Genomic DNA, 144,179 nt, shown 5'->3' with positions numbered 1-144,179 from the left:
TTTGTTTTGATTTAATTTGATGATTGTTCTAATGTTTTCACTGTGACACTTTCACATTACTTTATTTGGACTTTAACATGTTTAGCATTGAGCCATATCTGTATCTGGTATTGCTGGGTGCATGGGGTGACAACCATATCATATCAGTATGAACTGTGTATTCTTGATACACTCAAACCGGTGCGCCTGGAACCTGCTACCATACCCCGTTAAAAGTCTGAGACTCTACTTTTATCCATTGTAAAAAACACCATTTCAAATTTTGCTACATAAGACCAAATCGAGAGGGTGGGTCATACATAACACAACCGTTTGACATAAAAACAATGGATTTTTAGCATTTGTTCTTTATGTTGATTAATTTAGAAATGATGAAAAAGATTAATAACATTCCATCCATGAGGCCACTAAAGGGCGATTTGGTCATTTGACTGCAGGATAAGGCTACAACAAGCAGTGTCACAATCTTCCCATGAAATTACTCGGGTTATAAGCGGTGGTCTCTGAGAAGTGATGACCAGGGCTGTGGCGGTCTTAAAGTTTGTCCGCAGGTTATTGTCATGCAAAAGACTACTGTTCTCATGGTAACTGACAATGAATTAACATAACCAAGCTAAGCATTTACAGGCTGTAACGATCTCCTTCATCTGAGGAACAGGAAAGATCGGACCAAAACGCAGCGTCGTAAGTTTCCATGTTAATTTAATATAACTGAACACGAAATACAAAATAATAAAGTGAAACAATGAAAATCGAAACAGTCCTGAAAGGTGACACTACACAAAACAGGAAAAATAGAAAAACAACATAGAATGCCCACCCCAACTCACGCCCCGACCAAACCAAAATAGAGACTTAACAAAGGAACTTAGGTCAGGGCGTGACAGTACGCCCCCCAAAGGTGCGGACTATGGCCGCAAAACCTAAACCCATAGGGGAGGGTCTGGGTGGGCATCTATCCGCGGTGGCGGCTTTTGCATTCAATTGTCTGAGTACAGCGCCCCATGTCAACATATCTTTCAAACGAGCACTGGCGACACAAAATCATAAATAGCAATTACATAAATCACTTACTTTTGAAAATCTTCCTCTGGCTGCAATCCCAAGGGTCCCAGCTACACAATGAAGAGTGTTTTCTATCCAATTCTACCAATTATATGCATATCCTAGCTTCTGGGCATGAGTAAAAGGCAGTTTACTTTGGGTACGTCAGATAGGCGGAAATTCAGGATACTAGCCACTTTCGCAGAGAGGTTAACTTCTTATGGCTGCAATCCCGTTAACGGGATAATTTTCATCAACAACCACTGAATTGCATAGCGCCACATTCAAATAATTTTACAAAAAATATTTATATTCATAAAATCACAAGTGCAATATAGCAAAACACAGCTTAGCCTTTTGTTAATCCACCTGTCGTGTCAGATTTTGAAAATATGCTTTACAGCGAAAGCAATCAAGCGTTTGTGTAAGTTTATCGATCGCTCAACAAAACATTATGTACACTTAGCATCAAGTAGCTTGGTCACGAAAATCAGAAAAACAATCAAATTAATCGTTTACCTTTGATGATCTTCGGATGTTTTCACTCACGAGACTCCCAGTTACACAATAAATGTTCCTTTTGTTCCATAAAGAAGATATTTATATCCAAAATACCCCCGTTTGTTTGGCTTTTTATGTTCAGAAATCCACAGGAAAGAGAGGTCACGACAACGCAGACAAATTCCAAATAGTGCAACACCTGGGCCTGGGGCCTGGATTAACTTGTTATGGCTGCATCCCAATACCGGGATCGATATGACAACTACCAGTGAAAATAGAGGGCCGTAATGTCCACAGAAACATGTCAAACATTTTTATAATCAATCCTCAGGTTGTTTTTAAAATATATAATTGATCAACCGCAACTGTATTTTTCAGTAGGAGAGGGAAGGCAATGGCTGCCCAAAGTCTGTTGCACATAGAAAACACTGCTGGCACCCGGCCAGACAATGACCAGAAAATACATGATGTTATCTTTCTCGCTCATTTTTCAAAATAAAAGCCTTAAACTATGTCTAAAGACTGTTGACACTTTGAGATAGGAAATAGGAAAATTAATCTGGTTGATATCCCTTTAAATGGAGCAAAGGCAGGCTATGGAACATGGAGTTTTCAAAATAGAAGCCACTTCCTGGTTTGATTTTCCTCAGGGTTTCGCCTGCAATATGAGTACTGTTATACTCACAGACAATATTTTGACAGTTTTGGAAACTTTAGAGTGTTTTCTATCCAATACTAATAATCATATGCATAAATTAGCAACTGAGACTGAGGAGGAGGCCGTTTACTTTGGGAAACTTATTCATCCAAGCTACTCAATAATGCCCCAGCAGCCATAAGAAGTTAAGGCATATTGGGCAGGGCTCTACCGTGAAATAAAACAACAATCACTAACCAGGACAGTAATGGACAAGGCATATTGATATTAGGGAGAGGCATGAGTAGCTGGGTGATCAATAGGGTCCAGTGAGTGATTGGGCTGGCTGGAGACACAGTGATTCAGACAGCTAGCAGGCCGGGGGTAGCAAGCTAGCAGAAGGGCCTTAGAGGGACGTCTGTTTTAGCCTCCGCGTGCGGTGACGTCGATTGACCAGTTGTGATGGATTAGTAGGGTTCCGAGTAGCAGAGGGGTCCAAGTCCAAATTGGCAAAATAGGTATTGTGGCCCAAGAAATTGACCATTGGATCTATACAGCTAACAGTCCAATATGCTCTAGACAGCTAACAGACCGCACATCGGACTATTCTCAATTTATTCTTGTCCTTACTAATATGTGAAATTAGTTTAGATTTTGAATGGCCCATTTTCAAATGAGCATGATCTGGGGAAAAGTACATGTTATCCGTACACTGTACAACCGGATAAGTTCTGACTGGTGAAACATTGTCAGGAAACGGATTAACCTAAAACCGTGGTTTGAAGAAGGCCTGTAAGTAGGTTTGCAAAATTCCACCAACTTTCCCACAATTTTCAATAATCTTTCAAACAGGGTTTTTGGAAAATCTATGATTTTCATCATAATTTTGCAACCCTAACTGTAAATCACATCATGCTGGCTTGCAAAGTGATGTGTAATTCCAATTGTAATCTAGCCATAGTTTGACTAGCCAACAGTTGAAATTTGTGTTCACCAGCAACCTGCATTCATAATGACTGCCAGGGTTAAGAACAGTGGAAGGAGATTACTTAAGCCACTAAAAACTCTAACAACCAGTAACAGGTTGAGTTGGTGTGACTTCTCATTTAGTATTGAGTCAAGTACCACATAAACATTTGACGTTTTATTTACTTTTCATTGACTTTACTAGGAGTATTTGAGATATAAAAAAATGCCTTGGAGTTTACGGTGATATGCACTCCAATAGCAAATGGAGGCCTTGGGCTTCCCCGCTGGTCTGTTTTTATGTTTTATAGGGGAACCGTGCTTATTATGAGCAATAAATAAAAAGCTGAGAAATAAATAAAAAACACTTACATGTATTTTACTCCACACGTCAGCCACTGTTTGAGGAGCATGCTCAAACGGGAACAGCAGTAATAACATGACACCCTCTCTGCACGTTTAAGAAAGGAATAAAGGAGAGAGAGAGGAGATGGAAATGCATGGTGGTGAGATATTCTGTTGCTGAAGGTAACATGTCAGCCTATTAATTATGAAAATATACAAAAACCCCTATTGCTAAGCTACTAAAAATCATATACAAATTCACTAGAATTGTAAGCTAACTATAAGCCGCCCTGCACAATCCATGAACCTACAGCATCGCCTAGGGCTATACATTCTCTCCCAGACTTGTGGATAGAACATTTGGGAGCGTAGCATAAGGTAACACAGTTCATCCAGTATGCATAACAATACAGTCCACACTCAAAGGTGATTACTCAAATTTCTTTCATTATGCACCAAAGACATCTTAATAAGTACGTTTTGTTTGATGTTTTTCTGCCATGCATAATATACTGCAGGATATGTATTGTATAACAGCACAATCCTACTTTTTTATACAGGGTTTTTTTTCGGGCTTGGGCTCATAAGCTTATGCATACGCATAAAGCTCTAATATGCATATGGTTGTTTTGAATTATTAATCATTGCCTTAGAAAGCGTTGTCCATTTCGGTGTGTTAGGCTTTGAAACAATATCCATAATGACCACGTTTTACACTCAGTTCCAACCTGTTGTTGAACTTCTTTCTTCAAATGTATCAGTTTTAAAAGCACATACTGTTTTGATGATAAGTGTTTGATGTGATGTTCAAATGCATTTGCATTGATGTCAGAGGGGTTAGAGGGACAACAGAGACCTGAGTACCAGACCATTAGTGACCTGATGATCGTTAGCGAGTTGGGTACTACCAACATGTGTCCTGAGTGCATAAGAGGAGATTAACTGTGACTCAATGGTCACCTGGAATTTTACTGCGGTCATGACTCATGACTGCCGGTGTGGCAGTAATACAGTCACCGCAACAACCCTAGTGGTGACTTAATTATTTCTACTCTAATATATACTGGTGAAAAGTATTGCACTGTACAGGGAAAAGGATGCCATTTGAGACACAGACATTGTCGCTCTGTAAAAGCAGTTTGAATAGAGTTGACCCTCAGAGACACACAGAACCACAGGGAGCTGCCCAGTTTATTTGTTAATGCCTTTCTATACATCTATCTCCCATTGTAAAGAGAGATGGAGAAAGAGTGAGAGCATGAGAGGTAGAGGTGGAGAGAGAGAGAGCATGAGAGAGGTAGGTAAGAGAGAGAGAGAGAAAGAGTGAGAGCACGAGAGAGGTAGAGGTAGTGAGAGAGAGAAAGAGAGAGGTAGGTGAGAGAGAGAGGGAGAGAAAGAGAGAGGTAGGTGAGAGAGAGAGAGAGAGAGAGAGAGAGAGAGAGAGAGAGCGAGAGAAAGAGCCAGAGAGGGAGAGAGAGAGAGAGAGAGAGAGAGAGAGAGAGAGCGAGAGAAAGAGCCAGAGAGGGAGAGAGAGAGGAAGAGCATGAGAGGGAGAGAAAGAGAGAGGAAGAGTGAGAGAGTGAGAGACTGAGGGAGCAGCTATATACTGTATGACTCAGTGATACCAGCAAACCACCTCCTAACAACACAGATAATTTATCACACAACCGTGTGCGGCGCGCGTGCACGTGTGCTAGGTCCGTGCGTTTGTGTGTGCGTGTGTGTATATGCGTGCGCGAGTGTGATTTTATGCGTGTGTGTGCATGTGTGTGTCTGTAACTACACAACTCTCTCTGGCTTGGCATCTACTTTAGTTTAGAGTTTATTAGTCACATGCACAGGGTCGCAGATGTAATTGCAGGGTACCCTGAAATTCTTGAGCTCTGAGCTCCTAAAATGCATGTCAAGAGAAGTGAATGGGACAATAATACAAATAATAATACATACATATTTACAACTGTAACAATGATAAATGTCCACAGATATGTGCACATGTCGCAACTGCCTGAATGCCTGAACAATATGCATGCTACTCAATGAAAACCCAACCCATAGGGGAACATAGGGTCTAACAACGCGAAGGCAATTGGTTATATTTGACATGCAGTAATGTAAAAGCTATGATTGACTGACAGGCCTGTGTGTAAGTGTCTTTGCTATTATGTTAGAGAAGGACTCAGAGAACAGGTAGATGTGCTCACTGTGTTTACACCTCTCTCTTCCCAAATAAACCATTCATTTTGAAAGAAAACGTTCCATTTTCCTTTAGTTAATATCTAAAGTACATTTAACTAGATTATTCCTGTCACCATATGTAATGAGAATTTTGAATTGCATCAGAAGTGTAGAGTTAATTTGAATAAAATAATCGCAGGAATGTTGAATAAATATTTAAAAGGGATGAAAGAAAGAAGTGAAATCTAGTGATTGGGTTAGAAGCCAAGGGCTTTGGAAAAACATGGGATTTGAAAACACTTCATAGAAGGGCAAATTTGACAGGCACTCGAGGACGGTGATGTTAAAATGCCTCTGCATTAAAGTGGCCAGAATCAATTACCTTGTCAGCTCTTATTAGACCACATACTTTTTGCTTAGCTATTCCGAAAGAAGATCACATAATTGATTCTAGAACGGTTTTAAGAAACGACTACATTTTCCTGAATGTAGGCTAAATTTTCGTGCAAATGCTATCATCTTGAACAGGTCTCTCTTACAAAAGAGACTTGATCTCAGTGAGACTAACCTTCACAAAATATAGGGAAACGATCTACATTCAGTGTATCGTCATTAAGCATCTATAAACACAATAGAAGTGTTACATTAAAGCCGCATAGGGTGTCATTAGCATTGTTACAATACATAACACTATCATTGACACATGTATCCTTAATAGAGCATTTATGAGACCTTGAGAATGACATCTTATGTGTGCTTAATGTCACACATGCATAACTAAAATGTTATATTGCTATGGGTCCCTCGTCAAAGTCATGTCATACATGACACATGAATTGTTATGTTAATAAAACATGACACATTTTTATGAGTGGAGCATTAGCTCATTGTTGGTTGGGAATATGGCGGTGTAACAGTAGGTCCTGTTCATTGCCTCAGCCTGGCTTCGAATCAGTGACATTTAGCACGACACTTGACGCCCGGACTCCAGGAATGTATGGCTTATCGATGAACTACGCAAAGGCAAACGTTTGCTTGTTTAGGGGTGACACCATTTGTTTAGGGGTGTCACCTACTCATCCACCATGGTAACCCATCCCAAAACGGTATCGACCATCACCAGAGAGGCCGTATCAAGATGCGTTAGCTACCTATATACGATAGGATTTTTCTTTACATAAAATTGTGCAGTTCAGATTTGGTCTTGTGTTGTAGGTCATTGTCCTGCTGAAAGGTGAATTCCTCTCCCAGTGTCTGGTGTAAAGCAGATTATAGCAGGTTTTCCTCTAGGATCTTGCTTGTTCTTAGCTCCATTTCTTTTTATCCTGATAAACTCCCCAGTCTTTGCCGATATCAAACATATTCTTACCATGATGCAGCCACCACCTTACTTGAAAATAAGGAGAAAGTTACTCAGTGATGTGTTGTGTTTATTTGCCCCAACATAAGCCTTTGCATTTAGGACAAAAAGTTTATTCCTTTGCTGTGTTTTTTTACAGGACAAATGTTTTGGAATATTTTTATTCTGTACATTTATATTCTTCCTTTCACTCTGTCATATTAGTTTTTTTTATCGTGGAGTCACTACAATGTTGTCATTCGATCCTCCAATGGACTCACCTTGACATCCCTGAGCAGTTTACTTCCTGTCCTGCAGCTCTGTTCGGAAGGTAAACTGTATCTTTGATGTGTCTGGGTGGTCTAATACATCATCCACAGCATAATTATTAACTTGGCCATGCTTAAAATTATATTTAATGTCAGATTTTTTAAAATTGTTACCCATCTACCAATCACTGCCCTTCTTTATGAGGCTTTTGAAAAAGCTCCCTGGTGTTTGTCGATTAATCTGCGGTTTAAATGCAATACTTGACTGAGGGACCTTACAGATGTTGTATGGGGTGGGACAGATGCAGGGGGGACAGATGCAGGGGTAGTCATTCAAAAATCATGTCAACACCTATTATTTCACACAGAGGGAGTCCTTTTAAGTTATGTGATTTGTTAAGCCAAGTTTTTACTCCTGAACAACTTCAGTCTTGCCTAAACAAAGGTGGTGAATACTTACACAATGACTAAACAGCAAATTGGCCAGTGTCACCAAGTGTTGATTTGTCAGTGTAACATTTCTAATGTGGATTCAGGTTTTAAATTAACTCCATAAGGCCTTATTCAATACTATAGGTTTAATGATATTATTAGCATATGATTTCTCTTGGTCAATGCCACGGGATTAAAAATAGAGAAATGTAACAATTATGTCTCTGCCACTTACAAATACACTCTTGAGTGGTAACTCTACACGTCACTTGAAAGCAAGGCACTCTGGGAAATATGCAAATATGGCTTTGCTCTAAGCAGTGTGTTACTTTAACACTGAAAAGCGTGGACCTGTGTAGACACTGGACCAGTGTTACATTTAACACTGTCAGTGTTGATTTAACACTGGAGACTTTGCTGTGTATATTCTAGTTATTTCATTTTTTATTAATTTGTACATTTGTAGAATTTTCTTTTCACCTTCACATTATGGAATATTTTGTGTAGATCAATAATTAAAATATCATAATTAGGCTATGTGTGTGTGTGTCTTTGTGCTTTTAGGTGTGTAGGCGTGTATGCTTGCTCCGATGCCTGCATCTGCTCTTGTGTTTACATTTGCCCTGATGTGTAGCCGGAATACCAGATGACAGCCGCTGATTGGCCACATGCTGAAAAACAATGTCGCCATGGCAACTTGCACAGCGAGGGACAGGACCTTCACAGGGCTCTTTTTAAATTACACAGATGTTTTTCCTGTCAAAAGATATTAGGATTCATCGGCCTGAAAGCTTATTAACAAGCCAAGCTGCCCTCGATGCTTTAATCTAGCAGGCTCTCTCAGTGGAAGAAGGCACACAAATTAATTGAGAATTATACTTCATTTGATTGACAATAGCTATTCCAATACTGAGTGTTATTGAACTGCAACACTGGCTGGGGATTATGGATACTTAGTAACAGCCAATCACATGCTTGTCAGGAAGTTTGCTGGAAGTTAATATAGGCAGAGAATGTCAAGGTTAGAGAAGGAGGAGGTAGAGGATGATATAGTGTTCATCCCAAATGGCAACCCTACTCCCTATAGTGCATGCTTTTAACCAGGACCCTCATCAAGAGTAGTGCTCCATACAGGGAATATGGTGACATATGGGATGCAAACATACAGATGTTGGAGCTTAATTTGAGCCAGTTTTCTACAGTAGGGAAATAATCCTGCAACAACGGGAAATGTGAATTATTATGTGGATTATTTCCGTAACGGAAAATGAAGTCTGACATTTCAAAGTGGAAATTAAAAACTTCAGGAGCTTTCTAAACCTCAAATACACTACAAGTTTAAAATGTCCTGAAAGTTCTCCAGCAACAGGGTGATCAAATTAAGATCAGACTGTACTTTGTGAAAGTAACCAAAGAGTCTTTCCTCATGAGGAGATGTGAGTGTCACGATCGTCGTATGGAGGGGACCAAAGCGCAGCGTGGTGTGAATACATTCTTCTTTATTAAATGAAGAACAAGAAGAACACTTTAACAAAAAAACAATTAAGATGAACATGACCGCTATATAAACAATGTGCAAAAATGCAACATAACATAGACAATAACCCACAAAATACCCAAAGATCGCTGCCTAAATATGTTTCCCAATCAGAGACAACAATAAACACCTGCCTCTAATTGAGAACCAATCTTGGCAACCATAGACCAAAATAAACACCTAGATGAAAACAACCCCATAAATCTACAAAAACCCCTAGACAGTACAAACACCCTAGAAAGAGACAAAAACACACATATTACCCATGTCACACCCTGACCTAACCAAAATAATAAAGAAAACAAACAATACTAAGGTCAGGGCATGACAGTGAGAGAGAGGGGTGCATGCTAAATAGGAAAAAAAAGATTGCCTCAGAGGGGAAATTGGTTTGTCTGAAAAATCAGTAGTTGACAAAAAAAATTACAATCCTGTCCGTTTTGCATGTTGGGGCATTGACACTCCTTTCTGCATGTTCATTCTGACAGTGACACGGAGATCCATGTTTCGTCTCTCCCACCCACTCCCAAAGCAGTTTGCTTGTTTATTTGTCTTGAGATGGTATTCATTGAAGTCATCTGAATTAAAGCCTAAAAGCCTCCCCACCTCCCAGCTGCTCACTCTCGATAACACACATACACACACACCCCGCTGCCCGGATAAAGGCTGTTGGGTTGTTTGTTTCCATAAATGGCGCTGTGTTTGTGTATACGCGCCGGGCAACCCACCTATTCCCCAACGGGAGCTGACAGGTTGACTAAATAATGAATGCCTGCACGCAGAGAAGCCCATCTGGCCGCTAACATCCCTCTCCTTCACACTTCTCCTCCTCCCTCTCCTCTGCCTCTTCCCTCTGTTGCCTGGGCTCTCTGGTACAGACGGATGGGAGTCAGCTACCTAGCATGTCCCCTCCATACCATACAGTTAGGCCCCGATAGAGTCACAACCACCAGTTCATACAGTAAGGCCCCGATAGAGTCACAACCATCAGTTAGACCGTGTTTATGTCACCTCAGAGAGAGAGAGACAGAGAGAGACAGAGAGAGGACAGCTACTTTGCTGAGTATCACCACAGACAGCATCACAGGAGCCGTGTTAGTGTTAAATGAACTCTGATTGGTATAAAATAACCCCAGTGTTGGTGTTAATGACCAGTGTTAGACCAAACCACACCCATCATTATCATATTTCCCAGCATGCGCTATTGCAGTTGAATTTTGAAATAGTTTGTTTCAATATCTACAGTTGAAGTCGGAAGTTTACATACACCTTAGCCGAATACATTTAAACTCAGTTCTTCACAATTCCTGGCATTTAATCAGAGGAAAAATTCCCTGTTTTAGGTCAGTTAGGAGCACCACTTTATTTTAAGAATGTTTTGGGTAGCCTTCCACAAGCTTCCCACAATAAGTTGGGTGAATTTTGGCCCATACCTCCTGCCAGAGCTGGTGTAACTGAGTCAGGTTTGTAGGCCTCCTTGCTCGCACACGCTTTTTCAGTTCTGAACACAAATTTTCTATGGGATTGAGGTCAGGGCTTTGTGATGGCCACTCCAATACCTTGACTTTGTTGCCCTTGAGCCATTTTGCCACAACTTTGGAAGTATGCTTGGGGTCATTGCCCATTTGGAAGACCCATTTGCGACCAAGCTTTAACTTCCTGACTGATGTCTTGAGATTTTGCTTCAATATATCCACAGAATTTTCCTTCCTTAAGATGTCATCTATTTTGTGAAGTGCACCAGTCCCTCCTGCAGCAAAGCACCCCCACAATATGATGCTGCCACCCACGTGCTTCACGGTTGGGATGGTGTTCTTCGGCTTGCAAGCCACCCCCTTTCTCCTCCAAACATAACAATGGTCATTACGGCCAAACAGTTCTATTTTTGTTTCAACAAACCAAAGGACTTTTCTCCAAAAAGCAAAATCTTTGACTCCATGTGTAGTTGCAAACCGTAGTCTGGCTTTTTTATGGCAGTTTTGGAGCTGTGGCTTCTTCCTTGCTGAGCCGCCTTTCAGGTTATGTCAATATAGGACTCGTTATACTTTGGATATAGATACTTTTGTACCTGTTTCCTCCAGCATCTTTACAAGGTCCTTTGCTGTTGTTCTGGGATTGATTTGCACTTTTCGCATCAAAGTACGTTAATCGCTAAGAGACAGAACACGTCTCCTTCCTGAGCGGTATGACAGCTGCGTGGTCCCATGGTGTTTATACTTGCGTACTATTGTTTGTACAGATGAATGTGGTACCTTCAGACATTTGGAAATTGCTCCCAAGGATAAACCAGACTTGTGGAGGTCTACAATTTCTTTCTGAGGTCTTGGCTGATTTCTTTTGATTTTCCCATGATGTCAAGCAAAGAGGCACTGAGTTTGAAGGTAGGCCTTGAAAAACATCCACAGGTACACCTCCAATTGACTCAAATGATGTAAATTAGCCTATCAGAAGCTTCTAAAGCCATGACATACTTTTCTGGACTTTTCCAAGCTGTTTAAAGGCACAGTCAACTTAGTGTATGTAAACTTCTGACCCACTGGAATTGTGATACAGTGAATTATAAGTGAAATAATCTGTCTGTAAACAATTGTTGGAAAAATTACTTGTGTCATGCACAAAGTAGATGTCCTAACTGACTTGCCAAAACTATAGTTTGTTAACAAGAAATTTGTGGAGTGGTTGAAAAACGAGTTTTAATGACTCCAACCTAAGTGTATGTAACCTTCCGACTTCAACTGTATGTTTGTGCATGTACATTGATTGATTTCTTTATCTTATTCTACACAAAGATAAGATTTTTTTTTCTGAACTATTCCAATCAGTTAGTTCATTTTTTTGCACCTGTTACGGAAATGTTTTTTAAAAACATTTTAAATGCCTTAGGTAGTTACAATGTCCTTAACCCTAACATTCTTTTTGAATGCAGGTTGCAGGGGACTACAAATATAAACTCTAGTCTATCTTAACTCTGTCTGTATTGAAATAGGAAGGGTATATCACTTTGCAAGCCAGCATAATGTGACTTGCAGGTAGGGTTGCAAAACTCGGGTAACTTTTGCAAAATTCCAAGGTGTTCCAAAAATCCTGTTTGGAAGTTTCCTGGAAATAGAAGCAGGAAATCTGAAATCCTTCAAATGTTATTTTGGCGAAATTTGTGAAATTCACTGGAATTTTGCAACCCTACTTACAGGCCAATTATGCTCTCATAACTAAAGGTACAAAGGATGCCCTTACTTTGTACCACTACAGTGACAGGTGTTTGTACCGCTTTAAGAACAAATCTAAACCTTTATTACCTAGTGTAATGCAATGGCCAGAAACGCATGGTTTTACAGACCACATCAGGCCTGCAACCTTTATTTAATGGAATCCAGCCAGCCAACATTAGGAATGTTTTATCACCCGCAACCATTATTTAATGGAATCCAGCCAGCCAACATTAGGAATGTTTTATCACCCGCAACCTTTATTTAATGGAATCCAGCCAGCCAACGTTAGGAATGTTTTATCACCTGCAACCTTTATTTAATGGAATCCAGCCAGCCAACGTTAGGAATGTTTTATCACCCGCAACCTTTATTTAATGGAATCCAGCCAGCCAACGTTAGGAATGTTTTATCACCCGCAACCTTTATTCAGAATGCCTGCCAGGGTTGGAAAGACTTCTTCTTTTTCAATGAGGCTTAACTGAGATTGGCATCCAGTATATGTTGCATTACCGCCACCTACTAGTCTAGAGTACAACTTATACTTATACCCTTATACTTCGCTTGAAAAAATAAATAAATAAACAAATACCCTACCATCTAACACTACACTCTCAAAAATATACAAAATATAACACCACCCTACTCCACTGTTTAAATCTCTTTAGTCCTACCTCATGCCAACAACCTGAAAGGATGGTACATCACCACTTAACACACACTGTAACTCTTCTGATGTCAAGTCTCGGAAGCCCAATTACCTCTCTGCAGCTGCCACCACAACCTCCATTTTCTGCGACTTACGTTCATTCCTGCAGTACAATTGATAACCATTGCTATAATAGGCTAATGACTTCTCCAAATGCTAATTGGAGTCAGCTAACCTTGAGTCCAATCAATGAGACGAGATTGGAGATGTTGGTTAGAGCTGCCCTGCCCTGTAAAAAACACTCACACAATTTGAGTTTGCTATTCACAATAAGCATTGCCTGATGTGAATCATGATATGAAGAAAAAAAATCTTGAAAGATATAAGATTAAGAATTGTTGACTTGCATAAAGCAGGAAATGGTTACAAAATTATCTCTAAAAGCCTTGATGTTCATCAGTCCACGGTTAGACAAATTGTCTATAAATGGAGAAAGTTCAGCACTGTTGCTACTCTCCCTAGGAGTGGCCATCCTGCAAAGATGACTGCAAGAGCACAGTGCAGAATGCTCAATGAGGTTAAGAAGAATCCTAAAATGTCAGCTAAAGAATTACATCAATCTCTGGGACAAGCTTAAATCTCTGTTGATGAGTCTACGATACGTAAAACACTAAACAAGAATGGTGTTCATGGGAGGACACCACGGAAGAAGCCACTGCTGTCCAAAAAAACATTGCTGCATTTGAAGGTTCGCAAAAGAGCACCTGGATGTTCCACAGCGCTACAGGCAAAATATTCTGTTCACAAATGAAACTACAGTTGAGTTGTTAGGAAGGAACACACAACACTATGTGTGGAGAAAAAAAGGCACAGAACACCAACATCAAAACCTCATCTCCACTGTAAAGTATGGTGGAGGGAGCTGCCTCAGGGCCTGGAAAGCTTACTATCATCGACGGAATAATGCATTTCCAAGTTTATCAAGACATTTTGCAGGAGAATGTAAGGCTATCTGTCCACCAATTGAAGCTCAACAGATGTTGGGTGATGCAAAAGGAAAATGACAAAAAAAACATAGAAGTAAATCAACAACAGAATGGCTTCAACAGAAGAAAATACACCTTCTGGAGTGGCCCAGTCAGAGTCCTGACCTCAACTCGATTGAGATGCTGTGGCATGACCTCAAAAGAGCGTTTCACACCAGACATCCCAAGAATATTGCTGAACTAATACTGTTTTGTAAAAAGGTTATGGTCCAAAATTCCTCCTGACTGTTGTGCAGGTCTGATCTGCAACTACAGAAAATGTTTGGTTGAGGTTATTGCTGCAAAAAAGTGGGTCAACCAGTTATTAAATCCAAGGGTTCACATACTTTTCCCACCCTGCACTGTGTATGTTTACACAGTCTGGTCAATAAAGACATGAAAATGTATAATTGTTTCTGTGTTATTAGTTTAAGCAGACTGTGTTTGTCAATTGTTGTGACTTCAATAAAGATCTGATCATATTTTATGACAAATCTATGCAGAAATCCAGGTAATTCCAAAGGGTTCATATACTTTTTCTTGCCACTGTATGTCTTGACATCACTTTGTCGGGCAAAGACTCAACATCAAAACTCAAAAGAACACACAATGACTCTTCTGTTTCACCCCTCTCACCACCCTGTTTCAGTCACACCAAACAACGAGCATCACAAACATCGGGAATCTTCTCCTTCAGTTGGTCAACTTTTACATTTACTGCTACCCCAGTAATCACTCCTTTCAAATGGTGCAAAACAATCCATATTTCTTGCCTCCATTTGTTTAACGCTGAGCGCCTTCTCCCTCTGACCAGCAGAAACACACCAATTATCACAAGACCACTTCTGGTTATCCTCACCGATTCCACAGTAGCCAACTCTTTTTTTTCACCCTGAAACCACAAATGTATCAGCCAAAAGGCAAGGGTCCACTTTTTCTACTGTCACAGACTCATCTTTAACCTGACGCTTGGTGCAAACCTCTCCTCTGAGAACTTTACCACACCTACAGTGGGGCAAAAAAGTATTTAGTCAGCCACCAATTGTGCAAGTTCTCCCACTGAAAAAGATGAGAGAGGCCTGTAATTTTCATCATAGGTACACTTCAACTATGACAGACAAAATGAGAAGAAAAAAAATCCAGAAAATCACATTGTATGATTTTTAATGAATTTATTTGCAAATTATGGTGGAAAATAAGTATTTGGTCACCTACAAACAAGCAAGATTTCTGGCTCTCACACACCTGTAACTTCTTCTTTAAGAGGTTCCTCTGTCCTCCACTCATTACCTGTATTAATGGCACCTGTTTGAACTTGTTATCAGTATAAAAGACACCTGTCCACAACCTCAAACAGGCACACTCCACCCTTCTTACGAAGCCACAAAATATAAAAAAGTCAAGTAGTTGTTTTCTCATATCTGTATTCAAATAGTTGTAGTCACCTCCAAAGTAACTATTTCTACCCACAAAAAAGTATTACTTTGCAAAAAAAGCACATATAAACTATTGCTATCCCAGGTTTGTAACAGTGTACATTTAACACTGACCTTGGGTAAAAATTGAATTCTAAAATGTTAAATACAAGGTATTAGTGAACACCATAACAGTGTAACTTTAACACTAAATTACCGTAACATTTTAATGCCACCGGTGTTGGAAAGTTTCAGTGTTAAAAGGGCAACACTTTAAAAAAGTGTAAATTCAACACTTTCTGGTGGTTCTCATATCAACACTTAAAAAAGTGTGAAATTGAACACCCACAGTGTTCAATTTACCGATCAAATTTGGCTGTGTAGAGATCTCTGTGGTCAAAGTATTGCAGAATGTTGCCCTAGCATGCCAGAACCAGAGAAAGTAAGAAAAGCCACGAGGTTAACCAGAAGGTTAATGAAATCTTTGTGTTGTTACCGGACCTTATTCTGCCAAAAGAAAAGCTATTTCACTTCTGCCCTCCACTCAAAACGCCAGACGGGTTTGGAGCAGAGAGGGGAGAGTAGGGGTCACTGATTCAAGTAGTTTTCTCTATTTTAAGCCAGACAGAAAGCTATTTTTCATTACAAAAGACAAATTACTAATTTGAGTCCTGTTGATTTTGATTAAAAGTGGAACTTCATCGACTTTAGAACTGTGTATTTGGCTGGTGCATTTGGCTGTTGTTGAATCCAGCTTATTAGGACATTCTGGAACCCCCTTTTCCCTTTGTAGCCAAGACTTCAAACTCTGTTCTGTTTTCAATGAGTGATCCATGACCATCGAAGCGCCTGAAAGAATAGCTAAATGAAGACTTAAACCCTGTCATTAGTTCCATCACTTTGTGGGGAATATGCATGCAGGGCTGATGTACTCTCCTGGTAATGACATGTGATCATAGCCATGCATCGTGGTAACCCTCAGGTGAGCCCTTAGTGTAGACAGTGTGCATGCGTGCGTGCCAGTTCAGGCAGCTATATATCCAGATGGAGCCAGGAGGGGACTGAGCCTGGGGTTGATGTGTGACGCTTGTGGCGAGGTCGTTGTATAGTCAGTTCATTTGTTTATTTGTTTGTTTGTCTGTTGACAATTCCAATTTGCTGCATGAAATCACACCTAGGTTTGGCCTGGGTATTATAGCTGCTGAATGACCAATTGAGATACATACAGACACTGGGCCAGCCCTACACACACACACACACACACACACACACACACACACACACACACACACACACACACACACACACACACACACACACACACACACACACACACACACACACACACACACACACACACCTCCCAGTGCTGAGGCAAGCCAGACACTCAAGGCTCATTACATTGATTACCCAGCATGCCTCATTAATCCTCTGGGCCAGAGGCAGGAAGTTGTCAGGCACCTGAGTCACTCAAGTAACCATGGCACTTACAGATGTGGGTCCCCATCAAACTAGGACAACACAGGTGTAGACTAATATAGACCAGACCAACATTCACACCACTCACTGTTGCAAACCATTTTGCTGTGTGTCCTACTGAACATGACCCTGTACTCTCCCTGCTGACAGAGCGTTTTTTTAAACTTCCCGTCAGGTGAGGTCAAATCAAAATCACATTTTATTTGTCAAGTGTGCCGAATACAATGGGTGTCGACTTTACAATAAAATGCTTAGGAGCCCTTCCCAACAACGCAGAGTTTAAAAAATATATATAATTGGAACACAAGAGGAATAAAATAAAATAGAGAAGAATGAAGTTATATACAGGGATTACCAGTACTAGATCAATGTGCAGGGGTACGAAGTATTTGATGTAGATATATACATGAAGGCACTAGCAGGGTAAAGTGACTAGGCGTCAGGATAGATAATAATAAGAGTAAAATAAAGAACAGAGTAGCAGCAGCATGATAAGTGTAAAAGTATGTGCAGTGTGTGTGAGTGATTGTGTACTTAGTGTGTATCTGTGTATTAGTGTTGAGCGATTAGTGCTTTTTGAGGTTGGTTCGGTATCGGTTTGATAAAAAAAGAAATCACTGCTTTCGATTTTGGGTTTAGATAATTTTTTTAAACATTAAATGCACTCTGCATTATGTGGGTTGAAAGCTGTAACAACACAGAATAAAACAATTAATAAAAATCACATGACAGTAGTGACTGGCCATTACTGCCTATCAATTATTAGCCATCATTTATTCACATTACTTTCTTTAATAAAATATTTCAGTTGTTGTGTATATTACATTTGTTTTATTTGGTGGCTTTATCATTTCATTCCAAGTCATCATCTTATCTGTATAGAGCTGCTGCCTATGCTGTACAACAAAATTACATTTTTTGTTGTTTTTCTAAGTAAGTAATACTTATACTTAGTATACTTTTATGACTGCTGAATAACAACTATCAATCGCTTGCTAATTTATTTTCAGGTATAGATACCTCGCGAAGCAACTGCTCTCTATCCCTCTCGATTGCATTCTGTCTCTTCTCTCCCTCTCCTGTCTGCCCTACACAGACCGGACAAGTAGGCCTGCAATGGATTATGAGAAATTGTAGTTAAGTAGTTAATTTTGGCCTTCTAGAAACTACAACTCCCTACTACAGTTCATCACTCAGTTCTGGCTTGATCTGATTTATCTCTAGAGAAACTGTGCAATGACTCCGCTGTCTCGGAGTCTGTTTGTCGAGAGCTGATGCTCCAGTACCGTTTGCTGGATGGTAGCAGAGTGAACAGTCTATGGCTTGGGTGGCTGGAGTCTGGCAATATTTTGGGCCTTTCTCTGACAGCAGATGATATAAAGGTTCTGGATGGCAGGGAGCTCAGCGCCAATGATGTACTGAGCTGTCCGCACCACCCCCTGTACCGCTTTACGATCGGTGCGTTTGTCATACCAAGAGTTGATGCAGCCAGTCAAGATGCTCTCAAGGGTGCAGCTGTAGAACTTTTTGACGATCCGAGGGCCCATGCCAAATCTTTTCAGCCTCCTGAGGGGGATGAGACGCTGTCGTGCCCTCTTCAGGACTGTTCGGATCTGTGTGAACCATATTAAGTCCTTAGCCAGTGGGCTGGGGAGGATGGATGACAATGTGTGTGTGCGTTTATGTGTGTTTGTGTGAGATTAAGTCAGGGGGCTCGGGGAGGATGAATGCTGAGAGACAGCTGAGTCAGGGAGAGTTAAACTGTCACTGGCTCCCAACAAATGACTGCCAACATTGTTGTTGTAATGCTTTGAGAATTGGAAGCCGGCCAACTGGCCCAAAAATATTGCCTTTTCTGTCACTACGTTTCATAAAATTTTCTCCCTACAGAACACAACCCAAGTTAAAACAGGTGGCTCTGTATCTCACCCTCAGGCATGATGCAAATAACCCAATCTGTTTCAGATACAGAACAATAATAACATTTGTGAGTTGTTGCTAACTGCTAAAATACATGACAAAATAGCCTACAGATTTATTCCTGCCCGAAAAACTAACTTTTTCACAGTAACCTACATTAACTGTTATTTCTTATTCCGTATTAAGTAACAAAACTATATGCTGTTTAAAAGGAGACAGTCTTGTTCAGCAAAACTGTATTTTTCCTCCACCTCTCCCCCGCCCTCTCCTGGCCTCTCTCTTTTTTTAAACATTTGAATTCAGTGCTCCGACATGTCCTGTACATATACCTTTTTGTCATTTAGCAGATGGTCTTATCCAAGCTATTAGTGCATTCATCTCAAGATACACTACATGACCAAAAATATGTGGACACCTACTCGTCCAACACCTCATTCCAAAATTATGGGCATTATTATGGAGTTGGTCCCCACTTTGCTACTATAACAGCCTCCAATCTTCTAGGAATGCTTTCCACTAGTTGATGGAACATTACTGCGTGGACTCACTAAGAGCATTAGTGAGGTAGGGCACTGATGTTAGCGATTAGGCCTCGCTCGCAATCTACGTTCCAATTCATCCCAAAGGTGTTCGATGGGGTTGAGGTCAGGGCTCTTCCACACCGATCTTGACAAACCATTTCTGTATCACTTTGTGCACGGGGGCATTGTTATGCTGAAACAGGAAAAGGCCTTCCCCAAACTGTTGCCACAAAGTTGGAAGCACAGAACCGTAGAATGTCCTTGTACGCAGTATAATTAAGATTCCCATTCACTGGAACTAAGGGGCCTAGCCCAAACCATGAAAAACAGCCCCAGACCATTATTCCTCCTCAACCAAACTTTACAGTTGCCATTATGCATTGAGGCAGGTAGCATTCTCCTTGCATCTGTCAAACCCAGATTCGTCAGTCAGACTTCCAGATGGTGAAGCGTGATTCATCCCTCCAGGGAACGTGTTTCCACTACTCCAGAGTCCAATGGCGGCGAGCTTTACACCACTCCAGCCGATGCTTGGCATTGCGAATGGTGATACTAGGCTTGTGTACGGCTGCTCGGCCATGGAAACCCATTTCATGAAGCTCCCGACTAACAGTTATTGTGCTGATGTTGCTTCCAGAGGCAGTTTGGAACTCTGTAGTGAGTATAGCAACCGAGGACAGACGATGTCTTGTGGCACAAGCAGTGAGCCCAGCCAACATAGAGTTGCAGAAGTCTAAACGGGAGAGGACAAGCGCCTGGATTAGAATTTGTGCCGCTTCCTGTGTGATGAAAGGTAGTACTCTACGGATGTTGTAGCGCATGAACCTGCAGGAGCGAGTCACTGCTTTGATGTTTTCAGAGAATGACACGGCGCTGTCCAGGCTCACTCCAAGTTCTTTGCACTCTGGGAGGGGAACACTGTGGAATTGTCAACCATGATGGAGAGGTATTGGAGCGGGCCGGCCTTTCCCGGGAGAAGAGCAGCTCTGGTTTAAATAAATTAAAATGGAAAAACTTGAATTGTTGAATCAATCTGTGTTTTGCATATCAGTTCATAAACCATGTGCCATGGGGTTGGAACACTGAAGATGTCCTCCCAGCATTTTTGTAACCTATGTGCCACAGCTGTCAGCGCTTTTGTCCTCAAATGGAAGTGGTATTTTTTTTATTTACGAAAAAAAAAATTGATCTTAAAATAGGGCAGACAAACAAGTTCCCTACCTTCTCCCCCTTCCACTTGCCTTCACCATTTCTTCAGAAATGCTGCAATCATTTGGTTGTAACTTTGTATTGAACAAACATTCCCATATATTTGCAATAGCTGCATATGCGACATAACTCCACCATTCCTTTTCATAATATTATTAATAAAAATAATTACCTTTTTTTTTTAATCAATTAGTATATTTGAGTTGAACCATAATATTTGTTGTAATATTTGTTTGTTCTGTCTTTTCTGGAAGCTGACATTGAAATTGTAATATTTAATCATTTCAGCACCCTAAACTTATATTCATTATATAAACAAGCATAAACAAGCATACATTTTAAATATATTTTGCTCATATAATTTGAATGACGGATCTTCTGGATTAGGCAGCTCCATAAGTAAATACATAAACTGTGAAATGATTAAAGAGTTAATCGGTGATTTTTCTACAAATAGACAGGTCTATTTGACAAATTCAAATATTAATTTCAATTGAAATGAGTCTTGGTAAGTTATTTATATCTTTATGGATATGAATACCAAGTATGTCTACTTCACCATCAGAACATTTTATAGGTAAAATTCAGGTTAATGTGAAAGTTGTGTCTCTTAACGATCCAATATGTAATATGATACACTTATCATAATTAGGTTTTAGTCCAGAGCGACTAGAGAATTTATCTAGATCCTCGATAAGACTATGCAGTGATCCAGATTGCAGACTTAAGAAAAAACGTAAGCCATTGGCGTACATTGACACTTTTGTTTTTAGTCCGTAGATTTCTAAACCCTTGAGAAGTTCTTGTTCAATCTGATCTTAAGAGACAGCATTTCGATGGCCATAGCTAATAAACAAGGATGTCCATTGCCTCTAAGTTAACTCCTCTGGATACTGAAATACTTTTTGAGAAATAATTACATTTACTATTTTACATCTGGGGTTGCTATACATAACTTTAACCCATTGTAAAAGAGATTCACCAAAATAGTCCAAGCATTTATATATAAATTCTAGTCGAAATTTATCAAAGGCCATTTCGAAGTCCGCTATGAAGATCAGAGCTGTGTTCGAATACCCATACTAACATACTGTATACAACATACAATGAGTATATACTACAAACTGTATACTATTTAGTTCATTTTAGTATACTGTAAACAAACGGTATCCTTTCAGTTGAGTGTACTAGCGGCCTGTGTCCCGGAAGTTGATGCTGTTGCTATGCAACCTCTTGCTAGCTTGTTAGCATAACAAATTACTAGCTAAACTTCATGGTGTGTTCGTAAATTCAATCTGGAATGCCAGAGAGCTTTGGGCATTCTGTCCGTTTGTGTCCATTAGTAAATTAAATTCAGAGCGTTACGCTCTCGGAGTATTCAGAGCCACAGTGGACGCTCTGGCCCTAGGAGTTTGGCTGATCCAGCAGTCAAGCACCCAATCTAACTGGCTAACTTGCTAGCTACTTCCAGACACAATTGAGAGAACACCTCACTCTGACCATTTTACTAACCCCAGCAGAGCTGGTTAAAAAGTGTTCATGTTGTCCAGAGCGTTGGTGACTGTAACTGTGCTGCTGGCAACAATTTAATTTTTAAAAATTGCCTACGTTTACGGTGTTGAGCGTTTGTAAATTCATCAGTTATTCTGCGCTCTGCCTCTGGCAGTTAGAAGAGAGCACTCTGAAATCGGAGTAGATAGCCAGAGTGAATTTACTAACGGATCCAAGCAACTATACCACTTAGCTAAGCTATGAATGACGTGAATAATAAAGTCAATAAATGTTGGGTAGTTAGTTAGATAGCATAAAGTAAATATGCTGGCAAGTTCAATGTACTAGTAGCCAACTAACGTTACAGAAGGTGGTTAACATTCCCGGTACATACTGTTGTAATGATATGCTGGTTCTCTGCTCTCTGCTTTTTGAAAATGGGATAAGCTCTTTCTTTATGATGATTCTTTAGGACGGTGACCAGACCAGCCACTGTATGTGCTTACTTGCAGACTTGATATACAGTAGACTGACTGTAATTGGGTATCAATTTAGTATCTCGCTCTCTCTTTCTCTTCCTTCCTTCCTTCCTTCCTTCCTTCCTTCCTTCCTTCCTTCCTTCCTTCCTTCCTTCCTTCCTTCCTTCCTTCCTTCCTTCCTTCCTTCCTTCCTTCCTAACTTCCTTCCTTCCCTCCCTCTCTGAGCTCTTTCTTTATGATGACTTTTAGGACTGTGACCAGACCAGCCACTGTATGTGCATACTGGCAGACTGGCTGTAATTGGGGATCAGCTGTTTAAATGGCCGAAAGCTTAGACTTCACTCTCACTAATTACTAACCACTAATGGGCTCGGCTCTCACAGTGAAGTATATGTGGTCAGGGGTAGATTACTGTTATTGACTTGAAGTGCACTGATCAGAGAGCTACTGTACCACTAACAACATCTCAACATGCAGCTGAAATAGGTCATAGGAAGCCACACACACACACACACACACACGCGCGCACGCACGCACGCACGCACGCACGCACACACACACACACGCACACACACACACACACACACACACACACACACACACACACACACACACACACACACACACGCACACACAGATCAGAGTGCTTCACTAACAACATCATCTCAAGTATACAGCTTCCATAGCTCATTACAAGTCGACCAACCCCCCTGCCTTTTGGAAGCATTTCATGTCATATTTTCAGAGCTCATAACTTATAAGCACGTTTCATCCTTCATTCTCATACTGTGCTTTTCATTCCGCTATCAAGTATCCAAATTGCTCTCACAGTCTCAGAATTAGATGTTCATCCATGTTTCTCAAACTTCAAATGTTGAAGTGTTTAAGGTTAAGTTTAGGCATTAACTCCGAGACCTTATGGTTAGGCATTCATTCAAAATGGTTAAGGTAAGGGTTAAGGTTTTGGATAGGCTTAAAACAAAAATCTGAAACTACTTTTTAATTGCTGGATTTGAAATTGCAACCTTTGGAATCAGAGGCAGAGGTAGATGCTTCCTGTCCACAACTCCCTAGCAAAACTGAAACCTACTTGAAGGTAATGTTGCCCCTAGTGGCCGGTTTCCATATCACTCTCGACATCCTCAGACACGAATGGATGTCGAATACTGACTTATATCACGGGTGACCTGGCTGATAGAAATAGTAGGAGTATAGAAACAGCATTAGAAATAACCATATACTTATATTCCCTGGGCACATGACTGGAGCCTTGGGGAAAAGCAAGCTGAAGAAAAGGTGTTGGCCGACACTGTTTCCAACAACAAGCACTCCATTAATGGGAGTGACAGCAGCTTCCTGGGGCAGGATTTAAAAGGGAGAAGCAGCAAATAGTTCTGTGCATTTCAATGTAACTTCCTATTTCCTATGTCTAACTTCCTATGTGTCACACATAGATACGTCTCAGCAGGAGCTTGTTTCAGTACATTAATCTGTGAGCTTCTCAACATGTACACAAACCCGTACCTTTCTAAGTAACTCTCTCCTCTCTCTCTCTCTCTCCCCCCTCTCTCTCTTTCACCATCTCTCCCTCTAATCAGCTACCAGAATTCCAGACATTTCGAAGTAACTCTCTCTCTCCTCCCCTCCTACCTTCAGCTAGATGAAAAGGCAAAAGGTCATTCCTACAAATGCATCAAGTCTAGCAGGTGCACATCAAGCAGTTACTATGGGATTAAAGTATCAGAGGTCCTCTGCAGGTTTTACCCCTCTAGCCAATCAGAAGTACCTTTTAATTAAGTTTTTCTTAACTACACAAAGTAAGCAAACACACAAACAGGCCTGCATGTAACACACAGACATGCACACCCAGGGCCGGCTCCAGAAATAAGCGACATAAGCAGTATTTATATAGTCCAATTCATCCCAAAGGAATTCGATGGGGTTGATGTCAGGGCTCTGTGCAGGCAAGTCAAATTCTTCCCACCAGTCTTTGCAAACCATTTCTGTATGGACCTTGCTTTGTTATTGGGGCCATTGTCATGCTGAAACAGGAAAAGGCCTTCCCAAAACTGTTGCCACAAAGTTGAAAACACAGAATCATCTAGAATGTCATTGTTATCTGTTGCTTTACAATTTCCCTTCACTGGAACTAAGGGGCCCCGAACCATGAAAAACAGCCGCAGAGCATTATTCCTCTTCTCCCAAACTTTACAGTTGGCACTATGCATTGTGGCAGGTAGCATTCCCCTGACGTCTGTCAAACCCAGATTCCTCTGTCGAACTGCCAGATGGTGAAGCGTTATTCATCACTCCAGAGAACGTATTTCTACCGCTCCAGAGTTCAATGGCAGTGAGCTTTACACCACTTCAGCCAACGCTTGTCATTGTGAATGGTGATCTTAGGCTTGTGTGCGGATGCTCGGCCATGGAAACCCATTTCATGAAGCTCCCGATGAACAGTTATTGTGCTGACCTTGCTTCCAGAGTCAGGACTGAGGACAGACGATTTTTACGTGCTTCTCGCTTCAGCATTCGGCGGTCCCGTTTTGTGAGCTTGTGAGGCCTAACAAATCGCGACTGAGATGTTGTTGCTCCTAGACATTTCTACTTCACAATAACACCACTTACAGTTGACGAAGCAGCTCTAGCAGGACAGAAATGTGACGAACTGGAGAGGTGGCATCCTATGACAGTGCCACGTTAATCAATCTATACACAATACCACATAATGACAAAGCAAAAACAGGTTTTTATACATTTTTAATATAACATTTCCATAAGCATACTTATGGAAATGTTATACTTATGGAAATGTTATATTAAAAATGTATAAAAACCTGTTTTTGCTTTGTCATCATGTGGTATTGTGTATAGATTGATTAGTCTGGGCTCTGGCTGAGCCACTCAAGGACATTGAGAGTTGTCCCGAAGGCAGTCCTGCATTGTCCTGTTGGACCCCAATCTAAGGTTCTGAGAATGAGTATTCTCCCCCGAATCCTCAGTTTGGCTGGGCGACCAGCTCTAGGAAGAGTGTTGGGGGTTCCAAAACGTCTTCCATTTAATAATGATGGAGGCCACTGTGTTCTTGAGGACTTTCAATGCTGCAGACATTTTTTGTTACTCTTCCCCAGATTAGTGCCTCGACGCAATCCTGTCTCAGAGCTCTATGGACACTCCCTTCAACCTCATGACTTTGTTTTTGCTCTGACATGCACTGTCAACTGTGGGACCTTATATAGACAGGTGTGTGCCTTTCCAAATCATGTTCAATCAATTAGATTTACCACAGGTGGACTCTAATCAAGTTTTAGAAAAATCTCAAGGATGATCACTGGAAACTGGATACACCTGAGCTCAATTTCGAGTCTCACAGCAAAGGGTCTGAATACTTATTTCTGTTTCTTTGGATTAGTACATTTGCAAACATTTCTAAAAACCTGTTTTCGCTTTGTCATTATGGGGTATTGTGTGTAGATTGATGAGGAAAACATTTCATTGAATCAATTTTAGAATAAGGCTCTAACGTAACAAAATGTGTAAAAGGTCAAGGGGTCTGAATACTTTCCGAATGCACTGTATGGTAACCTGGGATATTTTGAGTACTTTTCTTCTTGGATGCTTACTTGTTTTCATTGCTTTACTGGGAAGCTGAGCAGAAGTAGAAATGCTTATGTTATTTATGTTAGTGCAGGGTGAGCTGCACACAATGGACATCCTACAAGGGCACACCGCCTCAGTGCTAACAGTATAAATCTGGTTCATAGGCACATGATTACTGCATACAATAGCTGTAGGATCAGCAGAGGCATTCAGGGCAGTTAGAGGGACATAAATGAGGTTACTTACATTGTGTCTACCAACGTCCCTGGTATAATGTACATTTGTTTAAGCCTTATGACAACTCAGCATCACAATGATAGGGATTAACTGAGCTGGACTTGGGTCATTGTTTCAACACAGCTTATTATGCTGTAAAAGGATCCAGGAACCCAAATAATTTGGGTGGATCCCATCCTCCTTATAAAATGTGTTTTGTTTCCAAAAGGTATCGAAGTTGTCAACAAAAGTTCTTTAAAATCCAATTTCAACTGTTTAGAGCTGCCCTTCATAATGTCATTAAAACCCACGTGGACTATGATAGAATGGATTGCCATGTCCTGACGTAGTACATTCAGGAGCAGCTTAGTAATGTCATTTACTCGAACTCTGGCTTAGGACATTGTTTTTGCACTAGGAATGATCATATTTCTTACCATGGAGCTGCTCAAAATCACAGCTGGCGAGAAAGGCGAGGAAATACACCTACTCCCATGCTTCACAGGGTTCGGAGTCATTTATGGATGGGCGAGAGGCAGGATAACTTGAGACCGTTGCTCCCGGAGCCTGGTGCAGACCTCCGACAGGCAAGGGGGCTCTCGAGCAGCTAGATGTTCTTTACCATTCGGCCATCAGATTTGCCACCAATTCTCCTTATAGGACACACCACTGCGCTCTATACTACTCTGTAAACTGGTCATCTCTGTATACCCATCAAAAGATCCGCTGGTTGATGCTTATTGATAAAACCCTCTTAGGCCTCACTACACCCTATCTGAGATACCTACTGCAGCCCTCATCCTCCACATACAACACCCATTCTGCCAGTCACATTCTGTTAACTTCTTACTGATCATTGGAACGCTACTGTCCCACCTGACCAACATCCGGTGAAATTGCAGAGCGCCAAATTCAAATGACAGAAATCGGAATATTAAATATTCATGAAAATACGTCATACATCATTTTAAAAAAGTGTCATACATCATTTAAAATCGTAACTTCTTGTTAATCCAGCTGCGTTGTCAGATTTCAAAAGGCTTTATGGCGAAAGCACACCAAGCGATTATCTGAGGACAGCGCCCCGCACACAAAAGCATTACATACATTTTCCAACCAAGCAGATGCGTCACACTACAGCCATAATGGGAGCCACTTAGAAAAACTACAAATTCGTTTTTCAAAAAACAAGCCTGAAACTCTTTCTAAAGACTGTTGACATCTAGTGGAAGCCTGCCATATCATATCGCATGCCATATCAGTTCTGTTATACTCACAGATATTATTTTAACAGTTTTGGAACCTTTAGAGTGTTTTCTATCCAATACTACCAATATGCAAATCCTAGCTTCTGGGCCTGAGTAACAGGCAGTTTACTTTGGGCACCTCATTCATCCAAACTTCGAATACTGCCCCCTAGCCCGAAGAAGTTAAAGGTCCCCAAAGCACACACATCCCTGGGTCGCAAATTTTTTTCTGTTTGCTGCAGCTAGCCTGGAGTGGAAAGAGTCGCAAAAAAACACTCAAACTGTACCATTTTATCTCTGTCTCTTCATTCAAAGACTCAATCATGGACACTTACTGACAGTTGTGGTTGTTTTGTGTGATGTATTGTTGTTTCTACCTTCTTGGCCTTTGTGCTGTTGTCTGTGCCCAATAATGTTTGTACCATGTTTTGTGCTATTGCCATGTTGTGTTGCTACCATGTTGTTGTCATGTTGTGTTTCTGCCATGCTGTATTTTCATGTGTTGCTGCCATGCTATGTTGTTGTCTTAGGTCTCTCTTTATATAGTGTTGTGGTGTCTCTCTTGTCGGGATGTGTGTTTTGTCCTATATTTGTCATTTATTTTACATTTTTAATCCTAGCCCCCAATGTCATGGAAATATGAAATCAAATATTTCCCCAGATACCGGAACTACCGGAATTCAAATAGACGTTATTACAAAGTAACAAAAGCCGAGCAATTCCTTGGAACAACTGATCTCTCCAGTCTCAGCTCTCTGCTGGTATACAGTTTTACCCTTACATAACAAACATGGTCACTCCTCTCTATGTAAATGATTTATACAAACATGTCTTCCCAATACATAACATGACTTGTGGCGCCTGTATTGATGAACTAAATTACATATTCAATGGCCTTCTCAAGTTCAGGCCTATGTTGTCTATGATTGATTAATCCAGGTGCGTGTCTAGTAGCCTTCACAAGATCAGACATAGCCCAGAACGGTCAAGTCTGTGTTGTTCCAGCTTGGCACATTCACATAGATTCTGCTTACATTCAGTTTTTACATGTCTAACATTTAGCCCTATATTGGTCCAGTTTTATACATTCACATGGATCCAGTCTATGTTATGCTTACACATATCTAATGATTGATTCTGTTGATTCTACTCCCTACTTCTGAGAAAACAATATAGATTCTGTAAAATCCCCTTAGGTCATGGAAATTCTCCAACACCAACCCCGAAGGAAGCCCTTTTTGCCTTTTGGTAGGCTGTCACTGTAAATAATAATTTGTTCTTAACTGACTTGCCTAGTTAAATAAAAGTTCAATTAAAAAAAATAAAATGATGGAGAAGCCCCGCTCGATCCAAAGCAGGGACGGAAGGTTGCCGGCGTCGACTTCAAAATCTTAGGAGTAGGCACTGCGGCCACAGATACGGACACCCCCAGCGACGAAGGTGCAGTAAGCTCAGGCTCCAGGATGGTGAAACTATTCGTTGTTTCTATCCACTCTGGGCCTCTCGTTGGGAGTGTAGACTGCTTTGCGGGAGGCCGCTGTCATTGGCTTCCACGGCTCGTGACATGCGACCACCATTGATTGCCAAAGCGACTCTGCTTTCAGATGGGGGAGCTCAGGGAAACACTGGCCAGTCAGATAACGACAAACGACAAGGTGATGTCTCCAACCAGTATCGGAAACCATTCTGCCACCAACTTAGAAAAGATAAACATTCCACTCTGCGTTTTCCCCAGTTTCTTACATAGGCTGGCGACCTGCGTGATCAAAGAAGCCACCTCAAAGCCTATAAACCTCAGCAAGCAAACAACTGCCGCATTGGAACTCTGAGTGATCCGTTTTGTTCTGAAACAAAGCGTAGTAGATACCGTTCCTACAGCGCTGGAACCGTTCATTTATTTCTCCAGACTCAACTGCAAAACTCATCTGGGACTAACATCATTAGCTCGATGGCTAGCAGTTTAGTGGCTCTGTGAAGCAGGCTTCAGCCTGTCTGTTAAGGTGGATTACGAGACAAGAAATAACGGTCCTAGCTATTAAACGCTAACAACGTCGCGGAATCCATGCAAAAACAAGTTTTAGTCAAAAATAGCAAACTGGGTGTTTCCAGCATACAATGATAATGTTTGCCTAGGAACTCGCTTGGTGAAGGTATAACAGTTTTGCTTCAGGTTGTTTTTTGTTAGGGGTGCCAGGTAGGTTGATTTCTCCATTTTGTTTGTGAGGGAAGTCTACACCAATACAAAGGACTCATGTAAAATTCATCATGGAAATAGATTTTTCACAAACCCTTAAATCATTGGAAATCATTTTTAGTAGTTCTAACAGTTATTTTGCATTGGTTGTATTACCAAAATAAATGATCACACACATAAAATAATGTCACAACACAGTGATCTCTGGTTCCTCAAGAAAAGTCCCATTCCTCAGGCCTAAAAATAGTACATCTCGGTAAACAAGTTCAATATTTGTCCATTCTTAAAGTGTAGCGTAAAACCAGTCTCAATCATAAGTTGAAAAAAGTTGTAGTCAGTCAGTCAATCAATCAATCCAATCCATCAAACAGAGCTACAGCGAAAAATGACCACAGAGAAACAGTTGAGATCAAATGAGATGTTGAGTCCAAAGGAAGAAATGAGTGGATCCAATCCTGGTTAATTTTGAGACAAAGTTAAAATAACAAATACAGTCATGGGTGGTCACAATTTACTTGAAAGGGCAAGGCACTCTGGGAAATTACATTGGAGGCTTAGTGGGGGCGTTAATTCAAATGTTCAAGCTTATACAACTCAAATCTGGACCCTCTACATCAGCGGTGTCAAACTCATTACATGGAGGGCCTAGCCTAGTGTTTTAGTTTTTTCCTTTCAATTAAGACCTTGACAACACAACCAGGTGAAGGGAGTTCCTTACTAATCAGTGACCTTAATTTAGCAATCAATTACAGGAGAGGAGCGAAAACCCGCAAATGCTTGGCCCTCCATGGAATGAGTTCGGTACATGTGCCCTACATCACATCACAGTCACAGTGACTGTCGGTTTGAGTAATGACTACAAAATCACTTTTAGTAACTGTACTCAGATATGTTAAGTGCAATGGGTTTCTTCAAAAGTTTTGAATAAGGATAGCACATTGAACTTTACAGTGTAGCATCACGGTGACCAGAAGACCAGGGCACTACTCTGCCGTGCTGAGCTCAGCAACATCCTAGTTGTGAATAAATAAACACATACAGTGGCTTCAGAAACTATTCACACCTCTTGACTTTTTCCACATTTTTTTGTGTTACAGCCTGAATTAAAAATGGATTAAATAGATAATTTGTGTCACACAATACCCAATTATGTCAAAGTGGAATGGTGTTTTTAGAGATTCTTACAAATTAATAAAAAATGAAAAGCTGAAATGGATTGAGTCAATAAGTATTCTAATCCTTTGTTATGGCAAGCCAAATAAATCCAGGAGTAAAAGTCACATAATTTGCAATAATAGTGTTTAACATGATTTTTGAAGGACTATCTCATCTCTGTTCCCAACACATACAATTATCTGAAATGATCCCTCAGTAGAGCAATGAATTTCAAACACAGATTCAAAAACAAAGGTTTTCTAATGCCTCGCAAAGAAGGCGACCTATTGGATGGATAAAAAAGCAGAAATTGAATATCCATTTCAGCATGGTGAAGTTATTAATTACACTTTGGATGGTGTATCACTATAAAGATACAGGCATCCTTTCTAACTCAGTTGCCGGAGAGGAAGGAGACCGCTCAGGGATTTCACCATGAGGCCAATGGTGACTTTAAAACAGTTACAGAGTTAAATGGCTGTGATAGGAGACGGAGGATGGATCAAAAACACTGTATATACTCCACAATACTAACCTAAATTACAGTAAAGAGAAGGAAGCGTGTACAGAATAAAAATGTAGAAATGCATCCTGTATGCAATAAGGCACTAAAGTAAAACTGAAAGAAATGTGGCGAAGAAATGAACTTAATGTCCAGAATACAAAGTGTTATGTTTGGGTCAAATCCAACACAACACATCACTGAGTAGCATTATGTGTCATGTTATGGGTATTCTTGTCACCGGCAAGGACTAGGGAGTTTCTTAGGATAAAAATAAATAGAATAGAGCAAAGCACAGCCAAAATCCTGGTTCAGTATGCAGTATGCAGAACCTTTTGATGATCTGAGGACCCATGCCAAATCTTTTCAGTCTCCTGAGGGGGAATATGTTTTGTCATGCCCTCTTCACAACTGTCTTGGTGTGCTTGAACCATGTTCGTTTGGTGGTAATGTGGACACCAAGGAACTTGAAACTCTCAGCCTGTTCCACTACAGCCTCGTCGATGAGAATGGGGGTGTGCTCGGTGCTCAGTTTTTCCTGTAGTCCACAATCATCTCCTTTGTCTTGAACACGTTGAGGCAGAGGTTGTTGTCCTGGCACCACGCGGCCAGGTCTCTGACCTCCTCCCTATAGGCTGTCTAGCCATTGTCGGTGATCATGCCTACCACTGTTGTGTCATCTTCAAACTTAATGATGGTGTTGGAGTCGTGCCTGGCCATGCAGTCTTGAGTGAACTTGGAGTACAGGAGGGGACACCCTGAGGGCCCCCCCCCCGTGTTGAGGATCAGCGTGGCGGATGTGTTGTTACCTACCCTTACCACCTGGGGGCGGCCCGTCAGGAAGTCCAGGATCCAGTTGCAGAGGGAAATGTTTAGTTTCAGGGTCCTTAGCCTAGTGATGAGCTTTGAGGGCACTATGGTGTTGAACGCTGAGCTCTAGTCAAAGAATAGCATTCTCACATAGGTGTCCCTTTTGTCCAGGTGGGAAAGGGCAGTGTGGAGTGCAATAGAGATTGTATCATCTGTGGATCTGTTGGAGCGGTATGCAAATTGGAGTTGGTCTCTGGTTTCTGGGACAATGGTGTTGATGTGAGCCATGACCAGCCTTTCAAAGCACTTCATGGCTACAGACGTGTGTGCTACGGGTCTGTAGTCATTTAGTCAGGTTACCTTAGTGTTCTTGGACACAGGGACTATGGTGGTCTGCTTGAAACATGCTGGTATTACAGACTCAGACAGGGAGAGGTTGAACATGTCAATGAATAGACTTGCCAGTTGGTCAGCGCATGCTCGGAGTACATGTCCTGGTAATCCGTCTGGCCCTGCGGCCTTGTGAATGTTGACCTGTTTAAAGGTCTAACATCGGCTACTGAGAGCGTGATCGCACAGTCATCCAGAACAGCTGATGCTCTCATGCATGTTTCAGTGTTATTTGCCTCTAAGCGAGCATGGAAAGTAGATTAGCCCGCCTGGTAGGCCTGCCGATACAGTGTGTAACCCGCCAGCTCTATGTTATTCATGTTGTTGTTCAGCCACAACTATGTGAAACATAAGATATTACAGTTTTTAATGTCCTGTTTGTAGGATTTACGTGCTTGTAATTCATCCACTTTGTTATCCAGCGATTGTACATTTGCCAATAGTACCGATTGCAAGGGCAGATTACCATTCATCACCGGATCCTTACAAGGCACCCCGATCTCTTTTCGCGATATCTCCGTCTTTTTCTGCTGCGAATGACGGGGATGAGGGCCTTGTCGGGTGTCTGGAGTAAATCCCTCATGTCCGACTCATTAAAGAAAAATGATTTGTCCAGGTCAAGGTGAGTCATCGCTGTTCTGATGTCCAGAATCTCTTTTCGGTCGTAAGAGACAGTAGCAACAACATTATGTACAAAATATGTTACAAACAATGTCATTTTTAAAAGATAAATAGCACGGTTGGTTAAGAGCCCATAAAATGGCAGCCATCCAATCCGGAACCATTACAATTTTGTGTAGATACGTGAGAAAAAAAACATTTTATCCATTTTGAATTTAGTCTGCAAAAACAAATTGGAATAAGTCGAGGAATATGAATACTTTCTGAAGGCATATTAGACAAAGAAGAAAATCAATGAATCAAGGCCTTATAGATGACCACGGGCTTATAATACCTTATAACAGCCTAACTTCTTGTGTTGCAAATTAGTGCCTGTGTTGCCCCTGCCTACTTAGCTACACAGAAACATTGGCCCATTTTCAATACAGGCCCACACTTTTTAGTGTTAAATTAACACTCTGTTTAGTATAAAGCCGTATTTTCACATTTCCCAGTATCTGGACTTTCTGTGGAATTGTAAGGTTCCCACCCATGACCGTAGTTGTTAGTAACAAAGATCTGTATGTTGCGGCCTTTATTTTATTATGTGGCCTTTGCCAAGAGAGATCCTTAGCAAATATGTCACCATTAAAATGACATGATTTAACACAATACAAGTATTTAATAAGACCTTGTCTTGTGGGCCTATGTTGGAAAATCGACATTAGGTTACACAGGCCAATTTCCTATGCCTACAATAACTGCTTCAAATAGCCTCAAATAGCATTCCCTATCTCCCAACCTCTCCCATCCTCTCCCATCCTCTCCCATCCTCTCCCATCCCCTACCACTCTCTTCCTGTGTGTCACATTTACTGCAGTGGTACAGGTAACTGGCAAAATAAAGGAAACACCAACAAATGTGTCTTAATAGGCCGTTGGATCACGACCAGTCACTAGAACAGCTTCAATGCATTTTGGCATATATTCTACAAGTGTCCGAAACTCTATTGGAGGGAAGCGACATCATTCTTCCATAAGAAATTCCATAATTTGGTGTTTTGTTGATGTTGGTGGAAAACCCTGTCTCGGGCGCCGTTCCAGAATCTCCCATAAATGTTCAATTGGGTTGAGATCTGGTGAGACGCACGCCCACCCCTCCCAGTGCTCCTTTGAGAACCCTCTTTCAAAGTCACAGCGATCTCTTCTTCTAGCCATGGTAGACAAAATAATGGGCAACTGAGCATTTTTATACATGACCCTAGCATGATGGTAGGTTTTAATTGCTTAACTAGCTCAGGAACCACATCTGTGTGGAAGCACCTGCTCTCAATATCATTTGTGTCCCTAATACACAGGGTTAACTGCTGTGACGAGTGAGGTCATCTGAGCTCAGGGAGATGACAGGAGTGAGTTTGTCAGATTATTACTCCGGGAGAGGAGTGAGACACACACAGAAGCTGATTCAGCAGAAGCCATTCGCTGCTCTCTTTGCCTCCACTGAACCTTTACTGTATGCTACTATCGTCTCTCCCCTTCTCCACCCTCATCCTAAGCACATGCCATATAGTACTGTATGCTCCTGTTGAACTAGTATCACATGTAGAATCAAATCTCCTTGATTTCTCTGAGCCTGCATGGCTAACCCACCAATCGGATGTGATGTTAATGATGAACTTCCGGCGCCGACAGAGATGGCCGCCTCGCTTCGCGTTCCTAGGAAACTATGCAGTTTTTTGTTTTTTTACGTGTTATTTCTTACACTAGTACCCCAGGTCATCTTAGGTTTCATTACATACAGCCGAGAAGAACTACTGAATATAAGATTAGCGTCAACTCACCATCAGTACGACCAAGAATATGTTTTTCGCGATGCGGATCCTGTGTTCTGCCTTACAACCAGTGTAACGGAGTGGATCACATGCAGCGACCAAAAAAAAAACGACTCAGAAAAAGAGGGAAACGAAGCGGTCTTCTGGTCAGACTCCGGAGACGGGCACACCGTGCACCACTCCCTAGCATTCTTCTCGCCAATGTCCAGTCTCTTGACAACAAGGTTGATGAAATCCGAGCAAGGGTAGGTTTCTCCACGCATCGCGCCGACAGAAACAAACATCTTTCTGGTAAGAAGACGGGCGGGGGCGTATGCCTTATGGCCAACGTGACATGGTGTGATGAAAGAAACATACAGGAACTCAAATCCTTCTGTTCACCTGATTTAGAATTCCTCACAATCAAATGTAGACCGCATTATCTACCAAGAGAATTCTCTTCGATTATAATCACAGCCGTATATATCCCCCCAAGCAGACACATCGATGGCTCTGAACGAACTTTATTTAACTCTCTGCAAACTGGAAACGATTTATCCGGAGGCTGCATTCATTGTAGCTGGGGATTTTAACAAGGCTAATCTGAAAACAAGACTCCCTAAATTTTATCAGCATATCGATTGCGCAACCAGGGGTGGAAAGACCCTGGATCATTGTTACTCTAACTTCCGCGACGCATATAAGGCCCTGCCCCGCCCCCCTTTCGGAAAAGCTGACCACGACTCCATTTTGTTGATCCCTGCCTACAGACAGAAACTAAAACAAGAAGCTCCCACGCTGAGGTCTGTCCAACGCTGGTCCGACCAAGCTGACTCCACACTCCAAGACTGCTTCCATCACGTGGACTGGGAGATGTTTCGTACTGCGTCAGACAACAACATTGACGAATACGCTGATACGGTGTGCGAGTTCATTAGAACGTGCGTTGAAGATGTCGTTCCCATAGCAACGATTAAAACATTCCCTAACCAGAAACCTTGGATTGATGGCAGCATTCGTGTGAAACTGAAGGCACGAACCACTGCTTTTAATCAGGGCAAGGTGTCTAGTAACATGACTGAATACAAACAGTGCAGCTATTCCCTCCGCAAGGCTATCAAACAAGCTAAGCGCCAGTACAGAGACAAAGTAGAATCTCAATTCAACGGCTCAGACACAAGAGGCATGTGGCAGGGTCTACAGTCAATCACGGACTACAGGAAGAAACCCAGCCCAGTCACGGACCAGGATGTCTTGCTCCCAGGCAGACTAAATAACTTTTTGCCCGCTTTGAGGACAATACAGTGCCACTGACACGGCCTGCAACGGAAACATGCGGTCTCTCCTTCACTGCAGCCGAAGTGAGTAAGACATTTAAACGTGTTAACCCTCGCAAGGCTGCAGGCCCAGACGGCATCCCCAGCCGCGCCCTCAGAGCATGCGCAGACCAGCTGGCCGGTGTGTTTACGGACATATTCAATCAATCCCTATACCAGTCTGCTGTTCCCACATGCTTCAAGAGGGCCACCATTGTTCCTGTTCCCAAGAAAGCTAAGGTGACTGAGCTAAACGACTACCGCCCGTAGCACTCACATCCGTCATCATGAAGTGCTTTGAGAGACTAGTCAAGGACCATATCACCTCCACCCTACCTGACACCCTTGACCCACTCCAATTTGCTTCTCCACACCAATCTCACCACACTGCACACTGCCCTAACCCATCTGGACAAGAGGAATACCTATGTGAGAATGCTGTTCATCGACTACAGCTCGGCATTCAACACCATAGTACCCTCCAAGCTCGTCATCAAGCTCGAGACCCTGGGTCTCGACCCCGCCCTGTGCAACTGGGTACTGGACTTCCTGACGGGCCGCCCCCAGGTGGTGAGGGTAGGCAACAACATCTCCTCCCCGCTGATCCTCAACACTGGGGCCCCACAAGGGTGCGTTCTGAGCCCTCTCCTGTACTCCCTGTTCACCCACGACTGCGTGGCCATGCACGCCTCCAACTCAATCATCAAGTTTGCGGACGACACAACAGTGGTAGGCTTGATTACCAACAACGACGAGACGGCCTACAGGGAGGAGGTGAGGGCCCTCGGAGTGTGGTGTCAGGAAAATAACCTCACACTCAACGTCAACAAAACTAAGGAGATGATTGTGGACTTCAGGAAACAGCAGAGGGAACACCCCCCCATCCACATCGATGGAACAGTAGTGGAGAGGGTAGCAAGTTTTAAGTTCCTCGGCATACACATCACAGACAAACTGAATTGGTCCACTCACACAGACAGCATCGTGAGGAAGGCGCAGCAGCGCCTCTTCAACCTCAGGAGGCTGAAGAAATTCGGCTTGTCACCAAAAGCACTCACAAACAGATGCACAATCGAGAGCATCCTGGCGGGCTGTATCACCGCCTGGTATGGCAACTGCACCGCCCTCAACCGTAAGGCTCTCCAGAGGGTAGTGAGGTCTGCACAACGCATCACCGGGGGCAAACTACCTGCCCTCCAGGACACCTACACCACCCGATGCTACAGGAAGGCCATAAAGATCATCAAGGACATCAACCACCCGAGCCACTGCCTGTTCACCCCGCTGTCATCCAGAAGGCGAGGTCAGTACAGGTGCATCAAAGCTGGGACCGAGAGACTGAAAAACAGCTTCTATCTCAAGGCCATCAGACTGTTAAACAGCCACCACTAACATTGAGTGGCTACTGCCAACACACTGTCAATGACACTGACTCTACTCCAGCCACTTTAATCATGGGAATTGATGGGAAATGATGTAAACATATCACTAGCCACTTTAAACAATGCTACCTTATATAATGTTACTTACCCTACATTATTCATCTCATATGCATACGTTGATACTGTACTCTATATCATCGACTGCATCCTTATGTAATACATGTATCACTAGCCACTTTAACTATGCCACTTGGTTTACATACTTATCTCATATGTATATACTGTACTCGATATCATCTACTGTATCTTGCCTATGCTGCTCTGTACCATCACTCATTCATATATCCTTATGTACATATTCTTTATCCCCTTACACTGTGTATAAGACAGTAGTTTTTTTTTGGGAATTGTTAGTTAGATTACTTGTTCGTTATTACTGCATTGTCGGAACTAGAAGCACAAGCATTTCGCTACACTCGCATTAACATCTGCTAACCATGTGTATGTGACAAATAAAATTGGATTTGATTTGATATTTGATTTGATTTGAAACGGGTCACAGTCATTAGATAGATGTTTATGGAATAAGGTATACCTGTAAATATGTCATACTATTATCACTGTTACAGTAGATATTCTCCTTTGTGTCTGTGTGAGAGAGATCTCTAAGTGTCAGTCTGTCTGTAGAGCTAGTCAGTCTGTAGCTCTGTGGCTTGTGTGGGCAACAGTATAAAATCAAATCTAAATGTATTTGTCACACGCCGAATACAACAGGTATCTTATCGTGAAATGCTTACTTACAAGCCTTTAACCAACAATGCAGTTTAAAAAGAACAAGAGTTAAGAAGGGAGAGGGAGAGGTTGTTGTCCTGGCACCACACCGCCAGTTCTCTGACCTCCTCCTTATAGGTCGTCTCGTCGTTGTCGGTGATCAGGCCCTACCACTGTTGAGTTGTCAGCAAACTTAATGATGGTGTTGGAGTCGAGTTTGGCCACGCAGTCGTGGGTGAACAGGGAATACAGGAGGGGATTATGTGCACAACCCTGAGGAGCCCCAGTGTTAAGGGTGTGTACGTAGACAAGTCACAGGATATCGGACAACTCCGAGGAAGGACAACAGGAGAATAGATGTTGGAACCATTTCAGACAATCAGAGCTTTACAAGGGTGCCGTGAAAGTGCCCAACCCCCTTTCCAAGGCTGCTCCGTTCACCGAGAGATCCCCGGCAAACCCAGGCATTTCACGTAAATACTTTCATGATTTCTTGCTCAACGCGGGTGGTGGTTTGTGTGCAAAGTACATGGTTATTGTAGGTGAGAGTAGTTTCTGAATGTGGTGATGTTGTTAAGTATCTCTGTCCCTCTCCATCTCTTCTTTAACAAGCATCTATGTTGTTGTCATTCTGCTAGGGACCTGTTTTCAGCGTATTACATCTCCATTCACTAACGGGTGCAGTGTGTGTGTTTATCCTGTGTTCCCATATAATTAGCTAGTAAATAAATACTTCAATTTGTGTAGTATAGAATCATAAGTAAGGCTAGGGTTTTTGCAGATACAAGGAGGTTACAACTGTTCAGAACAGTGATATGATACGATAGGTTACGATTAATAAGTTGACTGTTTAAAGATGTGACAGGTAAAGACATTTTTTAAAAGTTTAATTCAGGAGAGGGTAACTCTTAAAATAACCTCTCTCATGGTGCCCCAGATCCTAATGAGTTAACTGTCACATGATTCATTTAATCAAGTAACAATTCAACACAGGCAGTTAACTAGATAAATAACAGTCTTCATATTAATTTAAAGGCAAGTCACACCACCACAAACTGTGTCATTGTGGTGGTACTATATAAAGGTAGAGAATAATGCTCTTGTACCTGTGGAGAAAGGTAATATCTGGGGTACAATTATGATTTATAACTGACAAAGGAGAACTTTACATTATCCCTCTAACTATAATGATGGAATAGGGTTCCATTTGGGATTGAGACCCTCTCTCTCTTGTTCTCTCTTATAAAGTCATTGAAAGTTATACCTTTTGGGGGTTTGTTATTCTATATGAAAATTGGGTCATACTTGTGAAAGCTTGCAACCTAAACTAAACTTGCCAGAACCAACTATGTGTGAACATCTCTACAGCAGAACCAAAGTCAACTGGGAGACAATTACTTTGAAAGTGGTGGAGTACAGCATCAGTAGGGTCTATGAGGGAGAAAGGAGAGAAAAGAGGAGTGAAGTGATATATGTTCTGCGGGGTTGCTTCCCTAATTGCACCCTATTCCCTACATAGTGCATAACTTTTAACCGCAGCTCTATGGGCCCTGGTCAAAAGTAGTGCACTATGTCAGGAATAGGGTGCCATTTGGGACGGAGCTATGATATGAGAACAGCAGTGAGACGTACAATGAAGAGAAGACTTCTGAAGTTTGGCTGAAGAAGACAGGCATCATACAGTGAGAAGGGAAGTCAGAATCTGATTGAAATCAAGCTGAAACCTCACTGGTGCTCGATGGTAAATTCTGCCAGTACACAGAAGAACATTTCAAAAACAGAAGGAACAGTGTGAATCAGCTCTTTAAGCAATGCACACACACACACACACACACACACACACACACACACACACACACACACACACACACACACACACACACACACACACACACACACACACACACACGTACACACACGTACACACACGTACACACACACACACACACACACACACACACACACACACACACACACACACACACACACACACACACACACACACACACACACACACATTAGCTGTAGTTGGCTCTCAGACAGTCTTGGATATGAGGCGGTATAGAGGAAGTTTGGCTTTAGTCTTTGATATGGTAAAGAGATCCACACTTCTGTGTTTAGAACTGCTGTGGGTGTGTTTAGAACTTCTGCACATGAAAGAGAGCCGGCAGAGAGCAAAGATGATGCACAAGCGGAGGGGCTAGAGGAGGTGAAATGGTTTACTGCTCTTGTGCTTTCAATTCTGTCAACGATACCACGTTTTCAGTACTCAGACACATTCTGTATACCAACAGACACACACAGACACACGCATGCTACGCATGAACACACACTGTCAGATACCATTCAGCGGTAGTTCACTGCAACATTGAACAGTACATGGCTCTCTCTGTGCCTGTTCCTAAGGTGCCTGTCAGTCTCTTGGGTCTGTACCAGCTGGGTGCAAGAGAAAGCAGCTTCAAATCCCAGAGGCCTGGAGGCACTTGTTTTGTCGCTTTTGTAGTTGGTTAGATTAGAATATAACAGTGATTCTCTTACAATCAAAACCAACCAATTTAACTGGCAGGATAAGGGCTTACCTGTATGTATTTTTCAGAGATTATTATGTTCATGTATGATTATGTTAGAATGAATAGCTTTGTAACATGGTACTGTACTCAATAGCTTTGTAACATCGTACTGTACTCAATAGCTATGTTAAACAAATCAAAATATTTTCATATTTTTGATGCTTCAAAGTAGCCACCCTTTGCCTTGATGACAGCTTTGCACACTCTTGGCATTCTCTCAACCAGCTTCACCTGGAATGCTTTTACAAAAGTATTGAAGGAGTTCCCACATATTCTGAGCACTTGTTGGCATGTCGCTGCATAATGCTATGGTAGCGATGCTGGTTAAGTGTGCCTTGAATTCTAAATAAATCACTGACAGTGTCATCAGCAAAACACCTCCACGCCATCACACCTCCTCCTCCATGCTTCATGGTGGGAACCACACATGCAGAGATCATCCATTCACCTACTCTGCATCTCAAATGAAATTAGTAAATGTGTCCAAACTTTTAACTGGTACAGTATATACAGTTGAAGTCGGTAGTTTACATACACTTAGGTTGGAGTCATTAAAACTCGTTTTTCAACGACTCCACAAATTTCTTGTTAACAAACTATGGTTTTGGCAAGTCAGTTAGGACATCTACTTTGTGCTTGACACAAGAAATTTTACCAAAAAGTGTTTACAGACGATTTCACTTATAATTCACTGTATCACAATTCCAGTGGGTCAAAAGTTTACATACACTAAGTTGACTATGCCTTGAAACAGCTTGGAAAATTCCAGAAAATTATGTCATGGCTTTAGACGCTTCTGATAGGCTAATTGACATAATTTAAGTCAATTGGAGGTGCACCTGTTGATGTATTTCAAGGCCTACCTTCAAACTCGGTGCTCTTTGCTTGACATCATGGGAAAATCAAAAGAAATCAACCAAGACCTAAGAAAAAAATTGTAGACCTCCACAAGTCTGGTTCATCCTTGGGAGCAATTTCCAAATGCCTGAAGGTACCACATTCATCTGTACAAACAATAGTACGCAAGTATACACACCATGGGACAACACAGCCGTCATACCGCTCAGAAAGGAGATGCATTCTGTCTCCTAGAGATTAACGTACTTTGGTGTGAAAGTGCAAATCAATCCCATCGACATAACCTGAAAGGTCGCTCAGCAAGGAAGAAGCCACTGCTCCAAAACCACCATAAAAAGACAGACTACGGTTTGCAACTGCACATGGGGACAAAGATACTTGGTCTGAAAAAGATACTTGGTACTTGGTCTGATGAAACAAGAATAGAACTGTTTGGCCATAATGACCATTGTTATGTTTGGAGGAAAAAGGGGGAGGCTTGCAAGCCGAAGAACAACATCCCAACCGTGAAGCACGGGGGTGGCAGCATCATGTTATGGTAGGTGCTTTGCTGCAGGATGGACTGGTGCACTTCACAAAATGGATGGCATGAGGCAGGACAATTATGTGGATATATTGAAGCAACATCTCAAGACATCAGTCAGGAAGTTAAAACTTGGTCGCAAATGTGTCTTCCAAATGGACAATGACCCCAAGCATACTTCCAAAGTTGTGACAAAATGGCTTAAGGACAACAAAGTCAAGGTATTGGAGTGGCCACCACAAAGCCCTGACCTCAATCCTGAAGAAAATTTGTGGTCAGAACTGAAAAAGCGTGTGCGAGCAAGGAGGCCTACAAACCTGATTCAGTTACATCAGCTCTGTCAGGAGGAATGGGCCAAAATTCACACAATTATTGCAAGAAGCTTGTGTAAGGCTACCTGAAAAGTTTGACTCAAGTTAAAAAATTGAAAGGCAATGCTACCAAATACTAATTGAGTGTATGTAAATGTCTGACCCACTGGGAATAAAAGCTGAAATAAATCATTCTCTCTACTATTATTCTGACATTTCACATTCTTAAAATAAAGTGGTGATCCTAACTGACATAAGACAGGGAATTTTTCCTCTGACTAAATATGAGGAATTGTGGAAAAACTGAGTTTAAATGCATTTGGCCAAGGTGTATGTACACTTCCCGACTTCAACTGTATATAAACAAGTTAAGAAAAAAGTTACTAAAATACATCTATTTTATTATCATCTGAAACAATTATCTTCTCCTGTCTTGAATGTAGAATCTCTTTTTAATGAGATGTTCAGTCAGTGAATCAGGCTGTCTGTCCCCATGGTAGAGACTCTTTCTGCCATACCTGCCTTCAAACATCTGTAAAAACCCTTAATTATGCCCATGCCTATGGAATACATTTCAGGGGCTCTATGCAACGCCCTTAAATTCCCTCAGGAAAGGGAAAAGTATTCCTTACGTAAATCCTGTTTTTTGCAACTGGTCACATGGTCAGATGTAGTGAACTATAATTGGACACATCCCTTCTCTGTCCACAAACTATGGTTTAACATAATACTGTTCTGTAAAGTTGTCAGTAAGTTAGAGCTCAAAGAAGGCTGGGGCTTCTCCCAGGAATATAACATATAATCAAGTGTTTGTTTATGGTAATAGGTTCTCCTGAAAGACAGGAACGAGTAGCTACAAACTCTGCTAGCATGGTCTCCACTGGGAGGAGATTTATTCATACACATTTCTAGGGCCTTATAAAGAACTTGTTATGGAGAAACGTGTACAGAATCACAGAATCAAGACATTAAAACCAAATTAAACAATATTTAAAAATGTATTGACTTTAGTAGAAAATGAACAAAAATGTTTTGAACTTATTTGAAAAGGCCTTCATTTTAATCAAAAGACATGCATCTAAATGCATCTGTGATGCATATTTTACTGCAACTTTCTGAAAACGGCACAGGAATGCCCTGTGTGTTTCAGTACACGCGTGGGATGCAGTGCACGTATGTGTCTACACTTTGTGTAGCCACTAGCATATCATTCTAATTATAACCATTCTAATTATAACTGTGTTCTGGCAGAGATGGAAAGGCTTTTCTTAAAACCTTCTCAATGAAATGTGAACTGCAGTGTAACCTGTGCCTACCTGGCAGAATCATATCATGATTTTCTGCATCAATCCAGGCGCCATTTGTATTGCTAACTCTGCAGTCACATGAGCCCTACAGAAACATTGCTAACATTGCTAACAATGGTCTCTGGCTGGTGCGCACTTGAATTAAAGGGTAACTACTGAGGTGATTTAAGCACTGATTGTAGACTAACAACATCGAAATGTGTTGTTTTTTTAGTTAAAAAAGTTTAATAACGAAAACCAGAAAAAAACAGGGAAAAACTGAAACATAGAAAAACAAAAAAGAGAAAACGGAATCTGGGGGGAAAAAAGGAATTAGGTAAAGAATAAAACAAATTTTCAGAACAATCTCCAAATCCAACAACGCAGTAATCAATATTAATGTATCACTAAAAATAACATAAGGTAGAACAAAAACACAGGCGAAATAAAAATAAGAAATAAGTAGAACACGAGAAAGTAAGAAGCAACAGTGCCTTCGGAAAGTATTCAGACCCTTTGACTTTTTCCACATTGTTATGTTACAGCCTTATTCTAATATGGATTAAATTCATTTTTAACCCATCATCAATCTACACGAAATACCCCATAACAACAAACCAAAAACAGGTTTTCAGAAATATTTGCTAAAATAAACATGAAATATTACATTTACTTAAGTTTTTTGACCTTTTATTCAGTACTTTGTTGAAGCACCTTTGGGAGTGATTACAGCCACACCTGTATTTGGGGAGTTTCTCCCATTCTTCTCTGGAGATCCTCTCAAGCTCTGTCAGTTTGTATGGGAACGTTGCTGCACAGCTATTTTTAGGTCTCTCCAGAGATGTTTTATTGGGTTCAACTCCGGGCTCTGGCTGGGCCACTCAAAGACATTCAGAGACTTGTCCCGAAGCCACTCCTGTGTTGTCTTGGCTGTGTGCTTAGGGTCGTTGTCCTGTTGGAAGGTGAATCTTTGCCCCAGTCTAAGGTCTTGAGTGCTCTGGAGCAGGCTTTCATCGATGATCTCTCTGCAGGCGGCCAGCTCTAGGAAGAGTCTCGGTGGTTCCAAACTTCTTCCATTTAGAAATGATGGAGGCCACTGTGTTATTGGGGACCTTTAATGCTGCAGACATCTGTGCCTCGACACAATCATGTATCGGCGCTCTAGAGACAATTCCTTCGACCTCATGGCTTGGTTTTTGCTCTGACATGCACTGTCAACTGTGGGACCTTGTATAGACAGGTGTGTGCCTTTCCAAATCATGTCCAATCAATTGAATTTACCACAGGAGGACTCCAATCAAGTTGTAGAAACATCTCAAGGATGATCAACGGAAACAGTATGCACCTGAGCTCAAATTTGAGTCCGATAGCAAAGGTTCTGAATACTTGTGTAGTTTTAAGATATTTTTTTATTTGATTTAAAAATATGTAAAAAATTAATTATTAAACCTTTATTTAACCAGGATCTCTTTTTCAAAAGCGTCCTGGCCAAGATAGACAGCACCAAGTCATTACAAAAATGACAGACAAACAACATTAAAAACTACAAGTAATCTAGTAAAAACCATAGAATTCACAAGAGTATAACAAAATCAAAAACAGCAAATTAAAAACATTGACAGATCAGGGAATCAGTCTCAAGATCATTCATCAGTGATTTAAAAATTCCAATCGGGACAATTTCTTCCAGTTTAAAAGTATTTTGTAAGGCGTTCCAAGACGATGGCGCAAAGTACATAAAAGCCCTTTTACCAAATTCAGTTCGGACATTTGGAACAGTTAGCAGGATAAAGTCCAGCGAACGAAGAAAGTACCCACCACATTTCTGAATAATAAAAATGCCCAAATAAAAAGGTAGTAAACCCCAAATGGCTTTGTAAATACAAGTATACCAGTGCCTGAGCCTACAAGTGACTAGAGAAGGCCAGCCAACCCTGGTAGACAAAGTGCAGTGCTGCGTGAGGGTTTTGCAGTTTAAAATAAATCTCAAAGTGCCATGGTAAAGGGTGTCAATTGATCTCAAACACTGAGCGGAAGCATTTATATATAAAATATCCCCATAGTCTGGTAAAGGCATAAATGTAGCTGATACTAGCCTCATTCTGTCTTCAAAAGAAAAACAGGCCTTATTCCTAAAATAAAATCCCAATTTCAGCTTCAATTCTTTTGTAAGTTGTTGAATAATGCAATTTAAAAGAGAGGCCGTCATCAATTAAAATTACAAGATATTTATATGAGGTTACAGTCTCAATCTCAATGCCCTGACAGGCAATAATAGGTGAAAAGTTCAGAGGTCTATTTCTATATTTAGAAAACACCTTTAGTTTAGTTTTGTCAGTATTGGGGATAAGCTTCAATTAACACAAGGTATGTTGAATAGTATAAAAAGCATTTTGCAAGTTCTGGAAAGCTTTTGTAAGAGACGAGGGCACAACAGTAAATAACAGTATCATCAGCATAAAAATGTTTTTTTGTCAAGGGCTTGATAAAATAGAGTTAGTAAATAAAATCTCTTTTAACTGTTCACTCACAAGGGTTTCAAGTATTTTTACCAGGGGTGACAGCTTTGCGATTGGCCTATAATTATTTAAAAGAGTTGGATCTCCCCCTTTTGAAAGTGGTAGGACAAATGCTGATTTCCAGATCTTTGGAATTTCATAACATTCCAGGGTTAGATTGAACAGATATGTAGGTGGTTCAGCTATGAAATCAGCTACCAGATTTAAAAAGCAGGGATCCAAAAGATCAGGACCTGCAGGATTTCTCTGATCTAAGGATTTCAGAGCTTTATGTACCACCTGCACTGAGAATGGCAAAAAGCTTAAAGTTTGACCAGCTCTCCCTGGTTCATCCACACAGGGTTTGTCAGAGAATGAGGACACTGACTCAAACAGCCTACCAGATGATATAAAGTGCTCATTGAAACAATTCAGCATTTCAGTTTTGTCATATACAGCAACAAAGTCCTTCAATAGACATGACGGTAATTCATTAACATTACTGTTGCCAGACATAGATTTAATAGCCTTCCAAAACTTTCTAGGGTCATTCAGGTTATCAGTGGTAACAGACATAAAATATTCAGACTTGGCCTTCCTGAGAAGAAAATAACACTTGTTTCGTAACTGCCTAACAATAAGCCAATCAGCATCAGAATATGATTTCTTTGCTTTAGCCCAGGCTAGATTACGGTAGTAAATAATACAAGACAGCTCATAAGAAAACCATGGATTATCCCGCCCTTTAAAACGTCTTAGGGCTGCAATCCGTTAACAAGATCGATATGACAACAGCCAGTGAAAGTTCAGGGCGCCAAATTCAAAACAACAGAAATTTCATAATTAAAATTCCTCAAACATACATGTATTTTATACCATTTTAAAGTTAATCTTGTTGTTAATCCCACCACAGTGTCACGCCCTGGTCTTAGTATTTTGTGTTTTCTATATTTATTTGGTCAGGCCAGGGTGTGACATGGGTTTATTTTGTGTTGTGTTTATGTATGGGTTTTTTTTCGTAGGTTTTGGGATTGTGGCTTAGTGGGGTGTTCTAGCAAAGTCTATGGTTGCTTGAGGCGGTTCTCAAATAGAGGCAGGTGATTCTCGTTGTCTCTGATTGCGAACCATATTTAGGCAGCCATATTCTTTGAGTGTTTCGTGGGTGATTGTTCCTGTCTTTGTGTTAGTTGTCACCAGATAGGCTGTATAGGTTTTCACGTTCCGTTTGTTGTTTTTGTATTGTCGTGTTTATTCGTCATTAAACATGTATCGTATTAACCACGCTGCATTTTGGTCTGACTCTCTTTCGACGGAAGGAAACCGTAACACACAGAGTCCGATTTCAAATAGGCTTTACAGAGAAAGCACCACAAACGATTATGTTAGGTCACCACCAACTCTCAGCCATTTTTCCAGCCAAAGAGAGGAGTCACAAAAGCACATATAGAGATAAAATTCATCACTAACCTTTGAAGATCTTCATCAGATGACACTCATAGGACTTCATGTTACACAATACATATATGTTTTGTTTGATAAAGTTCATATTTATATTTAAAAAAATCTCAGTATACATTGGCGCGTTACATTCACTAGTTCCAAAAACATCCGGTGGTATTGCAGAGAGCCACATCATTTTACAGAAATACTCATTATAAATGTCGATAAAACAATTGTTAGACATGGAAATATAGATACCTCTCCAATGCAACCGCTGTGTCTGATTTCAAGAAAACTTTACGGAAAAAGCAAACCATGCAATAATCTGAGTACGGCACTCAGAACTTTTTTTTTTTATCCGCCATGTTGGAGTCAACAGAAATCAGAAATAACATTATAAATATTCCCTTACCTTTGATGATCTTCATCAGAATGCACTCCCAGGAACCCTAGTTCCACAATAAATGTTTGTTTTGTTCGATAATGTCCATTATTTATGTCCAAGTAGCTACTTTTGTTAGCGCGTTTAGTACACAAATCCAAACGCTCATGCAGGTCCAGCCGAACGTCGGACGAAATCTTCAAAATGTATATTTCAGGTCGAAGAAACTTGTCAAACTAAGTATAGAATCAATCTTTAGGATGTTGTTATCATAAATCTTCAATAACGTTCCAATCAGAGAATTCCATTGTCTGTAGAAATACCATGGAACGTAGGTCGCTATCATGTGAAATGCACGTGACCAGGACCTGGCTCTCTGCCAGACCACTGACTCAAAGAGCTCTTATCCGGCCCCACAATACAGTATAAGCATCATTCAAGTTTCTAAAGATGGTTGACAGCAGGCCGTTTACTCTGGGCACCTTTCATCCAAGCTACTCAATACTGCTCCTGCATTAACCCTGAACCTGCAGAATGGGGCATGTTTGTTTACTATTTGGAAAAAAACATGAAAGAATTTCCAGGCAGTTTCCACATCAGGGATAAACTCAATCTTGCTCCAGTCAAAATAAAACAAATCATGGAGGAAATCCTGCTCATTAAAACATTTCAAATTTATCTTATGAATAAAATGTGGGTTTGTCTTAGAAACCTTAGTATTTCTAACAGCAACAGCACAATGATCACTTAAATCATTACAGAAAACACCAACCGCAGAATATTTATGTGGAACATTTGTCAAAATCAAATCAGGGTAGATTTATCTGGGCATTTAAGATTTGGGCAAGTGGGTGAGTTAAACAACTGGGTAAGATTCATAGAATTACAAAACACTTTTAAATCATCAGACACCGGCTTTAACCAACACCAGTTGAGATCACCATTCAAGATCATTTCACTGTAAAGAAGTTTAGACATAAGGTTCATCAGAGAAGAAAATGCATCACCCAGAGCAGAGGGGGGTCTATATCAGCCAATCACAGTTATAGAGAGACCCTTTGAAACCTCAATATTCAAAGTAAGAAATTCCAACTGTTAACAAATAGCTTCAGAGAGGGAATTTAATTTTTACATATATAGCCACACCCCCACCTTTCTTAACTCGATCCGTGCGATAAACATTGTAACCACTTATACAAATATCCTTATCAAAAACAGACTTGCTGAGCCAGGTTTCAGAAAACACAATTACATCAGTATCAGTAAATTTAGCCCAAATCCTAACCCCATCAATTTTTGACTGCGTACATTTAATACATTTGCAAACATTTCTTTAAACCTGTTTTCACTTTGTCATTATGGTTTATTGTGTGTAGATTGATGAGGATTGTTTTTATTTAATATATTTTAGAATAATGCTGTAACATAACAAAATATGGGAAAAGGGAAGTGCATTGGGGTCTGAATACTTTTCGAATGTACACGATTAGTTCCAATACCATATTTGCAATGTGCAGGGATACTGGAGTGATAGAGGTATTGTCAGAGATATGTGTACAGGTGGCAGGGAAGTCAGGCGCAGGAGAGTCAAACGGAGTGTAAAATGGAGTCTTTAAATAAATGTCCAAGTAACATCCTCCATAACACTAATAAGAAAAATGAACATAAACAAATATGGGTACGAAGACCCGTCGCGCACCTATACAAAAACCACTACACTGACAATAAACAATCTCTGACAAAGACATGAGGGGAAACAGAGGGTTAAATACACAACAGGTAATGAATGGGATTGAAAACAGGTGTGTGGGAAGACAAGACAAAACCAATGGAAAATGAAAAATGGATCAATGATGGCTAGAAGACCGGTGACGTCGAACGCCGAGCACCGCCCGAACAAGGAGAGGCAACGACTTCGGCAGAAGTCGTGACAGGTATATATGTGTAGGGGTAAGATGATTAGGCATCAGGATATAATAAACAGAGTAGCAGCCGTGTAAATGATGATTGTGTTTGTGTGTGTGTGTGTGTGTGTGTGTGTGTGTGTGTGTGTGTGTGTGTGTGTGTGTGTGTGTGTGTGTGTGTGTGTGTGTGTGTGTGTGTGTGTGTAGAGTCAGTATAAATGTGTTTATGTCACGTGTGTGTTAGAGTGTCAGTATGCATGGTGTTTAGAGTCCTGTGAGTGTGCATGAAGACAAAAAATGTGTTTTCAAAAATGAAAGAATACAAAGGTCAACTCAGATAGTCCATGTAACCATTGTGTTAGCTATTTAGCAGTCTTATGGCTTGGGATCGAAGCTGTTCAGAAGCCTGTTGATGTCAGACTTGATGCACTGGTATTGCTTGCTGTGTGGAAGCAGATAGTACAGTCTACGGCTTGGGTGGCTGGAGTCTAACGATTTTCTGGCCCTTCCTTTCACACCGCTTGATATAGAGGTCCTGGATGCCAGGGAGCTTGACCCCAGTGATGTACTGAGCCGTCTCCTCTGTAGCAGCATGCAATACCAAGCAGTGATGCAGCCAGTCAAGATGCTCTCAATGGTGCAGCTGTATAATTTTTATAGTATTTGACATATTTTGCCGTGAGGCTGGGAGAAAATGTTACTGTTTTAGAGCTCATGGATTATTGAAAGACAGGACAATCTCAACTTTTTTCCACAAATATTTGTTCTTAATATTAACAAAATGTTAAATATATATTTTGATAGACCAAAGTGTTCACTATCACACCATATAAAGGAACTTCCCATTTTTATTTCTGTATAAAATGCAACTACCTGGATTTATGTCAACTCCGTTAGACACCATAAAATGCACTTATAAAATTCCCCTAACGTACATTGTAAGCTAAAATAATGCAAAATAAAAACAATTCAACTACAATAATACAAAATCACTGCCAGACAAGGATTGTCCAGACTTTCAAGAATCCCTGAGCTAATTTCCCGCTATTGTACACATTTCCTGCAATTCTTCCCCAAAGCTACGACAGTGCACGCACGGACACACACAACATCACACACACAGAGTTAATTAGTCAGGAGGAATAATGGCTCAGGCCATGGTAATGAGCAGGAGCATTTGGGTCAACTAAGCACGTGGAGTGTTTGTGTGTATGTGTATGTCTAAGTGTGTGTGTCTGCTGCAACGAGCGAGAGAGAAAGAGAGGGAGAGAGAGAGAGAGGGAGAGAGAGGGAGAGGGAGAGAGAGGGAGAGAGGAGAGAGAGGGAGAGAGAGAGAGAGAGAGAGAGAGAGAGAGAGGGAGAGGGAGAGAGAGAGAGAGAGAGAGAGAGGGAGAGAGAGAGAGGAGAGGGAGAGAAGGCAGAGAAGGCAGCAGAGCATGAGAAATGTGACTGATGTGTAATTAAATTTGTGTGTCAGTCCAACTAAGTCCTCCACACACACACACACACACACACACACACACACACACACACACACACACACACACACACACACACACACACACACACACACACACACACACACACACACGCGCGCGCGCGCGCACCCTGCCCCGAGACAACAGAACACAAGTTAGAGCTGGCACTTTAATGAAAGGCTCAGGCTATTAGCTTGGCGTACGCATTGAGCTGAGAGTGTTTAACAAGGGCGCAGAAACATGCCTCTCTATAAACGCTGTCTGACACAAGTGGCTCTGCTGTGGGTCACTATGCCGCATACAGGGTACAGTGGAGAACACTTACACTCACACACACACACACACACACACACACACACACACACACACACACACACACACACACACACACACACACACACACACATACATGGAACTCGCACACACAATGTTACAGTATGTGCAGGTGATGGTAGAATACCTTTGATCTCACTGTACAAGTGTTTGAGGCTCCTTGGGCTGGGTTCTATGATGGATGTGATGCTTTAGGCCTATACGTCTACCTTTGATAATATACTGTATAATATACTTTGCTGTTTCTAAGAACATTCTGGTTGATGTTGTTCCTGTTACATGCTGCAGTGGCTCTGTTGGGCCGTGATGATCAATACAGAAGTTAAGATATTAAAATCCATTTCTCAACTTTGATATTGTGTAGGTTTATGAGCATTAACAATATTAATATTAAATACTTCATCTGTATCCACTAATAGGAATGTATCATATCTTGTTTGTATCTGTAGTTAGTCTCTTGCAGACCTTTCTCTGCAATTATTTATTATCAGAACATGATGCTGCTCTCTCTCTCTCTCTCTCTCTCTCTCTGTGTGTGTGTGTGTGTGTGTGTGTGTGTGTGTGTGTGTGTGTGTGTGTGTGTGTGTGTGTGTGTGTGTGTGTGTGTGCTAGAACTCTGTCCTCTCCCTGTCCCTGGGGTGTTGTGCTAGCCAACTCCTTGTGCCACAAACTGATAAATATGTTACATTATTAATGTGTTTCTCAACATAAATTCTGAAAAAGTATCCCCATTGGCTAAGTGAAGAGAATTAATTTCTGTGAAAAAATACATGGGCCCCACCAATGCATTATTTACGAAGATATGCTAATCTGTGTTGCTGCTCACACACACACACACACACACACACACACACACACACACACACACTGCAGTTCCAATGAGAATGTCATGAGTGATAGAAATGAGCTGTCAACCACTAATGTATCTACACATAACTCGTGTGTGATGCTGTCTAATTGCGTATGTATCACTTTACTAATAAATAGAAGCATTCATCTGACAACTTCATCTTTGTCTCACTTTCAAGTTTTATGAAATTAGAAAAGCCCTAAGACAAGCCCTAAAGACCGAGAGAGAGAAAGAGAGAGAGCATGTGGAGGCTGTTGTACTACTGTCCAGGCTGGGGAGGGAGAGGGGAAAGAGAGCAACTGACTGAAATCTCTCAGCATAAGCAAATTGACAATAAATGATGCTCTCCGCTGGGAGGTTGAAGGGAAGCTAGACCAGAGAGAGAGAGAGAGCACATCAGAGGGAAGAGAAAAAAGACCAGCGTAACTTGAATTGGACCGGCAAAGTCGGCCCCTCAGCTAGGGTGCATCTTTGCCTCTCTCCACGGTACTAACCGATCTGGCTATGAATTGTGAATTTGCCACGTTCTTGTAGTCTCAGTAGTGTGTAACCGTAACCGCAGCTCAGCTCACTATTTGCCTTAGCGCGGACTAAATCACCCTCCAAGCTGCCGTATCCTGCCCCGAACGATCAGCTTCCATGGACAGCGACTAGCACAGAGGTAGGACCGATGCTTTGATTTACCCTACCAAAGTCTGATAGAATTATAACCTTTCTTTAACTGTTTGAAAATATATATGGCGCAAGTTTAGACTGGCACATCATAGGCTATTTGACTCAGATGTGTTACTGAATAACGTTGGCTGTGAATGGAACCATATTTTAATTTACGAAATTGCTAAATCTGCATGAGGCTGTTGAGCGTTTGTAGGTGCCAGACATGCTCATGTGACGGCAGAATTGTTATTTGAATCGTAGCGCTGCAGTGTTGGATCCTAAACAACTATTACAAGTTCATAAAGGGGATAGCAGATCCACTGGTTTGCGGTTGAGGTTACTTAGCACAAACACATCACTTCAAGCCGTAAATAACCCCAGCGTTTTTGTCTAATTGATGGTTGGTTTTGATGCCAAACCAATCATTTATGATGGCTGTTTTCTAAAGTGAAAGTGCTACATTCACACAAGAAGGTGTTTACATGAGGAAAACGAACCCACTTTATTTCGGACTGGCATTAATCTATAAGTGCCAGGCAGCGTGTGTGAAAGCACGAGGCTCTTCCCCTCTCTTCCACCCCACCCGCGCAAGTCCCGCGAGGTCTTCAGCCAGCTGGCGCGCACGATCTACTTGGCATCTGACCGCCTCATCCTTATATCGCGCTGAGCCTCGCTGTGCTGCTAGAATTTGAATTCCATTCCATGTATTTTACTGAAACGTGCTTGCTTTGGTTGTCTTTGATATAGCCCCTTGTTGTCCAGATAAGAGTTTGATAGCTCCACAGTGATCTAAACGGGATGAATGGCATCTCCATTCGTTTGCACTAACTGCACTGGCTGGGAGCCTATGGTCATCTGACTCCTGCTCTAGGCTCAGGCTGAGGTTGAGGCTGAGGCTGAGGTAGCCTACATAGTGCTGCAGTGTGTTCCCTCATCAACTCCCTACACACTGTAACCCCCACGGCAGTTTTTAGCTCAATTACTTCTAGTAAGTTGCACTCAAAGTCAATGAAAAGTAATTATTACTTAAATGTTTCTGTGGCACTGGGTCAACTAAAGCCACACCAACTCATAAAAAAAAAATATATAGGATTTTTTGGAATTGTTTTTAATGTTTGTTTTTTTAATAAACATTGAGTGATTGATTGACTAAATGTTACCCAGAGATAAATATATTCTTTCTAAACTAATCCAATCATTGAATTTTTGCACCCAATAATGAAATGATTGTTCCAGTTTAAATGGCTTAGGTAGTATCATTCCACTGTACTAAACCCTGGCAGTCATTATGAATGCAGTTTGTAGATGAATACTAATTTCAGCTGTTGGCTAGCCTAACTCTGGCTAGATCAAATAGGAATTACGCATCACTTTGCAAGCCAGCATGATGTGATTTACAGTTGGGGTGCAAAATTCTGGTGAAAATTGCAGTTTTTCTGGCAACCCTGGTTTGAAGGTTACTGGAAAGTTGGTGTAATTTAGAAAACCTACTGAACTATGAATCTTAGGTCACTGTGTAAGGCCTTATGATATATGTAATGGTTAAAGTATAATAATACTATTCATTTAGAATCTCACTTGGTGAAGGCCCAAAAAAACAGAACATTTACAAATTCAACAACCATGTCTCTGTCAACAACAAATACAGTCATAGGGGGTAACTAGGGTTGCAAGGGGTTGGAAACTTTCCAGTAAATTTCTGTAATTTTTCCCAAAAAATTCCATGGGAAGTTAAGCCCTGGAATTTGGGGGAATTTTGCTTAAATTCATCAAAAAAAGTTAGCTTATAACAGTGAACCTTTTTGTGGGATACACATAATGCCATTCTAGGTCTTGTGGCATATTTTGGTTTAACTGTCCACAATTCAATAGAATTGCAAATCTCTGCGTTGACACAGTGATGTCTTCCAGTGCACTCTTCCATCACATGCAGTGCACTCTTCCATCACATGGGGCGGCAGGGTAGCCTAGTGGTTGGAGCGTTGGACTAGTAACCTGAAACCCCCAAGCTGACAAGGTACAAATCTGTCGTTCTGCCCCTGAACAGGCAGTTAACCCACTGTTCCTAGGCTATAATTGAAAATAAGAATTTGATCTTAAATGACTTGCCTAGTTAAATAAAGGTCAAAAACAAAAAACAAACAAACATGTACCGCTGATTTCAAGATCTTGCACACCAATGAGATGCTATTGAGGCTACACTATCTGAGCCAAGGACTACATGCTTTCTGGTAAGTTTTGATTACAAGGTGGGGTGAATATATTTTAAATGACATACATGATTTTTTGTTAACAGCAAAGTGTGTTTAAAACATTTCTAACTTGTTCATTTCTGCTCGTTAGTTTTTGCTACCATGTGGGTTTTAGCGTGCTTGAGCCTGCTAACCGAGGAGTGTTAATTCACCTGTTTACATACATGTTTCATTTTCAAATGGGTATCTTCCAAAGGAGTTGTTTAATCTAACTGCTTAACTATTTATCTGTACATGGAATTGTATTAGTTGTTGTTTTTTACAGGAAAATGCCACAGGTACCATCTGATGTGTGGAGACATTTCACTGCAGCTAATGTAGAAGGAAAAGCTGTGTACATTTGCAAATACTGTCCCAAATCATATGTGAAGAATGCAACAAAGTTGGCCACCCGGTCAAATTTGGGGCTTTTGAGCCTGACAACGAGCCATCCTCAACAAGGTTGGAAAGTGACAGTGAAGATGAGGCCTCAGAGTCTGAGGTTCAAGAGGTGGACATTGAGGAGGTCCAGGGAGAAGACATGGAAACCTGAGAGGAAGACAACCAAAGCTTCAGTTTCTAGACAATCATTTTACAGATGTATGATGAAAACGTTTTTGGAAGATGCGATGAATCATTGGGGATCATTCAATATTCCCTTTCTTTTGTTGTTCAGTGAAATCATCCCATGTGTAGAGTCAACTCATTTAATTAAAGTTCAATTCGTAACTAAATTGTTTTTTATTTCTATTGGAAGGATTTAATAATTTGCAAATATGTCTACTTATGATAACGTCAAATGTTTATGTTTCTGTCTCCATATGATATGGTAAATATATCTAATGCAAAAGACATCTACATTTAAATGGTATTATTATAAATGTTCATATATTCCCGTTAATTCCCATATATTCCCGTTAATTCCCACGGAAAGTTTCCACCTATGAATATTCCCCAAAATGTGCAACCCTAGTGGTAACTTTACTCACTATTTAAGTTTCTTAACTGAAATATTTTTAGATAATCATTTTCCTCAAAATGTTTGAGCATCCAAAACTGATCCGGTTTTACAGTGCAGCCTCCCTGCCAGAAATGTCCCCAGCCCAAGGCACATCTCATAAAATAAAGAACACACTTAAACATATAGAGCCCTTTAAAAAAAAAAACAGTATTGCAGTATTACACGTGAAGAAACTTAAATAGCTGAAGTGAGCAGTACTACCTTCAAATGAGTAATAGAAATTCTGTTTTTTTTTTTTGTAAAGTATACTTAAATTAAGCCATGCCTCCAATACTTTCCCAGTGTGCCTTGACTCTCTGATTGAATTGTAGAGTTACCACCCATGACTGTATTTTTAAGAGACAGAGGCATGCTTGGTGAATTCATTAATTTCAGTCTTCACCAAGTGAGTTCTTAATCATTATAATTAAACCATTGCATATATCATAATGTGTGTCATATTGTGGCCTGGAACACATACCTTGGAGGCCTGCAAGTAGGGTTGCAAAATTTCTACATTTCTAACTTGTTCATTTCTGCTCGTTAGTTTTTGCTACCATGTGGGTTTTAGCGTGCTTGAGCCTGCTAACCGAGGAGTGTTAATTCACCTGTTTACATACATGTTTCATTTTCAAATGGGTATCTTCCAAAGGAGTTGTTTAATCTAACTGCTTAACTATTTATCTGTACATGGAATTGTATTAGTTGTTGTTTTTTACAGGAAAATGCCACAGGTACCATCTGATGTGTGGAGACATTTCACTGCAGCTAATGTAGAAGGAAAAGCTGTGTACATTTGCAAATACTGTCCCAAATCATATGTGAAGAATGCAACAAAGATGCAGAATCATCTGGCCAAGTGCATAAAGTTCCCTCAGCGCTCACAACAAGAAACCATTGAGAAAAGAAAAGAGAAAATTATGAATCCAACACCATATCGATAGCAACAGCTCATGGTCCTCCTGGAATCAGAAGTTTTTTTTACTCAAAGGAGGAACATAGTCAAGAGAAATGCTGATGAATATCTTGCTCGAGCTGTGTATGCAACTGGTTCACCTCTGATGCTCACAGGCAATGTGTATTGGAAGAGATTTCTGAATGTTCTTCGCCCAGCATACACCCCTCCAACCAGACATGCTTTATCTACTAATTTGCTGGATGCAGAGTTAAACAGAGTTCAAGTGAAGATCAAGCAAATCATAGAGAAAGCAGACTGTATTGCAATCATCCCTGATGGGTGGTCGAATGTTCGTGGGCAAAGAATAATTAACTACATCTCCACCCCTCAACCAGTATTCTACAAGAGCACAGACACAAGGGACAACATACACACCAGTCTCTACATTGCAGATGAGCTGAAGGCAGTCATCAATGGCCTTGGACCAAAGAAGGTATTTGCACTGGTGACAGACAATGCTGCGAACATGAAGGCTGCTTGGTCTAAAGTGGAGGAGTCCTACCCTCACATGACACCCATTGGCTGTGCTGCTCATGCATTGAATCTGCTCCTCAAGGACAGCATGGCACTGAAAACAATGGATACACTCTTCAAGAGAGCCAAGGAAATGGTTAGGTATGTGAAGGATCATCAAGTTATTGCAGCAATCTACCTCATCAAACAAAGTGAGAAGAATAAGAGCACCACTTTGAAGCTGCCCAGCAACACCCGTTGAGGTGGTGGTGTCATCATGTTTGACAGTCTCCTGAAGGGGAAGGAGTCTCTCCAAGAAATGGCCATATCACAGCCTGCCAATTTGGACAGCCCCATCAAGAGGATCCTCCTGGATTATGTATTTTGGGAGAGAGAGGTAAGCAGCCTGAAACTCCTGGAACCTATAGCGGTAGTCATTGCTCGGATTGAGGGAGACAATACCATCCTGTCTGATGTTCAGACTCTGCTTGCAGATGTAAGAGAAGAAATCTTTTCTGCCCTGCCCGCTTCACTGTTGCTCCAAGCAGAGGAAACTGCAGTTCTGAAATACATCAAAAGGCCTGAAGCCCATACATGCCGCAGCGTACATGTTGGACCCCAAATATGCTGGCGAGATCATCCTGTCTGGTGCAGAGATCAACAAGGACTATGGTGTCATCACTACCATGTCTCGCCACCTTGGCCTGGATGAGGGCAAGGTTTTGGTCTGGTGAAGTACACTTCCAAGGAAGGGCTTTGTAATATGGCAGTCATGCCAACATACAGTGGGGCAAAAAAGTATTTAGTCAGCCACCAATTGTGCAAGTTCTCCCACTTAAAAAGATGAGAGAGGCCTGTAATTTTCATCATCGGTACACTTCAACTATGACAGACAAAATGAGAAAAAAAATCCAGAAAATCACATTGTAGGATTTTTTATGAATTTATTTGCAAATGATGGTGGAAAATAAGTATTTGGTCAATAACAAAAGTTTATCTCAATACTTTGTTATATACCCTTTGTTGGCAATGACAGAGGTCAAACGTTTTCTGTAAGTCTTCACAAGGTTTTCACACACTGTTGCTGGTATTTTGGCCCATTCCTCCATGCAGATCTCCTCTAGAGCAGTGAAGTTTTGGGGCTGTTGCTGGGCAACACGGACTTTCAACTCCCTCCAAAGATTTTCTATGGGGTTGAGATCTGGAGACTGGCTAGGCCACTCCAGGACCTTGAAATGCTTCTTACAAATCCACTCCTTCGTTGCCCGGGCGGTGTGTTTGGGATCATTGTCATGCTGAAAGACCGTTCTTGTGATCATTTTGACCCCACGGGGTGAGATCTTGCGTGGAGCCCCAGATCGAGGGAGATTATCAGTGGTCTTGTATGTCTTCCATTTCCTAATAATTGCTCCCACAGTTGATTTCTTCAAACCAAGCTGCTTACCTATTGCATAATCAGTCTTCCCAGCTTGGTGCAGGTCTACAATTTTGTTTATGGTGTCCTTTGACAGCTCTTTGGTCTTGGCCATAGTGGAGTTTGGAGTGTGACTGTTTGAGGTTGTGGACAGGTATCTTTTATATTGATAACAAGTTCAAACAGGTGCCATTAATACAGGTAATGAGTGGAGGACAGAGGAGCCTCTTAAAGAAGAAGTTACAGGTCTGTGAGATCCAGAAATCTTGCTTGTTTGTAGGTGACCAAATACTTATTTTCCATAATTTGCAAATAAATTCATTAAAAATCCTAAAATGTTATTTTCTGGATTTTTTTTCTCATTTTGTCTGTCATAGTTGAAGTGTACCTATGATGAAAATTACAGGCCTCTCTCATCTTTTTAAGTGGGAGAACTTGCACAATTGGTGGCTGACTAAATACTCTTTTGCCCCACTGTATCTCATCAACCACCTGGTGGAATGGACTTTGTGGATCTGAGGGTCTTTCCCCCGTTGCCTCCATTTTCCTCCAAATCCCACCAACATCAGCCTCCTCAGAGCGCAACTGTTCCTTATTTGGGAACACACATACCAAATCATGCAACAAGTTGACCAATACAAGGGTTGAAAAATTGTTGGCCACCCGGGCAAATTTGGGGCTTTTTGAGCCTGACAACGAGCCATCCTCAACAAGGTTGGAAAGTGACAGTGAAGATGAGGCCTCAGAGTCTGAGGTTCAAGAGGTGGACATTGAGGAGGTCCAGGGAGAAGACATGGAAACCTGAGAGGAAGACAACCAAAGCTTCAGTTTCTAGACAATCATTTTACAGATGTATGATGAAAACGTTTTTGGAAGATGCGATGAATCATTGGGGATCATTCAATATTCCCTTTCTTTTGTTGTTCAGTGAAATCATCCCATGTGTAGAGTCAACTCATTTAATTAAAGTTCAATTCGTAACTAAATTGTTTTTTATTTCTATTGGAAGGATTTAATAATTTGCAAATATGTCTACTTATGATAACGTCAAATGTTTATGTTTCTGTCTCCATATGATATGGTAAATATATCTAATGCAAAAGACATCTACATTTAAATGGTATTATTATAAATGTTCATATATTCCCGTTAATTCCCATATATTCCCGTTAATTCCCACGGAAAGTTTCCACCTCTGAATATTCCCCAAAATGTGCAACCCTCGTGGTAACTTTATAATTCAATCGAAGAGCAAAGGCACACTCTGAAATTATTGGAGGCATGGTTTAGTGGAGGTGTTAAATGTAAGTATACCTTACTAAAAACTGCATTTGTATCATTACTCATATGACGGTAGGTGGATTGAATTATAAAGTTACCACTAGGGTTGCACATTTTGGGGAATATTCATAGGTGGAAACTTTACTCACTATTTAAGTTTCTTAACTGAAATATTTTTAGATAATCATTTTCCTCAAAATGTTTGAGCATCCAAAACTGATCCGGTTTTACAGTGCAGCCTCCCTGCCAGAAATGTCCCCAGCCCAAGGCACATCTCATAAAATAAAGAACACACTTAAACATATAGAGCCCTTACAAAAAAAACAGTATTGCAGTATTACACGTGAAGAAACTTAAATAGCTGAAGTGAGCAGTACTACCTTCAAATGAGTAATAGAAATTCTGTTTTTTTTTGTAAAGTATACTTAAATTAAGCCATGCCTCCAATACTTTCCCAGTGTGCCTTGACTCTCTGATTGAATTGTAGAGTTACCACCCATGACTGTATTTTTTAAGAGACAGAGGCATGCTTGGTGAATTCATTAATTTCAGTCTTCACCAAGTGAGTTCTTAATCATTATAATTAAACCATTGCATATATCATAATGTGTGTCATATTGTGGCCTGGAACACATACCTTGGAGGCCTGCAAGTAGGGTTGCAAAATTCCACAAACCTTCCCAAAATGTTCAGTAAACTTCCAACCAGGATTTCTGGAATTCTCCCAGAATTTTGCAACCCTAACTGTAAATCACATCATGCTGGCTTGCAAAGTGATGTGTAATTCCTATTGGAATCTAGCCAGTGTTAGGCTAGCCAACAGCTTAAATTTGAATTCACCCACAACTTGCAATCATAATGACTGCCAGGGTTTAAAAGAGTGTTAGGAAACTACCTAAGCCAATTAAACTGGAAAAAACATTTAAGTAACAGGTGCAAAAATGTAATGATTGAATTAGTTTAGATTAAAAATATATATATTTATATTATATATAATACATATTATATATATAATACATTATATATATATAACATTTAATCAATCAATCACTCAATGTATATACAAAAACACAGATATTAAAAACAATTCCAAGAATATCAAACTGCAGTAGAGCATGCTGGGAAAAAAGTTCATTGTTGTCATATCTTTCGAAAATTCTCATTTTGTTTTGAGTCAGTACCACATAAACATTTTAGGTAACCATCATTGTCTTTGAGTTCAAAGTAGCCACCCTTGTCCTTGATTACAGCTTTGCACATTCTTGGCATTCCCTCAACTAGCTTCATGAGGTAGTCACCTGGAATGCATTTCAATTAACATGTGTGCCTTGTTAAAAGTTCACTTGTGGAATTTCCTTCCTTCTTAATGTGTTTGAGTCAATCAGTTGTATTGTGCAAACTCAGCAAACTTAATGATGGTGTTGCAGTTGTGCTTGGCCATGCAGTCGTGGGTGAACAGGGGTTGGTCCAGAAGGGAGTAAGCATGTACTCCTGAGGGGACCCAGTGTTGAGGATCAGCGTGGCAGATATGTTGTTGCCTACCCTTACCACCCGGGGAGGCCCGTCAGGAAGTCCAGGATCCAATTGCAGAAGGAGGTGTTTAGTCCCATTGCCCATAGCTTAGTGATGTGTTTTGTGGGCACTATTGTGTTGAATGCTGAGCCTAGTCAATGAACAGCATTCTCACATAGGTGTTATTTTTGTCCAGGTGGGAAAGGTCAGTGTGGAGTGCGATTGAGATTGCGTCAATTGTGGATCTGTTTGGGCGGTATGTGAATTGGAGTGGATCTAGGGTTTCTGGCATGATGGCGTTGATGTGAGCCATGACCAGCCTTTCAAAGCACTTCATGGCTACCGATGTGAGTGCTACAGGGTGGTAATTATTTAGGCAGGTTACCTTCGCTTTCTTGGGCAGAGGGACTATGGTGGTCTGTTTGAAACATGTAGGTATTACAGACTCGGCCAGGGAGAGGTTGAAAATGTCAGTGAAGACACTTGCCAGTTGGTCTGCGCATGCTTTGAGTACACGTCCTCGTAATCCATCTGGCTCTGCGGCTTTGTGAATGTTGACCTGTTTAAAGGTCTTGCTCACATCGGCTGCGGAGAGCATGACTGTACAGAGGAGACTGCGTGAATCAGGCCTTCATGGTTTGAATTGCTGCAAAGAAACCACTACTAAAGGACACCAATAAGAAGAAGAGACTTGCTTGGGCCAAGAAACACGAGCAATGGACATTAGACCGGTGGAAATCTGACTTGCCTAGTTAAATAAATAAATCCGTCTACAGTGGTTCCTCCTTTAAAAGTTGCGTCATAAGAGACAGAGACATGCTTTATTTATTTTTTTGTTTAAAAAATGAGCAATTGTAATCTGAATAAAGGCCAAAATAATATTTGTAAAGGCCAAAACATTTATTTCTATTTTTAGAGGGAGAGAAACGCTGGGCCAATTGTGCGCTGCCCTATGGAACTCCCAATCACGTTCGGATGTGATACACAAAAAAAATATATATATATATATTTTACCCCCCTTCCACATGTTAAAGATTCCAATTGATCATGTTTTTTTAATCAATTAGTATATTTGAGATAAACCACAATATTTGTTGTATTATTTGTTCTGTCTTTTCTGGTGGATTAAACTGAAATTGCAACCAATCACGGCCGGTTGTGATACAGCCACCCTAACTAAATAATACATTTGATGATATTCTCCCCCTACCCTCCTTCTAGGCAAGTCTATTGTCCTGCTAATAGCCCAGCTAATAACCATAATGGCGCTGTACAACGTGACCGTGTGTATTTGAGAGTATTTTTCAGTACGCAACAATTTGTTTAAAATTATCTGCCAAAATTGTTGTCACCCCTATTACTAGCCTGTTCAACCTCTCTTTCGTGTCGTCTGAGATTCCCAAAGATTGGAAAGCAGCTGCAGTCATCCCCCTCTTCAAAGGGGGGGACACTCTTGACCCAAACTGCTACAGACCCATATCTATCCTACCATGCCTTTCTAAGGTCTTCGAAAGCCAAGTCAACAAACAGATTACCGACCATTTCGAATCTCACCATACCTTCTCTGCTATGCAATCTGGTTTCAGAGCTGGTCATGGGTGCACCTCAGCCACGCTCAAGGTCCTAAACGATATCTTAACCGCCATCGATAAGAAACATTACTGTGCAGCAGTATTCATTAATCTGGCCAAGGCTTTCAACTCTGTCAATAACCACATCCTCATCGGCAGACTCGACAGCCTTGGTTTCTCAAATGATTGCCTCACCTGGTTCACCAACTACTTCTCTGATAGAGTTCAGTGTGTCAAATCGGAGGGTCTGCTGTCCGGACCACTGGCAGTCTCTATGGGGGTGCCACAGGGTTCAATTCTTGGACCGACTCTCTTCTCTGTATACATCAATGAGGTCGCTCTTGCTGCTGGTGAGTCTCTGATCCACCTCTACGCAGACGACACCATTCTGTATACTTCTGGCCCTTCTTTGGACACTGTGTTAACAACCGTCCAGGCAAGCTTCAATGCCATACAACTCTCCTTCCGTGGCCTCCAATTGCTCTTAAATACAAGTAAAACTAAATGCTCTTCAACCGATCGCTACCTGCACCTACCCGCCTGTCCAACATCACTACTCTGGACGGCTCTGACTTAGAATACGTGGACAACTACAAATACTTAGGTGTCTGGTTAGACTGTAAACTCTCCTTCCAGACCCATATCAAACATCTCCAATCCAAAGTTAAATCTAAAATTGGCTTCCTATTTCGCAACAAAGCATCCTTCACTCATGCTGCCAAACATACCCTTGTAAAACTGACCATCCTACCAATCCTCGACTTTGGCGATGTCATTTACAAAATAGCCTCCGATACCCTACTCAACAAATTGGATGCAGTCTATCACAGTGCAATCCATTTTGTCACCAAAGCCCCATATACTACCCACCATTGCGACCTGTACCCTCTCGTTGGCTGGCCCTCGCTTCATACTCGTCGCCAAACCCACTGCTAGGTAAAGTCCCCCCTTATCTCAGCTCGCTGGTCACCATAGCATCTCCCACCTGTAGCACACGCTCCAGCAGGTATATCTCTCTAGTCACCCCCAAAACCAATTCTTTCTTTGGCCGCCTCTCCTTCCAGTTCTCTGCTGCCAATGACTGGAACGAACTACAAAAATCTCTGAAACTGGAAACACTTATCTCCCTCACTAGCTTTAAGCACCAACTCTCAGAGCAGCTCACAGATTACTGCACCTGTACATAGCCCACCTATAATTTAGCCCAAACAACTACCTCTTTCCCAACTGTATTTTATTTATTTATTTATTTTGCTCCTTTGCACCCCATTATTTTTATTTCTACTTTGCACATTCTTCCATTGCAAAACTACCATTCCAGTGTTTTACTTGCTATATTGTATTTACTTTGCCACCATGGCCTTTTTTGCCTTTACCTCCCTTCTCACCTCATTTGCTCACATTGTATATAGACTTGTTTATACTGTATTATTGACTGTATGTTTGTTTTACTCCATGTGTAACTGTGTCGTTGTATCTGTCGAACTGCTTTGCTTTATCTTGGCCAGGTCGCAATTGTAAATGAGAACTTGTTTTCAACTTGCCTACCTGGTTAAATAAAGGTAAAATTAAAAAATTAAAAAAATAACTTCATTAGCCTACTTTGTTCCAATATTTCTGTTATTCAGTGATAAACTCAGCAAAAAGAAACGTCCTCTCACTGTCAACTGCGGTTATTTTCAGCAAACTTAACATGTGTAAATATTTGTATGAACATAACAAGATTCAACAACTGAGACAAAAACTGAACAAGTTCCACAGACATGTGACTAACAGAAATTTAATAATGTGTCCCTGAACAAAGAGGGGGTCAAAATCAAAAGTAACAGTCTGTATCTGGCGTGGCCAACAGCTGAATTACATTAAGTACTGCAGTGCATCTCCTCCTCATGGACTGCACCAGATTTGCCCGTTCTTGCTGTGAGATGTTACCCCAATCTTCCACCAAGGCACCTGCAAGCTCCCAGACATTTCTGGGGGGAATGGCCCTAGCCCTCACACTCCGATCCAACAGGTCCCAGACGTGCTTAATGGGATTGAGATCCGGGCTCTTCGCTGGCCATGGCAGAACATTGACATTCCTGTCTTGCAGGAAATCACACACAGAACAAGCAGTATGGCTGGTGGAATTGTTATTCTGGAGTGTCAGGTTAGGATGAGCCTGCAGGAAGGGTACCACATGAGGGAGGAGGATGTCTTCCCTGTAACGCACAGCGTTGAGATTGCCTGCAATGATAACAAGCTCAGTCTGATGATGCTGTGACACACCACCCCAGACCATGACGGACCATCCACCTCCAAATCGATCCTGCTCCAGTGCACAGGCCTCGGTGTAATGCTCATTCCTTCGACAATAAACGCAAATCCGACCATCACCCTTGGTGAGACAAAACTGCGATTTTTCAGTGAACAGCACTTTTTGCCAGTCCTGTCTGGTCCAGCGACGGTGGGTTTGTGCCCATAGACGACGTTGTTGCCAGTGATGTCTGGTGAGGACCTGCCTTACAACAAGCCTACAAGCCCTCAGTCCAACCTATTGTGGACAGTCTGAGCACTGATGGAGGGATTGTGCGTTCCTGGTGTAACTCGGGCAGTTGTTGTTGCCATCCTATACCTGTCCCGCAGGTGTGATGTTCGGATGTACCGATCCTGTGCAGGTGTTGTTACACGTGGTCTATCACTGTTAGGACAATCAGCTGTCCATCCTGTCTCCCTGTAGCGCTGTCTTAGGCGTCTCACAGTACGGACATTGCAATTTATTGCCCTGGCCACATCTGCAGTCCTCATGCCTCCTTGCAGCATGCCTAAGGTACGTTCATGCAGACTAGCAGGGACCCTAGGCATCTTTCTTTTGGTGTTTTTCAAAGTCAGTAGAAAGGCCTCTTTAGTGTCCTAAGTTTTCATAACCGTGACCTTAATTGCCTACCGTCTAAGCTGTTAGTATCTTAATGACCATCCCACAGGTTTATGTTCATTTATTGTTTATGGTTCATTGAACAATCATGGGAAACAGTGTTTAAACCCTTTACAATGAAGATACGTGAAGTTATTTGGATTTTTACGAATTATCTTTGAAAGACAGAGTCCTGAAAAAGAGACGTTTCATTTTTTACTGAGTTTATTTATTCCACTAGTAATTCATTATGGATCCATAACTAAATACATATCTGCATATTGAAAGAGTATTTTTATCATTGTTTTTTTAACGAAAGCATAAAGGTGCTGATGAAGAACTACAGTACATACAGTAGTATATGCTTTTTCTGACATTTTCCGGTTGCATGAGGTCGCCCACACGCACTTTAAAGCATTGAAATAAAGCATTGAAAGCATTTTGAAGATAGAAGCCGCCCGCATTTGTATATTAGGCTACTGTGCAGTTTGACAAGATAACATAGCCTAATTTCTTACGTAAGGGAGAGCAGGCCATGTCCAGACTTTCTTGGTGACCTCAAGTACTCATTAACTCTGTCTTTAATGCTTTTTCCGGCTTGCATCAGTCATGAAAAGAATCTTTAGAGACACAGTATTAATGATAAACACCTTGGAGGTTCACTGGTAAGCCACATTTGCCTTGGGATCCATCCCAGTTGGTATTCTGTGTCTACTTGTTGTATCTCTATTCGGTTACACATCCTTGGAATAGCAGAAGAGCATAACGGTCCGGATGGCCCTTGCTGTACCTGGTAAGCAGTTGGTCAAGTTCTGTTGTCAGAAGAGGAAGGGAAATGTCAGGTTGAACCGACGGCCTGATGAACCCGCCAGGTATGTTGACTCTGCCTGTCAGAGGTGGAGTTCCAGAGCTCACAGGTGTGGCTGGCATGGATTGTGACTCCTTCTCATTCCTCGCCCTCTTCAACGCATCATTCTCCATCTGACTCCATCTGACCATCTGACTACATCTGACCAATGCCGCCTGACTCTCTGCCAACTCTCTGCTTGAGAAAAACAAATGTCTGAAAACCTGTTTTAAAAATGCCTCCACTTGTCCATCACTACTGTAAATAAAAACACAGCATCTTGTTTACATCCTGTTTACATTCTTTATTGTAACCACAATGTCACAAATAATTTGTATCTACCTTTCCAATTACTTTTAGATTTACAAATGTGCGCTTTTCGTGTCATATTTCGTTAAATCCAGTTTGGATTTAAACGTGCAGACAGGCACTAAGAACAGCGGGAACGTTTCCCTAGTCAGCACCATTATTAATGCAATGTCCCTTAAAGTGTTGCTCTGTGCTACACTCCCTTCCCTGTGCTACCCTCCCTTCCCCATGGACTAGGTCCGTCTTCTGTCCGCTGCTCTGCGGCCCGTCCCATGCCCCCAGCCCTCGTGCCTTGAACCTCGTGCACCTACCACTATCTCAGTGGATAAAGCTGGATAACTACAAGACAATCCCATTGTGCGCCACTCGGGAGCCATGACCAATATGACCAATATTTATTGTCCTGCTAGAAACGTTGATTGCAGAATTCACAGCCTGCTACACTTGTGAAAATCAGGGTTAATAATATATCTGTGAAAATATCTAAGGGGCTTTTATATTATTCTAAATGGATTATTAATAAAAATAGCTTTCTTTTAAAATTAATAATATTTTGGAGAGGATTTCATTTTCAAATAACGTAAAGTGAGCGAGAAAAAGGACATTCTTGAACATGGGGTGAGACATGGTTAGTAATTTGTTATTTTTAGAATTATATATTTCTGTTTTGAGAGAATGAGAAATCAGAAGCCTACCATCACCTCATGGATCTCCCGGTCACAAGTATTGAACCAGCATCTGTATCAACAAGGTTTGCACTGTTTTGCAGTGTCTTAGAACTCTGCACCACTCAGGAACTGTACAGCATAACTTGTCTGGAGTAGGCTACACTAAAAGCAAAATAATCCATTTCCACACCCTAATTGTAGTATACATTTCTCTTAGAATAAAAACCTTAGTGTAACAACAGTTTTAGTAAGTAATACTGACGAGTAGTAACAAAAAAAGAAGTGTATTTTTCCAAGTGTGTGCTGTAGGACAGAGGAATAGCAATTCTTACACTATTGTTGTAAATTTAATCACCTTCTTCATCCTCATCATTCAGTTCATTGAAATTCAATTTTGAAGTCGTGCACAATTATCCGTTTATATTTGGTTTATGTCACCCATTCATTGTCAGTTAGAGACACAGTAGCGCCTTGGGACCCAATAGGATAATCAGTGCTCTAACTCCCCCTTGTGTAGATCTGGAGCAATGAAGTAGCAGGTTACCGTACTAAACCAAAAATTACCTCAAAATCCCGCAGCATAATCGCAAAACTTTTAGTTAAGCAACCACTGTATGACGGCATTCAGCAAGTGTCATGGGACTCGTCTGAAGTTGCTAACGCTGATGTGCCGACTTCTGTCTGGAGTGTTCGAACTGTTTGGGCTGCAACTCTTACAAGTGTCAGGTAACCCATACAAACAAATGGAAGTATAGAGGTAGATTTGTGCCAACAAAAATAAGGGCTTAAATATGTTTGTTTTTTAAACACAGCTTTTTTTTTATCTCCTAGATATAGGACAGACACTTCAAAACCTTATTCATCATGATGTATCTTTTCACTGTCTTTTTTCCCGTTTTATGAATGAGTTATTCAATGTGTTTCTATGGGCTATTGTAGTAAAGAGCAAAACTTAGACTTTTAGAGGTTAACCAGAAAATGGCGGAGTAATTTCTGCATATTGTACCTTTAAGGATTTCTTATTAAAATAATGAATATATGCATGATCAATTAGAAAACGAGTTAAAACACATTTTTAGATTTAGATGCTGCTTAGATTAGATTCGTAGTAGTTCATTCCTGTTAGATTACGTGTACTAACTCCTCAGAGATGCAAATTGAATCAGATCAGTTACAACAGTAACACAGCAAAGTATTATCAGCAATTAATCAAACACTGATCCATCCAATCAAATAGCAGAGTAGCAGTCGAACTGATCCTATTGGGTGTTGAGATGATGTCAGGAGGGAAATGTTGGTGATGTAAAGATGAGTGCTTATTCCTGTGAGTGGAGAGGCTTAGAAGATGAAGAACAGGATCATTTCTTTTGACGTTGAACTCAAACTCCCCAGACACACAGAAATCAGTGAAGGAGATTGAGCAACAACAACAAAAAACACTACTGCTTTAAACCTGTCAGTGTTCCAAAAACAACATTATTTGCGCTTTTTACCTAAACATGCATACACAAGCAGATTCAATTCATAGCAAGCAATGCACTGCACTGGGTTAGTCAGATTTGATGAAATATAACAGAACCGATGAACTGGAATGGCATTCACTCTCACGGGATGTGTTGCCAAAAAGAACTAACTGAAAGCCACACCCCCAAATAAACCCTTATATGACCACATTGAGGCACATGTCACTGTGCTTCTCGGGCTATATGCGCCATGCCACTGCCAATTTCATTTGTTCAGAAAACAAGACAGACAGCTCATAATCCAGTGCCTTTATCACAGTCAACAAACCTATATTTTAGCTTAAAAAATGGAACATTTTCTATCAGCCTCATGGTAAAATGTGTAAAATAGCATGAGATGAGAGATAAAACTGCTCATATTCCTCTCTGCTCCTTGGCAAAATTTGTAGAATTGCAGGAAATTAGCTGCTTTTTGTTTATAATATATACATATACGTACATAATATATATTTTTCTAATTTACTTACACATTTGCAGGCCCACCCACCAACGAATTTCTGGCTGCGCCACTGACACGCACACACACACACACACACATACAAACAAACACTGAGGGTTTGGAAGCACAGGTTCTGTAGGGGTGAGGTGCCTTGCTCAAAGCAGGATATATACGCATATATTTAATTTATATTCTGATTGATTCATTCTGTACAATTTGTAGATAATAATAGCCCATCATTATAGTGACAATGTCAGCGTAGATATCTGTAAAGGCTGTTGTGGAAAGTGGAGCGTTTGACTGGCCGTTCAAGTTGAGGTGGGGGGGAATGGAGGGGCAAGAGGGGTATCTCTGCCTGCTTGTCTGCCTGCTTGTCTGCCTGCTTGTCTGCCTGCTTGTCTGCCTGCGTGTCTGCCTGTGTGTCTGCCTGCTTGTCTGCCTGTTTGTCTGCCTGCTTGTCTGCCTGCTTGTCTGCCTGCTTGTCTGCCTGCTTGTCTGCCTGCTTGTCTGCCTGCTTGTCTGCCTGCTTGTCTGCCTGCCTGGACACAACCATGTGGCTCTGTCTGCCTTCAGTGTTCTACTCATAGTGGAAACTCCATTATCGCAATAACACTCTCATAGACGGACAGATCGTATAAGGGGATATTGATGGACAAATTCAATATGAAAATATCAATAGCCATGATATCTCTGCTCTCCCTCTGTGAGGAGGATACTCTCACATCACGTGTCCTACAGAACAACCACTGGACGGCCATGAATTCCTGTCAATTAATGTACAGGACATTTTATCCAGTCTCAGGTTTGGATTCTGCTGTCACCTGCCACTAAACCATAAGCAGGTTTTTAAGAGCGAGCCAGGGGCTTTCCTGGCAATGAGCACACAATGAACTGAAAGCTAATGTGTATAATGCTCAGTAAACTGTGGAATTGGCTAAACAGATGGACTTCGTCATCATTATTCTGTTGTTTTGTTACCCTGGGCGATGGGGGCGATGGGTTGGTACAAATCCTGTTCCCTGCCATCCTGAAAAATCACCACCCCCTGGTAGGGGACACTAAACTGACACTGGGCGTTCCGGCACAGATCACTACAACCAGCGATGGGTAAAAATGCCAAAATACAATGCCAAAATACCATGAAGATCAATGTATCAAAATAAACTTCAAATGTATTTAGTGCTGCATAAATGGGATAGAGACTGACCTTGAATAGTGATTCAGCACTGACAGAGAGATGGGGAGAGAGAGGGGAATGGGGAAAGAGAGAATGGGAGAGTGATAAAGAGAGAATAGAAAGTTAAAGAGAGGGTTTTGTTGTAAAACTTGTTTAACAATAAAAACATGTACAGTGTTTGATATTGTCCTGGCTTAGGGACTTTATGATCTAGTCTAGTTTGTGGACTCAATGCTCTCTAGTTCTTTATATCCCAATCTTTATTCCTCTCCCTGTACTGCATAAAATGGGGATGTTCATTCTACCTCATGTTCTCAAGGACATTACTGTACCCTTTCAAGGATGTATCAGGGCTGCATTGAAGTGTGTGAAGGTAAAGTTGTCATGGTAACCATGTATGTACTCAGCCAGTGGGTGGGAGGTAAGAAGTAGTGGAGGATATTTTCTAGGGAAGGTAAAATACACACCTGAGTTGGCAAGTTGGAGGCCGGCGGAACACTTAGAATAATATGGTAGCCAGAGATTGGATGAAGACAGAGAAGGTTATAATGTCACTGATTTCCTCTCCTTCACTACGTGGGCGGACTGACCCTCCCATTCTCTCTCTAAATCAATGATCAATGTATCAAAATAAATGACACAATACATGTATTTTGTATTTTAAAATACAGAAATACATTTGCAACTAGAAGGGCCGAAAAGCAACAACCTTCTCAGTAAAGGTTACATCAACGTATTACTTGCTATAACTGTGATATGTTGTTGTTTATCTACCTTAGTTGAATGCACTGACTGTATGCACTCTGGATAAGAGTGTCTGCTAAATGATCAAATTGTAAACGTATATGTGAAAGTGAACATACCAAAATGAAATGCAAAGCACACTGGGTATTATTGGCCTTGTTACGGGGAAGAGATCATTAGAATAATACTCAGCGTGCTTTGCAACTGTCAATTTTTACAGATACAGTGCATTTGGAAAGTGTTCAGACCCATTGACTTTTTCCACATATTGTTATGTTACAGCCTTATTCTAAAATTGATTAAATTGCTTTTTTCCCTAATCAATCTACACTCAATATCCCATAATGATGAATCAAAAGCAGGTTTTTAGACTTTTTTTTTGCAAATGTATATAAAATAGAAAACAGATATCACATTCACATAAGTATTCAGACCTTTTACTCAGTTCTTTGTTGAGGCAGAGATTACAGCCTTGAGTCTGGGTATGACGCTACAAGCTTGGCCCACTTTTCTCTGCAGAGCCTCTCAAGCTCAGGTTGGATGGGAGCTTCGCTGCACAGTTATTTTCAGTCACTGTTTTAGAACATTATCTCTCACTGTTTCACTGTTTCATTTTCTTACTCTCCTTTTCCCATGGAACCCAGTATAGCAACATTTAAAGTAACTGTCAGGCGTTTGTAGATTTCTATGAAATAAACTCAGCAAAAAAAGAAACGTCCCTTTTTCAGGACTCTGTCTTTCAAAGATCATTCGTAAAAATCCCAATAACTTCGCAGATCTTCATTGTAAAGGGTTTAAACACTGTTTCCCATGCTCGTTCAATGAACCATAAACAATTAATGAACATGCACCTGTGGAACGGTCGTTAAGACACTAATAGCTTACAGAAGGTAGGCAATTAAGGTCACAGTTATCAAAAACTTAGAACACTAAAGCGGCCTTTCTACTGACTCTGAAAAACACCAAAAGAAAGATGCCCAGGGTCCCTGCTCATCTGCGTGAACATGCCTTAGGCATGCTGCAAAGAGGCATGAGGACTGCAGATGTGGCCAGGGCAATAAATTGCAATGTCCGTACTGTGAGACACCAAAGACAGCGCTACAGGGAGACAGGACGGACAGCAGACCACGTGTAGCAACACCTGCACAGGATCGGTACATCCGAACATCACACCTGCAGGACAGGTACAGGATGATAACAACAACTGCCCGAGTTACACCAGGAACGCACAATCCCTCCATCAGTGCTCAGACTGTCCGTAATAGGCTGAGAGAGGCTGGATTGAGGGCTTGTAGGCCTTCTGTAAGGCAGGTCCTCACCAGATATCACCGGCAGCAACGTCGCCTATGGGCACAAACCCACCGTCGCAGGACCAAACAGGACTGGCAAAAAGTGCTCTTCACTGACGAGTCGCAGTTTTGTCTCACCAAGGGTGATGGTCGGATTCTCGTTTATCGTCGAAGGAATGAGCATTACATCAAGGCCTGTACTCTGGAGCGGGATCGATTTGGATGTGGAGGGTCCGTCATGTTCTGGGGTGGTGTGTCACAGCATCATCAGACTGAGTTTGTTGTCATTGCAGGCAATCTCAACTCTGTGCGTTACAGGGAAGACATCCTCCTCCCTTATGTGGTACCCTTCCTGCAGGCTCATCCTGACATGACCCTCCAGCATGACAATGCCACCAGCCATACTGCTTGTTCTGTGCGTGATTTCCTGCAAGATAGAAATGTCAGTGTTCTGCCATGGTCAGCGAAGAGCCCGGATCTCAATCCCTGGGACCTGTTGGATCGGAGGGTGAGGGCTAGGGCCAATCACCCCAGAAATGTCAGGGAACTTGCAGGTGCCTTGGTGGTAGAGTGGGCTAACATCTCACAGTAAGAACTGGCAAATCTGGAGCAGTCCATGAGGAGGAGATTCACTGCAGTACTTAATGCAGCTGGTGACCACACCAGATACTGACTGTTACTTTTGATTTTGACCCCCCCCTTGTTCACGGACACATTATTCCATTTCTGTTAGTCACATGTCTGTGGAACTTGTTCAGTTTATGTCTCAGTTGTTGAATCTTGTTATGTTCATACAAATATTTACACATGTTAAGTTTGCTGAAAATAAACGCAGTTGACAGTGAGAGGACGTTTATTTTTTTTGATGAGTTCATGACCTATAATTTCAATATGAGTGAAATAGTTTCCCTTCCAAAACATTGTAATTTACTATGTTAAGAAGCAGCTTTTCTGTTTTGGGATTGTGTGGGCATAGCCCAAAAACAGAATGTTGTGGGAGAATATAGTAGTCATAAAAATATGAATGCGAATAGACCACTGATTTGCCAGCTCATCCTCCTCAGCTGGATGACGTCATGCTCTTTGAGGAAATAGCAACCATATTTTAAACGGACTGGTTGAGTTTTTGAAAGTATTTTGTCCCCCTCCAATTTATGTTCTGGCCACAAATACGAGTATAGGATGAGTCGACAACATTATTTGAGTTAACAGAATGTTAACTTTTAAAAGTGAGATTTTCACTTGATAGTTACTTTAAGACACTAAATTAAAGACATCCTTCGCACATATAGCAATCAGCTAGGCCAGGGGTTTTTGACCCCCAGCCATTTAATTTATTTGAACTATTTTACAGCTAGCACACCTGATTCAACTTGTTAGGTAGCTTAATCATCAAGCCTGTGAATCAGGTGAGCTAATTCAGAGCTACAACAAAATTGTGAATCGTCGGGGGGTCCCGGGGAGATGTTAGAAAACCACTGAGCCAGGCTACCTCTCACTGTGTCATTATGTTACTCTTTCACTGTCTCATTCTCAGTCCGCGAATAAACGTTAACCCTTTATATACTAAGCCAAGCTGAGTGAAGCCAGGCCAAGCTGTATTGTGCTGGCCTGGTTTACGCATCAACTACAGTTGATGGAACCGTGCTGGAAAGGCCAATCGGAAAATAAAATATCCAAGCCAGCACAATATGGTTTGGGTCGGCCCTATTGTGTGAATCTGGTATCATTAACCCACTTAACCAAGTTTGGCAACATGTAAAGAAATAGTTTTGTCATAGGTAGCCAGTAAGGAAATAGTTGGTAACACTTTTTAGTAACTATCATGAATAAACTATTTATAAACTATTAATAAATAAGTATTTCATTATTTGTAAACATTTATTGTCACGATCGTCGTATGGAGTAGGCCAAAGCGCAGCGTGGTGTGAATCCATTATTTTATTGAATGACGAAAAAACACAAAGAACACTAAAACAAAAAAAAACGTGACGCTATGACAACGAGTGCAGACACAGGCAACTTCACAAAGACAATAACCCACGAAATACCCAAAGAAGATGGCTGCCTAAATATGGTTCCCAATCAGAGACAACGATAAACAGCTGCCTCTAATTGAGAACCAATCTAGGCAACCATTAGACATACATAAACACTTAGATGGTAAACAACCCCATAAACCTACAAAACACCGAGACAGTACAAAAACACATACATCACCCATGTCACACCCTGACCTAACCAAAATATATAAAGAAAACAAAGAATACTCCGGTCAGGGCATTACATTTATAAACATTTTAAGTATTTATACACCTCACAAGCGAACATAATTATAAATTGTTACCAAATAGGTGTGTGATAGGTAGCAGTAGTATACGATGGATGTTTACTAATGAACTGTTATTCTGTATAGGGCTGGCGGGTCTAGTACAGTATATAACATAGTTGACATGTCCGATTTCCGATTCAGTGTGTGTAGATATCCCCCGAGGCAACATGCTGCCATGATGGCTAACAGGACCCCTCTCTGAACACTCAATCAATACATTCCTGTGGCTGAACTACAGCAAGAGACAAACTCCACGTGCATGCAGGGCATAGGCATGCGCACACACACACACACACACACACACACACACACACACACACACACACACACACACACATACACACACACAGCTCAATCACAGAGCTATTTTATCCCTGTATGTGTCGGGACATGACCCATGTCGACATTAGTTCCCATGACAACAGCATCACCATCACATTCTTACCGCTCAATAGTACTGCGGTTGTGGTTCAAAATATGAATTATTTAGACAGTTTGACTGCTTTTTGGATAGTAAATGAAATAGGCACATTGTAGGGTTATTTTTTACATATGTGACCACTGCATGTAAAGCTGATCAGTGGCTCTGTGCTCTGCTGCAGGTTGCACGTGCAATGGTAAGGTACTACACCCAGACATTCTCTAAGTGATATATAGAGAGTGTGCTGACTTTCTGTTTCCAGGCCTGGTACAGTGGGATGTCAGTGGCTAATAAGAGTATCCCTACTCCCCCACCCTCCCTTCAGGCAAATCAGATCACAACTCCATTTTGCTCCTCCCATCCTAGATGTTTTTATTTGACCTTTATTTAACTAGGCAAGTCAGTTAAGAACAAATTCTTATTTTCAATGATGGTCTAGGAACAGTGGGTTAACTGCCTTGTCCAGGGGTAGAAGGATGGATTTTTACCTTATCAACTCAGGGATTTGATCTTGCAACCTTTCGGTTACTAGTCCAACACTCTTAACCACTAGGCTACCTGCTGCCCCTATAGGCAGAAACTCAAACAGGAAATACCCGTGCTAAGGTCTATTCAACAATGGTCTGACCAATCGGAATCCATGCTTCAAGATTGTTTTGATCATGTGGGCTGGGATATGTTCCGTGTAGCCTCTGAGAATAACATTGACAAATACACAGTGCAGGGGGCTTCAGGGCCTTTATGATAAACAGGCAAGGGACATGGTCAAACGCATCATCGATGACCCCACACACAATCTTGCCCAATGTTTTGAGCTGCTTCACCTCCGGTAGAAGATGAAGGCTCCCACTGTTCAGTAAGAATATGTGCAAGGCAAGTGTTATTCCATCAGCCATCAGGCTGCTGAATAGTGGGACTTAGGAGAGATGCAGGACCAATACACGGTCGGACAGTATTGGCTGCAGAGACTTTGAATATGTGGAAATGTAAACGTTTGACTTGAGTACTAACTTTCCACTTTTCCGTACTGCATTTAATATATTGTGTTGTGTTTGTGTATTTGTATGCTGATGTCACAGAATGAATTTCCATGTAAATGGACAATAAAGTTGTCGTAGCGTTGACTATCATTAAATGTGAAGACGGTATATTATCAAATCAATTTTCTATGTGTAATTGAATTAAGTGATTCAACTAATGATGTAACTTTAATTAACTAGGAAGTCGGGGCACCACGGAAAATGTTGCTTATAGAGTGTCAATTTCCCGAATATAACTCTTCAGATATTCAGAATTTTACCTCATCAGTCTCATTACTGAATGTAGCAAACCCACGGATATCTGCACAAACCCTGGCATAGAATCATGAATCAGCGATATACAAATTGGCTTAATTATTTATTTACTAACTTAATCAATCACAGAATTACATAAATACGCACACAATAGGTCATACATTGGTTACTACATGATACAAAGAAAAAGTCCTTGGGAGACGAAACTGATATGACAGCTTGGTAGACAAAGGAAAGGGATTGGAGACCGTTCAAGAGCGGGAAAATCATAGAGGATAACTACACTCATAGAAATTGCTAATACTTTGAACATGAACAACCGCTCATTTGAAAATAAATTGAAGAAATGTACATATTTACGAGTGTATGTTTTGGCTGTCCCTCTGCGATCGCCGGTCTCTCTGCTGGATGGTCGGTCGACAGAAAACCTCTGGTGTATCCACCAGAGATCAGAGTCCTTCTGAGTTGTAGGTTGTTATAATGGATACTTCAGAGTCCAATTCGGAAATGTAGTTACATCGGATGCATTTACCAGACTTATTTACCAGTATTTAAGCAAGCTGCAGTCTGAATAATTGTTCTTTATTTAGTAGATTTCTTAGCAGTTTTAATGTGGGGACCTTGTCCCTGTGTTTTTGACTCTTGTGGAGATGCCAACCATTTCAACATGTAGCTACCACTTCATGTTTTCTGATCTTCCTAACCATTCGAGACGTCCGGCTTACCGGTGGTTTTATACTCTCTGGAAGAAGTTCCATGACGCCGATGTAAATGTCTGTACTCACGGGGTCGTGACTAGTTAATCTTCATTTGAAAACCCATACTCGCATTTAGAAGGCTAACATCACATTTAATCTTTTCACTGTAACGGCGTTCGTCTGTTGAAGGTGAGTCGGACCAAAATGCAGCGTGGTGGTTACTCATGTTCTTTAATGAAAAAATAGCGATACATGAAATAACTAAATAAATACAAAAAACAACAAACGAAACGTGAAAACCTAATTACAGCCTATCTGGTGAACACTACACAGAGACAGGAACAATCACCCACAAAATACACAGTGAAACCCAGGCTACCTAAATATGGTTCCCAATCAGAGACAACGAGAATCACCTGACTCTGATTGAGAACCGCCTCAGGCAGCCAAGCCTATGCTAGACACACCCCTAATCAGCCACAATCCCAATGCCTACAAAAACCCCAATACGACAACACAATAAACCCATGTCACACCCTGGCCTGAACAAATAATTAAAGAAAACACAAAATACTAAGACCAAGGCGTGACATTCACAAATAGTTTCATGTGTAATCATATACACTGCTCAAAAAAAATAAATGGAACACTTAAACAACACAATGTAACTCCAAGTCAATCACACTTCTGTGAAATCAAACTGTCCACTTAGGAAGCAACACTGATTGACAATAAATTTCACATGCTGTTGTGCAAATGGAATAGACAACAGGTGGAAATTATAGGCAATTAGCAAGACACCCCCAATAAAGGAGTGGTTCTGCAGGTGGGGACCACAGACCACTTCTCAGTTCCTATGCTTCCTGGCTGATGTTTTGGTCACTTTTGAATGCTGGCGGTGCTTTCACTCTAGTGGTAGCATGAGACGGAGTCTACAACCCACACAAGTGGCTCAGGTAGTGCAGCTCATCCAGGATGACACATCAATGCGAGCTGTGGCAAGAAGGTTTGCTGTGTCTGTCAGCGTAGTGTCCAGAGCATGGAGGTGCTACCAGGAGACAGGCCAGTACATCAGGAGACGTGGAGGAGGCCGTAGGAGGGCAACAACCCAGCAGCAGGACCTCTACCTCCGCCTTTGTGCGAGGAGGAGCAGGAGGAGCACTGCCAGAGCCCTGCAAAATGACCTCCAGCAGGCCACAAATGTGCATGTGTCTGCTCAAACGGTCAGAAACAGACTCCATGAGGGTGGTATGAGGGCCCGACGTCCACAGGTGGGGGTTGTGCTTACAGCCCAACACCGTGCAGGACGTTTTTCATTTGCCAGAGAACACCAAGATGGCAAATTCGCCACTGGCGGAAAGCAGGTTCACACTGAGCACATGTGACAGACGTGACAGTCTGGAGATGCCGTGGAGAACGTTCTGCTGCCTGCCACATCCTCGCCAGATGTAGCCTGACTGCCATTAGGTACCGAGATGAGATCCTCAGACCCCTTGTGAGACCATATGCTGGTGCGGTTGGCCCTGGGTTCCTCGTAATGAAAGACAATGCTAGACCTCATGTGGCTGGAGTGTGTCAGCAGTTCCTGCAAGAGGAAGGCATTGATGCTATGGACTGGCCCGCTCGTTCCCCAGACCTGAAACCAATTGAGCACATCTGGGACATCATGTCTCGCTCCATCCACCAACGCCACGTTGCACCACAGACTGTCCAGGAGTTGGCGGATGCGTTAGTCCAGGTCTGGGAGGAGATCCCTCAGGAGACCATCCGCCACCTCATCAGGAGCATGCCCAGGCGTTGTAGGGAGGTCATACGGGCACGTGGAGGCCACACACACGACAGAGCCTCATTTTGACTTGTTTTAAGGACATTGCATCAAAGTTGGATCAGCCTGTAGTGTTTTTTTCCACATTCATTTTGAGTGTGACTCCAAATCCAGACATCCATGGGTTGATAAATTTGATTTCCATTGATAATTTTTGTGTGATTTTGTTGTCAGCACATTCAACTATGTAAAGAAGAAAGTATTTAATAAGAATATTTCATTCATGCAGATCTAGGATGTGTTATTTTAGTGTTCCCTTTATTTTTTTGAGAAGTGTATGCTTCACAACATTTAGATGTAAACCCCATAATTGAGAAGTTTATACAAACAAAGAAACAGTAATGTGTGTCTCCTGTCCTTCATGAGGTCACCAAATGAAACAAACTCGACATGACTGCCCTTAAGTGTCCACGGACCATTCTCAAAAATGTAACTATGGTTTAATTCTCCCATTTTCGGATTAGCAGTTTTGACAAGGAGAATGGCTTTGTTCTCCATAGGCTCTCTTCCTCAATACTGAGAGTTTCTACCAGGAATTTGTAATCGTTGTAAAACCTGTGGTGGGAGAGAGTAAGAGGAGGGGGGGGCACAATATACACCCGAAATATACAAAGTATATGGCATTGTATCGTATACACAAACATTTTTTCTTCTAAATAGTATCAGATATCTTTGGCTTGTAACCATAGCGGAACCCTTTTTTGTGCTATACATAACCCTTTCCTGAAGGTTCAATAAAGAACCATGCTCATAAGGTTCTAAATGGAACCTGTATGGTGCTATAAATAACCATTTCCTAAGGTTTAATAAAGAAACACCAAAAAAGGGTTCTACATAGCACCAGAAATGGGTTCCGCTATGGTCACAATGCTTTTTAAGGCTATATAGAACAATTTATTTAGGTACTTAATGTATTTTGGGGTTTTTATAAAGAACTTTTTTCAATCCAAAATGTTCTTTGTAGATCCTTTTGAAGAACCATACAGTTTTTTGTTAAGGTCAGCCCTATTATATTTTTACAATTCCAGAGGTATTATTGTGTTAATTGACAAGTTGAAACAAAGGAGCTGCCTCTAAAAAAGAGGGAATTGAGAACCACTGACTCATTTAAATAAGACCTTTTGGGAGTCTTTAATAAAACACTACTACCAGCCATAGTCACATATAATATTTGATTCCATAACACAACACATTACATAAACTGGAATGACACTCTCACTTACGGTTGCACAAAAATAACTGTACGCAAACCACACCCTAAAATATTCTAATAAGACACCTCCCCTACATTTGTATTATTACTAAAAGAGCACAGAACCCTTTTGTGAACTGTAAAGAACCCTTGAAGAGTTATTTGAGTCATTATGGTTCCACATAGAACCCTTCCCAAAGAACCCTTGAAGAACCCTCTTTTTCGGGTGTAGGAAAGCTGAGATGGTACATGCTACTTGTATCGGGGCTGTCTTGATCTGGCTGATGCTATGGGTTGTGTTGAAGAGACACTAAACGTAAGAAGAAATACTGAAATATGAAGGCTCTATCTGTACTTATCCAATAAAAAAAGCTTGTTTTTAGTTTTGCTACTTTGCACCCTAATGCTACATTGTGCACATGACAATGGTCTGGCACGTCCAAGGTTGAGTGACAGATGTTACAGTATTACATGTAACACTCAAATTGCCTCAGACCTGAGGTCCACAGAATCTATGGCTAAGAGGCTAATAGCGACTGCTCCTTAATGGAGGGACTGGGGGAGAGCATGGAGCATGTGTGTGTGTGTGTGTGTGTGTGTGTGTGTGTGTGTGTGTGTGTGTGTGTGTGTGTGTGTGTGTGTGTGTGTGTGTGTGTGTGTGTGTGTGTGTGTGTGTGTGTGTGTGTGTGTGTGTGCACGCGTGCGCACCAGTATGTCACAACACAGCATGATACTTTAACAGAATATAGAGACTGACCTTGAATAGTGATTCAGCACTGACAGAGAGATGGGGAGAGAGAGGGGAATGGGGAAAGAGAGAATGGGAGAGTGATAAAGAGAGAATAGAAAGTTAAAGAGAGGGTTTTGTTGTAAAACTTGTTTAACAATAAAAACATGTACAGTGTTTGATATTGTCCTGGCTTAGGGACTTTATGATCTAGTCTAGTTTGTGGACTCAATGCTCTCTAGTTTATTCCTCTCCCTGTACTGCATAAAATGGGGATGTTCATTCTACCTCATGTTCTCAAGGACATTACTGTACCTTTTCAAGGATGTATCAGGGATGCATTGAAGTGTGTGAAGGTAAAGTTGTCATGGTAATCATGTATGTACTCAGCCAGTGGGTGGGAGGTAAGAAGTAGTGGAGGATATTTTCTAGGGAAGGTAAAATACACACCTGAGTTGGCAAGTTGGAGGCCGGCGGAACACTTAGAATAATATGGTAGCCAGAGATTGGATGAAGACAGAGAAGTTTATAATGTCACTGATTTCCTCTCCTTTACTAGGTGGACTGGACTCACCCTCCCCTTCTGTCGTGACCTCTCTCTCCCTCTCTCACTGACCTGATAATCATAATCAATATCTATTCTCCCTTTCTCTCACTTTCTCCAACCCTTCTGTCTGTCTCCTAGCTGGTCATTCATTTATCCATCAAGCTCTCTCTGACAACCTCACAATCAAGGATGGGCATAAATTACCAACAAAATACCATTAAAACATACCATAAAGATCAAGGTATCAAAATAAACTACAAAATACTTGTATTTTGAAATGTATTTAATTCAAATATTAAAATTAAAATACTGTATTTTAAAACATAAAACACATGAAAGACATTTGTAAATAGGTGGCCCGAACAGCAACAACTGTCACATTCTGACCTTAGTTCTTTTGTTATGTCTTTGTTTTAGTATGGTCAGGGCGTGAGTTGGGTGGGTTGTCTATGTTTGTTTTTCTATGTTGTGTTTTGCGTTTGGCCTGGTATGATTCTCAATCAGAGGCAGGTGTCGTTAGTTGTCTCTGATTGAGAATCATACTTAGGTAGCCTTTTCCCACCAGTGTTTCGTGGGTGATTATTTTCTGTTCTGTGTTTTATTTCACCGTTCAGGACTGTTTGTTTGTCGTTTTATTGTTTTTGTTTCAGTGTTCACTATTCTTATTAAAAACCAAGATGAACACTTACCACGCTGCGCTTTGGTCCTCTCCTTCATACGACGGCCGTTACAGAATCACCCACCAAGAAAGGATCAAGCAGCGTGGTGACGAGAGGCAGCGATACCTGGAGAACTGGACTTGGGAGGAGATATTAGACGGCAAGGGACCCTGGGCACAGGCTGGGGAATATTGCCGCCCCAAGGCAGAGAAAGCCGAGAGGTGGCATTATGAGGAGCTAGCACGGCAGCGCGGCTGGGACGAGAGGCAAAATGTATTGGGGGGGAGGCACACGGGGAGTGTGGTGAAGTCAGGTAGGAGACCTGAGCAAACTCCCAGTGCTTACCGTTGAGAGAGGTGGACCGGGCAGGCACCGTGTTATGCCGTGAGGCGCACGGTGTCCCCGGTGCACAGGCATAGCCCGGCATGTTACATAGCAGCGCCTCGTATCGGCCGGGCTAGAGTAGGCATTAAACCAGGTGCCATGAAGCCGGCTCAGCGCATCTGGTCTCCAGTGCGTCTCCTCGGGCCGGGGTACATGGCTATTCCACCTCGCCACACTGGCCTGGCTACGGGGAGGATCCAGCCAGGTAGGGTTGTGCAGGCTCGGTGTTCGAGACCTCTTGTGCGCCTCCACGGTCCGGTCTATCCGGTGCCTCCTCCACGCACCAGCCCTCCGGTGGCAGCCCCCTGCACCAGGCTGTCTCTCCGTCTACTCCCTACAGGTGCTCCCGCCTGCTCAGCGCTGCCAGAGTCTCCCGTCTGTCCTGAGCTGCCAGAGTCTCCCTCCTGTCCAGCGCTGCCAGAGCCGCCCGTCTGTCCTGAGCTGCCAGAGCCACCCGTCTGTCCTGAGCTGCCAGAGCCGCCCGTCTGTCCTGAGCTGCCAGAGCCGCCCGACTGTCCTGAGCTGCCAGAGCTGCCCGTCTGTCCTGAGCTGCCCGTCTGTCCTGAGCTGCCAGAGCCGCCCGTCTGACCTGAGCTGCCAGAGCCATCCGTCAGTCGGGAGCTGCCAGAGCCGCCCGTCTGACCTGAGCTGCCAGAGCCATCCGTCAGTCGGGAGCTGCCAGAGCCGCCCGTCAGTCAGGAGCTGCCAGAGCCGCCCGTCAGTCAGGAGCTGCCAGAGCCGCCCGTCAGTCAGGAGCTGCCAGAGCCGCCCGTCAGTCAGGAGCGGCCAGAGCCGCCTGTCAGTCAGGAGCTGCTAGAGCCGTTCGTTACTCCGGTGCTACCGGAATCGCCCTTCACTACGGCACTGCCGGAATCGCCCTTCACTCTGGAGCTGCCGGAGTCTCCCGCCTGTCCCGTGTTGCCGGAATCTCCCGTCCATTCGGGACCCGTGGCTAGGGTCCCCAGGACTGTTCGTTTGTCGTTTTATTGTTTTTGTTTCAGTGTTCACTATTCTTATTAAAAACCAAGATGAACACTTACCACGCTAGGCTTTTGTCCTCTCCTTCATACTACAACTGTTACAACAACCTTCTCAGTAAAGGTTACAGCAACGTATTACTTGCTATAACTGTGATATGTTGTTGTTTATCTACCTTAGTTGAATGCACTGACTGTATGCACTCTGGATAAGACTGTCTGCTAAATGATCAAAATGTAAATGTACATGTGAACATACCAAAATGAACTGCAAAGCACACTGGGTATTATTATTGGCCTTGTTACGGGGCGGAACTCATTAGATCAACATGTACATTTATATTTTGTTTATTTCACAGACGCTCTTATCACACCATAGTGCCATCAGACATCGGATAACAATGTAGGGGGCCACAAAAGGATGAACCGCTATATGAAAGTAACTTGTGTTCTTAAAAAATACAGTACCAGTCAAAAGTTTGGACACACCTACTCATTCAAGGGTTTTTCTTTATTTCTACTATTTTCTACATTGTAAAATAATAATGAAGACATCAAAACTCTGAAATAATAACAAATATTTTATATTTCAGATTCTTCAAAGTAGCCACCCTTTGCCTTGATGACAGCTTTGCACACTTTTGGCATTCTCTCAACCAACTTCATGAGGTAGTCACCTGGAATGCATTTCAATTAACAGATGTGCCTTGTTAAAAGGTCATTTGTGGAATTTCTTTCCTTTTTAATGAGTTTGAGCCAATCAGTTGTGTTGTGACAAGGTAGGGGTGTATACAGAAGATAGGCCTAATTTGTAAAAGACCAAGTCCATATTATGGGAAGAACAGCTCAAATAAGCAAAGAAAAACTACAGTCCATTATTACTTTAAGACATGAAGGTCAGTCAATCCGGAAAATGTCAAGAACTTTGAAAGTTTCTTCAAGTGAAGTCGCAAAAACCATCAAGCCCTATGATGAAACTGTCTCTCATGAGGACCGCCATAGGAAAGGAAAACCCAGAGTTACCTCTGCTTTAGAAGATACATTCATTAGCACCTCAGATTGCACTGCACCTCAGATTGCAGCCCAAATAAATGTTTCACAGAGTTCAAGTAAGAGACACATCTCAACATCAACTGTTCAGAGGAGACCTACTAAAGGACACCAATAAGAAAATGAGACTTGCTTTGGCCAAGAAACACTGGACATTAGACAGGTGGAAATCTGTCCTTTGGTCTGGAGTTCAAATGGGAATTTACTGGTTCCAACCGCCATGTCTTTGTGAGATGCAGAGCAGATGAACGGATGATCTCCGCATGTGTGGTTTCCACCGTGAAGCATGGAGAAAGATGTGTGATGGTGTGGATGTGCTTTGCTGGTGACACTGTCAGGGATTTGTTTAGAATTCAAGGCACACTTATCCAGCATGGCTACCACAGAATTCTGCAGCGATACGCCATCCCATATGGTTTGCTCTTATTGGGACTATCATTTGTTTTTCAGCAGGACAATGACCCAAAACACACCTCCAGTCTGTGTAAGGACTATTTGACCAAGAAGGAGTGATGGAGTGCTGCATCAGATGACCTGGCCTCCACAATCACCCGACCGCAACCCAATTGAGAGGGTTTTGGATGAGTTGTATCGCAGAGTGGAAAAGCAGCCAACAACTGCTCAGCATATGTGGGAACTCCTTCAAGACTTTTGTTAAAGCATTCCAGTTGAAGCTCATTGGGAGAATGCCAAGAGTGTGCAAAGCTGTCATCAAGGCAAAGGGTGGCTACTGTGAAGAATCAGATTTTTTTAACACTTTTTTGCTTACTATATGATTATTTCATAGTTATTTCGTTGTTTTGGTGTCTTAACTATTATTCTGCAATGTAGAAAATAGTAAAAATAAAGAAAAACCCTTGAATGAGTAGGTGTGTCCAAACGTGGTACTGTACATTGGAGTGTACTTCAGTGTAATACAAATGATAAAATACTCTAAAGTAATTGAAATACTTTCAAATACATCTTACAGAAATACTTCCCATCTCTGCGCACAAAGGCTTCTACATTTTCCCTCTCTCTCTCTCTCTCTCTCTCTCTATTTTGCTCTCTCCATCATAACCTTCATCTCCACTCCCTTTTCTCATCATCTTCTTTATTTTTCATCATCTCGCTCAGCAACGCAGCAATCTTTCTCTTAAAGAACCAATCTTTCTCTAACTTTTCAAAGTGTGCATCTGTGTCTCTATCACTCTCTTACTCTCTCCTTTTATCACCCTCTCTCTCTCTCTCTCTCTCTCTCTCTCTCTCTCTCTCTAGTCTGTCAGTGTCATAACTGTCACTGTCACTAGAGGACAGGAGATATCCCCCCCGTCTCCACCTCTTCCCCATCCCTCGCTCCCCTCGCCCCAGGAACAGACAGGCAGGCAGGCACAGCAGTGTCACGCTGAGATAAAGAATCGCCCTGACGTGAGCAGACTCCAAATCGTTTCTCTATCATCTCCAGCCAAAGAGACAGACAAACTAAAAAAAAAAAAAAAAAGAGATGAGGGGGGTGAGGGGGATGAGGGGGGTTGGAGTGGGAGAGCGGGAGAGAGCGTGAGAGAGCAAGAGAGAGAGATGTGGGATAATGGCAGAGAGAGAGGAGAGACAGAAGGGATGGAGAGACAAACAGAGAGAGTAAGAGAGAGAGGGATGAAAAGAGGAGAGATGGAGCTTAGGGCTTAGATGTATCTGTGTGAGTGATTGTTTCTAAGTTTAACCTCCTCACATTGTGTCTGATTCCACGCTATACCAGACAGGGAGAGAGAGTCACTGGAGGGACAGTGGCATTACAATGGGGAAATTAAATTATACATCTCTACAGTGATGTCTGCATGTTAATGTCTCTGAGATTGATTTCTGAGGAGAGCGAGCCATGTCTGACAGCGAGTCTCTATGCATTGAGTCTGGATCGGCTCTGCACTCTTCGAAAGACAGTGCTATTGCCAGCAATGATTTTAACCTAGATAAAGTTACTTTTTTTAGAGTTGAAGTGTGAGAGCTGTGCATTTTCCGACCTCAGTTGGTCGACACTAGCCAATTGAAAAGGGATAACATTTTAAATCATGTTTTGTTTTTTCGCTCTTCTAGAGCTCCTGAGAGTTGTCAAGTTAAAAGCCTTTAGACATTTAACTCCCCCCGTCTTTCAGCTTCGTCCTAACGGGGAGGCTTGTTTGACCCTGCTGCTCACAGGGCTCCACAGGGCTGAGATGAGAGACGAGGGGGAGTTAAAGCATCTTCACCTGCCTGTAGGCCTGCAGGGAGTCTTTGATCCCCTGCTGAGAACCTGCAGATTGGATGTGTGATATCTCACAGTGGGAAGGCAGGAGTACACAGCACCTCACCATCTCCTACTGCTCAACTAGAAAGCAATAGAGAGGAGAGAGGAGAGCAGAGCAGAGGAATGGGGAGGAGAGGAGAGGAAATAAAAGGAAGAAAATTATAGACCAATTTTTTTTGTTTGAGAAAATGAGAGATAGGGTAATGTAGAGAGAGTGGTTGTGGAAGGATCAGATAAAGATAATGAAAAAGACAACATGACAGACAATGGAGAGAGGTGCACAGAGATACTTGATTTTCACACGCTTAAGATTTCAACACCGACTATCTGTTAAGGAAGCACATCATCTCCCTACAGACCACCAAAGGCTTTATACCCATAGGGGTCACAGGGGCACGTGCCCCCTCAGATTTGTCCCTTATTAAAGAAAATAAACATGTTTTGGGGTTGTTGTTTCTCTGTAATACTACTAGCCACCTAGCACTGTTATGAAGTTAGCTTTAGCTAGCTTTAATCAAGTTGAAGTAGCCAGCCTGCCTAACTATCTTAGATGGCTTGCCTTGTGGTAAGGTTGGAAGACTTTAGAAAAGCAGGTAATTACTAAATGTACTGAATAAGACTCACATTCCTTTCAATCTTTTACCCAAATTTTAACATAGATGCAAAGAAGCATATTTAGTTTCTTTAAAAAAAAAATGTAAACAGTGAGGAAGATACAGACAGCTCGGGAGGTATTCTTAGATAATGATTATGGCTCTAAGAAAAAGCTGTTTCAAGTGTTTACCTTTCGATACAGGGGCCCGAGCCCCCCTCGGGACTATACCGAGCAGGCAATAGATTTTTGATGCCCCTGCAGAAAACACAAGGCTATTCAATCATTACTCATTCCTATCTGGGGTTTATTCATCCCTCTCTCATCCCTCTACCATATCTGTATTTAAGATTTCCTTTCCTCCTTCTCTCCTGTCGCCTTGCTCTTATCATCTCCTGTGTCTCTTGTATTTCCTGTTCCATCTCCCAGCACTGCTTGGCACACACACACACACACACATGCACACACACACACACACACACACACACACACACACACACACACACACACACACACACCTCTTCAAAGCTTTATTCAGCATGGCACTGCAGGGATCCTACCACTTAAGTGGTGTACTTGTCGTGTCTCTACATTCCAAGGGTAAACAGCTTCATTTAGAAGAACAAGTTAAAAATGTTTAGAGCCCTTAATTTACAATAGGTGGGGAAGACAATTTGTTATTTTTCTAAATGAACTGAAAAGTGTTTCAACCAACACTTGACAGATGTGGAAGTTGTTATTTTTTACATTTAAAAAAAAAATCTTTATTTAACTGGGCAAGTCCATTAAGAACAAATTCTTATTTACAACGACTGCCTACCCCGGCCAAACCTGAACGACGCTGGGCCAATTGTGCGCCGCCCTATGGGACTCCCAAATCACGACCGGATGTGATACAGCCTGGATCGAACCAGGGACTGTAGTGAGGGATGAAAACTATTTTCTCTGCCGCAGGGAAGCAGCTTGTTAGGAAGATGTTTTGTCATGAAGACACAGATGAATTGGCTTCATTGATGAATTGGATGAATTGGCTTCATTGACTATGGATGCATCCTATTCGGTACCCTATTACCTATATTTTAGTGCACTACTTTTACCAAGACCCATAGGGCCCTATGTAGGGAATAGGGTGCTATTTAGGACGCACCCTTGGCCTCACTGTAACACTAGGGGAGAATTAACACTCAAACTGATGCTGTACACACTGATGACTAAAGGGACTAGAAGGACACGAACAGAAACACTGAGACAGGTGTACTCATTAGGAAGGCTGCTGTGTCACTCTTCTGAACACCTTGCCAAATGTGTTACCACTTACCAGTGAAGACCTGACTCTTTCTAACACAGCTGTGTGTGTGTGTGTGATCGTCTCTCTATGTGTGTGGTGTTTATCAGAGGGATTTTCACAGCTTTGGCTGGCGCTAGTTTTTGGCGTGTTCTCCCTCATTTCTTCTCCCTCCATCCCTCCATCCCCTGCCTCTGGCTACAGTCACAATGTCATCCCCGGGCCTGGTGGAGCAGCCAAACAGACTTGGCCAGAGCCCAACAGGGCCTTATCTTAATTATCTGTCCATATGATAAGACTGTGTCCATTAATCCTCATAAGTGACTCAATATGGTGCATTTTGGCTGGAACAGGCCCCACAAGCAATCCTTTTGGCTGGAACAGGCCCCGCAAGCAATCATTTTGGCTGGAACCAAAAGGCCAGGACCGCATCCCAAATGGCACCCTATTTCCTTAATAGTGCACTACTTTTGACCGGCGCTTTGTAGAATGGGTAGTGCACTATAAAATGGAATAGGGTGCCATTTCAGACACAGACACTGTCCCAGCTCTCCTCGCTACAGAGACAGGGTTTGTCATTAGGGCAGCTTTTATATACCAGCTACAATAAAGAAAAGGCCGTAGATGAGGGCTTGATGGCATGATGAATGGGTTGTATCATAGAAGAGGAAGAGATGGATAAAATGGGTTGATTTGGTTCTCTTTCTGATCTGTTTCCGCTCTACTTGGGAATAGTGCTGTAGCATAATGAATAAGCCAGACACAAATTGATCTATGAAACACAAACAGCTGGGTTTCTTTTCAATGGCGTAATTCATCATCGTAAAAAGGCCCCTTTTTTTCACCACAATCATTGATGTTATGTCCTCATGTATAATAACAGCAAAGAACAGCTGATGTTGACCTTTTTCTCCATATCCTAACAGGTGATGCACTTTCTTCTTTTAAATACAAGTAGAATTTTATGTGCAGTGCATCCGGGAAAGCATTTAGTCCCCTTTTTCCACATTGTTACGATACAGCCTTATTCTGAAATGGATTAAATTGTGTTTTTCCCTCATCAATCTACACACAATACGCCATAATGACGAAGCAAAAACTGAAATATCACATTTAAGTATTCAGACCCTTTACTTAGTACTTTGCTGAAGCACCTTTTGGCAGCGATTACAGCCTCAAGTCATCTTGGGTATGACGCAACAAACCTGGGACACCTGTTTCTGGGGAGTTTCTCCCATTCATCTCTGCAGACCCTATCAAGCTCAATCAGGTTGAATGGGGAGTGTTACTGCACAGGTATTTTCAGGTCTCTCCAGAGATGATCGATCGTTTTAAGTCCAGGCTCTGGCTGGGCCACTCAAGGACATTCGACATAAGGCTGTAGCGTAACAAAATGTGGAAAAAGTCAAGGGGTCTGAATACTTTCCAAATGCTCTGTATTTTGTCTAATAGATGACACAGTCCTATCCAGCATAGTGTTGTTCAATGGGTTGGTGTCCTGTTCAGCCTGTGTCCTGTCCAGCTCCAAAAGAGTTCATAGACATACATTTAATTCAGTTATACACTACTTCAGACGTCACACTACTTCAGACCTGAAATATGTCCTTACTCTAACCTGGCACTGTCCAATCCAAAGTAGTGTTCTGTCACGAACCGGCTCAAAGCCCGTAACAAAAGGGAGACAACGTGGAGATAAGGAGTAACAAAATATATATTAAATAAAGTAAACTAAGTACAATATACAATGGTGTGTGTAATCAGTAGTGTAAGTGAGTGTGCCAAAGCAAACAACCAAAAACCACCAAGATGCACAACAAAAATCTATAAAGGTGTCTGCATGGAGAGAGTCTCTTCCATGAATGGGGAAGTGGTGTATTTATCCTGGGACACACCGGGCCCAGGTGTTTCCCATGTAGCTGACAACCCTCCCAACTCCGCCCACCGGCATCCTAATAAGGAAACAAGAACAAAGAGAGAATACGGCAGACAGAGTGGGAGGGTCGTCACATTCCCCCCCATAAAACCGGTGGGAACATACCTCTGCGTCCCCAAATTGACACAGCCTCTGCGTCCCCAAATTTATGAGGTTACGTGTTCACACTTCCACTTGCCCCAGCCAACCTCCTCCCCAGACCTCAGCAACCTTTGTCAAATCAAATCAAAATCAAATCAAATTTTATTTGTCACATACACATGGTTAGCAGATGTTAATGCGAGTGTAGCGAAATGCTTGTGCTTCTAGTTCCGACAATGCAGTAATAAGGAGCAAGTAATCTAACTAACAATTCCAAAAAAACTACTGTCATACACAGTGTAAGGGGATAAAGAATATGTACATAAGGATATATGAATGAGTGATGGTACAGAGCAGCATAGGCAAGATACAGTAGATGATATCGAGTACAGTATATACATATGAGATAAGTATGTAAGCCAAGTGGCATAGTTAAAGTGGCTAGTGATACATGTATTACATAAGGATGCAGTCGATGATATAGAGTACAGTATCAACGTATGCATATGAGATGAACAATGTAGGGTAAGTAACATTATATAAGGTAGCATTGTTTAAAGTGGCTAGCAATACATTTACATCATTTCCCATCAATTCCCATGATTAAAGTGGCTGGAGTAGAGTCAGTGTCATTGACAGTGTGTTGGCAGTAGCCACTCAATGTTAGTGGTGGCTGTTTAACAGTCTGATGGCCTTGAGATAGAAGCTGTTTTTCAGTCTCTCGGTCCCAGCTTTGATGCACCTGTACTGACCTCGCCTTCTGGATGGCAGCGGGGTGAACAGGCAGTGGCTCGGATGGTTGATGTCCTTGATGATCTTTATGGCCTTCCTGTAGCATCGGGTGGTGTAGGTGTCCTGGAGGGCAGGTAGTTTGCCCCCGGTGATGCGTTGTGCAGACCTCACTACCCTCTGGAGAGCCTTACGGTTGAGGGCGGTGCAGTTGCCATACCAGGCGGTGATACAGCCCGCCAGGATGCTCTCGATTGTGCATCTGTAGAAGTTTGTGAGTGCTTTTGGTGACAAGCCGAATTTCTTCAGCCTCCTGAGGTTGAAGAGGCGCTGCTGCGCCTTCCTCACGATGCTGTCTGTGTGAGTGGACCAATTCAGTTTGTCTGTGATGTGTATGCCGAGGAACTTAAAACTTGCTACCCTCTCCACTACTGTTCCATCGATGTGGATGGGGGTGTTCCCTCTGCTGTTTCCTGAAGTCCACAATCATCTCCTTAGTTTTGTTGACGTTGAGTGTGAGGTTATTTTCCTGACACCACACTCCGAGGGCCCTCACCTCCTCCCTGTAGGCCGTCTCGTCGTTGTTGGTAATCAAGCCTACCACTGTTGTGTCGTCCGCAAACTTGATGATTGAGTTGGAGGCGTGCATGGCCATGCAGTCGTGGGTGAACAGGGAGTACAGGAGAGGGCTCAGAACGCACCCTTGTGGGGCCCCAGTGTTGAGGATCAGCGGGGAGGAGATGTTGTTGCCTACCCTCACCACCTGGGGGCGGCCCGTCAGGAAGTCCAGTACCCAGTTGCACAGGGCGGGGTCGAGACCCAGGGTCTCGAGCTTGATGACGAGCTTGGAGGGTACTATGGTGTTGAATGCCGAGCTGTAGTCGATGAACAGCATTCTCACATAGGTATTCCTCTTGTCCAGATGGGTTAGGGCAGTGTGCAGTGTGGTTGAGATTGCATCGTCTGTGGACCTATTTGGGCGGTAAGCAAATTGGAGTGGGTCAAGGGTGTCAGGTAGGGTGGAGGTGATATGGTCCTTGACTAGTCTCTCAAAGCACTTCATGATGACGGATGTGAGTGCTACGGGGCGGTAGTCGTTTAGCTCAGTTACCTTAGCTTTCTTGGGAACAGGAACAATGGTGGCCCTCTTGAAGCATGTGGGAACAGCAGACTGGTATAGGGATTGATTGAATATGTCCGTAAACACACCGGCCAGCTGGTCTGCGCATGCTCTGAGGGCGCGGCTGGGGATGCCGTCTGGGCCTGCAGCCTTGCGAGGGTTAACACGTTTAAATGTCTTACTCACTTCGGCTGCAGTGAAGGAGAGACCGCATGTTTCCGTTGCAGGCCGTGTCAGTGGCACTGTATTGTCCTCAAAGCGGGCAAAAAAGTTATTTAGTCTGCCTGGGAGCAAGACATCCTGGTCCGTGACTGGGCTGGGTTTCTTCCTGTAGTCCGTGATTGACTGTAGACCCTGCCACATACCTCTTGTGTCTGAGCCGTTGAATTGAGATTCTACTTTGTCTCTGTACTGGCGCTTAGCTTGTTTGATAGCCTTGCGGAGGGAATAGCTGCACTGTTTGTATTCAGTCATGTTACCAGACACCTTGCCCTGATTAAAAGCAGTGGTTCGTGCCTTCAGTTTCACACGAATGCTGCCATCAATCCACGGTTTCTGGTTAGGGAATGTTTTAATCGTTGCTATGGGAACGACATCTTCAACGCACGTTCTAATGAACTCGCACACCGAATCAGCGTATTCGTCAATGTTGTTGTCTGACGCAATACGGAACATCTCCCAGTCCACGTGATGGAAGCAGTCTTGGAGTGTGGAGTCAGCTTGGTCGGACCAGCGTTGGACAGACCTCAGCGTGGGAGCTTCTTGTTTTAGTTTCTGTCTGTAGGCAGGGATCAACAAAATGGAGTCGTGGTCAGCTTTTCCGAAAGGGGGCGGGGCAGGGCCTTATATGCGTCGCGGAAGTTAGAGTAACAATGATCCAGGGTCTTTCCACCCCTGGTTGCGCAATCGATATGCTGATAAAATTTAGGAGTCTTGTTTTCAGATTAGCCTTGTTAAAATCCCCAGCTACAATGAATGCAGCCTCCGGATAAATCGTTTCCAGTTTGCAGAGAGTTAAATAAAGTTCGTTCAGAGCCATCGATGTGTCTGCTTGGGGGGATATATACGGCTGTGATTATAATCAAAGAGAATTCTCTTGGTAGATAATGCGGTCTACATTTGATTGTGAGGAATTCTAAATCAGGTGAACAGAAGGATTTGAGTTCCTGTATGTTTCTTTCATCACACCATGTCACGTTGGCCATAAGACATACGCCCCCGCCCCTCTTCTTACCAGAAAGATGTTTGTTTCTGTCGGCGCGATGCGTGGAGAAACCCGCTGGCTGCACCGCTTCGGATTGCGTCTCTCCAGTTAGCCATGTTTCCGTGAAGCAAAGAACGTTACAATCTCTGATGTCCCTCTGGAATGCTACCCTTGCTCGGATTTCATCAACCTTGTTGTCAAGAGACTGGACATTGGCAAGAAGAATGCTAGGGAGTGGTGCACGATGTGCCCGTCTCCGGAGTCTGACCAGAAGACCGCTTCGTTTCCCTCTTTTTCTGAGTCGTTTTTTTTTTTGGTCGCTGCATGTGATCCACTCGGTTACACTGGTTGTAAGGCAGAACACAGGATCCGCATCGCGAGAAACATATTCTTGGTCGTACTGATGGTGAGTTGACGCTGATCTTATATTCAGTAGTTCTTCTCGGCTGTATGTAAAGAAACCTAAGATGACCTGGGGTACTAGTGTAAGAAATAACACGTAAAAAAACAAAAAACTGCATAGTTTCCTAGGAACGCGAAGCGAGGCGGCCATCTCTGTCGGCGCCGGAAGTACAAATTTGCGCACAGGAAGCAACGTTTAAGAGGAAAGAAGAACACAAGACCAGGAGGGAACAGACAGGAAAGATAGAACATGACAACACCAAACAATGGTCAGTCACGTAAACATTCAGGAACAGGGCACAAAAGACCGCATCAGCTACAAACTCCAACGAAAAGAACATTAGGGTCCTTAATTTTTTCAACAACTCCCAACGATTCATAGTCACTTCCCAACGTAACATAATTTCACTAATTTCAATCATTCAACCTTGTAGTGTTCAGCGATCTTTAACAACTGTTCCCTAGTACATAATTCTAACAGTTCCTCTGATGGAAAGCGAATGAACTCGTCTACATAAGACGCCATAGTCACAAGTAAATAATCTTGCTCAACCCCTCTGCTGAGCACAGACCACAACCCGAGAAATGACAATCACCCTGAGCACCACAGAAGAGAGATGAGATACGGAGCTTCCCCAAAACCTACAATAACTCAACCCTAGTCTTCATGCAGATTTGCGGAGGGAATTTTCTCACTGTAGCCCGCTGGCAAGGAAATAAAACACCCCAGCATGCTGGCAAATTCCACCAAGCCACGGATGTGCCCCCGAGACAACTTCTCAGTCCACAGACACCACACAAAAATAACAAACATTTATCCATGCCCAGCATATTCCAAAAATGAAACACGTCGCTACGCCTATCAGGGGAAAAAGGCTATAGCTCCGGGTAGCAAGTTCCACTATCCTACCCAAATCTCCCAACCGAGGTACACAGCCGATTTATTCACATCCTCAGACCAATGTCCCAACAGCAAGTAGAACAAGAGTTTCCAGGCTGGGCAGGGCATGGAAACAAACTATTATACTCTCTCCAACGCAGCACACAAACCAAACAACAAAGGCAACCAATACTGGGCCTATCAAACTCAAACAAACAAAATATACAAACCAAACACATACAGAATTTAACATACGTCCACATTCTCCCCAACCCATATGTTCAAAGATACAGGACGAGCTCCCACTTGTCACGAACCGGCTCAAAGCCCGTAACAAAAGGGAGACAACGTGGAGATAAGGAGTAATAAAATATATATTTATTAAATAAGTAAACTAAGTACAATATACAATGGTGTGTGTAAATGGTGTGTGTAATCAGTAGTGTAAGTGAGTGTTTTGCATGCATGAATGTGATAATGCAGGGTGTTGAAAGGTGCCAAAGCAAACAACCAAAAACCACCAAAGAATTTTTTATTTAAAAAAAAATATATGTTTTATTACGTTCAATACCATTCATTCTTTACAACTCATAATTTTCATTCATACTCCAATAATGGTATTTTAATTTAACTAAACAAAAACCCCAAAACAAAACCTCGGGGGAGCATCTTCCCTCCCCGTCATTCTACAAACTACCTTTCCCTATCTCCCTGTCCCTAATCTATCCCCTTACAAATCTAAATGAAACCCAGCCCTAAACCCCCCTTCCACCTCTCCCGGGCAGCATGCTGCCCCCTCTTCCTCTCCTCCCTCTTCATCCTCCCCCTCAAGTCTCCTTCCACCCTCCTCACTATCCCTTCCACCCCCCAATCTCTCCCTGTCTTCACCATGTTCTGCCTGGCTTCCCACAGCCCCCGTTTAAAGAGACTCATGAGAAGCCAGAGCAGAAACCTGTCCCTATCCGTCCCTCTTGCTCTCCCTACACCTCTCTCTAACCTGGCCCATGTCAATACAAAATCCCCCCTTACCAAACCTAACAACACCCGTGCCCTAGCTCATACTACTCCGGCAAAGGCACAGTCCCAAAAGACATGGCGCACAGTCTCCTCCTTGCCACAAGAGGATCTTGGACAGGTGGGGGATTGCATCAAATTATACCGGTACATGATGGAACGTACCGGCAAGCACTTATGGAGGCTCAACCAATTCAGGTCCTTGAGCCTGTTGTCCAGACCCCGCGCCTGCACTCCCTCCCAGACCACTTCCGAGATGCCCACTACAGGTGCCTGTGACTCCCTGCCTGTCTGACCTCCTCGTACAGGTGCCTGTGATCTAATCCTACTCGGGCAACTTCAACCTCGGGGTGCGCATGCAGCCACTTGGCCGCATTGCCAAAGTGTCACGGCAGCTGTTCGGCCCGAGGACCCATGTTAGACCACACCATTACGCTTCTCGCCTGAAAGAACACCCGAGAAGAACACCACTGGATGAGCAATCTCCGTAACAAGAAAGAAACAAAAATTTGTTTGAGGGGGAGATGTGGTACCCCCCTACCTCCCTCCCCGATGGGACAGAGCATGCGTGCCCTGGCGACCCACTCGTACCTGCCACCCCACATGAACTGAAACACAAGCCTCACTAGAGGCCTCCTCAGACAAGCCGGCAATGGGTAGATGTACGCCAAATACAAAAGAGACGGCAACACATCCACCTTTAGGACCAGGACCTTGCCCATAAAAGACAAAGACCTAGCCCTCCACATCGCTAGCTTTCTCCGTACCACTGCGATACCCATGTTCCAGTTCAGCGTCGCTGAGCCGGAGGTCTCAAAATGGACCCCGAGAATCCTCAGGGCCCACCTCACAGAGAGATAACCCCCCGGGCACATCCGTCCTACCGCGCCATCTTCCGAAAAACTTAGCGGAAGACTTTGCATGGTTCAGAACCGATCCCGACCCTCGGGTGAAATCCCCAATGATGGCAAGGGACCTTGTCAGGTACGAGTCCTTGCACAGCAGCAAGGAAGTGTCGTCGGTGTACTGCATCATCTTAACATGCAGCCCACCACTTCCAGGGATCAACAAGCCTTCCACCCCTGTGTCTGCCCTAATGGCAGCCCCCAGAGGCTCCATGTACAGAACGAAGAGGAGAGCCGAGAGTGGGCACCCCTGCCTGACCCCAGGCGAGTGACTATTTACACTAACTCGGCACCCCGCTCTGACATATAATGTACGGATCCATCCTATGAACTTCTCCCCAAATCCTAATCTACCTAACACTCTGAATAGAAAAGATCTATTCATGCGATCAAAGGCTTCTGCAAGATCTAACGCTGCTACCATTAAAGGCAGACCTCTATCTTCAACTCAAGCAATGGAGTCCCTGAATAACTGTAGGTTCCATCTAATAGAGCGGCCCTCTACCCCGCACGTCTGATCCTCATGGACGACGTAGGGAAGGGCTGTACGCAACCGGTCTGCTAAAACCTTTGCAAGTAGCTTGTAATCTACGCACAGCATGGTCAACGGCCGCCAGTTGCCAAGGTCTGTTGCTTCCTCCTTCTTATACAGAAGTGACAGCACACCAACAGCCATTGATTCCCCCGGGCCATCAGACTTAAACAGCCACCACTAACATTGAGTGGCTGCTGCCAACACACTGACTCAACTCCAGCCACTTTAATAATGGGAATTGATGGGAAATGATGTAAAATATATCACTAGCCACTTTAAACAATGCTACCTAATATAATGTTTACATACTCATCTCATATGTATATACTGCACTCAATACCATCTACTGTATCTTGCCTATGCCGCTCTGTACCATCACTCATTCATATATCTTTATGTACATATTCTTTATCCCCTTACACTTGTGTCTATAAGGTAGTAGTTTTGGAATTGTTAGCTAGATTACTTGTTGGTTATTACTGCATTGTCGGAACTAGAAGCACAAGCATTTCGCTACACTCGCATTAACATCTGCTAACCATGTGTATGTGACAAATAAAATTTGATTTGATTTGATTTGACCCCCGTCTCAAGGATGGCCTTCAAGACTTCGAGGACCACTGGTCCAGGTATACCCCAAAACTTGAGTTAAAACTCAGCCGGCAGCCCATCCATCCCAGGCACCTTCACTTTTCCCATCCTCCTAAGAGCGCTCTCAACCTCTTCTAGTGAGATCTGGGCCTCCATCACTTCTCTAACGTCCTCCGGGAACCGCCTGGACAAGTGTTCTAAAAACACATTTCCCTGCTCTACATCTATTTCCCTTTCCTTAAATAAACCTTGGAAATGGTCAGTTGTCACCCTGACCATTTCCTCTGGTTTTCTAACTATACTACCATTTTCTTCCCGAACGCCATGCATTACCTTCCTACTCTGTCTGGCCCTAACCGACTTAAAGAACATAGCAGAACAAGTCTCATTGTGTTCTTGAAAGCCACTATGCGCACGCTCCAGGAAAGCTTGAGCCTTCCGCTCCTGCGCCTTTAGGGTTGCGGATCTCTCCCAGTCAAACGACCCACGAGGTTGCCTGCCTCGTACTCGAGTTCGATTAACCTTTGGATACAATCCACCTCCCTCCTTTCCTCCCTTTTTTTCCTCTTGCAATACCCTATTATAAAAGCCCTAATCCTCACCTTAACTAATTCCCACCACTCTAACACCCCCCTCGCACATGGACCGGAGGCCTTCAAGCCTCCAAAAGAAACCAAAAAAAGCGCCAACGAAAGCCTGCTCCTCCAGCACATCCCGATCTAACTTCCAGTACCCCCTACCGAAGAGGCAGACTGGCGACCCCACCTGCAGGAGCACCCCGTCGTGATCTGAAAAGTAAACAGGCAACAACCGCCCAGACAACTTCCCCAAAGACCTGGATAAAAAAATATAGTCAAGCCTCCACGCAACCCCCCTGGAGTTGCGCCATGTAGGACCGGCCATTTTCGGAGTAGTGTGCAGGCCACCATCAACCAGACCATGGCAAGCCATTAGCCCGGTGATGGCGCCTGCACTCCTATCCCCCCCTACTCCTAAATCTATATTAAAATCCCCCCCTATCACTAATTTCGTATTTGTGACCCACAGGGGCGCCAGATAGTCCACCATCTCCCTCCTGTCTGGCGCCACCTGTGGCCCATACACCACCACTAATCTAAATTTACAATCCCTTATCGTGACATCCACCCCCATAGCCCTCCCCTGCATCACCACAAAAGAACCCTCCACTTTTACCTCCCTGTGCCCACACAAAATCCCTACCCCCGATGAGTGCACCCTCTCAATACCCCAAACCGACTCCCCCTTGTCCCACTCCCTCTTAAAACTACTAGCATCCCCTCCATCCCTCAGGTGAACCTCCTGTAAAAAACAAAAATCATACCGCACACCCTCCAAATAACTAAATACCGCCCTCCTCTTAACAAAATCCCTTAAACCCCTTACATTTAAACTAACAAAAGTAAAATTAGACCCCATGAAAGAATAAAATAAAAACATAAAAAATTTCACTCAAATACTAAACCCAGACAGAAAAAAACAGGAGACTCACCCGATGCTCCCCTGCTCCATATCTACCGGTGAGAACACCATCTGTACTCCCGACGTCCCCCCTCTTCCTCCATCTCACCAACCCAGGATGCAGGAATAGTGTTTGGCACCAGGGTGCCCTGCACCCTGGGTCTAACCCCACACTCCTCCCCCTCCCCAGTGCTGTAGCTGGTTTGAAAAAAAAAATAGGGAGGCTGAGTCCCCAAACAAAAACTCCCCACCTCCTCCTCTACCCAGTCCTGGCCCTTGTTAGGGGTCCCCACCCAACAGGAGTTGAGGGCCTAGGGAAACCAGCAGCAACCCAGAGGTTTCTCCCACCCCCATCGCTCTCTTGGCCATCCCTCTCTCTCACTGTCAGCCAATCGCACCCTCCTCTTCACTCTCTTCTTTGGTGATGGCGGCACTGGAGAGATACCACCCCCCCCGCCAGCTCCTCCACCGTACCCCTCATCTCTTCCACCAGGGCACTTCCCCCTCCACTTGCCCTTCCACCGTCTCCTTCTCCACCACCCCTCCCTCGCTTTCTTCTCTCTCATGCTCCTCCTCTCACTTGCCTTCTTCCGCTGCTTTTCCCTCCTATATTCCCGGTTCTCATATCCCCGTGCCTTCCGTTTCCTTCTCTCTTCCGTCCGCCGCTTCTTGCTCCTCCTTCCTTGCGGCCTTCCCCTCTGGGCCTGTACTCTGTTCATGAGGCGTCCTTCCTTCCCCTCCTCTTCCTCCATCCCCCGCTCCTGCTCCCCCCCCCTCCAGCCGCGTATGAGCTCTGACGAGCCGGGCACCCCCGCCACAGGTGTGCTGACGAGCCACACCCGTGTGACCGAGAAACTGAAGCTAAATATATAGTGCAGACACAGGCAATTAACACATAGACAATAAACCACCAAGATACCCAACAAAATCTAGAAAGGTGTCTGCATGGAGAGAGTCTCTTCCATGAATGGGGAAGTGGTGTATTTATCCTGAGACACACCAGGCCCAGGTGTTTCCCATGTAGCTGACGACCCTCCCAACTCCGCCCACCGGCATCCTAATAAGGAAACAAGAACAACGAGAGAATACGGCAGAAGGTCGTCACAGTTCCAACTTCAATGTGTTTGTGATCCGTCATCCTGCTCAGTTCCAGTCAGCTATGATGACTCCACAGGGACCAGCTCATGTTTCTGTTGCCAAACCTAATTAACAGCCTGATAGGATTATTGGAGGACTCCTGCTGATCCCACAGATCATATTTTGCTCTGTCTGATTGTATTTTATCCCCAGGGACTTGTCTGGCCCACCAACCAACCGCTTGAGCCCTATACGCTGCCTATTACACTGGGCTGTGTCCAAAATGGCATCCTCTTCCCTACATAGCTCGCAAATTTTGACCAGATCTCTATGGGCCCTGGTCAAAAGTATTGCACTATATAGTGAATAGTGTGCCATTCGGTGAGGAGCCTTGAAGGATAAGGGATTATTGACCCCTGTTTCATCAGGTGTTTAGTCAAACACAATCATTGACTTCTGGAACAATATGGGGTGAGACAGGGCGGAAGACAGGTCCCCTGTGGGAGGGCAGGGGGGGTGCTTTTGGAGGAGTAAAAATATAGGGAAGGGAAGTGTGGGATTGAAGTTTAGTGCAAGGGAGCGAGAATAAGATATATATATATTTATATATAAATAATAGATGCCATTTAGCAGACACTTTTATCCAAGTGGCAGGCTCTATTAACTGAGCTATAATGGACCACAGGAAAGAAGACAGGAGAGTGCAGAGGAAGAGAGGAGGAAGAAGTGATGACTAAGTGTAACCGGTATGAAATGGCTAGCTTGATAGCGTTATGCGCTAGTAGCGTTTCATTCAGTGACGTCACTCGCTCTGAGGCCTTGAAGTAGTTGATTCAGAAGGTACCTGATTCAAGCCCAGGGTGCAGGGCAAGGAGAGGGATGAAAGCATCTCTGTTACATTGATGCTATTGACCTGGATCACTGGTTGCTGTGGAGAAGGAGGAGGTCAAAGTGGGGTGGGTGTAACCAGTGTGAAATGGCTAGCTAGTTAGCGGTGCGTCACCCACTCTGAGACCTTGAAGTAGTTGGCTTTTGTGGAGCGATAGGTAATGATGCTTCGAGGGTGATTGTGTGCAGAGGGCCCCTGGTTCAAGCCCAGGTTGGGGCGAGGAGAGGGACAGAAGCAATACTGTTACATAAGGAACATAAAGGAGAATAGTGTATGTGACAGAGAAAGAAAGAACTGTAAAGCCTTGTTCAAAATGGCAGATTGAAGTGACCAAGATCCACATGGTATCAGATATTTCAAGAAACATTTCAAACCACCTTTGTAGGTGGTTTGAAATCAGGTACAAATCGTATCCCTGGTCATGTGCTTGTGTCTGATTTATTTGCCCTTAAGTGATTTTTTTACTGTCAGTATTCCAAAACGGATTTGGAAAACAAAACTGATTTTGAGCATTAAGGCCTGCAAGGCTCAAGTGAAACAGTCCCTACTTACAGTAAATTACCCATAGGTTTAGGGATGGAACTAAAGCATTTTGGGTAATAGCCAGTCGGGCAAGTAGGCTGCATTTCCTGCGCAGGTGACATTCTACTAGTATGGGTATCAGACCTGTTTTTACTATCATTCCACTCATGTTTTACATGAGTGGCAAGAAGTGGCAAGGAGTGGAATGATACCACAAACAGGTCTGGTCCGTACTCATCATCCTATGTAGAGCAATAAAGTTGCCGTACCAAGCGGTGATACAGCCAGCCAAGATGTTCTCAATGGTGCAGCTGTAGAACTTTTAGAAGATCTGAGGGACCATGCCTCAGCCTCTTGAGGTGGAGGAGTTGCTATTCTGCCCTCTTCAGCGGTGTTTGGTGTGTGGACCATGTTAATTCCTTAGTGCTGTGGACACCGAGGAAGTTGAAGCTCTCTACCCACTCCACTACAGCCCCGTCGGTGGGAGTGGGGGGTGGGGGGTGCTTTCCCTTTCGTTTCCTGTAATCACGATCAGCTCCTTTGTCATGCTGACATTGAGGGAGACGTTGTTGTCCTGGCACTACACAGCCAGGTCTCTGACTTCCTCCCTATAAGCTGCCTCGTTGTCGTATGTGATCAGTCCTACTACCGTTGTGTTGTCAAGAAACTTGATGATGGTGTTGGAGTCGTGCATCCCCACGCAGTTGTGGATTAACAGAGAATACATCAGGGGATTAAGCACACACCCCTGAAGGGCCCAGGTGTTGATGATCAGTGTGGCAGATGAGTTGTTACATAGCCTGGCTCCGGCACGTCAGGAAGTTCCAGGATCCAGTTGCAGAGAGATGTGTTCAGTCCCAGGGTCCTGAGCTTGGTGATGAGTTTGGAAGGGACTATGGTGTTGAATGCTGAGCTATAGGCAATGAACAGCATTCTTACATACAGTAGGTATTCCTTTTGTCCAGGTGGGTGAGAGCAGTGTGGTGTGCAATAGAGATTGCGCCATCTGTGGATCAGTTGGGGCATCTAGGGTGTCTGGGAGGATGGTGCTGATGTGAGCCATGACCAGCATTTCAAAGCATTTCATGGCTATACAGTAAATGTGAGTACTACGGGGCGATAGTCATTTCGGCAGATTACCTTTTGCATTTTTGACTATGGTGGTCTGTTTTAAACAAGACTGGGTCAGGTATAGGTTGTAAATGTCAGTGTAGACACTTGCCAGTTGGTCCGCTCATGCTCTGAGTACGCTTCCTGGTATTCCATCTGCCCTCACCCACCTGGACAAAAGGAATACCTTGCGAATGTTAATCTGTTTAAAGGTCTTACTCACATCAGGTACGGAAAAAGAGGTTACACAGTCGTCTGGAACAGCTGAACTGAGCATAGAAGGTTTAAGTTTTAAATTTAAGTTTTATGAAAACATTTAGATTTCATTTTCATATTATTTCATTTTAGTTTTTGTTTTAAGGACAGAAAGTAACCTATGTGTAGGAGACTAGAAGACATTTACAGTGCCTTCAGAAAGTATTCATACCCCTCTATTAATCCACATTTTGTTGTGTTACAGCCTGAATTCAAAATTGATTACATAGATTTTTTTCTCACCCATCTACACACAACATTCCATAATGACAAGGTGAACACATGTTTCATGACATTTTTGCAAAATTATTGAAAATGAAATACAGAAATGTCTCATTTACGTGAGTATTCACACCCCTCAGTCAATACTTTGTAGAAGGCGACGATTACAGATTTGAATCGCCTTGGGTATGTCTGTATCAGTGATTGCCCATCTGGATTTGAGGAATTTTGCACATTCTTCGTTGCAGATTTTTCAAGCTCTGTTAAGTTAGATTGGGAGCAGCGGTAAACAGTCTTTAAGTCTTTTCAATGGGATTCAAGTCTGGGCTAACATCTGCTCCTCACCTCTGGGCTTCAATGACTTTCACATTCTTGTTCCAAAGCCATTCCAGCATTTCTTTGGCTGTATGATTGGGGTCATTGTCCTGTTGGAAATCTTCGCCCCAGTCTAAGGTTGTTGGCACTCTGAAGCAGGTCCTCATCAAGGATTTACCTGTATTTTGGCTCCATTCATTGTTCCCTCTATCCTTACCAGTCTCCCAATCTATGCTGCTAAAAGTCTCTGCTAAAACCAGAGACCCTGGATTCGCGCCCAGGCTCTGTCGCAGCCGGCCGTGACCGGGACGTCCGTGGGGCGACGCACAATTGGCCTAGCATCGTCTGGGTTAGAGAGGGTTTGGCCGGTAGGGATATCCTTGTCTTATCGCGCACCAGCGACTCCTGTGGTGGGTCGGGCGCAGTGCACGCTAACCAAGGTCGCCAGGTGCACGGTGTTTCCTCCGACACATTGGTGTGGCTGGCTTTCGGGTTGTGTTTCGGAGGACGCATGGCTTTCGACCTTTGTCTCTCCAGAGCCCGTAAGGGAGTTGTAGCGATGAGACAAGATAGTAATTACTAACAATTGGATACCACGAAATTGGGGAGAAAAGGAGGTCAAATTTTTTTAAATAAAAAAGCATCCCCATAGCATCATGCTTCACTGCAGGGATGGCGTTAGACAGGGTATGAGCTGTTTCTCCAGACATAGCACTTTGCATTCAAGCCAAAGAGTTATATTTTTGTCTCAACAGACCACAGAACCTTTTGCTTTTGATCTCAGTCTTTTGCGTGCCTTTTTACAAACTCCAGGTGTGTTGTCGCGTGCCTTTTTACAAACTCCAAGTGTGTTGTCGCGTGCCTTTTTACAAACTCCAGGTGTGTTGTCCGCGTGCCTTTTTACAAACTCCAGGTGTGTTGTCGTGTGCCTTTTTACAAACTCCAGGTGTGTTGTCATGTGCCTTTTTACAAACTCCAGGTGTGTTGTCATGTGCCTTTACAAACCTTTTTGTCGCAAAAACTCCAGGTGTGTTGTCGCGTGCCTTTTTACAAACTCCAGGTGTGTTGTCGCGTGCCTTTTTACAAACTCCAGGTGTGTTGTCGCGTGCCTTTTACAAACTCCAGGTGTGTTGTCGCGTGCCTTTTACAAACTCCAGGTGTGTTGTCGCGTGCCTTTTTACAAACTCCAGGTGTGTTGACGTGTGCCTTTTTACAAACTCCAGGTGTGTTGTAGTGTGCCTTTTTACAAAACTCCAGGTGTGTTGTCGTGTGCCTTTTTACAAACTCCAGGTGTGTTGTCGCGTTCCTTTTTACAAACTCCAGGTGTGTTGTCGCGGTCCTTTTTACAAACTCCAGGTGTGTTGTCATGTCACGCCCTGGCCTTAGTTATCTTTGTTTTCTTTATTATGTTGGTTAGGTCAGGGTGTGACATGGGGGATTCATGTGCTTAGTCTTGTCTAGGGGTTTTTGTATTTTTGTGGGGCTGTTTCCTTCCTAGGTAGTTTTGTATGTTTATGGGGCTGTGACCTGTCTAGGTAAATTGTATGTCTATGGTTGCCTAGATTGGTTCTCAATTAGAGTCAGCTGTCTATCGTTGTCTCTGATTGGGAACCATATTTAGGCAGCCATATTTTTGGGGTATTTTGTGGGTGATTGTTTCCTGTGTCAGTGTTTGTGCCACATGGGACTGTTTTCGGTTTTCACGGTTCTTGTTTTGTAGTTGTGTTCATGTTTGAGTTTTCCTATTAAAACCATGGACACTTACCACGCCGCATATTGGTCCTCCGATCCTTCTCGCCTCTCTTCTTCAGATGTAGAGGAGGAAAAACGTGGACAGAATCACCCACCACAACAGGACCAAGCGGCGTGGTGACAGGCAGCGGCAGGAGGAGCAGCGATGTCAGGATTATTGGATTTGGGAGCAAAATCTGGACTATACGACTTGGAAAGAGAGACAGGTGGGCGGTCGTCTCAGGGAGAGTGCCGGAGCCCGCCTGGGATTCGCTGGAGCAGTGTGAGGAGGGTTACAGGAGAATGGAGTTGGAGAAACGAGCACGGCGGCGCGGTAGGAAGCCCGAGAGTCAGCCCCTAAAATTTCTTGGGGGGTGGCACACAGGAAGAATGGCGACGCCAGGTAGGAAACCTGCGCCAACTTCCTGTGCTTACCAGAGAGCGAGAGAGACCGGGCAGGCACCGCGTTGTTCTGTGGAGCGCACGGTGTCCCCAGTGCGGGTGCATAGCCTGGTGCGGTACATACCAGCTCCTCGTATCTGCCGGGCTAGAGTGGGCATCGAGCCAAGTGCCATGAAGCCGGCTCTACGCATCTGGTCTCCAGTGCATCTCCTTGGGCCGGCGTACATGGCACCAGCCTTACGCATGGTGACCCCGGTTCACCTGCACAGCCCAGTGCGGGCTATTCCACCTTGCCGCACTAGCAGGGCGACCGGGAGCATTCAACCAGGTAAGGTTGGGCAGGCTCGGTGCTCAAGAGCTCCAGTGCGCCTGCACGGTCTGGTCTACCCAGTGCCACCTCCACGCACCAGTCCTCCGGTGGCAGCCCCCCGCACCAGGCTTCCTGTGCGTGTCCAGAGCCCAGTACTCCCTGTTCCTCCTCCCCGCACTCGCCCTGAAGTGCGTGTCCTCGGCCCAGTACCACCAGCACCGGCACCACGAGTGCGCCTCGTCTGTCCAGAGCTGCTAGAGTCTCCCGCCTGTCCAGAGCTGCTAGAGTCTCCCGCCTGTCCAGAGCTGCTAGAGTCTCCCGCCTGTCCAGAGCTGCTAGAGTCTCCCGCCTGCCAGGATCCTCCAGAGCCGCCAGTCTGCCAGGATCCGCCAGAGCCGCCAGTTTGCCAGGATCCGCCAGAGCCGCCAGTTTGCCAGGATCCGCCAGAGCCGCCAGTCTGCCAGGATCCGCCAGAGCCGCCAGTCTGCCAGGGTCCGCCAGAGCCGCCAGTCTGCCAGGGTCCGCCAGAGCCGCCAGTCTGCCAGGATCCGCCAGAGCCGCCATTCAGCCAGGATCCGCCAGAGCCGCCATTCAGCCAGGATCCGCCAGAGCCGCCATTCAGCCAGGATCCGCCAGAGCCGCCATTCAGCCAGGATCCGCCAGAGCCGCCATTCAGCCAGGATCCGCCAGAGCCGCCATTCAGCCAGAAGCTGCCAGAGCCGTCAACCAGCCTGAGCTACCTCTCAGTCCTGAGCTACCTCAGTCTGGAGCTGCCCCTCAGTCCAGTAGGGTCATTTAGTAGGGTTGCCAATCCTAGGTCGGCGGTGAGGGTCGCCGTTCCTAGGAAGAGACTAAAGCGGACAAAGACTATGGTGGAGTGGGGTCCATGTTCCGCGCCAGAGCTGCCACCGTGGACAGACGCCCACCTAGACCCTCCCCTATGGATTTAGGTGTGCGGCCGGGAGTCCGCACCTTTGGGGGGTGTACTGTCAGGGGGTTTTTGTATTTTTAGGGGGCTGTTTCCTTTCTAGGTAGTTTTGTATGTTTATGGGGCTGTTTCCTTTCTAGGTAGTTTTGTATGTTTATGGAGCTGTTTCCTTTCTAGGTAGTTTTGTATTTTTATGGGGCTGTCACCTGTCTAGGTAAATTGTATGTCTATGGTTGCCTAGATTGGTTCTCAATTAGAGGCCGCTGTCTATCGTTGTCTCTGATTGGGAACCATATTTAGGCACCATATTCTTTGGGTATTTTGTGGGTGATTGTTTCCTGTGTCAGTGTTTGTGCCACATGGGACTGTTTTCGGTTTTCACGTTTCTTGTTTTGTAGTTGTGTTCATGTTTGAGTTTTCCTATTAAAACCATGGACACTTACCACGCCGCATATTGGTCCTCCGATCCTTCTCGCCGCTCTTCTTCCGTGACATGTCGTGTGCCTTTTTCTCAGGAGTGGCTTCCGTCTGGCCACTCTCCCATAAATTCCCAAATTGGTGAAGTGCTGAATAGACTATTGTCCTTCTGGCTGGTTCTCCCATCTCAGCCAAGGAACTCTGTTGACCTCCATGACCAAGGTCCTTCTTGCTCAGTTTGGTCGGACGGCCAGCTCTAGGCAGAAACTGTGTAGTTCCATATTTTTTACATTTCCCAATGTTGGAGACCACTGTGCTCTTGGAAACGTTCAACCCGCTAGAAATTGTTGTATACCCTTCCCCAGATATGTCCCATCACAATTCTATGTCAGAGATCTACGGACAGTTCCTTTGACTTCATGTTATAGTTTCTGCTCTGACATGAACTGAAAGGTGTCAAATATCACTTTCATTTGTATCCCCTGTTCTGCCTGTAGCTTTAATATCTCTGCATCCTGTTTAAGTCAGGTCTTTGGTCACGTTCCCATGGGTCAACCAAAAATCCTTTTAAGATTGGTTGACAAATAGTGTCTCCAACTAGCCAGGCGTTGGCTGCATGGTGCAATTGGCAGAGGCGTTGGCTGCATAGTGTAGTTGGAGGTGGGACTGAGTCACTATTATTCAAGTCACATTCAAGTCTCAAGTCACATGGTCTTAAGTAGAGTCCCAAGTAGAACGGATTGATTCTCGAGTCAAGTCCAAGTCTTGCGTTCTGAGAGCAAGTCTAGTCGAGTTATCACTAGTTTTTTTTTACAGCCATTTCATTATTTTGTCTGTAACACATTTTGATTATGTAATAATTCACTTTGACAACTAATTCCAAATGCACAAATTCGTCAGACAAAGTTCCGCCTCCATTCATTTTCAATAGGGGCATGCGGAGCAAGGCACAGGGCATTGTGGGGAGGTGAGCAGCGAGATGCCAACAAGTGGAGTGGTAGAAAAAGTTCAGTTCTACTTTATGAAAATTGCACACAACCACTGCCGGTAACCAATTAGGTGAGGAGCAGATGTTTGCTTGAAAATCTTTTATTCTTGAAACATAGTTCCACTTAATATTTTTTTATTTAAGCAAAACCAAAAAAGATGGAGGAAAGCCAATCATCGCTGCTTCTGGTTTTCCAATTCTATATGATGTCGCTTTGCTAGAATACAAAGACCAAATCAGGTCAATGGCATAGATGAGGATTGCAGAGATTTTTGGTGTTGATGGTGGGTGCACAACAATGTTTGCATGTGCTGCTAGCTAGCTATGAACATCAATCAACCTAAACCTCACAAACTGTGATCAAAGCCACCTTTTGTGAATGTGTTGACTAAATTGTGCAAATCTCTCTTCACCCACCATCAACACTAACAGTCTCTGCAATCCTCCATGTAGAATGAACACGCTCCACGAGCCCCATTGTTTTACTTTTTGCCATTTTTTATTAGCCTACAAATTGTCAGCTGCTTATTTTCATGTACAGTACTGTACTTACAATACAAGTGTTGGATTTGTATTAAACAATTTCATGTCAGAAAAATGATGGAGAAAATCTGGCTTATGCTTAGCCTCATATACATGATCTATCTATTTAAATTGAGAACATATATCTGCTTCAGATGTACAATGACAAGGGGTACATTTCACATGCCCATGAGTCCAGTAATCCCATCATACAGTAGTCCTATGGCTGCATTGGTGACGCATGCCGTCATAATAAGCTGCAAAATGGTTTCACATGGCTGATATCCTGAGACAGAGTGAATTTGGAAACTCTGGAGACTCTGTCTCAGGATATCAGCCATGTGAAACCATTTTGCAGCTTATTATGACGGCATGCGTCACCAATGCAGCCATAGGACTACTGTATGATGGCATTACTGGCCTAATGTCATTGTACATCTGAAGCAGAGATATGTTCTCAATTTAAAATGATAGATAATGTATATGAGGCTAACCATAAGCCAGATTTTCTCCATTATTTTTCTGACATGAAATTGTTTAATGCAAATCCAACACAATCAAATAAAACAGATTGGAGAGCTCACACCTGGACACAAAGGTCATGTTAATTTGAGGAAGCAACACTGAAACAGACAAATTAGAGACAGATCCCTTTTGCACCTTTTCATTGCAAAATTGTAATTTGTGATTAATGAACGTTGACACCAATTCCTCTTGAATAATATTTGAAGTTAACAATTAAAACAAGTTTAAACACTTGAATGAATCGTCATTGAAGGAATCAACCTATAATTTCCAAATTCACAAATAAGCTAACTCGTTTGTAGATGTAAGACAGCTTAGTAATTAGGCTATTATTACTAGAGCAACATTTCAGGTGAACAGAAAATTGTCCATACCAGTGGTGGCCAACCTTGATCCAGTCCCTGATCCACTCTCTGATCTATTCCAGCCCAGCAATAATACAATAACTCATTAGGTTTGTTAAGTTGAATCAGGTGTGCTGGAACAGACAACTGCGCACCCAGCATACCTCTAGGAGCAGGATTGGCCTGATCCAGTTGTGATACATTTGTAGCCTACCGGTACATTGTGTGTGACTTTTAACTGTATTTCTGTATACAACATTTGCTAACATAAGTACATATCCAACCAATGACATACAAGGATGTGCCAGCAGTCTCTTGGGACATTTACTGGGACCTCTTCATCTGCAGACAAGCTTTCGCAGCTCTCCATAACTGAGGACAGACATCATCACAAAGAAACAGGTTTCATTACATTACAATTACACAGCCCTGACTATTATCTCTACGTCTGTCTTCATAGTTTTCCTCTCTAAAAACTACAACTGGAGAATCTTTTCATAATGTCCTCCCACAACCTGTCCTATCTAATTAGTACACCTATTACTTGCTCTGAGACCTTGAAGTAGTGGTTCCCCTTGCTCTGCAAGGGCCGCAGCTTTTGTGGAGCGATGGGTGACAATGCTTCGAGGGTGACTGTTGACAAGTGCAGAGCGTCCCTGGTTCGCGCCCAGGTCGGGGCGAGGGGGCGGATGTAAAGTCTATACTGTTACACGGACACTGTATATCGCCTGGGATAGAAGGACGAGAAGTGGACCCGCCTGGTGATCATACAGTTTATTAAATGTCAGTACAGCGATGGCATATGGAAGATGTCCAGGTATTTTATTATATTTCATTGAACACTAGGGTTTTAAAAGACATTGTGAAGCAAACATATTTTCTATTTTGTAAAGGGCAAAAGGCCCATTCATCTTTTTAACAAGAAACTGATTTGAGTGATGCCATCTTCTGGTCAAACCAGTGGGAAGACAAAATTCTGTTCAATCATGGCTCCATCCGGTCTGGAGGTGTTGCCATATGTGTCAACCAATGTGCCGTGAAGGTAGTTACATTCAACGCTGATGAGGACGATCATTTGCTGGCTGTTATGTTGAAGGAGCCTTTTTTATTTTGATGAATATTTGTGGATACGATAATAGTAACCAAAACAAACTGTTGTTATTAAAAGTGACGTATGATATTTCTGAATGTAAGGATCTTCATCTGGGGATTGCTGGGGATTTAAATTTGACACCTGATAATTGGTTTGATATCGGAGTGCTATATGTTTGGAAGGGCAGAAATACAGATTTGAGCCAATTTTCATGGGTAAAACATAATGATAGCTGCATCCAGAGTAGATTTCTGGTGAGCAACACCTGAAATTATAAGGTGTGTGTCTGATGTATCAAGTTCTAGTGCTCCTTTGACAGATCATTTTGTGACACAGCTTGTCTTGATACCAGAAGTTAGGATAAAAAAAATCTGAAAGTTCATTGCAGACCGTTTTGAATGATGAGGATTGTGGTAATGCTATTAAAGGTTTAATGCTGAAGATTAAGAATGATATGACTGTAAACTAGCTATAGTAGTAGATGGAAAAACTTTACATTTGAAGGAGTTTTTGTCACAGTTTAGTGAATCCAAGAGTAGGCCAAAGAGAGAATTTGAGGTTAAGTTGGTGTAGGACTTTAGTGAATGCTGTAGTAGGACAGTAAAATCTGATGCTGATTTTTTTTTTTTAAACGTATCGGTTTACAGTCCAAGTTTAATCTATATTTTAAAAGAGCACAAGGTGCCTATGTAAGGTTACGAGACAGATGGATAGAAGAAGCGGGGGAAACTATTCTTACTTCAGTGGTATATAAACAAAAAGCAAACAGGAGAGAAATGTAATTCATGTATTGTTATTGATTAATGATGATGAATATACAGATCTTAGATTGATTTCTGAAAAAGTATATCGATTTTACTCCCAACTGTATTCGTCCTCCTACTCTTGATGAATGGTTTGTCTTTCTTGAAAGTATAAAACCACATATCCCCAAGATAGACTTAGCATTTAAAGAGACTTGTGACTCTGAAATCAGTATGAAAGAACTTTACACTGCTATTAAGAGAATATCATTAGGGAAAGAACCAGGACAGGATGGACTGAAATTACATTTCTACAGAGATATAAAATAACTGATGCCTTTTAATGAATGCATAGAGAATCATGGTCTCATGACAACTATGAAACAAGGGTTGATACCTGTTATACCTAAATCTGGTAAAGACAATAAATCAAATCAAATTGTATTTGTCGCATGCGCCGAATACAACAGGTGTAAACCTTACAGTGAAATGATTACTTACAAGCCCTTAACCAACAATGCAGTTTTAAGAAAACACCCCCCTCCAACAAAAAAAGTAAGTGATAAGAAAAACAAATAATTAAAGAGCAGCAGTAAATAACAATAGCGCGGCTATATTCAGGGGTACCGATTCAGAGTCAATGCGTCAATGTGCGGGAGCACCGGTGTTGAGGTAGTTGAGGTAAATATGTACATGCAGGTAGGGTTATTAAAGTGGCTATGTATAGATGATAACAGAGAGTAGCAGCAGCGTTGGGGGTGGGGGTGGTGCAAATAGTCTGGGTAGCCATTTGATTAGCTGTTCAGGAGTCTTATGGCTTGGGGATGGAGCTGTTTAGAAGCCTCTTGGACCTGACTTGGTGCTCCGGTACCCCTTGCCATGCGATAGCAGAGAGAACAGTCTAGGACTAGGGTTGCTGGAGTCTTTGACAATTTTTAGGGTCTTCCTCTGACTCCGCCTGGTATAGAGGTCCTGGATGGCAGGAAGCTTGGCCCCGATGATGTACTGGGCCGTTACGCAGTGTCTTGCGGTCGGAGGCCGAGCAGTTGCCATACCAGGCAGTGATGCAACCCGTCAGGATGCTCTCGATGGTGCAGCTGTAAAACCTTTTGAGGATCTGAGGACCCATGCAAAATCTTTTCAATCTCGTGAGGCTGAATAGTTTTTTTTCGTGCCCTCTTCACGACTGTCTTGGTGTGCTTGGACCATGCTAGTTTGTTGGTGATGTCGACGCCAAGGAACTTGAAGCTCTCAATCTGCTCCACTACAGCCCCCTCGAGGAGAATGGGGGCGTGCTCGGGCCTCCTTTTCCTGTAGTCCACAATCATCTCCTTTGTCTTGATCACGTTGAGGGAGAGGTTGTTGTACTTGCACCACACGGTCATGTCTCTGACCTCCTCCCTATAGTCTCTTCGTTGTCTGTGATCAGGCCTACCACTGTTGTGTCATCAGCAAACTTAATGATGGTGTTGAGGTTGTGCCTGGCCGTGCAGTCATGAGTGAACAGGGAGTACAGGAGGGGATTGAGCACGCACCCCTGAGGGGCCCCCGTGTTGAGGATCAGCGTAGCGGATGTGTTGTTACCTACCCTTACCACCTGGGGTGGCCCGTCAGGAAGTCTTGGATGAGGGAGGTGTTTAGTCCCAGGGTCCTTAGCTTAGTGATGAGCTTTGAGGGCACTATGGTGTTGAACGCTGAGCTGTAGTCAATGAATAGCATTCTCACATAGGTGTCCCTTTTGTCCAGATGGGAAAGGGCAGTGTGGAATGTAATATAGATTGCATTACCTGTGGATCTGTTGGTGCGGTATGCAAATTGGAGTGTTTCTAGGGTTTCTGGGATAATGGTTTTGATGTGAGCCATGACCAGCTTTTCAAAGCCTTTCATGGCTACAGACATGAGTGCAACGGGTCGGTAGTAATTTAGGCAGGTTGCCTTAGATTCCTTGGGCACAGGGACTATGGTGGTCTGCTTGAAACATGGTGGTATTACAGACTCCGACAGGGAGTGGTTGAAAATGTCAATGGAGACACTTGCCAGTTGGTCAGCGCATGCTCGGAGTACACGTCCTGGTAATCCGAGAAATTGTCAAGAAACTGAAGATCACATACAATGCTGTGTACTACTCCATTCACAGAACAGTGCAAACTGGCGCTAACCAGAATAGAAAGAGGAGTGGGAGGCCCCGGTGCACAACTGATCAAGAAGACAAGTACATTAGAGTGTCTAGTTTGAGAAACAGACGCCTCACAAGTTCTCAACTCGCAGCTTCATTAAATAGCACCCACAATACAATGTCTCAACGTCAACAGTGAAGAGGCGACTCTTCTAGGCAGAGTTCCTCTGTCCAGTGTCTGTGTTCTTTTGACCATCTTAATATTTTATTTTTATTGGCCAGTCTGAGATATGGCTTTTTCTTTGTAACTGGGTCAACACTGGGTCTCCACAATGGTGCATGCTCAGTCCCCTCCTGTATTCCCTGTTCACCCATGACTGCGTGGCCAAGCACGCCTCCAACTCAATCATCAAGTTTGCAGACGAAACAACAGTAGTAGGCTTTATTACCAATGATGACGAGACAGCCTACAGGGAGAAGGTGAGGGCTCTGGGAGTGTGGTACCAGGAAAACAACCTATCACTCAACGTCAACAAAACAAAGGAGATGATTGTGGACTTCAGGAAACAGCAGAGGGTGCACTCCCCTATCTACATCGACGGGACCGCAGTGGAGAAGGTAGAAAGCTTCAAGTTCCTTGGCGTACACATCACTGACAAACTGAAATGGACAACCAACCCACACAGATAATGTGGTGAAGAAGGCACAACAGAGCCTCTTCAACCTCAGGAGGCTAAAGAAATGTAGCTTGTCAACTAAAACCCTCACAAATGTTTACAGATACACTATTGAAAGCATCCTGTCGGCTGTATGGTGCGGTCTGCCCAACGCATTACCAGGGGCAAACTACCCGCCCTCCAGGACACCTACAGCACCCGATGTCACACGAAGGCCAACAAGATCATCAAGGACATCAACCACCCAAGCCACTGCCTGTTCACCCCAACTATCATCCAGAAGGCGAGGTCAGTACAGGTGCATCATAGCTGGGACCAAGAGACTGAAAAACAGCTTCTATCTCAAGGCCATCAGACTGTTAAAACAGCCATCACTAGCACGTTAGAGGCTGCTGCCTATAGGCATAGACTAGGAATCACGGGTTTGGAGGGTACTATGGTATTAAATGCTGAGCTGTAGTCAATGAACAGCATTCTTATGTAGGTATTCCTCTTGTCCAGATGGGATAGGGCAGTGTGCAGTGTGATGGCGATTGCATCGTCAGTGGACCTATTGGGGCGGTAAGCAAATTGGAGTGGGTCTAGGGTATCATGTAGGGTGGAGATGATATGCTCCTTGACTATTACGGCACTGCCAGAGCTAGAAGCACAAGCATTTCACTACACCCACAATAACCTCTGCTAACCACGTGTATGTAACCAATTCGATTTGATTTGAAAATCTCTAAAAACCTGCTTTTGCTTTGTCATTATGGGGTATTGTGTGTAGCTTGATTAGGAGGGCGGGAATCATCAATTTTAGAAAAGGGCTGTAACGTAACAAAATATAGTAAAAATCTAAAAAGTTACTCACTATCACAATTTAAATTACATCACTGCCATTGATCAATACATAAAGAATCATTGAAGAAGTCTTAATTAGAAACCACTTCCGCCACCCTGTAGACTAGATGTCCTAGTCATACATTTCTGGAATATTGTCAGGCATTACATGCATTTTAGCAAAGATACAAATGTCTCTACATGTATTCTAAACGCAATTTATGTGACGTTAATTAAATATTTTGAAATGCATTTTTTTGCCATTCGGGGGATGCATTAGGAAAGGGGGAGTCGGTCAGTGATCAGAAGTGGTTTGGTTTTGATTGTGTGTCGAAAGAGCAGAAGGTGAAGGCATTATGGCTCTTCAAACTATCAACATATGAAGTGGAGAGTTTAGATTTTTGGAGCAGCGCACCATTAAAAGGTGTCATCTCTGGTGTCATGTTGGATGTTGAGAACTTCATGGTTTAGAAGAAACATACCAGCAATAGTTGGAGCAGACTGCCTGAACCGCGTAGTGGATGGAAGAAAAGAGGAAAGCCTGACGGTAATTATTGATGTCTGACAAAGAGTATATCCCTTCACATGTGAAGCTGGGATACAGTGCCTTTAGAAAGTATTCGTACCCCTTGACTTTTGACACATTTCTTTCTGTTACAAAGTGGAATAAAATGGATTTAATTGTCATTTTTTGTCAACGATCACACAAAATACCATGTAATGTCAAAGTGGAATGTCAAACAATTCTAACATTTTCCGAAAATGTATGGAAAATTATACACTAACACACACTGAGTATACAAAACATTATGAACACCTGCTCTTTCATGACATAGACTGACCAGGTGAATCCAGGTGAAAGCTATGATCCCTTATTGATGTCACTTGTTTAATCCACTTCAATCGGTGTAGATGAAGGGGAGGAGACAGGTTAAAGAAGGAGGTTTAAGCCTTGGGACAATTGAGACGTGGATTGTGTATGTTTGCCATTCAGAAAGCAGTTTTCCTTTAGGATTTTGCCTGTGCTTAGCTGTATTCTGTTTCTTTTTATCCTACACTCCCTAGTCCTTGCCGATGGCAAGCATACACATAATGCAGCCAATACCATGCTTGAAAATATGAAGAGTGGTACTGTACTCAGTGATGTGTTGTGTTGGATTTGCCCCAAACATAACACTTTGCATTCAAGACAAAAAAGCTCATTTCTTTGCCACATTTTTTTGTAGTATAACTTTAGTGCCTTGTCGCAAACAGGATGCATTTATTTGAGAGAAAAAAAGTCTGTACAAGCTTCCTTCTTTTCACTCTGTCATTTATATTAGTATTGTGGAGTAACTACAATTTTGGTGATCCATCCTCAGTTATCTCCTATCACAGCCATTAAACTCTGTAACTCTCCTTGGTATCATGGTGAAATCCCTTAGCGGTTGCCTTCCTCTCCAGCCACTTAGGTTAGTTAGGAAAGGCGCCTGTATCTTTGTAGTGACTGGGTGCATTGATACACCATCCAAAGTATAATTAATAACTGCACCATGTTCAGAGGGATATTTAATGTCTGCTTTCTTTTTTACCCATCTACCAATAGGTGCCCTTCTTTGCGAACCATTGGAAAACCTCCCTGGTCTTTGTGGATGAATCTGTGAATCTTGAAATTCACTGCTCAACCGAGGGGACCCTTCTGTACAGATGCAGTAAATGTGTGGGGTACAGAGATGGGGTAGTCATTTAAAAATCAGGTTAAACACTATAATTGAACACAGAGGGAGTCGATGCAACATATTATATGACTTGTTAAGCACATTTTGACTCCTGAACTTATTTAGGCCATAACAAAGGGGTTGAATACTTATTCACTTAATTTGTAAAGATTTCTGAAAATATAATTCCACTTTGACGTTATGGGGTATTGTGTGTAGATCAGTAACACAACATCTCAATTGAACCCATTTTAAATTCAGGCTGTAAACACAACAAAATGAGGAAAAAGTCAAGGGGTGGGAATACTTCCTGTAGGCACTGTATGATAGATGTGTGATGAGAGCTTTCGTATCCAAGCAGTTGTTTTGCCGTAATGACAAAAAGTATGGCCGCGTATCAAGTAGGGTAGAGTTTGAAGTGGCCAAGGTCATGGCGGTACAGCAGGTCTCCTACATAGAGGAACGCAAAATAGTTGCAGGATTGAGTGGAGCTGAAGATACGGCAGTGGATGCACCCCAGACTGTGGATATTCAGAGGGTCATTCAACAGTTGATGGACACTGACATGCTGATCATGAAGAAGGTGGATTTTGTGGCGTTTATTGCCCATGTGATTAATTGTACTCCCCAAACAAACAAGAAGTCCAAGAAGCTGTCCATAATTGTATCTGCGACTGAAAGGTTCTTGGGTCTCCTGGCCGAAACATTGCAAGGAAAAAGTTGTTCTTCCTTCTCAGGCCTCAGAGCCTGTAGGGTTCAGAGTTGACATTTGAATCTGACTAAGGGAGTACATGGATTTTTGTATTTGTTTCTTTGTCTTTTGTTAATTATTTAGGAACAATATGGGTGTGTCCATTTTTTAAAATCTCAAGCTGTATACAGTGTGTGTCGGCATGCACCTTTAATGTATGTTTGTGGACCGCCATAATAACATAGAAGAAGAAAAAGATGGCTTATGGACAAGTTTTCCATGTTTACCCTGGAAGTGTTTGTGCATGCATCCGCAATGTAAGATGTATTGATGGGGATTGTTTATGATGATTAATGCATGCCACTGAAACGTTGCTAGTGTTGGCTATCTTGTTACATTTGTAACTTATTTGTTTCGTCGCCAGCGGTAGCATCGTGTACCTGTTTAACTAATACATATTGTCTTGCCATTTAATGTGATATTGCATGGTTGTATTTAGTATTATGAGTATGTGGTGCATCTTAATCATGCTGAGAGAGAGTGTTATATGCCAGCTAAAATTAGTAGAATATTCTAGCCTGGTGCATATGCGCACTTGATTTATGGCCTGTCAGATTAGATCTCTACCTGCCTGGAGAGCGAGGGTCAGTAATTAGCCTCTCTCTCTGCTGAGGTGTTTACATCTTGTTTGTAGTAATGTGTGAATAGGTCAATGTTCCTGTAATGCAATGCTATCTAGGCTATATACAGTTCCTGTTGTACTGCTGCATTACCAGTGTTACTATTATGTATATTCTATTTCCTTTTTAGATTAAGTGTGTGTGGTGATGATGTAGATCAATAAAGTCCTGAATTTAGAAGCATCCCTACTGTTCTTGCCTGACAGCCTGTAACGAGTCAGAACCTTAACAATCAGCATTAAGTACATAGCTGGTGAGGGCACCCAAAGCCAACTGCTCTGTGTGTGTGTGTGTGTGTGTGTGTGTGTGTGTGTGTGTGTGTGTGTGTGTGTGTGTGTGTGTGTGTGTGTGTGTGTGTGTGTGCGTGTGCGTGCGTGCGTGTGTGTGTGTGCGTGTGCGTGTGTGCGAGCCCCACAACCACTTGAACAGACACACAACATCAGTCTGACCTTTTCAGAGTGGCTCCATTGACACGTGTGTGACTGAAATCCCCAAGTGTTTGGTCTACTCTTGCGGCATTCAAATCAACCACTACACTCACACACACCACAGTGTCTTTTAAGAATGCATGAGCGATGAAACATTGAACAGCAATTACCATCTAAAGACATTTTATAAGGTAGAAGTCAGTCTGTTATGTGCTCATTGAAAATATATGACTGTCTGCATCGGGACGTGGAATGCAAATTATCCCTAACGTTGACAGTTTAAGGAACAGTGTTTGTGTTGAGAAACTGTCGAGTTGGTTCTTCATTTGCATGGACTGTTTATATGGATGCCTTTAAAGGTGAAAATACAGTAGTATCTTGATTCAATTAAATAAACTGTCTGATGCTTTTAAAAGTCAAATAACATGGCTGACTCATCACAGATGAGACTACACGCACATGTGCACACGTGGGTGTGTGAAAATTGGTTGCCGGATAAATCCACAAATTCAATCACTTTTTGACAGCACCCTTTTTGATTTGAATGAAACCTTTATACATACATATGTGCCCTTTGTGGGAGTGTTCAGGAAGTAACTTTCTGAACCTGAACTCTAAAACAATCAACAGATAATGGTGCCTTTTCCATACCCCTCCATACCATGAGTTATCGATGTCTTCATCACTGGAAAAGATAAACGGTTGAGATTGATGTAATTTAGATGCTTACAAACTATTTGATCACTTGGGGAAAACTTTTTTTTTTAATGTATTACTTTTTTAAGTTATAAAGCTGCAATATGTGAATTTTGGGTGACCAGACCAAATTCACAAAGAAATGTGAGTTATACATCTGTCGTTCTCATTGAAAGCAAGTCTAAGAAGTGGTAGATCTGTTCTATGTAAACTTTTTCTTTGCTTCCAGTTACTTTCAGTTTTGTATACCAGCATCAAACAGCTGAAAATACATTATTTCTGGTTATTGAAAAGATATTTCACACCGGTTTAGATGGTACAATGATGCTCTACACTATACATTGGTTGTTTTGTCACATAAACTGAAATCAAATTTATCCAACCAGGAAATGGCGGAGAGATTTCTGCATATTGCACCTTTAACATCAATTATCTAAAAATGCATAAACACCGTTTTTTTTATTTTTGTATTTGCATAATTTTATTTAGACCCTGATTTACATAATCTAAGGTTGAGACACAACATGCTCTTGATTACATGGAATAAATTGTAATAACATAATACAAATAATTTGAAAAAGATAGTTGGTGGTCCACACATCAGAGAATATTGATTTGAATGGGAATATTTGTTATAAATTATACTGTCAATCCTCCATAGTATAGGATAGGTCCATTCTCTGAATTATATTTCTATACTTTAAATGACACCCACTTTGTATTCAAGATCATGTTGTGCCTCAACCGATGGTTTGCACAACATGTGAAATAGAGTCTAAGCTAAAACGTATGTGAATATGAAAAACATCTGAGTTCATTCGTTTTTAGATCATTTACGTTAAGGTTTAAAAATGACAGAATCATTTTTTCAAAAACTATTAAAATAGTTTGACAACACTGTAAGCTTTTAAATTCTATCAAACTCAACCGTTTATCTTTTCCAGTGATGAAGTCATGGATGCCTCAAGGTACGGTGGGGTATGCAAAATACAGTGCATTTGGAAAGTATTCAGACCCCTTGACTTTTTACTCTTTACACATTCAGCCTTAATCTAAATTGATTAAATAAAACATTTTCCTCATCAATTGAAACACAATACACATAAAGACAAGGCGAAAACAGGTGTAACCCTCTCACCAGGCTCGAATTTGACTCTCACGATATTAACTGACGTAGAGTATCCCAACAGCATGGGATGTTAGGTGAGAAGGACATCTCCAATATCTATTGTAAACTATCTAGGGTGAGGACGACTGGGGTATTAACTTCAGATGGAATAATTGTAGATTTGTGTTATTGTATAAGGATATACTTTCACATGCATTAAATTAAATTGAAATCGTAAATGACTCCACTAAGGCAACATACATAAGGTTCAAGGTTCAACTCAAATCAAAATCAAATCAAAGTTTATTTGTCACGTGCGCCGAATACAACAGGTGTAGACCTTACAGTGAAATGCTTACTTACAGGCTCTAACCAATAGTGTGAAAAAATGTATGTGTGTGTGTGTAGGTAAGTAAAGAAATAAAACAACAGTAAAAAGACATTTGAAAATAACAGCAGCAAGGCTATATACAGACACCGGTTAGTCAGGCTTATTGAGGTAGTATGTGCATGTAGGTATGGTTAAAGTGACTATGATGAACAGAGAGTAGCAGTAGCGTAAAAATAGTGGATGGCGGGTGATGGACACAATGCAGATAGCCCGGTTAGCCGATATGCGGGAGCACTGGTTGGTCGGGCCAATTGAGATAGTATGTACATGAATGTATAGTTAAAGTGACTATGCATATATGATAAACAGAGAGCAGCAGCGTAAAAGAGGGGTTGGGGGTGGCACACAATGCAAATAGTTTGGGTAACCTTTTGGTTACCTGTTCAGGAGTCTTATGGTTAGGGGTAAAAACTGTTGAGAAGCTTTTTTGTCCTAGACTTGGCACTCCGGTACCGCTTGCTATGCGGTAGTAGAGAGAACAGTCTATGACTGGTGTGGCTGGGGTCTTTGACAATTTTTAGGGCCTTCCTCTGACACCCCCTGGTGTAGAGATCCTGGATGGCAGGCAGCTTTGCCCCCGTGATGTACTGGGCCGTACGCACTACCCTCTGAAGTGCCTTGCGGTCGGAGGCCGAGCAATTGCCGTACCAGGCAGGGATGCAACCGGTCAGGATGCTCTCGATGTTGTAGCTGTAGAACCTTTTGAGGATCTCAGGACCCATTCCAAATCTTTATAGTTTCCTGAGGGGTAATGGGCTTTGTCTCACCCTCTTCACTGTATTGGTGTGTCTAGTTTGTTGTTGATGTGGACACCAAGGAATTTGAAGCTCTCAACCTGCTCCACTACAGCCCCGTCGTTGAGAATGGGGGCGTGCTTGGTGCTCCTTTTCCTGTAGTCCAAAATCATCATAACCAACGTCTTGGTTACGTTGAGGGATAGGTTGTTATTCTGGCACCACCCGGCCAGGTCTCTGACCCCCTCCCTATAGGTTGTCTCGTCGTTGTCGGTGATCAGGCCTACCACTGTTGTGTCGTCTGCAAGCTTAATGATGGTGTTGGAGTCGTGCCTGGCCATGCAGTCGTGGGTGAACAGGGAGTACAGGAGGGGACTGAGCACGCACCCCCGGGGAGCTCCAGTGTTTAGGATCAGCGTGGCAGATGTGTTGCTACCTACCCGTACCACCTGGGGCAGCCCGTCAGGAAGTCCAGGATCCAGTTGCAGAGGAAGGTGTTTAGTCCCAGGTTCCTTAGCTTAGTGATGAGCTTGAGGGTACTATGGTGTTGAACGCTGAGCTGTAGTCAATGAATAGCATTCTCACATAGGTGTTCCTTTTGTCCATTTGGGAAAGGGCAGTGTGGGGTGCAATAGAGATTGCATCATCTGTGGATCTGTTTGGGCGGTATGCAAATTGGAATGGGTCTAGGGTTTCTGGGATAATGGTGTTGATGTGAGCCATTACCAGCCTTTCAAAGCACTTCATGGCTACGGACGTGAGTGCTACGGGTCTATGGTCATTTAGGCAGGTTACCTTTGTGTTCTTGGGCACAGGGACTATGGTGGTCTGCTTGAAACATGTAGGTATTACAGACTCAATCAGGGACATGTTGAAAATGTCAGTGAAGACACCTGCCAGCTGGTCAGCACATGCCCGGAGCACACGTCCTGGTAATCCGTCTGGCCCTGCGGCCTTGTGTATGTTGACCTGTTTAAAGGCCTTACTCACATCGGCTACGGAGTGCATGATCACACAGTCGTCCGGAACAGCTGATGACCTCATCATGCATGCCTCAGTGTTGCTTGCCTCGAAGCGAGCATAGAAGTGTATTTAGCTCGTCCGGTAGGCTCGTGTCACCGGGCAGCTCGCGGCTGTGCTTCCCTTTGTAGTCTGTAATAGTTTGCAAGCCCTGCCACATCAGACGAGTGTGAGTCCTGTAGTTTAGCATCTGCTTCATCTGACCACTTTTTTATAGACCGAGTCACTGGTGCTTCCTGCTTTCATTTTTGCTTGTAAGCAGGAATCAGGAGGATAGAGTTGTGGTCGGATTTACCAAATGGAGGGTGAGGGAGAGCTTTGTACGCGTCTCTGTGTGTGGGATACAGGTGATCTAGAATTTTTTTCCCTTTGGTTGCACATTTAGCATGTTGATAGAGATTTGGTAGAACTGATTTAAGCCATTTCTTTCCGGCGCCATTTTGTCATCAAAGCACCACATCAAAATATGGGTGGACATGGGTGCACAACCCATGTCCAAATTATTTCAAGCTTACTTAACCCCTTTGTGCACGTTGGACCTCAAAAAAAATTATGACACACATAAATTCCCGAAGCACCCCACCGTTGTGGTTACTCACAACTCGTAGATACTCCCTCAGTGAAGTATGGCAGTTCCTTGCAGGTTTCCTCACAAGATCCACAGCAAGCACATATATCAATGCAGACAGTATTCTTTAGCAGTAACTAATATCCCATGGGAACATGAACTCGTTAATCTTCCCCAATCAATTCTCTCTCGGTGTCACACGATGCTAGGCTAACCTCAAGGCTGTCAAATACCTCCAAGATGAGACGGTAGCTTCAGTCTTTACTAAGTCTTTCTTAACCTGTCTGGGAACGGGGTTCTGCTAGGAACCCCTTGCCAACATCCAATGAAATTGCAGGGCGCCAAATTCAATCAGAAATCTCATAAATCAAATTCCTCAGACATACAAGTATTAGGCATCATTTTAAAGATAAAAGTCTTGTTAATCCAGCCACATTTCAAAAAGGCTTTACAGCGAAAGCTCCAGAAACGATTATGTTAGGTCAGAGCCAAGTCACAGAAAAACACAGCCATTTTTCCAGCCAAAGAGAGGAGTCACAAAAAGCAGAAATAGAGATAAATGAATCACTAACCTTTGATGATCTTCATCAGATGACACTCATAGGACTTCATGTTACACAATACATGTATGTTTTGTTCGATAAAGTTCATATTTATATAAAACAAATCTCAGTTTACATTGGCGCGTTACGTTCAGTAGTTCCAAAACATCCGGTGATTTTGCAGAGAGCCACATCAATTTACAGAAATACTCATAATAAACATTGATAAAAGATACAAATCTTATGCACGGAATTGTAGATACACTTCTCCTCAATGCAACCGCTGTGTCAGATTTCAAAACAACTTTACGGAAAAAGCACACCATGCTATAATCTGCGCTCAGCGCTCAGAGACAGATATCTGCCATGTTGTGTAGTCAACAGAAGTCAGAAATAGCATTATGAATATTCACTTACCTTTGATTATCACTCCCAAGAATCCCAGTTCCACAATAAATGTTTGTTTTGTTTGATAATGTCCATCATTTATGTCCAAATACCTCCTTTTGTTAGAGCGTTCAGTTCACAAATCCAAATTCATGACGCGCGATCACTAGGAGCAGATGAAAAGTCAAAAAGTTCCGTTACAGTCCGTAGAAACATGTCAAACGATGTATAGAATCAATCTTTAGGATGTTTTTAACATAAATCTTCAATAATGTTCCAACCGGAGATTTCCCTTGTCTGTAGAAATGCAATGGAACAGAGCTCGCTCTCACGTGAACGAGCGTGGCCAGCTCGTGGCTCTCTGGCAGACCTCTAACTCATTCCCCTCTCATTCGCCCCCACTTCACAGTAGAAGCATCAAACAAGGTTCTAAAGACTGTTGACATCTAGTGGAAGCCTTGGGAAGTGCAATATGACCAATATCCCACTGTATCTTCGATAGGCAATGAGTTGAAAACCTACAAAACCTACTTCCTGGTTGGAATTTTTCTCAGGTTTTTGCCTGCCATATGAGTTATGTTATACTCACAGACATCATTCAAACAGTTTTAGAAACTTCAGAGTGTTTTTTTATCCAAATATACTAATACTATGTATTTCTTAGCTTCTGGGACTTTGTAGCAGGCAGTTTACTCTGGGCACCTCTGGGCACCTTATTCATCCGAGCTACTAAATACTGCCCCCAGCCATAAGAAGTTAAACATAACAAATTAACACCTTATTTACATAAGTATTCAGACCTTTTCCTATGCGACTTGAAATTGAGCTCAGGTGCATCCTGTGTCCATTGATCATCCTTGAGACCTGAAGGACTCTCAGACCATGAGAAACAAGATTCTCTGGTCTGATGAAACCAAGATTGAACTCTTTGGCATGTATGTCAAGTGTCACGTCTGGAGGAAACTTGGCACCATCCCTACAGTGAAGCATGGTGGTGGCAGCATCATGCTGTGGGGATGTTTTATAGAGGCAGGGACTGAGGGAAAGATGAACAGAGAAAAGTACAGGGAGATCCTTGATGAAAACCTTCTCCAGAGCACTCAGGACTTCACACTGGGGCGAAGGTTCACCTTCCAACGGGACAATGACCCGAAGCACACAGCCAAGACAACACAGGAGTGGCTTTGGGACAAGTCTCTGAATATCCTTGAGTGGTCCAGCCAGAGCCCGGACTTGAACCCAATCCAACATCTCTGAACAGACCTTAAAATAGCACTCCCTATCCAACCTGACAGAGCTTGATAGGATCTGCAGAGAATAATAGGAGAAACTCCCCAAATACAGGTGTGCCAAGCTTGTAACATCATACCCAATAAAACTCCAACAATGTACGGAGTTAAAGGGTCTGAATCCTTATGTAAATATGATTTTTCAGGTGTTTATTTTTAATACATTTGCCAAATTTGAAAGAAAAACTGTTTTTGCTTCGTTATTATGGGGTATTGTGTGTAGATTGATTAGGGGGGGGAAACCATTTAATACATTTGTGAATAGGGCTGTTACGTACAAAATGTGGAATGTCAAGGGGTCTGAATACTTTTCAAAGGCACTGTAGGTCAGCTTTGTGCGTATTTTGTCATTCAGGTCAAAAACGTCACATTCTGACCAATTCTTCCATGGGCAAACATGTATGGAAAGTTTTGTATAAATCAAAAGGGATTCTGTCAAAAAGTGATTGAATTCAAATGGATTTACCCTGCTAGACGCTATATACTGCTCTGCCACATCCTCTCTCTGACCCCCGTGTGTCCTGCCATTTTAATTAAACTGCTGATTTAAAACCTCGGCCCAAAAGGGAGATGTCAACCCACTAAAGCGGATTAACACAGGAATGTATTTGCAATTCAGCTAAATGGAAATTTGACAGGATACATATATGCTGTGTGTGTGTGTGTATCCACTGCATTCTGTATATGTGGTTATCTTTATGGCGTTAATAAAAGTCCTACTAATGCCCTCTTCTGTAACCGTGTGAGATCACAGGAGTTTAGACACAGCAGCCCACAAGCAATGATTTATATAAACAGCAGAATATTGATAGTGGTGTGTTGAAGCCACTGCACCTCCATCTTGGCACTCCCCCACCAGTTAAAAAAAATATAGAAATGCTATAGAAATGTAGAAATGTATTTATGTTCATGTTTGCCATATTTATACTATTACAGACACCTTAAAATGCATACTTTTTGATTATATCATGTTTTGAGTATATTACGTGAGCTAAAAATACATTTATACAATGAAAGAAAATATATAGATAAAAACATTTTCCTTAAAGTATGTTTATTTTAGATGACTAATGTTGCTGTCCTCACTACAGCAACAAACAAACAAAAGTAAATACATTTCATATTGTAATTTCATTGAAATAATGTAGAATCCCATTCATTTCTATGGAAGACTGCTCCAACCGGTGGCTTCAAAGCCTTCAATGGCCAATACACAGGGCCGGCATTGTGGCCCCGGCCCGTCCTACCATACATCCTTCCCCATCCAAATACAATTTTGAAATGTTGACAATTTATTTGACCAAGAAGCGGGCCCGCAGTAAGATGCATCAATCTTAGACAAATCATCCAAGCAAGTGAAACAGCGCCCCTCTGTCTCAGTATGTGTAGACCATGTATCTGATGCTGTCTGGACAAAAAGAGTATGGCATGTCATACTCTTTTTGGCCAGACAACATCAGATACATGGACTACACATACTGAGACAGAGGGGCGCGGTTTCGCTCGCTCGGATGCTTTCTCTGGTGAGATAGTTTCAGCAGAGAGGAACAGGCAGAGCGAGAGGGCTTACTCTCACCAGAATCGGTCCAGAATAAGCCCAATGCGTTTCGGTGGGCTTAATATGCAGACCTAAGCGTGTCATCAGCCTTCCATGCCTTTGGGACAACAACTCCCGGAGACATGAGCATCTCGTCATTATATACAGGTCTCTGGTTTCAAGCAGCCAATTGGAAAGGAATGTTGGTGTTTGCACAGGGCACTGTTTGAATGCTGGCTTCCCCTAAAGTAAATTGATGTTTTGCCAAAATTATAGAATTACTCATGTCTAAATAAAATCATTCAAATACTTCACCAGAGATCATGACTTTGCAACAGAGGAACATTAGCTTCTTTAAAAAAATGGCTGTGGATGGTTTCAAATCACAAGCAAGAAGCCGGAGGTCAATAAGCAGCTAGGCCTATTGCCACGCGGGCTTCCCAATAGGTATCGGCCTAGCTGATTATTGACTTGCAGCTGTCAGTGAAAAGCATCTAAAATATGTGAAGATAACGTGTCTTGAATATAATTAAAAATGTTGAGACAAGAAGAAGGGGAGGGGTGTGTGGCTAGGATATAGCACGACTCTCTCCAGAATGCATGCACTCAGCTCTCCAGAAAGCGCTCAGCTCTCCAGAATGCATGCACTCAGCTCTCCAGAAAGCGCTCAGCTGTCTCCCACCAATTCTTGCATGTTCATTGTTTCACTTTGTGAATTGTTTGGCTTTTGATTGTTCATTTTTGATCAATTCCTCATTACATATGTCACCAGAAGGCCTAGTAGATGCACCGTTAATCCGTTGGTTACGTTCATTTCTGTTAATGCATGTATTAATTACAGTCATTTACCATTCTCATTTTCAGAGTGGAAACAATGTTTGCAGAGAAATAAGTTTGATTATTTAATGAGTTTTGTACATTTTTTTCATTGTCTTTTGTTTGGAGTGCTCCATGTGACCGATGAGGATGGGTCTGGGAGCGCACGGCCCTGAGCATACATAGAAGTACATGTAGAAAAGTGCCTATTTGGGGATGTCTGATTTCTGACTGTCTTAACTCACCACGTTCACCACAAATAAGCAGTACTTTTTTATTCACCTCACACAGGAAGTCAATTAATTCAATTTTTTTTAACATCTATTGCGAATGCTAATAGTTCCTCACAGTATTTGAAAAATCTTTCCAACACTCTCCCGGCCTCCATAATCAACAAACCTCGTGAAAATAGCATGATCTGAGGAACCCATATATCCAGTGAAAACATCATCATACAATATCTCATACATCATACAATACCTGTACAGTTTTCCCTGGTGTGTCAATGTGTCCATATAGCAGAGACTGAGGCTCTCGCGTTTGTTGAATTTTAACTTTGAGGTTTTTATCTTTTAATTCACATTTTTATGATTAACCACATGACAATGATTTTGAGAAACTAAAATGTTATTATTGAAATTAACCTGTTCCACAATTTTTTTATTTGAAAATCATAACTGGCACACAGATCGGTAGAAATGTAGAATAAATTGTAAACTTCCCCAAACTTGAAACTCACAAGTTCTGTGAAAAAAATAAAATGCCCATCCAACTGATTAGTTCTGGCACCAGCCCTGCCAATACATAGCATCAGCAATCCAGGGTTTATATACAGAATTGGCTACAACACAGTTTGTGCTAAGCTAACCCCTTTTTCTCTTCTCTCTTCCCCAGACTCCGCAGACTGTGAGAGGAGAAACAATTCCTCTGGCGTATCACAGGACCTACACATCACTCTCAGAGGTCCGTCTCATCAACAGTGGGTGGAACTCCATTCTCTCCTCATTGGTAGATCCACTTTAGAAGACCTTTCCCCGATACCTTTGGAAAATTGAAGCAAGCACTCACATTATCTTCAGGAAATGTACTGTTGTTGTTGTACTATGCTAGTCCATGCTGCTAAAAGATGCTGACTCACATGATCAGTTGACACCAATGACGTGGTCCTTCCATGAGGATTCGGCCACTACAAAGTCTGCAACTGAAGATATCTGGTTTTGTCATTTTCCTATGGAGCAATAAACCCCAACTGCTATATTACTGAGCGGATTACAGGGTTATGGAGCCTCAGAGGTGTGTTGTGAGTCCTTGATCACAGCAGTAGCACATCAGGCTCAATGGAACTGCGCTGAGAGAGTGGATGCACCAGTCTGTATGGCTTAAATAGACCATAATATATCAATGCAATTCTCTTAACCTGGATTCGTTCCATTGCCCTCCTGGTCCTAAGAGTGTTGTCTTTCTCAAACGCATTGATGGGGGACCCATTGCGTCATGCTAAGGAGTGGGAGTGCATTTTCTCAATAATGTAAAAAAATGGAATGTAGGCTATTTGTTACCCTAATAGGGATTGATCAGGTACACTTCACATTTTCCCCTAAAATAACTCAATAAGAAAACTGTAAAGTAGGACTACAAGTGCAGTTGGACTACAAGTGCAATATAACTACGAGAGCACTAGGACTACAAGCGTAATAGGATTACAAAAAAAGTGTAATAAGACTACAACAGGTCCATTGTACCTGATGCAATAGGACAACAAATGCAGTAGAACATCACTTTTTTTGTAGGACTACAACAGGAAGTTCAGTTCAGCAGAACTACATTGCCCACCATGGTGTTGCCGCAGCCAGACAAACGCCACGTGTGCCTGACCACCATGGTGATCATGACCAGCATGGCCTTCATGGACGCCTATCTGGTAGAGCAGAACCAGGGGCCCAGGAAGGTAAGAGGCCATTTAGTTTTGATCCTTTTTAAATCTGTTGGGTCCGTACCCCTGCTCAGACGCTTTATTGCACAATCGAAGTTGCCCCTCCCTCACATGCTTGCCTCACCTGGGACAACTTTAGAGATTCCTGTTTTTCTACAGTCAAAGTACTACAATAGCTACACGGCTGTTGACAACCAAAGCAGCCATGACTGCAGTTGTTTAACATAGAAGTCAACCTATTTCCTGTAGCCTCAAAATGATTCCATTTTTTGTTTCATGTAATAAAGTTTATTTTCGATTTCTACTTCAAATGGAGCAGACTTTATTAGTAATATTAAATCATTTGAAATAATGTCAATCAAATAAGTTGACTCACCCACATAAGTATATACCTGGGTGCACATGTATCAACTTTGTGCTAATAGCTATGGCTAATGGCTTCTATCTGAGCGCGTGATAATTGTCTACAATTCACACCTCCCATATAGATGGCAATAATTAGCACAACACCGCTAGCCACCTCTTTCCCTCCAACCATTTTGTTGTTCTTTGAGCAGAATTGCTGCATGATTTTTTGGAACAGCTGGGACACCCAGTGTGAACTGGCAGGAATTAGCCCATTGGTTGTTGCGTCGCTTCGCCTGAGCAGGGGAGCACAACTACTGGGCGCGTTCCTCTTCCCAGGCTTTTCTGACGCTTGCCAGATCTTACAACGCCTGGATAGGTCCAGTATTTTACTTATAAGCTAAACACATCATATGTTATAGCAATCTGTCAGTCGATGACGTAGCACGTAAAGTAACATATCATACTAAATGGAGTGGCACGGATTTAGTAAATATAACATGTTTGGTTGATCAGCCTGGTCTCAGAGCAAAACATGTTATATTTACTAAATCCGTGCCACTCCATTTAGTATGATATGTTACTTTACGTTGGGTTGCATTACATTTGCTTATGTAAATCCTGAACACTCAAATTAAGATCATAGGTTACGTTTGATATGACAGTAGGTTACTTAAGGCAAAAACGAAAGGAGGGTGGTTGATCGGGGTGGTTGGGTAGATGTATAATGCAAAAGTCTAGCAACGCAAAGGTTGCATGTTTGAATCTCATCACAGACAACATTAGCAACTTTGCAATTACTTACTACTTTTTAGCTACTTTGCAACTACTTAGCATGTTAGCTAACGCTTCCCCTAACTCTAACCCTAACCCTAACTTTAACCCATAACCTAACATAGCATCATACTAAAGTAGTCAATCGTAATAAATCATACTAAGCAGTCAAACATAATATATCATACTAAAAGAGTCAAACGTAATATGTCATACTAAAGCAGTTGAATGTAGCATATCATACTAAACAGTCGATAATGATACAGGGTCGAGGCCCAGATGCAGACAAGAGGGAGGCAGACGGTTCGAGTCTCTAAAATGTATTATAAACAAGGGGCAGACAAGAGACAGGTCGTGGACAGGCAAAATATCATAAACCAGGTCAGAGTCCAGGAGGTACAAAGTGGCAGGCAGGCTTGAGGTCACGGCAGGCTGAATGGTCAGGCAGGCAGGCTCAGTGTCAGGGCAGGCAAAGGTCAGAACCGGGAGGACTAGAAAAACAGAGATATGGAAAAAGCAAGAGCACAGAAAAACACGCTGGTTGACTTTAAAAACAAGACGAGCTGGCAACAGACAAACAGAGAAAACAGGTATAAATACACAGGGGATGACAAGGAAGATGAGAAACACATGTAGGGGGTAGAGACAAGCACAAAGACAAATGGATCAGGGTGTGACAGTCGAACGTAGCATATCATACTTGTGCAGTCGAACATGGCATATCATACTTGTGCAGTCGAACATAGCATATCATTCTAAAGCAGTTGAACGTAGCATATCATACTAAAGCAGTCAAACGTAATATATCATACTTAAGTAGTCAAACGTAATATATCATACTAAACGTTCAAGACGTAGGATACTATACGTCCTACAATTCGTATTATATTGTGAGACTGCTATTACATTGGTAGGCCAGTGTAATGTAACCTAACGTAAATTAACATACCATGGCACGGGTTTCAAATTTGTGTTTGACTAGGTTGGGATGATGCATGCAGTGTCTGAGCAGGGGAATGCTCACTAATAAGTCCAACAGTAGATGCACCAATCGCAGACTGTAGCTTTGAATTACACTTTAAAAAAACATTGTTTTTTACCTAGTGATTTTACAGTTTTGACATCCTTTGTGGTTTGACATCTCTTTCCTTGTCTCTCAATTTTATTTCCTTTAATGTATTGTTTAACTGTAACAACTGGGTTACAATTTTAAATGCACGTTGCGTAAATAAAGTATTGTATGCATTTGTAGATCGGAGTGTGCATCATCGTGCTGGTGGGAGACATCTGTTTCCTCATCGTGCTGCGCTACGTGGCAGTGTGGGTCGGGGCTGAGGTGAAGACCGCCAAACGCGGCTACGCCATGATACTCTGGTTCCTCTACATCTTCGTCCTGGAGATCAAGCTCTACTTCGTCTTCCAGGTAGGTAACCTAGACGTTAGACCGGTAGGCCAGGTTTGAATCCTAGCACCGACTATGGAAAATCTGGTGGGGAGCGGGCCGGTAACCAGAGTGTTGCTGGCATCAGTATTCCATATACAGTACCATCTCTTTCCATTGCTCCCTTGAGCAGGATATTTAACCCCTAAGCTGCTCCAGAGACGCTGCACTGTGGCTAACCCTGGTGTATGTGTGTCTTGTCAGGGGGGGGGTACTCACAGAGATATTTGAAAAATACACGTTTCAATGTGTGACAATAAAGTATATCTTATATCTTATAGAACTACAAGGCGGACAGGAAAAGCCTGGAGACGGTGGCCCGGAAGGCTCTAACCTTACTCCTCTCTGTGTGCGTCCCGGGGCTATACTTGGTCCTGGTGGCTCTGGACAGCATGGAATACGTGAGGACCTTCAGGAAAAAGGAGGACATGCGGGGGAAGCTGTTCTGGGTGGCCCTGGACCTGCTGGATGTTCTGGACATCCAGGCCAACCTGTGGGAGCCCCAACGGACCGGCCTGCCCATCTGGGCCGAGGGACTGATGTTCTTCTACTGCTACATCCTGCTCCTAACCCTGCCCTGCGTCTCCCTCTCTGAGATCAGTGTCCAGGGGGAGCACGTCTCGCCCCAGAAGATGATGCTGTACCCTGTTCTAAGTCTAGTTACTATAAACATAGTCACAATCTTGATCCGCGGGGTTAACATGGTGCTGTTCCAGGATAGTAGGGTGTCTACCATCTTTATAGGGAAGAATGTGGTGGCTATAGCCACAAAAGCCTGTACATTCCTGGAGTATAAGAGGCAGGTAAAGGAGTTCCCTCCACAGGACCCTAGCATGGCAGGTATAGCCCTGGAGCTGCATCAAGGGAACTCTGTGGGTCATAGCCACGGGCACAACCAGACCCTGCCCAATGCCACCACTAGCCTCTCTGACGAACCATCACCTACCGAGGTCATAGACACATGACCCTCGCCCATGGATAGTTAGATCCTTTTCACACTATAATGTCGACTGGATCCATGTTGTGACGGCTCTGATATTTACCTTTTACATTGTGCTTACCAGCACGGGTTCAGCAACTACCATCACAGTACAGCTTGGCTTAGCTTGGCTCAGTAGTGTGAAAAGGGTGGTAAGTGTCTGACCCTGAGTTCAGCTAGACTGGACTAGACTTCTCAGAGCTCAGCTAGACTGGACTAGACATCTCAGAGCTCAGCTAGACTGGACTAGACTTCTCAGAGCTCAGTATGACCTCAACCAAGACTGTTCCGGTCCTATGGAGTGGCAGAAAGAATCGACACGTTTCAATGAGACCACTCCAGCTCAGGAAAACGGCCCAGCGCCTTGCCAGCCAGCCTCCCAGATGAACTGATGAGATCATTCTGATGAAGACTGATGTGTTTTTCTATTCTATGATGTGTGTTTCTATACTTCTCTATGGTGGACTAACAGACAGACGGACACATAGAGTTGACCTCAGAGACAAAAACCCAACCCAGCTCAGCAGATATGAGCTCATAGTCTACCTGTTAACCATACCTGGGTTCAAATACTATTTGAAACCATGTCAAGTACTTTATCTGGACTTGATTGTGCTTGCCTGACACGATGGAACGAATGGAATAGTAGCAAGAGTGAAAACCACACCCGCCTGGCACTCCAGGCAGACTAGAGCAAAAACCTAAAAGTGTATTTTTAAATTCAAGTAGTATTTGAAACCAGGTCTGCTGTAAACGCTGTCTTTTTTGACTCTTTGGAGTTTTTGTATTTCCAAGGCAATGTTTTTACGTGATGGTGTACCGCTGTAATTCTCGTTGTCATTTTAAAGATATCTATCTATATATAATATTAAAATGAATGCCACTTCACTGGCAGTGAAGTGGCATTCATTTGAGGATTCCTATCCTCTGCGAGGGAATTGCAGAGTAAGAATGGATAGAGGGGATACAAAGAGGCAGAGGGAAGGTATGTGGGGTTGGAGGAGGAAGCAAGAGAGAGATGGAGGGAAGGTGAGAGTGGGAGGAAAATGGTTGGGGAGATGGGCAGTGTGTGTGTGTGTGTATGTGTGTGTGGGAGGATGGAAAGGGGTGGAGAGATGGAGGTGTAAGCCTCTCAGAAGGGGATGTCCCTGGTACTGTGTGGATTTTGAAGTATGAGACCAGACCATATGCACAGTGTCAATATTAGGACAGCCTTAGAGTCACAAGACGTTAGTGTCAGACACCAGGGCCTGTATGTGTCTGTCCGTCTCAGAGGAGGAGTGCTGATCTAGGAGAAGGTTTTGCCTTATAATCCATAATTAATAAGAGGCGGAACCTGATCCTCGTTCAGAACTCCGACTCTGAGATACTTTGTGAATATGGGCCCTGACTATATTAACTCCTTGTGACTCAGAGGCTGTAATAACAGGTGATTTACAGACCTGTCTGCTTCACTGAGCTCAGCAATATCTGTCGATGGAAGAATAAAGAAGGTTCACAGGACCTATAGTTTCTCAATGTGTCTGAGTCTGTGTGCCTATTTAGCGGTATACTTGTGTGTACTGTGTGTGGGTGTGTGTGTGTGTGTGTTGGCGTGCATGCTGCGTGTTTTGTTTGTGTGTAATACACACATCATATAAACCATACCTAAAAGACTACCATGAAAAAAAGATCTCCTATAATATTCATATGCTCTCTCTTCCGCAGGAAACATGCATTATCTGTTGCATAAAACATGAAAGGCCTAGCTCACAAACAACGCTCACAATACCAAATATGTGTTTAGCCGAGAGATACAGTACACGCAGTGTTTACTTGTCATTCTGATCAAGGAAAAGAGAATATTTCCAGTGGCTTGGCCCGGGTATTACTGTGCATCTGCTATCTGTGATGGATGACAACATAGCAACACGCAATATTACCAGTATGCATGACTGACTAGCTCTAAATTTGAATTTTATGGGGACCACTAATCTCACTCTGCCCCTGCCTGTGGTATTAACTTCTTTAGTATAGACACATGCATTTACCCACTGGCTCCCATACTTTTCACTACATCATATGTGTTGGCTATAGGACCCAGGTTATACAGTACCATGCCCAATAAGATTCTCAACTCATACTTAGTACAGTAAATTACTCTTTGGCTGCTGGGGCCCAGGAGTATGAAATGGACAACCAGTGCTCACTATACAGTAGAGAGAGAACAGATGACTGCAACAAGAGAGGACATAGACGAAACGATAGAGAAGCAGCATCAGTTGAGGAGAATCAGTGGGATGCAGAAAGCAATTTAGCGTCTGCTGATTGGGTGGGTCTGCCAGGTAGCGCCGCTGGATCCGATGATAAATAATAGTCTCTGTGAGCCTGTGTCTGCTCATCCATCACAGCAGAGCACAGGCCGGGTCTCTGGGTCACTTGCTGATTCTGATACTGTGGCCACTTCCCCCTGGACAATGAGGAGGCAATACAGGAGGTCCGAGTGTAATGTTTTAAAGTAAAAGCCCTGCACACACATAAACGTACACACATGCACACACTCAGACACATATACACTACATGACCAGAAGACAATTTTTCCTCATCCACCAAACTTTACAGTTGGCACTATGCATTGGGGCAGGTAGTGTTCTCCGGGCATATGCCAAATCCAGATTAGACCGTCAGACTGCTAGATGGTGAAGTGTGATTCATCACTCCAGAGAATGCGTTTCCACGCTCCAGAGTCCAATGGCGGCGAGCTTTACACCACTCCAGCCAATGCTTGGCATTGCACATTGTGATCTTAGGCTTGTGTGTGGCTGCTTGGCCATAGGCCTACTACTTCATGGTTGAGCTGTTGTTGCTCCTAGACTTTTCCACTCACAATAACAGCACTTATAGTTGATCTGAGAAGCTCTAGCAGGGCAGAAATTGACGAACTGACTTTTTGGAAAGGTGGCATGCTATGACAGTGCCACGTTGAAGTAACTGAGCTCTTTAGTTAGGCCATTCTACTGCCAATGTTTGTTTATGGAGATTGCATGGCGGTTCGCTCGATTTTATACACCTGTCAGCAACGGATGTGGCTGAAATAGCCGAATCCACAAATTTGAAAGGGTGTCCACATACTTTTGAATATATAGTGTACAAACAAACCCACATACACATGTACACACATTGACATACATGGCTCATCATTGTTGAATGATATCTCTCTTCTCATTATAGCTTACCTAAGCCATAAGTCTGCCTCTATTGTCAGGAGCCCATGTAAGACATGATTATAAACATTATGGGGTGAGAGAGAGAGAGCGGTAGAGAAAGAGAGTGAGAGAGGAAGAAAGAGAGAGACCAGCTGAGAGAAAGCGGGGGGAGTGAGAGAAAGAGAAAGAGAAAGAGGCCAGCTGAGAGAGAGGATGAGAGAGAGTCAGCCATAAAGTATAACACAGATAGAAAGAAGAGAGAGAGACAAAGCCCGGCCAAGGGACAGATATATAGAGAGAGAGAGAGAAAGAGAGAGAGAGACAGATAGAGAGAAAGACACAGACAGACAGATAGACAGAGGGAGAGAGAGCGATAGTGAGAGAAAAAGACAGACAGACAAGAGAGAGAGAGCGAGAGAGACAGAGAGACAAAAGAGAGAAAAGATTAACTAATAAATCACAGGTCTGTCACATCATCAAATTAATGGCCCACTCGCCGTAAGTAATGGGGTCAGGCTGGTGTATTTAGCTGTGGCCCCATTTATTTTCTCAGCCATAAGTTTATTCAAATATTCAATTTTAAACACATCATAACTCAGGATGTTGGGGGAATTGATCATCATCTGCAGTCCAAGGTCTTGGCTAAGGGTCTGTGCCCCCTAAGACACACACACACACACACACACACACGCACACATGTACACATGTACACATACACACCACCACCACCTTCCTTTATCACCCTGCAGATTTGACTCTCCTTTGAAGTCTGTCTCTTTCTCTCCGCCGGTGTGAATGATGCCATCACTATACTGTTTATCAGGTTTGGGGTGAAATCCATTTAAATTCAGGCCGAGATTCAATTTGAGGCGCTTTGTCGAGCGCTGTCGGGCAATGCGCTTTTTAAAGGCAATATATCCCCGCATGAGTGGAGATCCCGTTCACGATACACGCTGCAGATGTCGGCTCAATCGGAATGTACCTTCAAATGAAACACCCTGCAACCCACCTCAGATTGAATCCATTCAAGAAGTAAACAGAAATCACAATTGTTTTTCAATTTACCCTACCTCTACTGTACATGATACCTTCCACCAGAGGGCATCAGTTTGTGGCGTAAGCTAAAAAACTAGAAAATGACTGTTTGACAAAAATAAACTAGAACACTTGAACATAGAGGAACAACAACCATATTAATACAAGACATGATCACTTATTTGCTTTATTTCACACTCATTAATATTAACAATGTATAAAGAGTCCTATGGTAGACCCTCAGCTGTACAACAGCACCTCCCAACAGCGCCATCTTAGTGGAAGTATCTCAGTGTATTTACTACGTCAATCAATAATTCAACTGGATCAAAACGATCATATAAACATAGGCATGTAAATCCTGTGTCAAATTATGCTTTATATTCAGAATTAATTCTTCATCAAACGTCACACAGAAGGTCTGATAAAAATCTTTATTGACTTTTAAATTCTGAGTAATCAAATTGTAATTAGTACGTTCTTCTTCTTTTTTTTTATCAGGGCATGTTATTAACATTTTTTTTAAAATCAGGTTCCGTCATTTATACGTAGGCTTAGCAGTCATCTTATTACTGGGAATTGACGACCAACAGTTTCTGCATGTAGGAGTTAAGCCACTTCTGTCTCTCCATAGCTGTGAGCAGCTTACTCTTCTCTCTGAACGCTGCATCATCCGCCACCACGATGTTCCTCTTTTCCTCATTGTTGGAGCCCTGCGGAGCCCAGTCGCCCAGCCAGCCCTTGGCCATATCCTCGTCCATCTGCCACTGGCCCACCACTGGGAGCCACTGCTCCCCTAGGAGCTCTGCTTTGCTCTTGGCCTCACCAAAGTATGGGGCTGACATCATCTGCATGCTCCAATCACGGAGCGAGATGGAAGGGTAGAGCACCTCCCACTCCTCCCTCTTGTTGGAGTCTCCTGGATCACTTGGAGAGGAGCCTCTGGAAGCAAAGAGTAGAGCAGGATGATAGAACAATAGATCTCATTAGGAACAATACAAACACATCTATGGATAGAACTACCATATAAGAATAAGAGTGCTCACTATCATAGAAAGATTGATCTCCGTACATTGTGTCTCAGTCTCAAAATACAACAGTAAAAGGGTAGATTCAGATGAAAGGAAGGCACACATCTGAGGAGAAGGGGGAAAAAGCTGCCCAGGCGAATGTCAAAATTGGTCCAGTTTCCACGGTCCTCACCTCGCCTCCTTTTCAAAATGTCAGAATTGAAACGAGTTCTGTCCTCAAATCCTCTCCACGCTTCCCTCTGACATTTGGAAAAGGAGACATGGAGAGGACAGAGGATAGGAGACACAAGCGTCTCGTCATTATACCCAGTATGTCAGGTCATACCTGTGTATGGGTCGGAGGCGTGGCTGAGGGTAGCTGGAGGTCACCAGGGTCATGGCCATAAGGGTGAACAGCAGGAGGGCAGGGCGTGAGGCAGGGGGAGGAGCCACACCAGCCATCCTTAAACCCACACGACTGGCCTAACCGGCAACACAACCCACCAATCAGAATAGCACAAATTGGTGTTTTATAATTTTACCAAACAGTACATTCATAGTCACTCACTCTTTGAAATAACTCTTTCACATTTATATTCAGTGAAAAAAATAAGCTCACACACTTTAAGCTCCTACTTTACTAGCTATATACTCAGTACCTTCTCAAATGTCAACTGTCTAGCAATCAAGGAAAAAAAATATAACACACACACTATCAGTACACTAGATATTCTCACTGATTTATAAAACAATGGAATTCTCACAGAATTCTAGAGAACCCTCATTAACGTACTGGTGCAGCATAAGGAGCCAGCACTCATGTCACACAATTCAGAAATCCACATGAACTGTGAATAAATACATGAGTTACCTACTCATCTCAGGTGTACTATGTTTTATACAATCTATTGCATTTTGTCTATGCCGGTCGGTCATTGCCCATCCATATATTTATATGTACAAATTCTTATTCCATCCCTTTACATAGATTTGTGGGGTAGTTGTTGTGGAATTGTTAGATTACTTGTTAGATATTGCCACACTGTCGGAACTAGAAGCACAAGCATCTCGCTACACTTGCAATAACATCTGCTGAGCATGTGTACGTGACCAATACAATTAGATTTGATTTGATTTGATGTTCTATGCTAAGAAATAAGTGCTAAATTGCTGCCAGTAGTATTTCTACTCAGCCTACTCTATTTCTTCTGCTGTTGTTTTTGTGTGACTTTTCTTTGTTGCTTTCCTTCCGTCTTAAAACATAAGCAATCCAAAAGACACCAGAGAGCAGATTAAATTCATCATAGAATACTATAAATATATACATACATTTTTTTAAAAATAAAAGCACAAAAAAACTAACATTAACTTGAATGATAGGGCAAAATGTAGATTTCCGCCTAAATTAACATACCCGAACGTAATCATTTTTCATGAGATGGCCATAAAACAATAACTGGTAATGTTGCATAGTCTCAGAAAGGTCAATTCATTCAAGTCAAGCAATGTCCCAAGATTTTCCTAAACGTTGCACTTACTTTTGTTGATGAGCAGCGCCTTGTTGCCAGTAAGTCTTCAGCTTTTTTTCTAACTTCAGGCTGGTTAGCTCTTCTGTCATACGGCGTGGTGAAGAGTGTTTGGAAGCTCCTCCAGTGGTGACCTGAGTCTCCTGTCCCCTGGGCTCCAGCTCAGACTCAGGTAATGTACCACAGGTGAACCGCTCTTACTGTGTGCGTGTGTGTGTGTGTGTGTATGGTGGAGAGGTTAAGTACTCTCAAGTATGAGTGTGTGTGCCCAGGGGTATGTACAGCCCACAATAAAGGTTGTCAGAGTTTGCCTGCTTATATACTCCTGCTTCTGACAGGGGGTAGGGATGATGTAGGGAGGGTAGGGGTGGTAGATGGTATGAGATAAAAAAAGGCCACATCTCATTGTCTCCTTTAAAAACAGACCTGAAACATCATAAACAACACCGTTGGATGGATGTCCTGTTTGGTACAATTCTTAATATAGAGACAGGAGGAATCAGAGAACGAGAGAGAGAGAGAGAGAGAGAGAGAGAGAGAGAGAGAGAGAGAAAAGAGAGAGAGAGAGGAGAGAGAGAGAGAGGGAGAGAGAGAGAGAAGCCTGGCTTGTACCTCACAGAACATAATGATGTCTTGGGAAATCTAAAAAGTGTTTTAATCTTAATAGCAGCACACATGTTGAGTCCATAACCCCGGAAGTCCTCATTCCCCGTGGTGGAATATCAGGTGGACGACATAGGGGCTAAGGGCTTGACTCCAACGGTACACAGAATACAGAATACACAAGAGTGGTGTTTGTAGCATTAATTCTGTCTACTGCCTACGCACACCTTGGAATACGGGGAAGCAGGGAGAAGCAATGCATTGGTCTCGTTAAAATTGAAGAGTCCCTTTAGACACATGTCAAATACGACAAATCACTCTCAGCAAACAAACACAGAGACACACACACACAACAGAAAACATGCACACAAAAAAAATGCGGTCTTCTCTATGTGACAACTATGACGTACCGTTTACACTTCACTTTGTAAATGGTTCCTTTAGCTATCTATTGGCCAATCAAATAAATAAATATGTCCCAAAAAAAGCCTCATGCAAAATGTACTGTTTCAACACCTACACTTATTCCTATACCTATATTTCAACATCAATGAACACCTTAGTCATAGAAGCAGAACCGGTCTGATTGATGTCCAAAGTACTGGACGTGCTCCTCTTCGTGAGACGATCAAAATGCATTTTCATACACCTGGTCTCGTTACCCAGGTGGAACTTCATTAGGTAGTCATTTAAAAATAATGGCCAGCATGGAAGGAGCTGTTTGTCAGAAGTACAGGCCCTTATACCCCCTTACCTGACGCTCATTATGGACAGACAGAGCGGAAGGAAGGAGAGGTGGAAAGAAAGACAAAGAGGGGAAGTAGGAGAGATGGGAAAATAACAACACAGAGGGAGAGGGATAGAGAAACACAAGTGGGGAACTTTTTTCCATTTGCTTAAATCATACTTAATTAACATATAGTAAGTATAATATAAATGATCTAAATTGGAACAATTTTAAATACATTTAATGCATTTACTGTCAATTTTATTTGTATTTTATTAGCATTTAAGTATATTAAATACTGTACATTTAAAATGATCTAAATTGGGACACTTTTTTTGTACCTCAAATCAAATCAAATCAAATTTTATTTGTCACATACACATGGTTAGCAGATGTTAATGCGAGTGTAGCGAAATGCTTGTGCTTCTAGTTCCGACATTGCAGTAATAACCAACAAGTAATCTAACTAACAATTCCAAAACTACTGTCTTATACACAGTGTAAGGGGATAAAGAATATGTACATAAGGATATATGAATGAGTGATGGTACAGAGCAGCATAGGCAAGATACAGTAGATGGTATCGAGTACAGTATATACATATGAGATGAGTATGTAAACAAAGTGGAATAGTTAAAGTGGCTAGTGATACATGTATTACATAAAGATGCAGTCGATGATATAGAGTACAGTATATACGTATGCATATGAGATGAATAATGTAGGGTAAGTAACATTATATAAGGTAGCATTGTTTAAAGTGGCTAGTGATATATTTACATCATTTCCCATCAATTCCCATTATTAAAGTGGCTGGAGTTGAGTCAGTGTCAGTGTCAGTGTGTTGGCAGCAGCCACTCAATGTTAGTGGTGGCTGTTTA

At 42.6% G+C, this 144,179-nt stretch overlaps 2 protein-coding genes across 2 annotated transcripts; one reads left to right on the top strand and one right to left on the bottom strand.

Annotated features, from left to right (window-relative positions):
- The first annotated feature begins 53,385 nt into the window (after nt 1-53,385).
- LOC112261560 (transmembrane protein 121-like) lies at nt 53,386-136,710 on the top strand. Its single transcript, XM_024436993.1, has 4 exons — nt 53,386-53,726; nt 130,635-131,688; nt 134,045-134,215; nt 134,515-136,710. Exons 2-4 carry the CDS (start codon nt 131,575-131,577, stop codon nt 135,196-135,198), a joined length of 969 nt encoding a protein of 322 aa, XP_024292761.1. The 5' UTR covers nt 53,386-53,726; nt 130,635-131,574; the 3' UTR covers nt 135,199-136,710.
- Nucleotides 136,711-139,601: 2,891 nt separating this feature from the next.
- Nucleotides 139,602-142,459, bottom strand: LOC112262289 (tuberoinfundibular peptide of 39 residues). Its single transcript, XM_024437972.2, has 3 exons — nt 141,981-142,459; nt 140,789-140,925; nt 139,602-140,374 (listed from the first exon to the last, which is right to left on the bottom strand). Exons 2-3 carry the CDS (start codon nt 140,902-140,904, stop codon nt 140,002-140,004), a joined length of 489 nt encoding a protein of 162 aa, XP_024293740.1. The 5' UTR covers nt 140,905-140,925; nt 141,981-142,459; the 3' UTR covers nt 139,602-140,001.
- Between the last annotated feature and the right edge of the window lie 1,720 nt (nt 142,460-144,179).

The sequence above is a fragment of the Oncorhynchus tshawytscha genome, linkage group LG11 (genome assembly GCF_018296145.1).
Source record: "Oncorhynchus tshawytscha isolate Ot180627B linkage group LG11, Otsh_v2.0, whole genome shotgun sequence".
Classification (NCBI taxonomy): domain Eukaryota; kingdom Metazoa; phylum Chordata; class Actinopteri; order Salmoniformes; family Salmonidae; genus Oncorhynchus; species Oncorhynchus tshawytscha.
The sequence above is the reverse complement of the archived record's forward strand: the minus strand, read 5'-3'. Positions and strand labels throughout refer to the sequence as shown.

Bases quoted from the DNA above. Each gene is read 5' to 3' on its own strand.
- LOC112261560 (XM_024436993.1), top strand. From the start codon at position 131,575: ATGGTGTTGCCGCAGCCAGACAAACGCCACGTGTGCCTGACCACCATG. The intron at 131,689-134,044 runs GTAAGAGGCCAT...ATGCATTTGTAG, and splicing joins AGAACCAGGGGCCCAGGAAG to ATCGGAGTGTGCATCATCGT. The intron at 134,216-134,514 runs GTAGGTAACCTA...TATATCTTATAG, and splicing joins AGCTCTACTTCGTCTTCCAG to AACTACAAGGCGGACAGGAA.
- LOC112262289 (XM_024437972.2), bottom strand. From the start codon at position 140,904: ATGGCTGGTGTGGCTCCTCCCCCTGCCTCACGCCCTGCCCTCCTGCTG. The intron at 140,375-140,788 runs GTATGACCTGAC...CTTTGCTTCCAG, and splicing joins CGCCTCCGACCCATACACAG to AGGCTCCTCTCCAAGTGATC.